Here is a 144,179-nt window from a genome sequence, read left to right as displayed (position 1 = left end):
GATGTATTTTATGCATCAGAAATTGCACTTTAACTCTTTCACTGCTGAATTAAACAGCAATTGAAACTGAAATGAACTAGAATTAAAACTGAACTAAACAAACATAGAGGATTCTGCAGTTGGTTATTCTTTGAGGCACAACAGCTTTCAAATCCTTTCAAAGTGTTAACACGCTCCTAAGTTTAAAGTGAGCGCAAGTCTATAAAATTGCTTTCTTTTTATCCCTAGTAAATATTGCTGTTTTATAATTAAGGGGTTAGACGTAGCACACTCACAAAGAAGAGTAACATCTCTACAATGCAAATACCATAAGATTGTAGTTTTTATTTCAGTACAATAATAAAACAAAGGAGGAACAAACTTGTCTGTTAATGGAGCTTGGGCTGTGTGGTGGATGCAACAGTTTACAAATACACTGTCCAGTATGAAGCTGTACTTGCAGACCAGAAAGGTCTCAGAGTCCAAATCCAACTAGCCAATCGGACATTTATAATAATAATCCTTGCATTTGATAAAGCGCCTTATCGTGTCATTGAGACGTTTCAAAGTGCTTCACAGAATATACTATAAAGTGAATTGACTGTACACTTGTGGGCGAAACACGGCAGCCAATTACGGACAGCAATGTTCCACAAACAATCGTGGATTGAGTGACCAGATTATTTTTTAAGGTATTATTGCCTCAGGAAATGCGATCCGCCAATCACCAACAACCCTGTTCCTACTTACTCCTAGGTAAACAAACGTGTGGAGAAAGGAAATTTGCCTAAGGTTTCGCTATGCCCGGGAATTGAATCTGGGTTCTTGCTTATGAGGTTATTGCTCTAACCACTACGCAACAGGACTCCACATTTAAGTCTGTGAACTTCAATCTTCTTCAGAAGTTTCACATTTCGAGCTTTATCAAATGCTGTGTAAATTATGCAGCACGCACTGTCTTTGTTACACTGATTTACATACCTCTTCAAAGAATTATGATTGATGATTGGTGAGGATTGATCCATCGCTTCTTGACTTCTTTTGACTCCTGGTTTAGTCCAGGTTGGCTCCTAATATTCTCAAGCACTTCCCCCATAAAATAAACTGATCTATACTTTCTAGGCTTATGTCCCACTGCTTTAGTGAATAACAGGATAATATTTGTTATCTTCTGGTACATCTCCAGTGTTTGTGGAGCTTCAAATAATAATCTGAAACACCAATTTCCTCTCACATTTCCTGGAGAATTCTAGGGTGCAGCCCATCTGACCCGGTTGCTTTATAGAGATATTCAATACTTTCATGTTTCTTCATAACACACGCTCTTCTGTGTTTACTTGCTTTAAAGTTACTTGTTAGGAAATGACCAGATCTGGAATTTGATCCATGTTACTTGTGAATCTGCCAGTTAAACTGGTCTCCTTGGCACATCACAATGCTAACAATGATATAATCCAAAAATTATAATAATCCTTACTTTTGAATAGCGCATTTCATATCAGGAGGATATGAATTGCTTCACAGGATACTCTATAAAGTGGAGTGACTGTGTATTTTTGTAGGCGAATATCATAGCCAATTTATGCACAGCAATGTCCCACAAACAACCATGAGATGAACTTGGGGAATTGTTCACCAGCACATCAGAAAATACTCCCTTCTCTTTTTGAATAGTACCGTTAAATGTTCACCTGAAGAGGTAGATGGAATATGAGTTTAATTTCTCATCCAAAGGAAGACATCGCCAATAATGCAGCATTCCCCCAGCACTGCACTGGAGTGTCACCCCAGACTGTGATTTCACAGTACCGACATGGGGCTTGAACCCACAACCTTCTAACTCAGAGGAGAGAGTGCTACCAATTGAGCCAAGCTGGCGCAATATTTTTAAATGAGGAGTCTAATATTTTAAATGCTGGTGCAAAAAGAATATGATACCCGGAGTTACTCTCAGTGTGGAGAGGTGGAGGGAGTTAGCAATGACAAAACTATTAAGCCAAATAAAACAGGAGTCTTGAATGCAGCTAATTCTGTCTTCCAACATAATATCTGGTAGATGACTAGGATTGCTCATGCAAATTAGAAACTTCATGGTTGTTTGTGGGACCTTGCTGGTTTCCTGCGTTTGCTTTCTATTTTTTTAAAAAGTCACTACCCTTGAAAGCAATCGCCTGTGAAGTGGTTAGGGACATTGTATTAAAATTAATTTTAGGAGCAGCAAATTCAAGAAAAACGACTTGTACGTTTTAAAGCTTTCCATTTCCTGACTGCAGCGAACATTCCAAAACCCATAGGGAATATGGAACAAAGTGTTAAAAGAAACGTGAGCTTGGGAGCTGAGGTTAAGCCGTGATAGGAATTCATTTCAAGGAATTCTCCAAAAAATAGTCCTCAAACTCAAATGAAATGTAAGCCATTCCAGTGTATTTCCTCACTTAAAATTCGAGCTGTTGTGTTTCAGAAATTCTCCTGTAGGCCTCTAAGGGTCAAGCTTTAAGAGCACTGGTAAGGGCACACGAGATTTATGGATGTATCAGAGAGGGACACAGGATCCAATTTCAATCAGATTACTCCCACAAAACTGTTTCCAATCCTGCCTTATTGTCATTTGTCAACTGCTTCCCAGACCTGCCCTGATTTACTTACCTACAAATAGTGGAGTGCAGGAAGCGAATGCTTACTCTCATTTTACTTTAATTTGAGAATGAGACATGTAGAGTGGAAAAAAAAACTTTGTTTTGTTGTATTAATGTTGAAGTGTGCTCATCTTTTATGATGAAAAACTAGCAGTTTAGGATTTCTTTGGAACAACCTTCCAATTTGACAGCAGGATGAGTGGTTGTTGTTGCCATTTCACTCACGAAATACACAAGTCAATTCACTTTACAATATATTTTGTGAAGCTCTTTGAGACGTCTTAACAATGTGATAAGGTGCTATATCAAAGGCAAGGATTATTCTTATTATTTAGGATTTATTACACAACTCAAGCATCTTGTCATTATTCGACATCCATTATTTAACACTTTCCAGTCGAGGTTTTGAGATAACGACCAGGGGCAGGAACCCTGCCTAATCCAGAGGGTCCAAAGCCATTTGTAGTAAAGTAGCTGAACTGAGAATAGTCAACCCAACACAGCCGGGGATTCAAATCTTCCAATCTTTTTATGGCTCAGTGCTGCACAAGGTGGTGCCTTTGTTCACAAAGCTTCTGAGAGAACTTGCACTCATTCGAGCCGATCAGTAATGGAAGCTGCAGCGGGAGTGCTCCGACACTATTCCCCCCTACCCCTTCCTTCTCGAAGGGCACAATATAAATTCAAGTTGTTGTTGTTGTTATTGGCAATGAGTAAGCAAGAAATGTTGGGCGGAGGGCAATCTAATAGCAAGAGAGTAGGAGTACTAACATTTGATTGATGTTCTTTCAGGAATCTCTCCGGCAATCAAAATAGGCAGCACCGAAGTCAGTGCCAAGCCTGGATTGCAGCCCGAGGACTCAAATATAAAGGGTATACATAACTGTGGTGCACGTCACCTTTCAACTACACAACAAAGAGCTGGTTGATTTGCATCCATCCTCCTATAGCCCAAGGACATAAAACATTTTGACATCAAATCTTCAAATGCCTCCACCTGCCCGAACTCCTCTAAGCTTGTCTTCAAGGACAATAGATGGTCTCACTTCAAATGGAGTCGTTTATCAATAGAGTCTCAATTTTAGATGTTAGCCTGAGGTTTATACCTGCGGCTATGGCCTCTCACTGCACTGATACCTTATCCATTATGAATCCTCCGTATTTTTCCCCGTCTCCACCTCTGTTTCCTTAGTCCCACTTGTTTCTCAGAATACTGACGTTTCTGCTCATCCCCTCTCACTGTTTCAACTTTAATTCCCAGACCAGTCCCATCTCGCCAGCATTACAATTAATTCTTTCTAGTCCTGTGGGATTCCTGCATTAGCATCCTGCTCTGGGCCTGTCCTGTTTCTTCAATAATAAAAGTGCAGGCCTGGACACAAGCACAGGCATACTCCTACAGGCTCCAATATGCACGTTTTTGGAAAGTAGGGATTAATGTGAATCACTTGTCAAGTTTACTTGACATTTGTTTAAAATCTGATGAAGCATTTTTCAGGCACTGAAATGAAAAGCCCTTCTCACAGACGTGGAAGCAGATAATGCAGGCAGCTCCGAGCATATTGAATCTTTAAAAGGAAAATACTACCTGAGAAGGGGAGGTCGTTAATAATAATCCTTGCATTTGATATAACGCTTTATCAGGTTGTTGATACATCTCAAAGCGCTTCATAGGTTACACTGTTAAGTCCAGTGACTGTGTATTTCGGGGTTGAAATACGGCAGCCAATTGCACACAGTTATATAGCACAAACAGTGATGGAGTAAATTACCAATTTTATTTGGGAGATTATTGATCAGGACATCGGGAGAGAGAAACTCCCTTCTCTTTTCGAATAGCTGCTTTTTTTATATATATATCGTGCAAGGCTATTGAAGTAAAGTAGCTCATTTTATAGGCAAGTGAACCAGGACACATGGAAAGTTTGCAGTGTGTTCATTTAAAAAGAAGGAATATTATTTCACTGCAGATTGTTTTTACAATTGGAATGCTGAATGCAGATTTGGGCTCAGCAGTGAGCTGGTGCTTAACATTCAGAATATAAGCAATAATGGTGAGCAATGTTGTATAATACCTGGGGCAGGAGAGCAACTGCAGTCTGTGACCTGGTAATTATAACCATCAGCATAAAGTCGGGTTAAGCTGATGTTCCCCGAACCGGGACCGAAACGCTGCGATCTTTGCGGGGGCCATGATCAAAGGCACTGGCAGACTCTCAGTGAGTGCAGCTGCAGCAAGTGGCTTTTGGGCGAATCTATTTGAACAAACTTGGGTGGGAGGCAGGCTGTTGACTGGGTCATCTCCAGGCTCGCAATGGTGATAATTATATCTCATAACACATATTTCTCCCCATTAACTATAAAGGTTAAAAGCTTGATTGAAGTTGACAACTCTTTCTACAACAACAACAACAACAAGATTACATCTGTATAGCGCCTTTCACGTCAGGAGGACGTCTCAAGGCTCTGGACAGAGTACAGCATTTCAAACCCGAGTTGGGGTCAGGGGCGGGGGGGGGAAGGGAGGGGAGGCATGGTCAAAGAGGAGACATGGCATGGTCAAAGAGGAGGCATGGTCAAAGAGGAGGGTCTTGAGGCGGGACTTGAAGGAGGCCATGGAGGGGGCGAGACGGAGTGATTGGAGGATGGAATTCCAGAGGTTGGGGGCAGAGTGGCTGAAGGCTCTCCCGCCAATGGTGGGGCGGGTGGGTCGGGGGACGTGGAGCAGGCCAGAGCCGGCTGAGCGGAGGGAACGGGCGGGTTGTAGGGGGTTAGGAGTTCGCAGAGGTAGGGTGGAGCGAGGCCATGGAGGGCTTTGTATGTGAGGACCAGGATCTTGAACTGGATCTTCTGAAGGATAGGGAGCCAGTGGAGTCGGGGGAGAGGGGTCACGGAGTTTGGTGCGCGCGAGAACACGGGCTGCAGAGTTCTGGATTATCTGCAGCCTGTGGAGGGAGGAGTTGGGAAGGCCGACAAGCAGGGCGTTTGCATAGTCGAGCCTGGAGGTGATGAAGGCATGAACAAGAGTTTCAGTGGCCTGAGGGGTGAGGTAGTGGTGGAGTCGGGTGATGTTATGGTGGTGAGGGAAGGCAGAATGGGTCATGGCTTGAATGTGGGGGAGAAAAGACAATTGAGGGTCGAACAAGACACCTGGGTTCCTGACTGGCTTGATGGGTTGTGGTGTGCAAATTTGAGGTTGATGCTGCCAAGGCCTGAGGTGCAGAGGCGCTGGCGTGAGCCAATCGGGAGGGCCTCAGTCTTGTTCACATTCAACTGTAGGAAATTTGCCCTCATCCAGGACTTGATGTCTGACAGGCAGTCTGTCAGGACAGCAGTGGTCCTGGAGTTGAGGGTGGAGGCAGAAAGATAGAGTTGGGTGTCATCCACATACATGTGGAAGTTGACCCCATGTCTGCGGATGATGTCACCAAGAGGGAGCATATAGATATTAAAGAGGAGGGGAGAGGACCAAGGACAGACGCCAGATGTGACAGTGCGGGGGCTGGAGGAGAAACCGTTAGAGGCAACGAAGTGGAGACGGTGAGAGAGAAAGGAATCGAACCAGGCAAGGGCAGGTCCGTGAAGATTAAGTAGAGTGGAGAAACGGTGTATGAGGATGGAGTGGTTGACAGTGTCGAAGGCGGCAGAGAGGTCGAGGAGGACAAGGAGGCAGAGGGAGCCCTGATCACAGATGTTCAGAATGTCATTAGTGACTTTGACCAGGGCTGTTTCCGTGCTGTGGGCAGCACGGAAGCCGGATTGGAGGGGTTCAAAGAGGGAAGACGAGAAAGAAAGGAGCAGAGCTGGGACGCGACGACTCGTTCCAGGATCTTGGAGAGGAATGGAAGGTTAGAGATGGGGCGATAGCTGGAGAGGAGGGATGGTTCCAGGGAAAGGTTTTTTCAAGATGGGGGTGATGACGGCTGTTTTTAGGGGGTGGGAACTGAACTGGTGGACAGGGAGAGGTTGATGACATCGGACAGGAGAGGGGCCAGAAGGTGGAGCTGGAAGACGAGAAGAGAGGTGGGGATGGGATCGAGGGAGCAGGTGGTGGGTTTGAGTTTGCGGACAGTCGTGGTGAGGGAGGAGGGAGAGATAGGGTCGAAGGGGGGGATAGGGGGGGGATGGGTGGGGGGTGGGTCATGAGGGAGAGGTGATGTAGGGGTGCTGTGGACGGGGCAGAGGTGGCTGAACGTATCCCCTGATTTTGGATTTGAGGAAGTCCAGCATCTCCTCACAGTTGGCGTTTGAGGAGAGGATGGGCAAGGTATGGGAAGGTGGACGGAGGAGACGGTTTGTGGTGGAAAAGAGAAGCCTGGGGTTGTCCTTTGCCTCCACGATAACCTTGGAGTAGAAGGAGGATTTGGCGGAGGCAAGAGCACAGCGGTAGGTCTTGGTGTGGTGAAGCCAAATCTGCCGATGGACCATTAGTTTGGATTTGGTCCAGGTGCGTTCGGCAGCTCGACCTTGTGCCTCCTACAAGCCTACCTTTAACAAACAATGGGCTGGGAATGTTTGGAGTTCCATAGCATAGTGGTTAGAACATTTGTCTCACAAGCAAGAGGACCCGGGTTTGATTCCCGGGAGGAGCGAAACCTTAGGCAAGTTTCCTTACACCACGCACCTATATTATGCTTACCAAGCAGTCAGTAGGCACCCGATTGTTAGTCGTTTGGCTGATCGCTTTACGGGGGTAATAATCCCTCCCCCCGAAAAAAAATTGGGTCACTTGATCCATGACTGTTTGTGGGACACTCCTGTATGCAATTGGCTGCCACGTTTGGCCCACAAAATATACAATCAATTCACTTTACAATATATCCTGTGAAGCGCTTTGAGACGTCTCAACAACCGGATAAGGTGCTGTGTCAAATGTAAGGATTATTATTGTAGGATTATTATAATTGCATAGAATGTTACAGCATAGAAACAGGCCATTTGGCACAACGAGTCCATGCCAGTGTTTATACTATTTTATGCTCCACACAAACCTCCACTCCTAATCCCTTCTCCCATTATCCCTCTATTCCCTTTTCCCTCATGAATGCATGTCCACAGAAAGGGTTTCTTTTGTTTAAAAAGGTTAAATTCGGAGAAATTTATTGAGGTTTTTCTGTAGGAATGTTTCAAACAGAATTCAATTAAGAACACATTTGATCCATGGAAGCTGAGTGGGAGAGAAAGATAACCTTCACTTAAGGAGCATACATTTACATGTTAGTATGGGAATATCAATGTTTTTGCATGAATACCCATCCCCGCCTTCAGGGGAGAGATAAAACCAAGGTTCCATCTGCCTGTTCAGGTGTACATTAAAGATCCCACAGCAGAATTTGAAAAGAAAAGGGAGTTTCTCCCGGTGTCCTGGCCAACAAATAAAATTGATCTTTAAATCCGTAATTGTGGGACATTGTTGTGCGCAATTGGCCTACCGCGTTTTGCCCACAAAATACATAGTCACTCCACTTTACAGCATATCCTGTGAAGTGCTTTGAGTTACCTCAACAACATGATAAAGTGCTACATCAAATGCAAGAATTATTATTATTATTATTCCCTACAATTGCTTCTCAACTCATTGCATGTGAAAAGTCAATTGGGTCATAATAGACAAAAGAAATTTGAGAGGAAGTGGTTCAGATGTTTACAATGATGAGGGATAAATGATGTTGATTAAGCAGATGATTAACTGTAGAGCAAAACTAAGTGGTTTTAATGAAATAAAGATAAGAGAGAAAGACAGTTACCGAGAGTCACAGTCTTCACACATTCAGAGATAATGGTAACATTTCATTATTATTTCACCCCACCAAGATTGGTAAATTTATTGGTTATCTGTGAACCTAATTTAATCTGTGCGGGTTCCATCCCAATCCGTCTTCCCCCACTTGAACTTTGTGATGTTGGAGGTGGGGGTCATGAATTGCAACATGTGATATTATTACCCCCTCACCCGGTGTTATAACGTTGGCTGTTGTGTTCACCTACAAAATACAAAGTCACGACCCTTTACAGTAAATCCTGTGAAGCGCTTTGACGTAAAAGGTGCTGCACCAAATGCAAGGATTTTTTGTAACTTACAACACACTTCCAGTAATTTGCTATTCTCCATTTAATAACAGAAGACAATACTTGCTTGCTTCTTCAGAGTGTCGTCTGAGAAGCTCTTTTAATTGTGAATTGGCACTGTGAGGGGTTAACCTACCTACCCAGTGAGATGGAGGGGACCGAGGAGAACCAACTGGCTCTTACAGCAGAAGGAAATTCATCCTAGCAACATACAAACTTTTTTAAAAAGCATTCTAAATGCAAGGAATATTTGCTGTTGAATCGTTTTTCATTTCTCTCCCCGCCTCCCCCGCAGCCCATGCTTTTAATTCTTCCTGGAGATGGTTGCCATAAAGGTTTCTGAACTGAGCGTGGAGTGTGTAAGAGTGTGTGGCAGGTTCCAGGCACATCTCAGCCATTTGATAAGGTCTCCATGCACCACTAAACAGTTGCCTTGGATTGGCCAAGAGTGATCTCATGATTTATATCGCACATAGCTAACTGCTTAAAAAATTATTGTTGTCTCCACAACTCTGAAAAGGTATGGTAAAACTACATCCCCTGCGTTGCCATGATAACACACAAATTAAACAGAGTACAAGTTAAGACATGTGACTGAGTTTGTTGGATATCGTGTTTTATAATGCAAACTGCGGTGCCGGAGTTAAAGAAAGAAGACACATCTCTCCACAATGTGAACAGGTTTGAATCCTGGTAGAGGCTGGCTTCGAATAACAACATGTGCAGTCAGGATGTCACCACAGAGCTTTTAAATCTTACAATTCAATGCAAATTTACATTTATATAGTTTGTGCCTTTCACGTCAGGAGGACAGTCCAGGATTTTCTGGGCTGGGGTGGGATCCAAGGGGGTGGTGGGATAGAGGAGGTGGGGAGGAGGAGAGAGGGAGGGAGGGGAAAATAGCTGGTCAAAGAAGTACATCTTGAGGTGGATCTTGAAGGAGGAGAGAGAAGGAACGAGTCGAAGAATCTCGGTGATGGAGTTCCAGAGGGTGGGAGAAGATACGCTGAAACCCCAACCTCCAATGTTGGGCCAGATGGGGCGGAGGACGTGAAGCAGGCTGTTCACTGACTTGTCGTTCTAGCCAGAGGGCAGGAGAATGTTGATTAACATGAATGTTGGGATCTAATTTGCAGCATTTCTTGGTGGGAATTCCTTAATAAGGAATCTCACTGGAATTCCTGTCGACAAGCAGGAACTCTGCTCCGCATGCCAGAGCCGTGTTGCCGGGGATTGGAGTTACTGGAAGGAGTCCTCTGAATTCCATGAAGAAATATCACAACTTACACTCGAAAACCTTATGTCACCTCATTCGTCTCATAGCTACCATCTTAACAGTCTTATAGTGCTTGGCTGAATTACTCCTGCTCCAAGTGTGCACACTCTGTGCTACCGTAGCATTTATAGCATTAATGTTTTGTAAAGGCACAGTGATGCATGACACAGAGAGTTGGGAAACAATGCCTCTGTCTCCCTCGAGCTCATAAAGCACTGTGAAAGCAACAACACTTGATGGATTAGATCATGGACCTGCTGGGTAACACTTGTTGCTATATAACTGTCATGAAGTTTGTGTTATGTTGGTGGCTTCCACATTCAATAAGTGTTGTGAGACAGACTGACAGACAAATGGGGAATGAGGTAACTGCTTAAAATGACAAATATTAAAGAGTACGTGGTCCGCACCTCCAACTGGCAGAACCATTGTTCAATGGGAAGGGATGTGTGTCTGAGCTGTGGGCAGGAAGATTATGGCATTGCCCTCATATGTATTTCATGATGAACTATGTTGTCCACCAGGAAGCTCCTGGGAATTACTATCCTCCTTGTGAGGCTCAAACCCACGCTTGTCAGATGTTAAGCAACCACATAGTGACTATCCTCTGGGGGGTGAGGTAAGCGGGGTCTCCTTGGAGCTGAACTGGCTCTAAGGTGGCACGCTTGGCAAAGGAATGTCAGAATCAAGTTAGCCCCCGGTGGCGCTCTTGATAGTCGGTTCCTGAGTAAACTTTCAGGTCCTGCTTTACAGGATGTTGATTTATTTAACTTGCTGCTCTACCATCGGCAGCCGTGCCTTCAGCCACTATGCCCCAAGGCTTTGGAACTCCTTTCCTCACTCCCTTCGTCTCGCGCCCTCTCTTCCCACGTTCAGGTCTCTGCTGAAGACCTTTCTTTTCGACTGCGCCTTTGGTCACCTTCCTCCCCCTCCCCCTGGCTCGGCCCCGGGATCCGTTACTGTGAAGCACTCTGAGACGCTGTCCGGCGTGGAGGGCGCTATATAAATCCAAGTTGTTTTTTTAAAAAAAGACCACAATCTGAGATACAAAATGGCTACTAAATTTTCCATTCTGTTTCGTCCACAAAATACACAGTCACTCCACTTCACAGTAAATCCTGTGAAGCGCTTTGAGAAGCGCTGAGAAGTGTGTCTCGATGACTGTGATAAGATGCTATCTCAGATGCAAGGATTATTATGAATAATATTAATATTACTAATATTATTAATATTATTATCAATAATAATAATAAAGAAACTTGAAGAATTTGGTCAGGGCTGCCTTTACATTCTTTGTAGCTCTTTAAAGTCTTTGTAGTTCATTATACCTGTAGACTGAACCTGCCAGAGGTGCCATTGGTTTTTAAACCTTGCTGCACGTTCGCACAGAATATGAACCCCACTAAAGAATTAGCTCATTATTCTGTGCTCAGAGGCAGGCAAAATGTACGAGCAAACGTATGAGCTAAATATTGCTCTGAAATCAGGGGTGGGTGGGGAGGGAGGGCAACTAATGTATCCAATTTTGGGGGATGAATGCAAAGTGTGATGTTTCCTAACAGATTCAATAAGGCTGTTCGTAGGACATTGTTGTGTGCAATTGGCTGCGGCATTTTGTCCACAAAATACAGTCAATTCACTTTACAGTGTGTTCTGTGAAGCTTTGGGACATCCTCCCGATGTGAAAAGCGCTATATCAAATGCAAGGATTATTATTATTAAGACAATTTACGTTAAAAGAGCTCCTTTCACATCGGGCCACGGAAGGTGGGGAGTGGAAAGATGACCAAAAACGCAGCCATAGAGGTAGGTCTTTTGTTTGCATTGCATTGTGAATCGAATGTTTCAAAATTGATTTTTTGGGGAGGAAAAGGATGCTAACGTTTCATTCTAGGAATTTTCCTCATCCTCAAATTATATCTTGGCACCAAGAGGCATGAACAAGTGACGTACTCTAATTAAACCTTCCTTTACCTGACTGGGAAGTCAATATGCGGATAAGTTAACGAGGGATCTCTTAACCTCTGATCATAGTGCAGTCTGCTGAGACACTAGTGAACTTATGCGTCCAACCATTCTTAAACAAATGTGGTTAGAGGCATAAGTTCACTAGTAACCCCAGCAGAACACTATTTTTCTTCTCTTCACTTTAATTATTGTGGTTTATCTGACTTAAACTGCAGTGCTTAAAAAATGAGCAAATGATAACGAGAGTAAGAGCTCTGGACAATGCATAATCATTCCCCATTTTTTAATGGACTATATTATTTAGTCTTATAAGTACTGCTAGAAATCAGATCACCTTTGTCGTGTTGTGATTTCAGGAGAGAATTCCTCACAAAGCAGTTAATGCTTTCTTTCTGTAATGGAGTTAGCCTGTTGCTGAGAGAAAGACTAAACTAATTCCAGTCCTTCCTATGTTTGTAATCAGTGGGCTTAATGGGAGCCAGGATTGCATTACTGGCTATGAGCTAACAGGGGAACTCAAGGGAAATGGGGATTTGTGGTAAAGCCATTTCATCCCTCAAGAGAAGCGGGCCTGGTGTCTTTACAGGTTTAGTTGGTATCACTTTCGCCTCTGTGCCAAAGGGTATGGGCTACAAGCCGTACATTGGAACTTAGACCTTATAATCCGGGTTGATATTCCAAAAGAGTACTCGGGGAGCACTGCATTGGTGGAGGTGGTGTTCTTCAGGTAAGACATTAAACTGACATCCTATCTGTCTGTTCAGGTGGACGAAAGATCACATGACATTATTCCAGAAGAGAAGGCACTTTCTCCTGGTGCCCTGGGCAACAATCTCCCAAATAAGATTGGTCATTCACTTCACGGATGTTTATGGGACATATAATCACATGATCTGAAGAACTGATAGGCCATGCCTGCAGGCAGATTAATGGATTGGGGAACCCTGAACCAGATGACATTCGGGGGCTGTTCGTGCCAGGTATGCGAAATATGCAACAATACCTTGTGCTTATGGGACTTCATGGTCTTAAACATGTCAAATACATGATCAAAACTTAGTGTACATGTCAAATTGTGCTCACTAGACAGGATTGTGAGTACATTCAATCTAGAGTACATTCAATCTAGCTTTGTAGACCTAATAATAACAATAATCCTTGCATTTGATATAGCAGCTTATCACGTGTTGAGACATCTCAAAGTCTCTGAAACTCTAAAACTCTCTGAACCCGTACGCAACCTAGGCGTCAGGTTCGATCCCCAATTATCCTTCCTCCCCCACATCCGGTCCCTCACCAGCACCGCTTTCTTACACCTCGTACGCATTGCCCGTCTCCGCCAATACCTCACTCCAAAAGTCGCTGAAACCCTGGTCCATGCCTTCGTCACCTCTCGACTGGTCTATTCAAATGCCCTCCTCGCCGGCCTCCCCTCCACTACCACCTATAAAATCCAGGTCATACAAAACTCTGCCGCCCACATTCTTACCCGCACCAAACTCCGCTCCCCGATTACTCCAGTCCTTGCCAGACTGCACTGGCTGCCTGTCCCAGAGAGGATCGACTTCAAGATCCTCACCCTTGTCTTCAAATCCCCCCACTCCTCTGCACCCCCCTAACTCTCTGACCTCCTCTCTCCTCACAACAGTGCCCATTGTCTTCGTTCCACCGGGTCTGGCCTCCTCCTTGTCCCCTGAGTCCTCCGCTCCACCATCGGCGGCCGTGCTTTCAGCCACTACGCCCCGAGGCTCTGGAACTCCCTTCCTCAGTCCCTTCGCTTCGCTCCCTCTCTTTCTACTTTCAGGTCTTGGCTGAAGACCTTTCTTTTCAACCGTGCCTTTGGTCACCTTCTTCCCCCTCCCCCTGGCTCGGCCCCGGGATCCATTGCTGTAAAGCGCTCTGAGACGCCATCCGGCATGGAGGGTGCCATATAAATCCAATTAGTAGTAGTAGTAGTAAAGCACTTCATAGAATATATTGTAAAGTGAATTGACTGTGTATTTTGTGGGTGAAACACGGCAGCCAATTGTGAACAGCAGTGTCCCACAAACAGTCATGGATTGAGTGACAAAAAAATTTTAAATTAAATTTTTGTTTAAGGGATTATTACCTCTGGAAAGCGATCCGCCAATTGACTAACAACCGGATTCCTACCTTTTGCGAGGTAAACAGAGGAGTGTGGAGCAACAAAACTTGCCTCAGGTTTCGCCCTTCCCGGGAATCGAACCCTAGAGGTCTTGCTTGCGAGGCAAGTGCTCTAACCACTGAGCTACAGGATTCCACTGAGTGAGATTTTGATGAAACTAATCTTTGAGAACGACCGTTCATCTTCACAGACTATTATTGTAAGTGTTAAGAGCATATGAAGAGCAACTGTCACATTTGGAAATATTGATTCCACCAAATGATTCGGTTTCATGTGCTTTCTCACACTTATTATGTGATATGAAATACAGAAAGTACACCAATACACCAACGTTTTTTTTAGCACCACTAAGATAAGCCTCATAGCTGCCAGACATGACTCCTGCTCTCCACACTGGCTCTTATTTCCTGCTGCACCTCTCTTTCTATCGCTCTCCGCGCTGCCTCATATGAGACAGATATGACAGAACAGAGACCAACCGGGAGAGAGCTACATTCGGAAGGTAAAGGCGTGAATCATATCTGGGCCCCTCAGACCTCGGGACCCCCTCGGATCTCGGGGCCCCTTAGATGTGGGGACCCGGTGAGATCCTCACACTCGTGTTCAAATCCCTTCACTCTCTGGCACCACCCTACCTCTCTGACCTCCTCACTCCCCATTCCACCACCCTGCACCTCTGCTTGACTGGCACCGGCCTCCTGCTCGTCCCTCGCACCCTCCGCCCCACCATCGGAGGTTGCGCTTTCAGCCATTACGCCCTGAAACTGTGGAACACTCTCCCTCAATCCCTCCGCCTTTTTCAAATCCCGCCTGAAAACCTTCCTCTTCAACCGTGCTTGCGGCCATCTCCCCCCACCAGCTTGGAGTCAGACTCCGCCACTGTGAAGCGCTCTGAGATGCTACCCTGCGTGGAGGGCACTATATAAGTGCAAGTTGTTGTTGTTGTATTGATTAATCCGGCCCTGCATATGGGACAAAACAATGTGGGGTTTGAGAAGGGGAGAGGTGAAAAATTATTTTGAATGGTTAACGTTTATTTATGAAGAGTATCACCTCATTCACCAGTGACGATAACACTCCATGAAACACATTCATCCGTGTGTACCTGGATCCTGAGATAAGAAAGAGGGCACAAAAGAGTTGTGGTCTGTTAGTGCTTGGAGATAACATTATCCCGTACTGTATAGTGCCACAGGAAAGGTCTGGCACCTGGTCCGGCCTGCTACTTACAGCTTTAAGCTACGTTTCCTAAATGTGTTACATTCTGCGTGTGGGTTTGTGTGTTAATTTCTGTTTGTGGGTTTGTGTAAAATCTGTATTCCACAGGCAGCAGAGTTGCCACACGTGGGATGACAGGAATTCTAATGGCACTCCTTATCTAGGAATCCTGTTACCACAGAACGCATGAAAAATACACCAGACAGTGGAACTAATCCGGAATTTGAAGTGAGATCAGAGAACATGTCTTTACACAGTGGTTTGGGAAATGCAAAGGGTTGGGCGAGGAAGACCAAAGAGGTGGAGAGCCTTGGGTTATTTAAAATAATAATAATAATTAATAGTAATTATTAATAATAATTAATACCACTATTAATAATTACCAATAATAATGATGGTAATAATAATTGTAATAATAATAAAATCATAATAACAATAATTTTGTACAGTTCTATTCACATTGGGAGGACGTCTCAAAGTTCTTCAGGAGATTTACTGCAAAGTAATGACTGTGTATTTTGTGGGCGAACATAGATCTAGAGGAGAAAAAACGTTTTTGACCTTCCTGGACGTGTTGTGGGGCTACGTCGTTTTTTTAATATAAAAAAGCCATTTGTGCCTTTTTATATTTTTTAAAAAACCTCCAACTACATTTTGAAGACTTTTTTTATAAAAAGGAATTATTTTCAAAAAATGTCTCAGCCGCAAAACATGATGCAACGTCATCTGAGTGAATATTACAGCAGAAAGAGAGAGAGACATGCACACACAACCAGTCAGAGGGAAAGAGAGAGAAGGGTGGGAAACAGAAAGACAGAGAGCGGGGGAGAAACAGGCAGAGGGATAGTGAAAGGGAAGAAAGAGACAGAGGAGAGACGGAAGAGAGTGAAGGAGACAGAGAGAGAGGGAGGTGGGGGGTGGGCATTGAAAAAAAAGAGAGCAAGCATTGTTTCCCTCCATCTGTCTCCGTCTCTTTCTCCCTTCTGCCTTCCTCTCTCTCCATCTCCTTCCCCCTCTCTGTCTACCTGCCTCACTGTGTTTCTGAGCCAGTTTTTGAACCAGGCATACCCACAAAACATATGGAAGTGGCATACATAATATATAATAATAATAATAACAATGATAATAATACATATGTTGAACCAGGAGTCTGGTGTAGATACGCTTAAGCTTGATCATGGCTTTTCTCATACGTCAGATACCCGGCTGACCAAAACAAGTCTCTGCCCTCCTTCCTCTCTCTCTCCCTCTGTTTCTCTCTCTCTCTCTCTCTCTTTGTCTTCCTCTTTCGGTGTCTCTCTTTATCTCCCTCTCTGTGTCTCTTTCTGTTTCTCACTTTTCCTTTCTTTCCCTTTCTCTCTCTCCCCCACCCCTCTTGTCTCTGGAATAATCAGGAGTTTGTGGAGGGTTGAGCTGGAAAGTCCAGCGAAGAGGGTGATGGAAAAATACGTCTGGAGGTGTTCATGCATGGATGAGCTCAAGGTTTCTAGCCAGCAGTGTCAAGTACTGCCGACTTCAAATATGCTATATACATGTAAATTTGTATTGTGTGAGGATTTCGACTACATAAAGATATTATATGAAGAAAAGGTTGCTTCCAGGCAATTCTTTTACAGAAGACCAATTTGTGGAGATACCTCCTCAGCCGTTAAACATAATGGAGCAAGAGGTGATAAAATAACTGCGGTCAATTAATTTCACAGAACTATTAAAATGCACAAGAAATGTTAAATTATATATTGATTGTTAATATCTGTCAATTTAAAGCACCTCTTTGCTAAGTGTCTACTGTAACACCATAACTCTATGCAAATATTGTAGAGTTCCCTAAGCTAATGGCTAGCAAGCTCGCCTCGCAGGAAAGAGGACATGGGTTCGAGTTCTGGGCAGGGCAAAACCTTAGGCAAGTTTTGTGCGTGTCTTACATGTCTCTGTTTGCCTAGCAGTAAGTAGGAACCTGGTTGTTGGTTGATCGGTGGATTGCTATCTGGGGGTGATAATCCCTTCAGTGCTTTGAGATGTCTCAACAATGTGATAAGGCTCTATATCAAATGTAAGGATTTTTATTATAAATTTCTGTGCAGAAGGTAAACAGGTCTAATTGCAAAATATGAACAGTGAAAGGAAAACAGAAGGAAAGATGTCTCTTTTCTTGTTTTCTGATCTGCCGAGCTTCGGGGAGGATCTGTCCATCAAAGCCTGCTGCACGGGGAGCTCAGTCGCAGTTGAGGTAGATGCTGACTCTACCCTGCTGTGCTAAAGCCTTCACGTCATTCACTGGAGCTCTGAGAATCTACATCCTGGAGTAGCGGAGCTGGCTTTGCACCAGTGCAGTGACCAGAAAGGACAGACAGCTTACCTACATTGTCAGCTACGTCCAGGTCAGTTACATGATGCTATCCAGGAAACCCAAGTGAGTGCCATGTCGTCAATCCCAGGCTGTGTCCATGGTCTGTCTCAGCTGGTACATTACCATCTTTACAAGTCTCTGGGGTGTAACCAGGAAACCATTTGCCTCTTGTGTCTGACATCTCCCAGTCTCCCATTATCCATCAGGGCAGACACTCTGACTGTTTGTGACACCTCGTACAGTCTTGTGTCTGATCTGGTGACAGGTGATGATCTTTCCTTTGTTCCATAGAAGATTGTCTGAACATACCAAGTTCAATATCTGGACTTTCTCCCCACCTGGTCCTCCTCCTCCTGCTCCTCCTCCTCCACACCTTGTGGGTTCCTCCACCTCTGATGCCTCAGCAATGCTTCCAGAAACGATTATGTCATCCATAAATGATGGATCAGAAAGGCAATTCACCTGTAACCACAAAAGGACAGAAGTAACCAATTACTTAAAAGTATAATTGCACTTGAACAGACAGACAGCTGCGGATACCATTTGCAAAGCAACTGATATATGCATGAAACTGAACTATTGCATGTAAATCTGAGACTTTCTGGTGTTTTAGTTTTTGAGGACACTTTTTTTTAGTGTATTGGGAGTCTGTTAGGGAAAGAGAAACTGCAAACTCAACATACAGAATTTTTAGGCTCCTGGTTAGATGTTTCTCCTGGCATGATTTTGAAGCTCAATGCAATCTTGTCCTACAGCCAAATTGGCATTTTCTTTGTTAGTGACTGCACAAGTCAAGGATGTCCCTTACACCTTTGCAAGTTGTAATCCATTTTTAGGTGTGTCCCTGGTATTTCAGCTAGTTTTAGCCTACAGGATCATTTTGATTGAAACTTTTCAATTCAATTTTAAATTAGGACCTTTTCATTCACCTGCTAAATACATAGTCACTACACATTATACTAAACCCTGTGAAGCACTTTGGGATCTTTCAGCAATGTGCTGAGTAACATCAAAGTCAAGGCCTACAATAACTTGCATTTATACAGCGCCCTTCACACAGGATAGTGTCTTGGAGCACTGCACGGGGTTGGATGCCAAGCAAGGGAAAAAGGAAAGGGGAGGGAAGGTGCAAGTCAAAGGAACTCCGGGATGCAGTTCCACAATGTGCGGGCAGATACACTGAAAGCCCGACTGCCAGTGGTAGGGAGGGTAGGACAGGGGAAGTGAAGCTTGCTGGTGCACTCACCACAGAAAATCAGGTAGGGCTGAAGCTTGTGTTTGTTGTTCAGTGACCCCTGTGTGAAAGTGCACTGGAGTAGATGTGGAAACGTAGAATTGGGCTGGCCTCTGATGTCTCTGATGGCTGAGTAGCGTGATGACATTCTGCCTCTGCTCAGACATGAAGAATGCCTACTGGGGTGAGGTCCAGGAAGGTTGCTGGCACTCATGGAACCCTGGCCCGGAATGACTCACCGCCTCGAGGAAGGTGGTAAAGAAAATTGGGTGAAGCGAATTCACTTCTCCCCCATTGTTCAACATGCTTCAGTGTTTCTTAGGTTGCCCCTTGCCAGCACAACGCCTGTTTGCCTAGCTGCAGACATGTGACCCGTCCTCCCGCCTTCCCACTGCAATGAACTGAAATGTTATTTTGAACAGCCTAACCCAGATGACTTAAATCCATCTAATAATAATAATAATAATAATAATAATAATAATCCTTGCATTTCATATAGCGCTTTTCACATCTTCTAGACGTCTCAAAGGGCTTCACAGAATATACTGTAGAGTGAATTGACTGAATATTTGTGGGTGAAACGTGGCAGCCAATTGCGCACAGCAGTGTCCCACAAACAGTCATGGATTGAAAATGACCAATTTATTATTGTTTTGTTTTTTGGAGGGATTATTATCAGGCGTGTGGAGTAAGGAAACTTGCCCAAGGTTTCGTCCTGCCTGGAATTGAACCCAGGTCTCTCGCTTGCAAAGCGAGTGCTCTAACCACTGAGCTACAGGACTCCATCCAGGAAGTCTGCTACCATCTTTCCTTCATAGGCTTTTGATCTGGGTGCAGCCAAGCCAAAGGATATCACCAAGCCAAAGGATTCCTTTGTGATACACATCTGGTTTAACATCAGGCCACAGTGCACACTACGGTTGATTCAAACTGAAGCAATAAGGAAACTGTGGACATGATGCAAGTCTGCACGGTGCAAATTAATTTCCATCCAGTTGCTGCGATACTGCTGGCGACCCTGAGGAAGGCAGGACATTTTACAGCAGACAGATGTTTGTGCTCGCTGCAGTGCACGTCTTAATCTGTATAATGAGGTCGAAAACATGGTGTTTTTCAAACAGAGTTCCTTTGAGGAATCGAGAAGTAAGTCACACTAACTAGCAGGAACTCCCTCCGATACAATCTATTTTCAGAGCAACCTTTCCCGCAGGTCAGCAAGACGTGCTTCCAGTTACCAAAATAAGCCCCCACTCACGGATTCATTAATTTAGGAATCCTATTAGAAATGACCGCATTTCAGACCCCCAATGTATTCAGATTTCTCTGGAACTCCTTTCTTTTCCTGGCTGATAATGTGACCTTGCTCCCGCGCAGCCACTTCCTCTCAGTCTCGTTCAATGTCTGAAGCTCAAAACCACCACTCCAGCCCCTCCCCCACACATGCACATATCTACATGCTGTTCGTTTCGTGTTTCAGGGTCTCCTGCAGTTGTTGTATAGGAGGCTGATTCTCAAATCCCATGTATTACGCAACATCACAGATTAGAAAAAAAACAGCTCTTGTCTTAGGGTGCTTTCAGTCTAGGTGGAAAATTTAATTATTACACTACCAATGCTGTGTTTTAAAATGCTCTTTGGGCAAAGATTTTGTACTATCATGTCTCAAAGTATTCAGTGTTGTCCTCTGTAAAGCTCTGTTATGACAGTATGTTATTCTCAGATGTATACAATACTGCATTTTCTGTCTGTTTGCCTGCCTGTCTGCACATCATTACATTGTGCATTTATCAGATTAGGTGTTTGGGAATATAGGTTGGGTTTGATTTGGACAAAAAATATTTTAAGCACATCGTTTTGTGTTTGTCTGACTCTGTATGGAGCACTGCCACTGTAAAATGGTTGCCACACCTGAGGCCTGAAATTTCAAATGTTCTCAGCCTTAAGCCTTACTGCCTTAACATATAAGATCATTCAGAATTGTGGAACGTTCTTAGATCCAGTTTTAATTTTTGAGCTGGTCTTTTTTAAGAACTAGAAAACCAGCATCCAAATGAACACTGAATTTAAGAATTTTGCAAAATTCTACGTAATCTTAAATTTTAAGGTAAAATAGTCTTAAAGCTAAAAAAAGGAAATTATGAACTTCTGATTTTTTAAAAAATGTTTTTCTGCTACTTTCTGGTAGATTATAATTCCAGAACTCTGAAAGCAATAGCACCCTTAGGATTTGCAAACCTCATATTAGCTGCGTAAAGAGATGAAAAAGAATTGCCATGTCATGCAATAACCGGTCCCTGCTGATGATGGTGAAAGTGACCGCTTCTCACTGTGACCATATGTCTTCAGAACTTACAAATATACACTCACTATAGCTGGTCATTAATCATGGCCCCATTATTTTCGCTATCGTCATGCTCAGAATTTTTCCACAAAATTAAATGGGGTGTGAAATTAAATCAAGTGACTAATACCGCTATTAAAATAGACAAGACAAGCACAATTCATTGCGATTGTGTGAGAATGTGGGGTCATGAAGTTTGGGCTATGCACAAACAAGCATAGGCCATGATACTCGACAGAAATTACTTGTGAATCATTCTGAGATAGTTCCATGTCAAATGCAAGAATTATTAGAGTGATGATCGTCCAAACATGCAGAGATAAGGAGAATTGGATTAGGAGAGGTGTGGTGTTCACAAAATGGCATTAGGCAAAATGCCATGTTTTATTCATGAGGGAGGGTTTGCATCATCATGACCTCTCAGGCTGTTGATCCAGACATCTATTCTAAATAGGTGTTTTTGATTATGTTTCCCCTGTGCAAACAAGTTTGTGAGAGAGTTTGAATAAACAATCCCCATTTGATTCCATATTTTCAGGATATCCACTTTACCATTTCCCATTAAAGTAGCAGGCTGTTCCTTAGATGAGTCCAGCATCCTGGCATTGGCCAGGATTATTATCCCCTCCAGATGTTAATTACTCTGTGTGTAAAGAAATAGGTGTCAGACTGGCTCAATTGGTAGCATACATGCTTCTGAATCAGAAGGGTATTGATTCAAGCCCTACGTTAGGACTTTGAGCTCATATTCTAGGCTGACACTCCAAATAAAGTGTTAGGAATGCTGCTTTGTTGAAGATGCCAAGTTTGGATGAGACATTAGACATTTGCTTGTTAAAGATCCCATGACACTATTGAAAAAGAGAAGAGAATCACTCCTGAAGTCATTGGGAACACTCAGGTGCATTTAGATGCTGCCTGACCTGCTGAGTGTTCCCAGCGACTTTTGTTTTTGTTTCAGATTTCCAGCATCTGCAGTATTTTACGTTTACAGAACTACTCCTGGTATCCTGGCTAACAATCCCCCAAATAAAATTGGTCATTTATATCATGGCTGTTTATAGGTCGTTGCTATATTGCAAAACCTGCAAAATACTCAGTCACTACATTTTACAGTAACTCCTGTGAAGCGCGATGAGACATCCTCCTGAGGCACTGTATCAAATGCAAGTATTCTGGGTTTGCTTTCTCAATCCCCTTTAGCATTTATCCCTCTATGAGATCCCCACTGTTATCACTTGTGCTTTCTAATGGCACTAATCATTTTCTTTGGGAATGTTTCCATTTCTGCTCCAGAAACCCAATAAATACACTTCAAAGGCAGCAATTACAAAGCAATGTTTTTACAAATTAATCTGCACTTTGCATAATAGTGAATTAACCGACGTGCAAGTCATTTTTATGTTAAACTTGAAATAGGTTAATTAGCAACATCAGAATGATGGTGAGTGGGGTCCTCATGAATTTAGGTTTCGCCTTGTTAGAAGCTTCATTATCAAAAGATATGACCAATCTGATAAAGTTTTGGAAACACTAAAATGTAAAGAAATTAAGTAAATTCATTCCAGCCTCATCACATGGTAATCTGTGTAAGATCCGTGAACAAAATCTCTCCCCCAAAAATGCCCCCGAATCCTATTTTGCATACGGCATTTTTTTTTGTCTCTTGTCTCTTGTCAGGCTTTTACTTGGCCATAAAAAACTCAAAATGTCTGTCAAAAAGGATGAAAAGGAAACCACCAGCCACAAAATGACCTTTGGTCAGAGTCTGGGATTGTAAATTGTGTGATTTTTTGCGGGTGAATTTATTAACAAGTACCATGATTTCAGTCACAATTTACACAGTGACTTTCAGTTTGCGAATACTATTTTTTTCCAGTCCTAATGCTTGTCTGAGATTGTATTACAAAGCTGTACTGCAATTTAAGGCAGTTTAGATCCCTTGAACAGTGGGTCATCTGGGCCTCTCAGTTATTCTGCAGCCCTGAACACTCTTGGGCATCTACTTTATGTTGTACCTCTGAGCAAAAATAACTTGCACATACATATTTAGCACCTGTCATATAGGATAACATCTCAAAGCACTTAACATAGATGGAGTGCATGGTGGGGTGGGGCAGTATCAGGGAGGTGACTGAAGGAGCTGTCAAAGAGGTATGTTTTTAGAAAGATTTTGAAAACAGATATGGAGGGTGTATTAGGCTTAGAAGGGTTTTGGGAGAGAGTTCAGAGAGTGGAAGCAAAGTGTCTGAAAGCTCACCCACCAATGGTGTGCCAAAGGAATGACAGATGGTCTGGGTTTGTGGAGTGGAAAAGATTGCAGAGTGTGAGGATGGGGGTAATGTGCTTGAAGAGCCCAGTCAGTGCCAGATATGCGAAATACATAGTCTGTGGCGCTTGTGGAGGATGGAGCTAGAAAGGCTAATGAGAAGACAAATGGAGAAGTCAAATCTGAAGGTGTGACTATGAAGGTTTCCGTGAGATGGGGATGGAAACGGGTGATACTGGGAAGCGGAGGAAAGCGGACTTGGTTAAGGATCAGATAAAGAGCTTAAGAAGAGCCCAGAGTCAACAAAATACTCAGACACAAAACATTGGGTCTGTAAGCGGATTGAGCTGTCAGGGAGGTTGATACAATCAGAGGCAGAGGTAAGGAGGCACGTGTACCTCCTCATGGGCAGATGTTCTCTCTAAATGTACCATTATCCAATTCACTGTCATGGGTGGGTTCTGGTATTAGGTTTTCAATGAGTTAAAGAAAGAACCTCCTTCTCACAAACTATGGCAGACTGGCTTCTAAACAAGCTGCTTATGTTCCTATGGTTACTGAAAGCTAAAGATAGTTTTTTTAAAAAAAACATTTTATGATGGCCATAAAATTGTAATAGCATGTACATCCATCTTTCCAAAGATTACTGTTTACGTCTCTACATGTAATCCCTCTCATATCATTGCTATCTTTCGAAAGCCAAAGCAACTTATAGCAAGAGGAGGAAATTAAAATTCTGATATTAAGTGAAGTCAGAGCTAAGAAATTAATCCATTTTCCATATACAGGACAACAATTTACTAGCTGAACCTGAACCAAATACAATCCAGTAAAACTGTTATCCCTGCATCAACCTCAGTAACGTAATGAGACAATCTCTCAAGAGATTCTATATTCATTTTCCTCCAATTGGCATAAGTCATTGTCGCCAATTGCACAATCCAGGATAAGAAAGAATGTGTCGAAGAATATTCAGTGCAGTGAATATCTCAAACTGTCATGCTTAACAGTTGCAACAATTTGCACTTACAAATTATTTTTCACATATGAATGGCTCAACATGCTTTTAAAGGGATGATGAGGCATTGACCAAAGATATGGTCAAAGAGATATGTTTTAATGAAGGTTTTGAAGGCAAAGGGAGAAGTACAAGGTAAAGATATTTGGGGAGACAGTGGAGAGAGCAGTCCATCCTAACCCTAAAGGCTTGGAGTGAGGAGAAGCTGGGATAGGAGTCAGGAGCATTATCATAATAATCCTTGTATTTGATGTAGCGCTATCATATCATCAAGATGTCTCAAAGAACGTCACGGGATGCACTGTAAATTGTATGGTTGTGTATTTTGTGGGGGAACATAGCAGCCAATTTGTATACAGAAATGTCCCACAAACAGCCATACAGCAAGTGACAAAGCAGGTTCTCATTGGAGCAGAACTGGTGATGTGTTTAGCAATGAATATCAGAATCAGGTTAACCCTCTGTGGTGGTCTCAGTGGTCCGTTCCTTGAGCCAGGCAGGTCTGCAACGCTGCAGTACTAATGGCAGGCCAGCAAGTCTGGCTCGTCAGAGGACATGGAGGATCAGACCAGTAAGAAGGGTAGGGACTCTTCAGCTCAGCTCTTATTAACCCTGCAAGCATATGACCTAATGGGTAAGGTTATCCTATCTGGATGAACAGCAGGAACCTTGCCAGACTATGTGGTTTTAGATGGTCAAACTACACTATTGTTAAGCGCTCCAAGGCGCTACCTCACATGAAGTGCACTATATAATTGCATATTGTTGTTGTAAACTCCCAACGTACCTCCACCATACACTCTGGAAGCCCGCAAGCCTTGGCTTTTGCCAACTTGTCCCTCTGAAATTTAATAAGTAGGGTGTGTCTCTCCAGGGAGAGGTGGCATATATGTGGAACTCTCTGCCTGGTTTGAATAATCTTTATCATAGTGATGAGTTTTTGCATGTGTCAGACATCAGACTGACCAAAAAAAAGTATCTTAATCAGAGGTTACATTCTTATATCCCACTAGATCACCAGGAACCACCTTACAATAAATCCTCTGAAGCTCTTTGAGACAACTGACATGAAAGGCGCTATATCAAATGCAATAATTATTATTATTATTTCTTTTGAATAACATTGAAGATTTCTTTATGCAGATTCTTAGCCATTACATCTCAATAAGTAGGGTGTTAACCAACCACTTGTATCTATTCTAAATGTTCTCCATCAGGATTCCCTCAAACAAAAGACAGTTATGAAGAAAAACCACACCTATTGCTAATGCTTATTCCTATTTTACATCTCTGTCATTGTATAATGGTACAAAGCACTATGAAGGAGAGTATTACTGAAAGTTACACCAACCTTTTTTAAAAAAAAATCACGTAAAATGATAAGATCACCCACTGCAGATAATATATTCCTAGTTTTTCAGTGTTGCAAATCTACTTTGCTTTTCTGCTTCTCTCTCTGCTGTCAAAAATCTCCTAAAAACATATTTACTTCAGATCTATCAACTTCATTAAAATTCTCTATTGCCCTCCTCGGTGTTCAGCACTGTGCTCTTTGAGGCATGAAACTCTCATTTCCAGTTGTGGGACTTTGCTGGCACAGTTTACCATATGTCAAAGCAACAAACTGTGCAAAGCATTTTGAGACTTTTAAAAAAAAATAGGAGCTACATCAAATCAAAGTACTGTATTATGATTTATTAATTGAAGAAATTTGATTAGTAGGGGAGCGGAAGGGGTTTAAGCTCCCAAATGTTCCTGAATTAATTCAAAAATTAAAGCAAAGTGAAACAGTTCAAAAATTTAGTTGACAAATGCTACATGTTTAGTGAGTAATTATTTCTTCTCAGTTCCTTCTCAATCTGATACTCTAGGTTTTTTTTCTACAGATTCTTCATGGAAAAGTGGTAAATCTCTTTCTTTGTTGTGTCCGAAGAGGGAGAAGAGCCAGAACAATCATGGATCATGCAGATTGATATTGAGAGATGTAGGGAAGGAGCTCGAAAGTGGGATTAATAAAGATGGGGTGATTTAGGTAGTAATATAAGGAGTAATAGCACAAAGGCCTCCTGTGTTGAACATGTCTATGTTTCTATAATACCATGTATAAATGCATTTGCAAAGAACTAAAGGTTTGTCAAACTGACTTTCATGATGTCACTCTTTTAAGGATACAAGACATTATAGGTACATATTATAGAAGATAAGTATTAAAATGATAGGAAATGATACTCAGAAGGGCTGAGAGAAATCTCAAGCCTATTACCAGGAATAAGTCTGTGGGGGGAGCAAACTGTGAACGAGACCCATCAGCAAGCTACAAAGACAAAACCTCAGTTCTTGATTGTGCATGGGGGCTAAGAAAATAATTAAATAACTACAGTAGATGAATGGAAAGTCGTGATGCTATGGGGGTTTGAAGGAAAGTAATAAAATGATAATAATAATAATCCTTGCATTTGATATAGCACCTTGTCCTGTCGTTGAGTCGTCTCAAGGTGCTTCGCAGAATATATCATAAAGCCGATTGACTGTGTATTTTGTGGGTGAAACGCGGCAGTCAGTTGTAAACTGTAAAAGTTAACTCTATCTACTGTCCAGGTGGAGCTTGACTGACAGACTCTCTCAGCTAAAGACATTATTGTGTATAAAATGCTGTAGTGTGTTTGATTTGGTTGATGGAAGGATTTCTCATGTAGAATAGGGATGACTAAAGCAGGCTTAGCTATATTTTTGACATATGGCATGGTGCACTCACTGCCAACCTATTCCTAAGGCTTAACAAACTACTTTTGTTTTCCTCAACCATGTCCAGTATGACCTCAAACTTTCTCATGAATAACGGGCTCAGCTCGTCCCTTCAGATTTTGTCTGTGAGGCCACTGGAACCTGCACTTTGGGAGGATTAAGCACTTGTTAAGCACCTCCTCCGTGCCCCCCCTCAGGCCTCCTCAATCTTCATATTCAATGTCAAGTGCGAGGAGGTGATGGACTTCTTCCCATCTAAAATTCACAAAATCCGCCAGGCAGCCTCATCCAACTGCCTCTTGTCACCCACCACCACGCCCTCTCTGTCCCCTCACTCTCCCCATCATCTGCTCCTACCACCCACCCACCCATCCTACATTCCTTCCTCCCCATCTCTCCCTCCTCCCTCTCACCCACCATCACCTCCGTGAAACCCACCACCTGCTGCCTTGACCCCCTCCCCACCAACTTGCTGGTCACCCAGCTCCCCCTCCTCTGTCCACTACTGGCTGACGTCATCAACCAGTCCCTCTCCTCCGGATCAGTCCCTGCCTCCCTCAAAACTGCTGTCATCACTCCCCTCCTCAAAAAACCTTCCCTAGATCCCTCAAACCCCAGCCATTACCGCCCTATTTCTAAGCTGCCCTTCCTCCCTAAAGTCCGAGAACGCGTTGTTGCCAATCAACTTCGCGCACACCTCTCCTCCCACTCCCTCTTCGAACCTCTCCAGTCCGGTTTCCGCCCTGCCCACAGTACAGAGACTGCGCTTGTGAAAGTCTCAAACGACATCCTCTCTATCTGTGACCAGGGCTCCCTCTGCCTCCTTGTCCTCCTGGACCTCTCTGCGGCATTCGACACAGTCGACCACGCCATCATCCTCCACCGCCTTTCCTCTGTCATCCACCTCAGTGGGACCGCACTCGCCTGGTTCGAGTCCTACCTCACAAACTGCCAGCAGCACATCTGCACAAACGGTTTCTCCTCCCGCTCACACCCGGTTACCTGGTCCCCCAAGGATCCATCTTTGGCCCCCTCCTCTTTCTGATCTACATGCTCCCTCTTGGGGATATCATCCGCAGAATTGGGGTACATTTTCCACATGTACGTGGACGACACCCAACTCTATTTCTCCACCTCTCTTTGCGACCCCCAGTCCCCTGATGTTCTGTCAGTCTGCCTGTCAGATCTCAGAGGCTGGATGAGCGCAAATTTCCTTCATCTGAACGTCGACAAGACGGAAGCCACACTCTTTGGGTCTTGTCAATGTCTCAAATCCCACGGCTCTCACCTCCTCCACCTACCCGACCTCCCCCTAAAACTCTCCGAATCCGTACTCAACCTTGGTGTCAGGTTCGACCCCCAATTGTCCTTCCTTCCCCCACATCCAGTCCCTCACCAGCACCGCTTCTTCCACCTCCGACGCATCGCCAGTCTCTGCAAATACCTCTCTCCGAAGGCTGCTGAAACCCTAGTCCATGCCTTTATCACCTCTCAGCTGGACTACTCTAATGCCCTCCTCACCAGTCTCCTATCTACCACCATCCATAAAATCCAAATCATCCAAAACTCTGCCGCCCGCATTCTCACCCGCACCAAACTCTGCTCCCCAATTGCCCCAGTCCTTGCTAGACTGCACTGGCTGCCTATTCCAAAGAGGATTGATTTCAAGATCCTCACCCTTGTATTCAAATCCTTCCACTCCTCTGCACCCCCCTACCTCTCTGACCTCTCTCCTCAAAACAGTACCCGTTTCCTTCGTTCCTCTGGGTCTGGCCTCCTCCTCGTCCCCCTGAGTTCTCCGCGCCACCCTTGGCAGCTGTGCCTTCAGCCACTATGCTCCAAGGCTCTGGAATTCCCTTCCTCACTCCCTTTGCCTCGCTCCCTCTCTTCCTACTTTCAGGTCCCTACTGAAGTCCTTTCTTTTCGACCGCACCTTTGGTCACCTTCCTCCCCCTCCCCCTGGCTCGGCCCCGGGATTCATTACTGTGAAGCGCTCTGAGATGCCAAAACTCTGGGGGCATAGTGGGTGAAGGCACGGCTGCCAAGGGTGGAGCGGAGGACTTGGGTGGACGAGGAGGAGTCCGGTGTGGAGGGTGCTATATAAATCCAAGTTGTTATTGTTGTTTGACAAGGAGCATAGCAGAGCCCACAGCAACAATATCAAATGCAATGTCTTCAATTGCAGTCAAGACCAAACACTGTGGCATTTTTGTGGAGGTGTCGATATACCTACCCGATAATGGTAAGTATAGCGGCTGAGTAGGACTAGTTGGATAGCTAGAGTGGAAGAGTGGGACTCATTAGATAGTTCTTTCAAATTGTCAACACAAGCTCAATGGGCCAAATGGCCTCCTTCTGTGCCATATGATTCTTTAAATGGTCCTAAGGCAACATGCTCAAAATCAACCAACATTGTTTGAATTTGTAGCAAAGCTAGCATATTCCACTAATCATTCTGTTTTTGGCACAGTGTTTTATTTTCTTATGATATTAATAGTTGACTGGAATTCCTGAGGCATCAGTTAGAGTCCTCTGCACATCCTCATATTGTCCTCTGATTGGGCTACAGCTGGTATGAAGCTGAATCGCTCCTAATTCATGCACTCCATGGGGAGCTCCTGTCTGATATCAGTAGAGTGCATCCATCTTAGCAAAGTGCTGGTCCATTGGTCTTCATTTAGTGGAGCAATCCTCTCCAAAGCAAGAAGTGGGAATGAAAGAATTCCTATACAGAGTATGTTACATTTAAAGCAGCTTGCCCTACAATTACCTTGCCCTTTAAAGCAGAATCATTTGTTAAACTATCATAAATTTCCACTAGAGAGGAAAAAACTATTTGATTGTGGCACCAGTTATCTCTGCTTCCAAAAATGTGAATCTTGTATCTCATGTATGGAACCATCATTTTCCATCAAGTGAATATAATGTGGTTTGAAACCCACTGATCACTGATATTGCACAGGCCGTTATAAATACATAACCAAAAGATCGCTGAATATCAGCAATATACACAGATCTCAGTATCTTTATGACTTAAAATGTTTTGGAATACGTTCAAGACATCACAGAAAGTTGAAGCTCCCATTGTTTTCTTACTGTGTAACAATCACTACTACACAGAATATTTGGTATAAGTTTGCCGGTTTTGTAAAGAGTGCAAAGGCAAACAGGGAAAAAAATCTTAGTTGTGTTTTTCTCTTTTCCTTCCCTAACTTAGGAACTCACCTGGGGCATCTGCAGCATGCCTACCATTATTCCTTGGGGAATCAGCTAACTCAGTACAGAAAGAAGTTGTTTTGTATAGCCTAGTAATATGCCACACAATGTATTTACTCATTAAGCAACCAGAGAGACAAAACTGCTTGTACGTGTAATAAAAATTATTTTCATTCCTTTGGAGATATAAACAGTGGAAATTGTCTGGTCATAGAACGCAGGAATAGTAATCAAAGCCTCATAGTTTTCTTCCAGATACCATAATACAATCCCACTATGTAACACACACCTTCCCTTTACAACAAATGACCTACTTTCTAACCATTCCATATATGGAGTCTATTTTCATTTGAATGAGGATTGCTTCACTAGCAGTGAGGAATCTTCCTGTTGCCTTGTTTTGCATTTCTTCTATAGAGGTTTCACTAATTTACTACACCATCGACAAGAGGCAGGAGAAAAAACTCCTATATTACACTGTACTACACTACACAAAAAGGCCAGATATTTAGGGAAAAGTTAAGAACCTTTGGATGTTGCAGTATTGCCATTATAAGACAAAATGGAAGATGGGTTTGAATGCTTCAATTTCACCACTGGGATTCGATTCCAATCCAGACTGACAATATAATTTTGGCTTCTTTAATGACTGTGAGAGGTTGAAATAAAATGGGTTTTGGCACATTCAATCCAGTTCCTAGGCAGCAATCTATTGTGGAAAGCTACTCATTATTGACACTATTTAGCCCTCTCAATTTAGCTACCAAGATGCTGGAGCTTGAAATTCCACCTCTTCTTAGTCTGTTAAACAATTTTGGAATAAATTTAAGATCATGCAGAATTGTGGAAAATTGAGTCTTAATTTGGAACCTTTTTAAGAACTGTGGAAAACTGCCTTTGAAAATCAAACCGAATTCAATAATTTTCCACAATTTTGATTGATATTACATTTTAAGACATAAGACCTTTGAGCCACTGTTGCAAAAAATGGAAAAGCGAGGGATGCTTTTTTGAAGGTGGGGTGAAATCACATTAATGGAGCAGATCAGAAGAAGCTTTACACATTAAATGAAACACACTGTTTCTCACTAGAGAATGGTTGATACAAAATGTAGAATGTGGTTCCAATGCAGAGATCCCTCATCTGTTAAGAGTAAATTCATGTGGGTAAAAAAAACCAAAAGCAAATTTACCCTAGTCATCAAATTAAAAAAGAGCTAAAGAATGAAGGAAGGTTTGTTCAAAGTAATGATTCCCGGGCAGGGCGAAACATTGGACAAGTTTCCTTACTCCACATGCCTCTGTTCACCTAGCAGAACTTTTAAAATTTAAAACAATGTTGTCACTCATTCCATGACTGTTTGTGCAATTGGCTGCCGCGTTTCACCCACAAAATATACAGTCAATTCACTTTACAGTATATTGGCCTGGTTGATTTGCAGCCTTAGTGTTTGGTAGGGAACCAAAAGTATATTCTGTAAAGCGCTTTGAGTCATCTCGAAGATGTGACACGGCGCTATATCAAATGCAAGGATTGTTATTATTATTAAAAGTGAGCGCTATTGTGGGGAGGAATTGTTGAGTTAATAGGGACTGAATATTTGGGTTGGCATGGGCAGAAGGTGAAGCAAGCAAATCTCATTGGTGGGAAATTAATTTGCAGCATTTCTAAACTGGCATTCTTTAGCACATTTAATAATATAATAATAATCATTATCATCATCATTATTCCAATTGACACAATTGCGTTTGCCTATAGAATACATTCAAGTCAGGAGAATGACTCACAGGCTTTACTGTAAAGTGTAGTGTTGTAGTGACTGTGTATTTTAAAGGTAAATGCAATAATCATTGCATTTGAAGCTTTATAACTTAATAATTACACATTTCTTGCAAAGAAAGCTGTTAAGAAATACTACAAATTGAGCTCCAGTGTTGACATCAAAGTTGCCAGTGGGAGTACTTGGATTAAAGCCTTGTTAGAAGCCATTAAGAGAAAATGTTGGTGCTGTCCACAGCTGAAAAGTTCACAAAGACAAGGGGGTTACTGGTGCCAGGCCAGAGCTGGCATTAGTGATTTTAACGACAGGCAAAGGTCAAGGTTTTCATAGGATGTAACAAATGAGTTGCAACAAGTGATTGAAAAAAAATTGGTGCAGTTGATTTACAGCCTTGGTGTTTGGTAGGGAACCAAAAGTTCTAAAGATTCATTACTTTTCACATAATATCATTCCCTGCATTGTTTGAAAAGAAGCTTAGAACACTTAAAGGTTTCTTTGACTATTGTACATATCGCATGCTTGTTGCTGATTTCTTGTTAACCATTTTCCAGCCGAATTTCTCTGGGAGCTCGGGCGATGATGATCATAGATGAGTAGAGTATTCATTGCTGCTATTGATAATAATAATAATCCTTGCATTTGATATAGTGCCTTATCAAATCTTCAACACATCTCAAAGAGCTTCACGGAATATATTGTAAAGTAAATTGACTATATTTTGTGGGAGACACGCAGCAGCTAATTGCGCACAGTAGTGTCCCACAAACAGTCGTGGATTGAGTGACCAATATTACATTTTTTTAAAGGAATTATTACCCCTGAAAAAGCGATCTGCCATTCGACTAACAATCAGGTTCCTACTTACTGCTGGGAAACAAAGGCGTGTGGAGCAAGGAAACTTGCTTTAGGTTCCACCCTGCCCGGGAATGAAACCCAGATCCTCTCGCTTGCGAGATGAGTGCTGTAACCAATATGCTACAGGTCTCCACTTGGCAGCCTTTTACGCAGTCCTTGTTGGACAAGTAACCAAAGAGGTTTTCAGCCCAACAGCAGGGGTGAGTGTTGTGGTTGGAATGTCACAGATGGGGAGGATGAGAGAGGGTGGGCCAGGCGTATAGAGATCATCTGTAAATAGGAACATTCTAGGATAATTAATTCTGCTCATCCTTGTATGCAAGTATTTAAAAAGCTGTCACGCCAAACAGAACATGTACCATAGTTTTTATTTGGTAAACTGGGTGTCTGACACAAGCAAATACTGAGATTTCCAAATTTGTACACATGGCAATATTGCAGTGTCTGGAATGGAATGCGCACCCTCTCTCTGGAGTGATACATCCTGCTTACCTAAATCTGGAGAGTATTAGGCACAGATTGGCAAGAGCCAAGGCTTGGGTACCCCAGAGTATATGTTGGGGTCATGCTGGAGTTTAAACTGCTAAAAAGGCATAGCTTTCCAATGAAAACATTACCTGGCAAGCTTCCCGCTGTTTGTCCAGCTCGGCCTACCCTACCCATTAGGTCTTTGGTTTCCATCGTTAACAGGAATTGTGTGGGAAGAATCCCTACCCCCAATGACTGACCTGCCCCTCCAAGTCTTGCTATGGGCCAGGTTGGCTGGGTTGTCATCAGCAGTGCCCTGGAGCATTGCTGACCCTCAGTACTACTGAGACCACCACAGAGGATTGAATAGATTCTGATTAGACATTCTATTGTCAAGCACATTACCTTGTACCGCGCTTACGAGTGCCAGTTATCTCCCGCCACACTCCACTATAGTCACTAGAAACAGAGATTGGAGCCATAAAATATTACTTGCCCAGTCATTCTCTTGAACTATGCAATATGTGTAATCCTTTTAGAATGGATATATCTTACTGACACCTGTTCAGTTTTTCCTGCCTTTTTCATAGCCTTTGTTTACTTTCATTTGGTTAGTTGACCATTTACTGTAGACACAATGATAGGGGACACCTTCCTAAGATTTCTGGTGTGTGTTCTTAATATTTCCTTGGTTGTGCTTTGCTTGACCTGTTAATTGTGCCCCTAGCTGAAGGAATGGCACTGGTAGATTACTGTATAACTCTCTGTAAACACACATTGATAGGGAAGGTGCTTCTTTTCCACATCAGGACTTTGAGCTCAGTGTAGACTGATACTCCAATACAGTGCTGGGGATTTGCTGCATTATTGGAGGTGCAGTCCTTCATATAAGACGTTAATACGAGGCCTGGTCTGTTTGTTCAGGTGAAGATCCCCTGGCGCTATTTGAAAAGAGAAGGGAGTTTTTCCCAGTGTTCTGGCCAACAATCCCCTAAATAAAATTGATCATTTACTTCATGGCTGTTTGTGGGACATTATCGTATGCAAATTGGTTGCCAATAAAATGCACAGTAACTAAATGTACTGTGAAGTGTGAATATCTGGTGAAGCACTTTGAAGTGATTTGATGACATGATAAAATGGTACTTCAGGAATATTATTGTATTTTTGTATTTAGTATATTAAAAGCCGCTTGAAAGTTAAGGCTGTGCTTCAGAATTTGCCAAATTTGGAATGCTCTAAAAATGCTACATAAATATAAATTATCTATTTTTTCTTTGTTTAGAAATAAATAGGGGGATGGGAGGCAAGGCAGAGAGATTGAGAGAGAGTATTCCAGAGTTTGGGGGCATAGTGGCTGAAAGTGCGGCCACCGATGATGGAACGGAAGGCAGCTTAGGCAATTAGACTCAGGTTAAGACATATTTAAATTTAGACTTTTTGTAAAAAAAGACGGTGCCATTTGGCTAAAACAAAAAGGCAGTTCTCCTTTTTACTTTGGCAATTGGATTGGAAAAATGTTTGGCAAAATACTATGAATTTTTCCTCTTATTAAATAACAGCAATACATACCAAAGTGCACCATGTGGATTTCTCTCCTGTAGTCATGCCAAACCACAGTGACTACTTATTGGCTTTCACAAATAAACTAAAGTGTATTTAATTTTAAAGATTGTCTTCCATCAAATCTAAAATAATTTATGAGGATGTTGTACATCTTATTATTGGAAAGAAAGCCCACTTGTCTCACCTGCATTAATTCTTTAGTGAGAAAATGGTGTGTTTTTGTTTCCAAGATAATTAGATTCTGTATTTACGTTTGCTTTGTAGCTATTATTAGGACAATGAAATTTCACAGTTTCAAATGACAATACTATAGAACTGTAGACATTTACAAAACACAAGAAGGCCACTCGGCCCATTATGTTTGTGCTGGCTCTTTGAAAGAGCAATCATTCAGTCGCGTTTACCTGCTTTTTCACCATACTCCTGCTAATTACTCCTGTTTTGATATCTACCTAGTTCCCGCTTGAAAGCTTATATGGACCTTGTCTAAACCATCGATCCCAGCAGTGCATTCCACATCAATAATAATAATAATAACCCTTATATTTGATATTGTGTCTTTCACGTCAGGAGGCCATCTCAAAACGCTTCGTAGGATGTACTGTAAAGTGTAATGACTGTACAATTCCGTAAGCAAATTTCACATACTTTAATATTCGTCTGTGTTTNAAAAAAATCTAAGCCCCTTTTATAGATTAGGTGCTCTGTAATAAAATTGTACCATGAAGCACTGACAATGCTTTTTAAATATTATAATTAGAGTTTCGAACGAATCCTGTCTGTTGGACAATAAATCAGGTTATTTGCTTGTTGCATCTGTTTGCAGAAGCTGCGGAGGGAGCCATATGCTTTAATTGGTACTGAGTGGGAAGAGGTACTTATGTTACAGTTCTACCACCAATAATTTGCGGGCTGTCACCATTTTGAACGTGAGTCAGCTGATTGGACTCCAGCTGTATGACTATGCCCCACTCCAGATACTCTGTTCCCAGGTATCGTGTAATACAGTGACAGACACGACTGTGTCACAGTCTGTCACTACAAGTTGATCCAGAGAGGATGGATTAGATGGGCTTGGGATGTACTAAACCAATCACGATATTATTAAAAACCCTCAGATGGTTTGTTGACAAAACCATTGTCCAGTATGGAGTCCTGTAGCTCAGTGGTTAGAGCACTCGCTTTGCAAGCGAGAGACCTGAGTTCAATTCCAGGCAGAGGGCGAAACCTTGGGCAAGTTTCCTTACTCCACACGCCTAATAATAATCCCTCCAAAACAAAACAATAATAAATTGGTCATTTTCAATCTACGACTGTTTGTGGGACATTGCTGTGCATGATTGGCTGCCGCATTCGCCCACAAATATACAGTCAATTCACTTTACAGTATATTCTGTGAAGCGCTTTGGGACGTCTAGAAGACATGAAAAGCGCTATATCAAATGCAAGGATTATTATTAGTAGTAGTATGGAACTGAGCCCCAAAAGGCCCCAGGATTTTATTCCTGGTCTGTACTGCATTATCTGATTTCAGATTGGGGATGGTGGGGGGTGCTAGAATTGAACTCTGTGTTCTTAGATCAGGGAGAGGAAATTTTTCCCAAGGTTTCTGCTACTGGTTACTGTTCAGTGACTTCTGCTGCAAATAAGGTATGTATGGTCTGGTGGATCAATTTTGACTGTGATACCCCTTAACCCACTCCAGCCTGTACAGTTTCACATATGAAGAGTGGTACTTGGTTAAAGTATTGGAGGGTGTTTGGTGCCCATGGAGCCATGTTCCAGCATTACATTTGATAGTAACTTTTCTTAATAGAGCAAGCGTATTACCTTAGGTTTATCATCTGAAGAAAAGCAATACTTAAGTACTAAGATCAGTTGCAGTTTTAGATTACAAGGAAGATTACAAAGAAGGTACAGGACAGAATCAGGCCAACCAGCCCAATTAGTGCGATCTGATGTTTATACTCCAAATGAGTCTTCACTCATTCCTTACTCCCTCCCATACCCTCTCCCTCATTGAAGATCTAGCTTTCTCTTGAATGCATCTGTATTATCTAATGCAACCACAACTTCAGGCAACGAGTTCCACAATCTCGCTACCCTCTGTGTGAAGTAGTTCCTCCGAAATTCTCTTTTAGATCCCAGATGTGAAGTTGAACTGTAAACTTCAGGAGAAACACAAACACAGTGACAGATTCAAGAGCTGCAGCTGCTCACCAATAGGCACAGCACATGGATTGAACCATTACAAATGAATCATGCTAAGCTTCAGGAATCAGAGGACCCATGGGGTGGTCCTGTTCACATTAACACAAGAGGGCGGTGAACAATACAGACCTGCAGGATATGGGAGGAAGAAAATGACAAAACAAACAAATGAAAACACATTACCTCTTCATGCAAAAATACGAAAACGGAGACTACTGCAACAGGAAAAGACAGCAAAATATATAGAACTCTGCAGATGTGTGTCTTCCATCTGTGGACCAGTGACAAGGATGGCAGTCATTGATATATCTTCAGCTTGGACTATTCTATCCGTATGGAAAATGATTAATCACTGGAACAAGCGTCATCATGCTTAAGGATATCCAAACCAAACTGAGTTCCACATATGTAGGCCATTTACACATGCAAATGCTTATGTGTCTGGGATGCAATGCACACTCTTTCCCTAGAGGGATGCATCCTGCTTACCTAATTCTGAAAATTATTAGGCACAGGTTGGTGAGAGCCAAGGCTTGGGATGTGTGATTCGGGTTACTGCTGGAACTAACAAGCTAAAACCGCAAAGCTTGCCATTGAAAGTGCTCTCTGGCTGGTAAGTTTCCTGCTGTTTGTCCAGCTAGGACTATTCTGCTCATTAGGGTGTTGCCTTGCAGTGTCAACAGAAGCTGAGTGGAAAGAGTCGTTGCCTCCAATAACTGGTGTGCCCTTCCAAATTTCAATGACATGCCAGCCTGGAGTCATGGCCTGGAGTACTACGGGCAAACCTTGCTCAGGAACTAGACAACTGGACTGCAACAAAGGATCAATTTGATTCTGATATTGAATTGCCAGGTATGTCACCTTGGAGCCAGCTGACTCCCTAGAAGACCCTGCTTACCTCCCCCTGCCCAGGAGGATAGTTAACAGTTGATTTTTAGATATGCAGCAAGGTTTGAGCCCTCACTAGTCGGATAGCGGGTACCAGGAACTCCTTTCAAGTCTATTGGTGAGCAGCAGAACACAGCATGAAATGTGTCCTAGCACTGGCTAACATTCCTAACAGTACAGACACCTTCCGACCTGTTTGAATGATGGTTCCATCAGTTGAAAGTACAGAGCTTCAGCAGCAGCTCTGCATATGCAGTACCTCTCTGTATATTAATCAAGATGGACACCAAGCCCCGGCTATATTCTATCTTTCATATATGAGTTTGAGTTTACAAACTCCAGGTTGCACCTTCCAAGCTCAGAGTTTCCTTATCAGATATTCAATGGATATCTACCTTCAGCTAGGTGGAAGGATCTTTACAGGTCATTTTATGATGTTCTCGAGATCTAATTCCAGGCTTACTCAACGCAACTGCTTAATCCAGGTCCTCGTGGGAGGGGTCTTGGCAAAAGAAAATGCCTATCTTGAAACTGACTCCACTTCCAGGATGCTTTATGACAGGTCAGTGTAGGCTGGAGCCCACCCTCCCTGCAGTCGCTTTTCTTGTTTTACCACAAATCTACCTCACTGCTTCCCTCTAGACTTTGCAAATGAGCCATGGAAACCCCCTCTGCTGCATGCCCAGAAGCTCAGAACCATGAAGGGGAACTGCTTACACATAAGGTTTAGACATAACCATCAATAAAATGAATGTGTGTCCTCCATTACTTTCCCCCCCCTCCATCAATAAAATGAGTGCGTCCTCCCTTCTTTTCCCCCGCATCAATAGGAGTATACATCTTTTATTTCCCTCCCCATCTTTCGATGGGGTGGGTATGTGTCCTCTCACCATACCCCCATCAATAAGAAGAGTTGGTACTCTGTTTTCCTTCCCATCAATCAATAGGATGGGTGTCTTGCCACTCCACTCCTATCAGAAGATGCGCTGTATAAGTCCCCCATCCATGTCAAATAGGGAAATGTCTTGGAGTGAGTTACAAGGACAGAGTTGAATGCTGAGCAAAGGAGAGGGGTATAGTGGCCGGGGGTATGTTGAAAGAGGTAGGATTGAGGTGGGACTTAAAAAACAGAAAGAGAGAAAACAGAGAGAAAAAAAACACTAATAAAATTAGTCACTTCAATCCACGACTGTTTGTGGGACACTGCTGTGTGCAATTGGCTGCCGCGTTTTGCCCACAAATATACAGTCAATTCACTTTACAGTATATTCTGTGAAGCGCTTTCGGACATCTAGAAGACGTGAAAAGCGCTATATCAAATGCAAGGATTATTATTATTATTATTATTCTGTGAAGCGCTTTGAGATGTCTAGAAGATGTGATAAGCGCTATATCAAATGCAAGGATTATTATTATATTATAGGATTATATATTATATATTGTTATATATTATAGGGTTATATACTATATATCATTATGTGTTATATTAAAAAAGCAGAAAGGGAGGGGTGAGCAGAGGGAGCAAATGGAGGAATAAGGTTGGAGGAGATCAGAGTTGGATTGGAGTACCAGGGATGGATTTGTATATGAGGGTGAAGATACAGACTTTGGGATGAGTTGCAGCTTGTGAATGGTACGATGAGGGTCATTCATTCCTCGACTGTTTATAGGACACCGCTGTGCGCAATTGGCTGCCGCGTTTCACCCAAAAGATATACAGGCATTCTGCTGTACGGTCTGGCATTCAGTTATTGGAGTCCTGTAGCTCAGCGGTTAGAGCGCTCGCCTCGCAAGCGAGAGACCTGGGTTCGATTCCCAACAGGACGAAACCTTGGGCAAGTTTCCTTATTCCACACAGCTGATAATAATCCCTTAAGAAAACAAATGAATAAAAAACAATAATTTGGTCACTCAAATCCACGACTGTTTGTGGGACCCTGCTGTGTGCCATGGCTGCCGCATTTTTCCCACTAAACATAGAGTCAATTCACTTTACAGTGTGTTCTGTGAAGCGCTTTGAGACGTCCTCCCGACGTGAAAAGCGCTATATCAAATGCAAGGATTATTATTATTATTATTATTATTATTCTGTGAAGCGCTTTGAGACGTCCCTAAGACATGGTAAGGAGCTAAATCAAATGCAAGGATTATTATTATTATCTGCATTGCTATAGGACACTGGCTCGTTGGTAGGACTTATGTAATACTAATTTTAATTTATTTAGTGCCTTTCATGTCAGGAGGGCATCCCAGGGCACTGAACAATCCGGTTGTACCCGAGCTGGGGGGGTGGAGGGGGTTGATGTGGAGAACAATGGCCAGAAGTGTGGTCAAAGGGGAAGCAGGTCTTGAGGCAGGCCTTGAAGGAGGCGAGGGAAGGGGCGACTTGCGAGGGCAGATCAGTCACTGGGAGCAGGGATTCTTCCTGTTCCTAGCTCCTGTTAACACTATACCCCCCACCGCACCCCATCGCAATGTGCTTCCTTGCTAGAAAATGGAAATATCTGCTCCTGTGTGTCCTCAAAGCTGGAAGTGTGTGTGTGCGTGTGTGTGGGGGATGGGAGTTGAGCCTCATGAATGTGTCAAGACTTCTTTCTAATAAAACTAAATTCCCATAGTATATTTAATACAGTATATAAACTTAAGGAGTTAGGCTGCTGGACAACAATCTCCTGAAGTTATTTTTTTATTGTTTTGCAAAACACTTTTGTCGCATAAATCACCAAGTTCTTGTCTCTTAACACGTCGCAAAGCATTCTTGGCGGAACGTAATAACCCGAGCCATGCAGTGTGTGTGTGTGCCGATGTGGATTGCATTGGGGAAAGTGGAGGAGGGGAGGGGGAAGAGAAGTGAAATCAATCTACGTATATTTCTTGCAAGGTTTTATTTTGGGTGGGGGTGGGGGAAAGAAAGAGAGAGGGGAGTGGGGAGAGAGAGATGGGGATGGGTTGTAAAACTCATCGCTTTCAAGATAAACAAACCAACTTTTTTAAAAAAATTATATAAAAAGCTATTCTAAATGAAAGGCGGAGCTTGATGGCTTTCCCCAGCCCGCCAAAAGGGGGGAGGAAAGGGAGGAGGAAATACTAGAGGCAGGGAACTAGAGGGAATATCAGAAAGAGAAAGAAATTATTGACACCCAGGTAAAATGGCATGAGAAGTAGCTAATGGCGCATAAAAGGGAAGGAATTGGAAGAGAAAACGGGGGAGAGTGGAAAGAGTTGAGCATTTGGGCGTCTTCTCTCCCCTCTCCCCTCCGCGCACCCCCTCCTCACTCCACAAACCCCTCCCCGCCTCCCTTTGCCCCCTTCCCACTCCGGATCTCCTTTCCTTTCCCCCACCCCTTTTCCCCTCTGCCTCCCCTCTCTCCCCCTCCGCCTCCCCTTTCCCCCATCTTTTCCGTGCCACCTCTGCCCGTTCCCCTCTGCGCCCCCCCCTGTGCCTTCCTCCCCCCTCTGCCCCCCCCGCCCCCACCTCTCCGCACCCCCTCCATGACCCTCTGCCCGGCCCCCTTGGCTCTCTCTGGGCCCCCCATCCCCTGCGCCTTGTTTCCTCTCCCTCCCCATCCCCTCCCCCCCTCTCTCTCCTCCCTCCCCCCCCTCTCTCCTCCCTCCCCCACCCCCCCTCTCACTTCCCCCTTCCCCTCTCTCTCCTCCCTCCCCCTCCTCTCCCACTCATTCCCCCTCCCCCACTCCTCCCTCTCACTCCCCTCCCCCCTCTCACTCTCTCGTCCCCTCTCACTCCCCCCTCCCCTCGCACTCTCCCCTCACTCCCCCTCCCCCCCTCTCTCCTCCTCCCTCCCTCCCCTCCCTCATTCCCCCTTCCCCCCCTCACTCCCCCTTCCCCCCCTCACTCCCCCCTCCCCCCCTCACTCCCCCTCCCCCTCCCCCCACTCCTCCCTCTCACTCCCCCCTCCCCCTCCCCCACTCCTCCCGCTCACTCCCCTCCCCCCTCTCACTCTCTCCTCCCCTCCCACTCCCCCCACTCCTCCCTCTCACTCCCCTCCCCCCTCTCACTCCCCCTCCCCCCACTCCTCCCTCTCACTCCCCTCCCCCCCTCACTCCCCTCCCCTCCCCCCACTCCTCCCTCTCACTCCCCCCTCCCCCTCCCCCCACTCCTCCCGCTCACTCCCCTCCCCCCTCTCACTCTCTCCTCCCCTCCCACTCCCCCCTCCCCCACTCCTCCCTCTCACTCCCCCCTCCCCTCCTCCTCCCTCTCACTCCCCCCTCCCCCTCCCCCACTCCTCCCCTCACTCCCCTCCCCCTCCACTCTCTCCTCCCCTCCCCCTCCCCCCACTCCCCCCCTCACTCCCCTCCCCCCTCTCACTCTCTCCTCCCCTCCCACTCCCCCTCCCCCACTCCTCCCTCTCACTCCCCCTCCCCTCTCTCCTCCCCTCTCACTCCCCTCCCCCCTCACTCCCCCCTCCCCTCTCTCCTCCCCCCTCTCACTCTCTCCTCCCTCTCACTCCCCCCTCCCCTCTCCCCCCTCTCACTCCCCTCCCCCCTCACTCTCCTCCCCCCCCTCTCTCCTCCCCCCTCCCCTCTCTCCTCCCCTCTCACTCCCCTCCCCCCTCTCCCCCTCCCCTCTCTCCTCCCCTCCCCTCTCTCCTCCCCTCTCACTCCCCCTCCCCTCTCTCCTCCCCTCTCACTCCCCTCCCCCCCTCACTCCCCCCTCCCCTCTCTCCTCCCCCTCCCCTCTCTCCTCCCCTCTCACTCCCCTCCCCCCATCACTCCCCCCCCCTCTCTGTATAAACAATCACTATCCTATGTTCGCGAGAGTTGTTTGGCGCCGTGACCCCGTGTGTGTGTGTGTGTGTGTGAGTGACTGAGAGCCGAGGCTCTGAGCGCTCAGTAAACAGCCGCCGCCGCCGCTGGTGAGGAGCCCTCCGCCTGAGCCCCACTCAGCCTCGGCCTCGGCCTCGGCCCTGAAAAAAAGGGGGGAATTATTTTTCCTTATTACACAGTGCACCATTTGGGGGTCGGTTTTTTGTTGTTGCAATATCAACAAAATCTCTCTCTTATCTCACCTACAGACTGGTGGGTGGGGTCCCCCCCCCTCTCTCTCTCTCCTCCTCTCCCTCCCTCCCCCTTTTCCCCTTCTCCCCCTCCCCCCCCCCCTCCCCCCTCCCCCACACTCCTCCTCGTCCTTGAACCTGTTGTCACCGCTGGTTATCACACGGGGGGTCGTTTCATTAGAGAGAGAGAGAGAGAGAGGGAGAGAGGGAGAGAGGGGGTCCTCATTGTTTCGTGAACAGCGGCAGGAAAACCGGGAGAGGAGAAGAGGGGAAAAAAAAGAAGACGCGAGAAGGAGAGAGAGAGAGAGTGAGAGAGACACAGAGAGAGCGAGAGAGTGAGAGAGAGAAAAGAAAGAGAGAGAGAGAGAGAGAGAGTGAAAGAGAGGGAAGAAAAATGTGGATTCAAGTGCGTACTATCGACGGCAAACAAACCCGGTGCATCGACGACTTGTCCCGACTGACCAAGATCGAGGGCTTGAGGGTGAAGATCCAGGAGAGCTTCAGTGTGGACCCGGACTGCCAGCGCCTGTTCTACAGAGGCAAACAGGTAACACACAGCACAGCACAGCACAGCTCTCCCGCTCACTCACTCACTCACTCGCTCACTCATTTATTTTATTTTATTTTTTTTATTTATTTATATGTTTGTTTGTTTATTTAAAAAAAAATTTTTTTTTTTTTGCAAACCCCCCCCCCCCGCCCCCGAAACAAAATCAAAACTGTTGTGTGTGTATGTGTGTGTGTGTGTGTCAATGAAACTCAACCCTCCTCCTCCTCCTCCCGAGTGTCGCCTTCTCTTTCTTCCCGTTCAGCTGCTGAGTAACCCAGAAAAGAGCACGTTCCTCTCCTCCTCTCTCCTCTCCTCTCTCTCTTCCTCTCCTCTTCTCTCTCCTCTCTCTTTCTCTTCCTCTCCTCTTCTCTCCCCTCTCTTCCTCTCCTCTTCTCTCTCCTCTCTCCTTCTCTTCCTCTCCTCCTCTCTTCTTCTCTTCTTTTCTCTCCCTCTCCTCTCTTCCTCTCCTCTCTTCCTCTCCTCTCTCCTCTCCTCTCCTCTCTCTCCTCTCCTCTCTTCCTCTCCTCCTCTCCTCTTCCTCTCCTCCTCTCTTCCTCTCCTCTCTCCCTCTCCTCTCTTCCTCTCCTCTCCTCTCCTCTCTCCTCTCTCCTCTCCTCCTCTCCTCTCCTCTCCTCTTCTCTTCTCTCTTCCTCTCCTCTCCCTCTCCTCTCTTCCTCTCCTCTCCCTCCTCTTCTCCCTCTGTGACCTGGGATTGTCACCAGCAAATTGTTGACCCAATATTTCCTCATACACTCCCCCCCCCCACCTGCTGCCGAAGGGAAAGAAAGGTCTTTTTTTTTCCACATGTGTTTTTTTTCATAAGACATTACATTTTTTTAAAATATATATATATTTTTTGGGTGGTGGGGAGGGAGAGGGAGGGAGTGGGGGGAAAGGGGGGAAATGTAAAAGGCTCTCTTCGTTGGGCTCTTGTGTGTGTGTGTGTGTGACCTCTCCATTGCTTTTATATATTTATAGTGAAATAAAATGGTTATTTTTGTTGGGGGTGCAAAGGGCTATTTTTTTGTTGACTGCTGTACACACACACAAACACACACACACAATATCCCAAGTAAGCTGTTGTTTTCTGGGTTTTACAGCCTCAGTCCAGCTGTCTGCCTGTCTCTCTGTAAAAATAAGCTTGTTTTTTAATTGTATGTGTGTGGGGAGGGGATGAGAGAGAGTCTGTAAGAATGTTGGATTTGTCTCTCGTCTTCTCTTCCCCCCCCCACTTTACCCCCTCCAACACCAGGGACCCTGCTCCAGCCGCAAAGCTCGAAACATCCCCGGCAGCAGATGATGATGATGAGGAGGATGATGATAATAATAATAATAATAATCGTTGCATTTGATATAGCGTCGTATGTCTTCGAGACGTCTCGAAGCGATTCACAGAATGTACTGTAAAGTGTGTTTGGATGAGTGAGTGTGGCCAGCCATGAGCGCGGCTCACATGTTTACAGGCGGCCAGGAGAGGGGGGAGGGGGAGAGGGAAAGTGAGGAGCATCAGTAGGTGGGTTCTATCTGAAGAAAAGTCCTCTTTTTTAAAAAAAAACTACAACAAAGTTAGCGTTTACCGTAAACGTCTATGGTATTACTTGTGTCTTTTTTTTCTCTTAAAAATAAATGGAATTGGCAGTTTATAATGGGAGGGCGGGGGAAAGGAGAGAGGAAAGGGAAAGCTTCCTGTCTGGTTTGATTTGCTAAACGCAGGCCCGTAAATGTGGAGCAGAGCGAACACACGCTGCCTGTGGAGAAAGAGAGGGGGGGGGGGGGGGAGGAGCAGAGAAGGGAGGGAGGGGGGTGGAGAAGAGAGAGGGGGTTTTATGTTTGCGCGGAATGTGCTTTTCGTCCAGGTCTGTGGTCTCTGCTGCTGCTGTTGCTGCACATCGCCCTCCAGCAGTGTCCAGGCAGAAAGCTTTGTTTAGCTCCTGCCTTCCTGCCTTCCTGCCTTCCCAGCTCAGGGCTGAATCACAGAGTGCAGCGCAGTGCTCACAGGGAGGAGATTCCCGCCTCTTAATGGCGAGAAACAATCAGTTGTATTTTTAATGCCGTTTAATCTTTTCCCTCCCCTTTCCCAACCCCCACCCACCAACCTACGCGAAGATTTGTCGACCTATAATCTTTTTGACCGCATGGCTGATGGCTCTGCTGCTTGGCCGCTTATTTTGGTTGGTTTATTGCTGCTTGGTGGTGGTGGGGTGCGGGAGGTACATAGTCGCACGTAAACGGACTAAGTAATCCAAAGTAAGCAATTAATAATAGTAATAATAAACCTTGTATTTGATATAGCGGCTAATAACTTTATTGGGACGTCTCGAAGCGCCTCACAAGATATATAAAGTGCAATTGAAGCATATCAAAAAAAATTGCGATCAGTTTTTGTTGGGGGAAGGGCCCCCCCCACCCACCGCCTAGTATTGCCATGTACTTATTTGTATGTAAATTGTACAAAGTTCCTCACTTGAAAATGCAATCAAGATATCAATGTGATGCGTGCAAAAATAAAAGTAATTTCTCTGAATTTTATTTGGTGAACTTAACTTTAAGTGGCATAAAAAAATTGATAAACTTTTTTTGGGGGGGAATTGCACTTTTTAATAAAATGTAAATAAGGCTGGGAATAGATTTCCTGGGATCTGTACAGACCACCATGTTTTCTACATGAATGCAATTTGCTGCTGTCAGGCTTTCTGGACTTGAAATATAACTATCAAACTGCAAGGTGTGCATTGTAGAGAATTACTGTATGAATTGGTGCAATGAGACAAATGTGTGTGTTTTTTTAAAAAAATACAAACCTTTGGCTTTGCAGATCTCACCACAGGTTCAAAGGTTCCTCAAGTTGCTTTAAGTGCCCATGTGGCGCGAGAAAGCCAGATTTTCATCATTGTGTTGCCATGAGGAACTCTTTTGTTTCACACAAGTGCAAGTCCCCTTGGATGCAGCCGAATATCATTTCTGACAAAACTAGCCAACTAACTGCAGTTTGAGTTCAGTTTGCACCTTGGGCTTTAGAAGTATTTGTTTTAGAGGAGGATTGTACAGGCTAAGAAAATATTCTGTGTTAAGCATCTTTCAAACAGACTTTATGAAATGAACCATACAGTAGTGTAATAGTTTTTTTTAAAGTAAGGGATTAGGGTTATCTCTTGTTCTAAGGCAAATTACTCAGGTAAAGTTAAACTAAGAGGTTTTGCATATGATTCCCTTTTAACATCCTATTTTTTTTCTTCTTACCAATACTTTTGTTAAGACAGGAAGTCCCAGTGGGATAATAGAAGGAACTGGTTGGGGGTTATTCCCGAGACTGAAGCAGTCGCAGCCTAAAATGGCTATGTCAAAATAGTTTTTTTTGGGGGGTGGGGGAAGAACATTTAAAATGGTATTTAAACTTAGTTTGCAGCTGTTTCAAATACAGCTTTTTTCCTTCTGCCTCCCCACCACGTAACATTAATGAAATTGGAAGTCCTTTTTTTGGTGACGTGTGTACAATCAACATATATGGTAATTGTAAATATAGTATTAAATATTTTCATTGTTTTATAGTGATCTTGCAATTTCTTTTTACATTTAGGATTACGTTTTCACTGTATACTAAATCCTGAATGTAATGATTTCTTAAAGAAACTGTCAACAAGAATTGATTATTCTGATACCAAGAGTGGTTACTTAGTGTTACTGCGGTCTAACTCTTTAATTGTCTTTTGTAAAATGACGTACAAAATAAGAAAGACAATAATGGGGTGAGTGGTTTGAAATATTGCTTTAGGTTTTGAAATAACGACTGAAAATTAAACCTCTATAGTTGATGAATTTTCTGGGCCGTGTGCAATTGCTTTGCCAATCAGAATACTTATTTTTACAATAGAAGTTCACCATTACTTCACAGATTTTCGTCAAAATAATTTATCAAACAATTTCTAAAGCAGTATGTTCAGGCTTCATAAATCAGAATGGATAAATGACTCTTTTACTCAACATAGATGTACTTACTGTTCATTTGAGACCAACTCAAAAAAGGGGGAAATACGTCTTGATATGTCCTCCTTTCCCCCCCACCCCTCCTCTCTGCCTCTTTCAAGGCCTGGCTCAAGACCTGCCTTTTTGACCGTGTCTTCGATCATCTTCCCTCCTCCCCCTGCCTTGCCCTCCACTCCTCTCTGATCCCAACCCGCAGCTCAGGTTTAAATCACTCATTGTCCAGGGCCTGGGTGCACGCTCCTGAAGTGAAAGGCACTGTATAAATGCAAGTTGTTGTTCTTGTTGATTGATGCTGCCAAACTTCTGTGTTAAATTTCTGAGTCTTAATTAACTGAGGGAAAAAAGTTGGCCTAAGCAGGTTTTCAACTATTTAAAATCTAATTTTGGAGGTAGGGTCCAAATTAAAAATAAGTGGGGTTCAATGCTTCAAGACGTTATCCCACACAAAAGGCACTATACAAATACAAGTTTTTTTTTAAGAGCTCAGGAAGAAAAAAAAGTTGTGTTTTTTTTAAAAAGGACTGAAATAAAGCAAACGTTAAAATATCGTAATTCATAATGTTGGAAAGGAAGATTTTTTTTGTACATGGTTAGTATAGTATTACAGTACTGACCATTCCCCCACCACAGCAAGATTACATTTGTTTAGCGCCTTTCACGTCAAGAGGACGTCCCAAGGTGCTGGACAGTGTACAGTATCTCACTCTGTAATTGTCTCACTTCAGTGTTGCAGCATGTGAGCCGAACACTTTTTTTTCTTTCAAAAGCAAAGACTGACCAAGAGACATTGAGCTGTGTTTATGTTGCCGTGCTGCTGTAATGAAATGCAGTGACTTGGTGGTACTGCCTTTGGAAGAACCTTTAGAAGAAAACTAACAATCGATTCTGGAATTGTTTTTTCTCTTGCTCCTGGAGACGGCATGGCAAATGGTGTTCTCACCCTGGATCACTAGGGTGAGAACCCTGGTCACCCAGGGACAATATGCTTTTGTATTGTTGGGCTGCATCAATGTTCCCCACACATTCAAAAAGACAGTTAGAAAATACCTAGTCTTGATTTGCAACCCTGGAGACATCTGCAATGTGAACTTGTTGCCGTTACCCCCCGCTGCCCCCCCACCCCCGCACTATAAAAGAGGTATTCAAGCTAATTCTGGAGTCTTTTGCAGTAGAAATGTGGCATTAAGAGTTGATAGTGCTAATTCTATTTTTTGCCAACAATTTGCTTATACCATTGGAGTATTCCTTTAACATCTGCAAATTATGCCGTAATTCCAAGGTGGTTCAGTGATGGGGGTCATTTGAACTGCGCATGTTAATTCATCTGTGTCGCAGTGTTCATTTTGGTTACTCTTCTCAGCCAGTTTTGTTCGATTATATTATCAGGACAAGTGGCGAGATGCTTTTCATAAATAGATGGTGAGGGGGGTTGCGGGTGCGAAAGAAGCTGTGATAAAAGTTACACTTATTACTATTAAGAAAATAAATGTGTAAAGCTGGCAGCTCCCTTAGTGCTATGTGGTAAACTGCATTTAAAACTTGTCATTTGCAGACTGCATGGTTTGTTGTATTCTTGTGTGTTCTTTTTCCGAGCTTTTAAAGTAAATCAGATTAAATGTGCACATAACATTTATTTCTTATCTATATTCTCAAAATTAAACGTGCATGCTTGGGTGCAAAGGCAGCACTGCCACATGTCTTTGTAAGATAAGACATGGTTCATAACAGAGTACTGTATTTGTGTAATACTGTACATTTTATCCATCACAAAGTGTTACTTTAGCAGGTGGACTGGATGCAGCAGTTAAAATTGCATACAGTTTTATATCCAGTCTAGACAGTTCCGGAGATGGGGGAGTGGGTGAGGTTTTTTTTCCTTTCTCTTTGATGGCTATTGTATATCCTTTCTAAAAAGAAATGGATTGTGACTGTCTCAGTTAAGTTTGTGGTGGAAATGAGTCACATTACAGTACAAAATCTGGCCGTTTGATACAGTTGCGCTTAATTTGCCAGTCTTGTTGAATAAAAGTTAGGCTAGCATTTAGGTAACTGTTGTGAGATCACTGCTCTTTCCTCCTCCCTTTCTCCCCACTATCCCAAGCATGAATTGGGAGTTTTGATTCTTTATGTGAAGAGTAGGGGAGCGAGTGCTTTATGAACCACTGTAAGTTTACACAATGAATGCATTAATGCCAGACTGCCTGAAGTTAAATTAACTAGTTTTCTTCATGTTTGATCACACAGATTTGTTTTTTTTTGGATGTTTGATTTATGAAAAACTGGAATTCCACATAGCAAACTCCCACAATCTAACTTTCAGTAGTATCTTATCTGGCTGGATCTGAGTATGAATAACCATCTGCATCAGGCAACTTGACTCTTAGTTATTGCAACTTTTTTTATATGAATTTAGAGTGTACAATTATTTTTCTGATTTTCTTCCCATTGGTATACACCTCTCTGCTCCTGGCTCTGCCTCCTCTTGCTGGGGTGTGGTTCCATAGGTGCTGGTTACCCTCTGATACCCCTCCCAAGTGACCAGTGTTAATGTGTGGGCCTTGATATTGTCCACAGGCCACTTGACTGATGGCATCGCAGCCAACCCTGACTTCCCCTATCTGGCTACCACACACACACACAACCAGTAAAGGGTGGTGTAAAAGGATCAAGAGCAGGAACCAGGCTAGTTTCCCCCTCCCTAACCCTGGGAAGATTGGGGACCATATATCCTCCTGCTGCAGGGTGAGACCAGTAAATACAGCATGGACTGATTCAAACTAGAGAGCCAAATGGCATAAGCTGCAGCTCTATCCACTACATCACTGGGGCTGTCCATTTCAACATTTATACATTAATGCACCAAGTTTTCGAATGAGGAATGGATGGATATTTGATTTAGTAAAATTTATGTATTGATGTAAATTGATTCTGTATTTGGACATGGCCTATTCTGTGTCTTGTGAAAGGAATTAAAACAAGGCCTGAGAACAAGGCTATACAGTGTATGACTTAACACTGGATTGCCATAATGTTAAAATGGTCTGTGTTTGAAGTGTTTTTTCTTTCTAAAAAAAAGTTAATGCCTGAAACTTCCTGCTTGTTAGAGTTTGTCTTCCCCTTATTTACCTATTTCATTTCAAGCAAAACAGGTTTGAAGGGTGGAAAATTTAAAAATATCTTGAATGCCTGTGTGTTGTGTTTTGGGGCAGAGGGTGGGGTGGGGGGGAGTGGTCACGTGTTAGCACAGTTATTCTCACCTGGCTGATCCTTGAATGTCATGTGGGAATGAATGGGAAAGTGAAATTGCTACATGGATTGTGCTTCCTTGCTAAGTGGGGAAAAAACGACTGCGTTGAAGCTACTCATTCTGATATGAGGGTAGAGCTGGTTCACAAGATTTTAGAAGCATTTTGTTTTGAATGCAACAGAGGTGTTAGCTTTTCTAACACTGACTGTGGAATTTGAGGAGTACTGCTCCTTAAACTAGTCCAGCCGTTGACTGCTTTGTCACTTGTCTCAGAGCAGGCCTGATGAGCGGGCCTGTTACCTAAAATTGACGTGGGCTTTGCGGGTAGGAAGCTCTCGTGTGCTGTTGACCTGACTGCGAGGAAATGGAGGGCCTTGTTTGCAGACTCAACTCCATCTGCTGGTCTGATTCAGAACTGGAGACCTGTTTCTCGGCAATCCTCCGCCATCCTAAACGATCAATACTTTTCTTCCTTAACTTCCCTTTCCCCTCACCTCCTTCCCCCCCTTACCCCCCTTCTCCCTCCCCCGACACTTATCTCAAAGTTGAGGCAAATGAGATCAAATCAGTTGAGACAGCTTAGCCTCGTTTCGTGGCACTGTACTTGTTTTAATCTCTGAGGGCAGTATGAAGCCACTTGGTTGCCTTGGTCTTTAATTACAGTCTGAGTAAGAAATGGGAGCCACTGCATTAGAGTGGTTATGAACCACAGTGGAGTGAGCGTGTAAAGTGTTAGCAAGAAAATTGTTCAACTGCTGACAATCATTGGAAACGTGAGCCTTGATGGAATGAATATATTCTATGAAGGTTATAGAATAGTCTTGGGAGAGTACCAGAAGTCGCTCTAAACTGTTTTCATTTACACTAGAAATCCTAATTGAAGATTTATCAATGGGAAAGATGTCCATCCACTCTAAGTGAAAAGAGAGGGTTCATAGTCTTGAATTTTTTTCACAAATCCACGTTGAATGTCCATTCAGACATTCATGTAATATTTATGAGTCATTTATTACTTTGCCAGAAATATCAGTTATTATAGTATTGATAGCTTGCTTAGATGATGGCAAATGTCTAGAGAAACTCTTTCAGCAGTGAATTGCATTCCATGAACAGAGATGTAAAGGAGTCTGTTTAAAGTGGGTTGTAACTTTTCAAACCTTTCTTCCAGGCCCCTGGACAACACAGCTTCAACTTACTGAACTAAGTAGATTCAGAATAAATAAGTGTTTTTAGTTCATTATGTGTTTTTAAATTTCACCCACAAATAGTATCAATCTACTTTACAATATATTCTCTGAAGCATTTTGAGATGTCGCAACGACGTGGTAAGGTGCTATATCAAATACAAGGATTATTTATTATAAATTAGCATTCAAACGTCACTTATTTGGAGTCCTGTAGCTCAGTGGTTAGAGCACTCGCTTTGCAAGTGAGAGACCTGAGTTCAATTCCAGGCAGAGGGCGAAACCTTGGGCAAGTTTCCTTACTCCACACGCCTAATAATAATCCCTCCAAAACCAAAAACAATAATAAATTGGTCATTTTCAATCTACGACTGTTTGTGGGACATTGCTGTGCACAATTGGCTGCCGCGTTCGCCCACAAATATACAGTCAATTCACTTTACAGTGTGTTCTGTGAAGCGCTTTGGGACGTCCTCCCGATGTGAAAAGCGCTATATCAAATGCAAGGATTATTAATATTATTATTATTCTGTAGCCAGCATAACTGAGAATCTTTCACGAAACTTGTGGATTACTTTGGTTTCAGTTTCAGCCCCGGATCAGAGCATGATCTGGATTGAACTTCCCACACCAATCTAATGAAGGCAAAGCAAGGCATAAAGCTGAAGGGTATCTAGCATTGGTGCACTGGCACTATTCCAAGCTTGGTCCGGGGTATATTTTCCTGGGAAACAATGTATACACTGCTGTTATTTGTGTAAAATATGAGTGCATTTTTGAGAATAACCTTGGTGCTGTATCATTGTGTCACCAGCTCTTCTGTCACGTAATTCAAAGCGAAACCTTGTTAGGGCAATGGTGAAAGGCAAGTTACCTACGGGAAGAGTACACGCAAATTAGAATGCAAAGCTCAGGTGTAATATATAAAAATTCTAAATTGCCATAACGGTGATAAGCATAAGCAGAGATGTGTCCAGCGGGGCACACAATAAGAGGGCGTTTGCTCTCACTGGACACGTGGTCTGGGAATCTCATGGATGCATTGTAATAACAGTAAGATAGTGCACTTCCTCAGTTTAAAACCACGTGCACAATGCACAGCTTCCTTTTATGTTAATGAGCCGGTGCTTGCAATTCATCCTATTGATCTTGATTACATTTTGAACCTAAAGAGAGGATTGTTATTACAAATTAAATCTGAATTGGGTCAATGAGCTCGTGTATATTTATACTGTTGTTAGATGATTGGCGGATCACTTTCCAGAGGTAATCCTTTATATAAAAATAAAAAAAATTGGCTCACTTAATTCTTGACTGTTTGTGTGACACTGTTGTGTGCAGTTAGCTGCTGTATTTTGCCCACAAAATATACAGTCACTACAGTAATAATAATCTTTGTATTTTTATTTGTATATTCTGTGAAGCCTTTGAGACGTCTCAATGATGTGATAAGGTGCTAATATCAAATGCAAGAAGTATTAGTATTATTTATATTTATTGAATGATTATCTAGTGCAGTAAAAGCTACTGTTCTGTTTCTGCCCAACTATTGTAATGTGAAGGATGTATGACGAGAAATCTTTCTTTTCCCCCCACCCCTCTCCCCAGTTGGAAGATGGCCATACACTGTTTGATTACAACGTGGGACTGAATGATATCATCCAACTTCTGATCCGCCAGCCTTCGACCTCCACGGCGAAGAAAAAGGAAAATGAGATTGAGCTATCTGACAGCGACTCCGGCTGTGGTTCTTCGCAGAGCGAATGTGACAAAACCTCCAGCGGGGAAAACAATAAAAAGAATCGTCCAACCACATCGACTCGATCATTTCTCATAGATCCAGGCTTCGGGTTGTACAAGGCAAGTTGTGCTTTAATCGTTTAAACTATTTCCAACATGGGATGCGTAATCTTGAGTAACTGTAAACGCTTGGTAATTTTGAGCTCAACTCAGGAATATTATTATTAACCTTGAGCTCGCTGCTAATAAATTGATAATTGTATGCATTCCAATGCAATATACAGCTGTTATTTTCAGTAAGGAAAAACACAGCAGTGTTATGGTGTAAGTTGGAAGCATTCGCATCTGGGTCAGTACATTGTTGGTTTGAGCGCCTTGTTGAGACTTTGAGCTTAGAGTTCAGGCTGACATTGGGGGAGTTCTACATTGTCAGAAGGAAATGCTGTGCTTTGGATAAGACATTGGATCATCAAAATGTTTGTTCAGTTAGCCATTAAAGATCCCATGGCACTACTTGAAAAAAGTAGTTTCTCCTTCCTGGTGTCCTGGCCAATAATTCTCCAGATAAAATTGGTTGTTCACTTTGTCGGTTAGTGGGACATTGCCTTTTGTTCAAATTAGTTGAACTTAGTTCAAAATTCAAAGCACTATCAAACGCAAGGATGATTTTACAACGATCTCAGTTTGCTTTGAATTCACTTGGTTGAGCCATATCGATGATGGAGGTTTTTAGTTCAGTCTTTCCAAGGGTGCAGCTAGAATGGTAGTTGGTCTTGCTGTGCTTGATCCGAGGAGACAGCGGGAAGCTGCAATTTTCATCTATTTATTGCGATCTGGTGGCTCCTGTTGGAAAATCCACACGTCAGTGGCAGGCAGAGCAGGCTTGGCTGTGGTGTCCATTTATCCTCTCGTTGAAATTCCCAATTAACATAAACATTCACAAATGAGTCTTCATTCATTGTCTCATGTCAGGTCCCATCTGCCTGTTCAGGTGGATGTTTAAAGATCCCATGGCACAATTCAAAAAGAGAAGGCAGTTTCTTACGATGTCCTGACCAAGAATTGCCCCAAATTTATATATATATATATATATAAAAAAAATTGTTACTCACTCCATGGAGGTTTGTGGGACATTTCTGTGCAACTGGCTGCCTTGTTTCTCCCACAACATACACAGTCAATCCACTTTACAGGATATTTTGTGAAGCGCTACATCAAATGCAAGGATTATTATTAGGGTGAAGGCGGGTGGGTGAGGTTGAGAGCCTCAAGAATCGAGTTACGTCCACCCTGGAGATTTTTGTGATCTGAAAAGACCCTTTCCATAACGAAGACATGGAGTTGGCGGCTGATGGAGCCCCATTTTGTTTTCCCTGCTGTAATTCTTGAGATGGTGCCAAAAAGGGCCGCACAACAGCTCTCTGTCTAAACCAGTGTGTGAGATATCTGGTTGCCAGTGCAGGATTCATTTGAATTTACTTTTTTTCAGATATATATTGAAACAAGTGGGTTTATATATAAATGTAAATTCATATTCTATCTACATATTGTGCCGATCTGTACTGAATGTGTTGCAGAGAGTGAAATGGAGGGTCTTGTAACACCATCCCACTCAGCTTTCCTGCACTTTCTCTCTTCCCCCGCGCCCCCAACCAGCTGGACTGTCTGTCAGGACACGGACTGCCTGAGACTCTTGGCTAGCCTGCAGGTTGGGTGGGGAAGTCCTGGTTCTATTTAAAATGGTGCCTGGTGACTTTGTAAGAGAGGCTTTGTTAGTTGTTTTATATTGCACGAGTAAAATAACAGATAGCGAGCTCTTTATAAAATTGAGCGGTTAGCAGTTTTACATTGTGCAGTTTAATGGAAGGTCAGTAGTTTTAAATGTTAGCTGCATAACGTAATATAAGATAACCTTTTCAATATTTTCCATTCACTGCAGTCAGCACCAGGTGAAGGGATGTCCCAGTGCGCAACTTGTACATAAAGTGGTTTGCCCAATGCTGCCGGAAGGGTACTATCAGAAACCACAAAGCAAATTGGTATATGGGTGGGTGGAATGTGGCAGTGCGCTGGAGGTGGTAAAATGGTGTATTCAGATCAAGTGATAAAATGTAGTTGCGTGGAAAAAAGTGGTTTGCAAAGATATCAAAGACAAGAAACTGATTATGGTAGTGAGAACAATTGATTGTCTGTCTCGGTCGCAGTTGGGTCACTCTATAGGTTGGCTGAGGCTTGTTACAACTTCATCAATTATAGTCTCTGAATTGTACGAGCCGGAAACAGTGATTGTTCTTATTGTGAGCATGTAAATGTCGCCAGTTCAATTTCTGTCCTGAACTATCTTTTTAAATGAGGTTTATTGCTTTCTGTTCTTTCGAATATTTCATCGTTATTTGAACACTTAAATTAGTAGGAACCAAAGTCTTTATTGTTTGGTCATTGAGGAGGGCAGAGCGAGAGATTCTGCTCTGTGCTCCTGAGACACTACACCTCATGAAGAGCGCTATATAAATGCAAGTTACTGTTGAATCAAAGCCATATTTTGAAATCTTTGTATTCGTATTCATTCCAAGCCATGTACAACAAAAAGCTTCAGTTTGGAGTCGAGAGATTTGAATGTGGCACAGTTACCTCAATCATTCAAATAGTAATTGCTTGATAACTACATAAAAGTTTCTGACCTTGTGATTATGCAAATTGATGGATGTAGTGGTGTTGTATTAAGGAAGACTTTGATTGTGGGTTAAAAGAGATTTATTTTAAAGCTACATTTCTCTTAACAATTACTGACCTATAAATAGGCACTACGTTTGCCAGTAATTACCTGCAAAGTACTTTGAGGTGTTTCGATGTTGTAGATACTGTGTCAAACGCAAGGATTATTCCAATTATTATTAACAATAATATTTGATTTTGATATAGTGACTTATCATGTTGTTGAGATGTCTCAAAGCACTTCACAGCATAATAATAATAATAATCCTTGCATTTGATGTAGGATATACTGTAAAGTGGATGATTATTAGCTTATTAATAAATGATTATTAGCCTTTGATGTGCATAATACATATTTTTGAATACCAAGACCTTTAAAGAATGCGTTAATACAGTGGAGCTTCAAAAATATTGATCTATAGCTTTAACTACATTACCAAGCAGTATTTCAGTTAAAGGGATCAGATAATCCTAAGAATAATGAAAACTAAACTTGAGTGGTTTGTTATCTGAACACCTGTAAATGTTTGTAAAGGTATGTTGAGTGCAATGAGCTGTTGATGCTTCCTTAGATCTAGCAGTGATGAGGTGCAGTTGGAGAGATTGAGAGTGTCAGACTAAGAAACGGAGCAGTTCATATTACAGGAATCCAGAATTCTTACTTGTGAACTTATGCTTTCCATTACATAATGTTTACGTTCCAGCACAGCCTTTGGTGCCAGCCATGTGTTCAGCAAGAAAATTGCAATGTAAATAAGGTGCTGTTGGTATTGTCTCTGAAGCCACTTGTTTGTGAATCTCAAAGTGGGTCCAAATCTCACCTGGGTCAGCTGGGATAGGCATTGCATCTAGTTTACACAAGGTACATTGATTCTCATGTTTTAGGTGGATTGAGTTGAAGGTTTGAGCTGTCACCAACCCATCCTTGCAGGCCAGACATGTGGTCTTGGCATTGCTGGCTTGTTTGTTTGGACCTATCCCAGAGATTTGGAAAATTCTGCGGCCAGAGAACATCACAAGTTGGAAACAACTGCACACGCACAAGCTAAACATGTGCAGTTCTTGGCACTTTGGATTCTGCCCCACAGTGTATACGGGGTTTGATTGTCCACGGAGAGAAATTATTTCCAACGGTCAGTGCGCCAGTGACTAGAGGGCATCAGTTTAAGATAAATAACTAAGGGGGAGATGAGGAGCAATTGTTCGTTTACACAGAGAGTTGTTAAGATGTGGAATGCCTGGCCAGGCTTTCTAGTCCAAGCAAAATCCATGTTGTTTTTCAAGAGGGAACTGGATTGACATCTTATGGATTTGCCAGGGTATAGGGAAAAGGCAGGAAATTCAGGCTGAACAACACAAATTTGCATTTTATAACTTGTATTTTCTTGCATTTATATAGCGCCCTTCACATGGGGTTGCGTCCCGGAGCGCTTTGAAAGATCAGAAATCTTACAAAGAGACAGCACAGACATGATGGGCCAAACGGCCTTCTATTGTGTTGTAAATTTCTATGTAAACAAACAGGATCCGAGCACCAGCTTCAGGCTGTTTCAGATACTGTTCTATTCCTGCAATGTAAACTGTCATCAGCGGATGAGAGACATTCTTGGACTCTATCCTGACAGGCAGTTGAAAGATGAGCACATAATAGAAACTTGCAAATGTTGGAGAGTTCAAATTCAATTTGTCAAATCTCCCAAGTTTTTTTTTGAGTAAATTTTCTAACAACAAAATCAGATATTAGTGCAATTCATTGACCAGGAAAGTTAGCCAATTTTTCTTTTTTTAAAAAAATTAAGTCAATGGCAGCATTTTCATGAAGTTGGTTTACTTTGGACTGTAAAACCCAAAATAAATTGGTATCACTCACAGAAAACGTTTAACTGCTGTTTTGGTTGGAAAAAAATATTATTTTCCAAACTGAAGCTGGTCTTATTTTAATATTTGACCTATAGTTGATACCATACAATGTCTTAAATGCCGTTGGTCTTTCCTCCTGGCATGATGCAAATTATTTTCTGTTTTTGTCGTAAACATTTTTATTATAAAACACACTTAAAACAGCCATGGAGTGAGTGACCAATTTTATTTGTGAGATTATTGGCCGGGACATAGGGAGAAACTCCGCACTCTTTTGTAATAGAGCCACATGATCTTTAACATCCACCTGAACAGACTGGACCTCAGCTTAACACTAACATTTTATTTCCTTTGAGTGACAATGCATGTTGCATTCTATTGGAGGCAACAGTTGTTTGCCTTTTAGGGAAACATTTTCTATACTCAGAAGTTCAAATCGCTCCTGGAGAAAATCAGTCTGGTCTTTCTGTTGAGTTTCAAGTATCATTGAGCAGTCCGAAGGATGGTTCATTCTGAACAAGTGGTCCAAATCCACTGAACAAGTGGTCCAAAGTGGGCTTCAGACCTCTCTCTGCTTGGCCTTTCTATAGATTTTAAATGGTAAAAAGACAAGTATGGCATAGCACCGAGACAGCAGGTGACTGCCTGATTTTCGGGGAGGGAGAGAAGTTGTGAGGGGGGAACAGCTGGAATTGAAGCTGAGAATACAGGCTGGTATCAGAAGAGAGAGAGAGAGAATGCACGTGATTTGTTCAGAGTCTAAATATGTTCTGATGGCTTCAGGATACTTGCCATACGCTATGAACGGCATCAGATTGATTGACCACTTTTCACCTTTGCTGAGAGAAACGTCTCCATTGTGTTTCATGTTTCCTTTCAAAATGTGTCTTGTTTCCATATTAAAACTCCTTTCCTTTCCAATCTTTGATTATTCTACATTTTGATGAGTGCTATTCTGCATATTGTCACCCCACCCCCCCACTTCTCTTGCATGCCCACCCACACTTTGCATTCTACCCAGTTTAATTTGTCGGTGGCTCGAGGAATCTTATCTGTAATGTATGGAGAGTTCCTAATAGCAAAAGATCTTTTAATAAGCTTACTCTACGCTTGACGCTTCAAGAATAAGTAATGGCCCAGTGAAGGTGTTGGGGTGGGGGGATCCTGTCAGAATGGAGCACAAGCTTGAGGCTTACTGTACTTTTTGTATTTATCTCAAGCTGCCATTTTGGTCTTGGTGTTACCTTGATTATGTCTGTCTGACTTGTAACTCTGATGTGCGTGCGTGTTACATGGGTAGCTTTTGTTCAGCAATCAGATGCTTCCTGGACATCGAACACCACCCACCCACTGTATTTTGTTAGATTTTCATCTGTTCAATAACTTGAGACATTTGTGCAGATTCTTGGATGCTTCTTGCGTGTAATTGCCTGTTGCGGAAACTGTTCGTTTGGGGAGATGTATAATGATGTATAATGACGAGAAAGGTCTTGGCGTCTCTGTGGACCTCCGTCAGTCCTGCAACCAGTTGTAAATCACCAAGTGTATTTTATTAGCCAAGCCCTGGAAGGGGATGGTGGGGTTTGGGGGTGGGGAGAGAGAGAGAGAAAGGGAATATTTTCAAAGGGCCATTTAAACTCTTACAGGGTGTGTAATTTAGCAAGTATGTGTTGGTGTTAACAACACTGATACTATATCCTTTTTTAAAAAAAATTGACCAGTTTTAATGGTTTAGTTTCAAAGAGTGTCACCCAGTTCAAAGATTTTGTTGGGGGAAGCGTTGCATTGCCAAATGTGCCGTCCTTCAGAAGAGACGTTAAATCGAGGTCCCATCTGCCTGTTCAGATGGATGTTAAAGATCCCATGGCAGACTTTGAAAAGAGAAGGGAGTTTCCTGGCCAACAATTCTCCAAACAAAATTGGTCATTCACTTTGTGTCTTTTTGGGACATTGCTATGTGCAAATTAACTGCCGCAATCACTATACTTAACAGGTTTGAGAGTTTCTAAGAAGTGTATCAAAATATGAAGATTTATCATTTTTATATTTGTTATGGTCAACTCTAATGTAATCAATCCATTATAACCAAAACAAAGTTCTGCAAACTTCCATCATAATCCTCTTTTCCAACATGTATTCTGATGAATTCATCCTTGCTTCCGCTGCCTGGGATTTGGCGATTTTTCCTTATTGCTGTATTATCTAAAACGTTACTTTTTTAAAAAAAAACTTACTTTTCAAATGCACCAAAGACAAACTTCTTGGCATAATAATAATAATCCTTGTTATAAAAACAGAATTTGCTGGGAACACTTAGCAGGTCAGGCAGCATCTATGGAGAGAGGAAAGTGAGTTAAGGTTTCAGGTCGATGGCTTTTCGACAGAACTCCTTCAGTGAGAAATGTAATAATCCTTACATTTGATATAGTGCTTCACCACACCTTATCACATTGTTGAGACTTCTCAAAGTGCTTCACAAGATGTGCTATAAAGTGGATTGACTGTATTTTGATGGTTAACAACAACAAGAAGAAGATTAGATTTGTATAGCGCTTTTCATGTTGGGAGGACGTCCCAAGGCGTTGGGACAGTGTACAGCATTTCAGACCCGGGTGGGTCGGGGGACGTGGAGCAGGCCAGAGCCGGCTGAGCGGAGGGAGTGGGCGGGTTGGTAGGGGGTTAGGAGGTCGCAGAGGTAGGGTGGAACGAGGCCATGGAGAGCTTTGTAGGTGAAGACCAGGATCTAACCACTACCCTACAGGACTAACGTAACGTTTGTTACACTATTTAAAATGAATACTCTGATTGAAGTAAAATAAAAACACCGAAAATGGAATCTGCATTAAAAACAAATTAGAATTATTTTGGGAGTTTATTTTGTTTTTCTAAAAAAAAAGCTGTAGACTTATGATTGAGTTAAAATCCTGAAGTTTGTGGATAATCACTTTCAAAAAATGAAGTCACTACACATTAAGCAAATCTTTTGAGACGCCTTCGCGGTGTGAAATTTATCTTGTGCAAGGATTATTATTATTTGCTACAATGCACTTTCTACACTTAGCCCGGACAGATTCTGCTCTGTACGTTTTCTTTTTATATGGCTCTTTTTACAATGGCTCTTGGGGCCCTTGTACCTCCGTACCCTTTGGGGCTTTGTTTCTATCCGGAAACATTTTTGCTTTGTTGTTGTAATCTCAAATTTCCAGTTTAAAGTTGCAGCATTCGCCTCTTGTGGCAGAAGATTCTGGGTTGCAAACCCCATATGGAGACTGAGCTGATAGCCTATTCTGACACTGCGTTGGCTGACAAGATGTTAAATTGTGGTCCCGTCCTGCCTGTCTGTTCTTCAAGTGGACTTTAAGGATTCCATGAAAAGAAAAAGGAGTTTCTCTGTGTGTCCTGGCAAGAAAATGTCCAGATGTGTTGGTCATTTGCTTGTTTGTAAGACTTTGCTGTGTGCAAAATGGCTGCTGCCTTTCTCTACAAAATGGTTTGTTCCACTCGACTGTAGTCACTGAGAAGTGCATTGGTGTTTTGATGATTCTAGATGCAAGTGTTTTTTTTCTGGTCTGTGTTATCTCCGGTTCAGGAATGCATTCTGTTTGCACTTGGGATGGATTTGTGAATTAGTGAATAAATAATAATCCTTACAATAAATATAATGCTTTCACGTTGGGAGGGGATCTCAAAGAGCTTTGTAGGATTTACTGTGAAGTACAGTAACTCAGTAGTCTATAGGTGTTATTTTGAGTTATGGTCTGCACAGCACATCTTTGGTAAGCAAGGATAAAACTGAATGTAGAGGACTAGAACCTCGGACCACTCTCCCTTTACCACTCTATCTCGCCCCTCTCTTTCTGTCTTAAGTTCTGCCTAAGACTACTTTCCTCTCTTCCCCTCCCGCTTGGTGTTTAACCCTGTCCCTATGTGAAGGGTGTGCTAGAAGTGCAAGCTATTACTTGCACGCACATCTAATGTTCCTTTCTTTGAATGAAGCAGTGTTAGCTAATGTTATTCGTGGTCTAGCGGTCTGCATCTGAAGTCGCCAATGCCACAAGAGGCTCCAATCAGGGACTCTAAATTCCCCTCTCCCGCCCCCCCCCCCCCAACCCCCCGGGGCTAACCAAACCAGTTGGATAGCTATGTCACTGAATCACTGAATAATTGAGCTGGATGGATTAAGAGATCAATAATTCCCATAATCTGTTTGGTGTGTTTGAGTCAACCATTGTGATGGTTAAATGAAAAGTTTGAGATTTTGGCTGGGGAATGTAATGGGAAGAAGCTTGCGTTTGTTCCTTTCCTTTCCTTGCCAAATCGCTCCCCCCACTGTCCCAGTTGTGTGGCACCCAGCCACCCCGGGCGAGAAAATTCCAGGTTCAGTTTCTCGTCTATCTTGTTAGTTAATGGACGTCATTCACTGTGGGGGATGGACGCACGGACTATACCTGACCTTATCTGGAGTGACTCCTATTAGAATGCGTACATGTTGATGTTGGGCTCTGCTTGCTCTGATGAACACATTCTCATGGTCGATCTGACTCAGGCACCTAAAAATGGTCACTGAATGGCTGCCAACTCCCCCAGATCCATACTCTAGCAGGGCATCAACACCTTTACAAACAGAGAAGAACTTATAAAGCAGAAACTCATCTTATGATGACTGAAAAGGAACCGTCTCCAGTGAGACATTTTGCTGGTTTTAAAGTTCTTGACGTTTTATTAATTTTTGAAGAAATACAAATATTTCAACGGCTAGGTATAGTTAGAATTTCCTGCTGTGTGTATTAGCCGACGATAAGCTGAGTAACAACTTTTCCCCGAGATTCTTTAAGGGTGTTTTAGTGGCTGTTGGAGATCACGTAGCACGCTAGCAATTTAAATCTTAAAAACTGCATTGCAGTGGAACGGGTTGTGACGAAGCAGATTGCTATCGCACACCAGCTACCTCCAATCCTCTGCACCAGACCAGACACCCCGTTAAGCAATTTGCTGCCTTGAAAAACCGTGCCCAGGTTAGCCCCGTGCTAACCTTCCTGACTTACTGTACCCAGAAACACTAATACTTTGTTTTAAAGCTTAGTTTTCCTTTTGGGTTTAATTTAAAATGAGTCTGAACTGGACTATTGGATTAGGTTCATAACTAATTGATTAAAAACTTATTTTTTATATTTAATGAGTAATTTATAATATGCTGTTACATGCTGATGTAGTTGCATGTTTGTTTATTATAAACTTATGTATTAACTATATAATATATGTATATGTAATATATACATATTAATTTATATACGCGTATACTATACACACACTTTTTTTAAAAAAAAGGCAAGCTCTGGGTTGGTATGTTTTGTCGCTAGTAATGTTGCTGGGTAACAGACCATTTTTCCACTTGAAGCACCGAGTACGGGTATCAAGTACTCCTAGGCCTCGTATAGGATAACCAGCCATGGTATCAGTATCCCCACTTCTCTGCCCAAGCCCCAGATGTGAATCGACTGTCGTATGGGTTTGACCATCTCCCTTTTCCACACTTGCCAACTTGTGGTTTGTGAACGTGACTACCAAACTGGAGACCGTTTTGTGCATTGAATGCATGTCTGTTGGGAACTGCGTTGTGACTGCCCATATTCATTTCATGTTCGGACCCTTTACAGAGCAACGATAAACAGAGGAGGCTTTTAAGAGTGGTAAATTTGGCTGGACCTGAGCCCACATCAGGTGAAAGGATGCGTTAATCTCTCTTTTTCAAAGTTTGTTTCCCTTCCCTCTTATGGTCAAGATAAAATAGGTTTAACTCGGTTGGTAGCAGTCTTGCCTCTGAGTCAGAAAGTTGTGATGTCAAGCCCCACATCTGGACTTGGATCTGGCTTTGCCGAAGGTGACACTCCAGTGCAGTGCTGGGGTTTATTGCATTATTGGCGGTACCACCCTTCAGACAAGATGCAACGATGTCTGTATGTTCAAGTGGATGTAATAGATCCCATGGAACTATTCAAAAAGACAAGGAAGTTTCTCCTGATGTTGTAGCCAACAATTCCCCAAATAAAATTGGTCACTCACTCCGTGGCTTTTTGTGGGGCATTGCTGTGCGCAAATTAGGTGCTGCATTCACCCACAAAATACACAGTTACTACACTGCACAGTATATTCTGTGATGCACTTTGGGACGTTCTCCTGATGTGATAAGACAAATATAAGGATTATTATTTTATACGAACATTAAAGGGGGTCAAAATAATCAGCCACTCCACCCATTTTAGCACAAACCCCCTCCCCCCTCCCCAACACCAAGTAGGCAATTTGCCTACAAAATACAATCAATTCACTTTACAGTACAACAACAACAAGATTCCATTTATTGAGCGCCTTTCACGTCGGGAGGACGTCCCAAGGCGCTGCACAGTTGGGTCAGGGCCCGAGCAGGGGGGAAATGCTCAGGGTGGGTGAGGGAAGGGAGGGAGCGAGGAGGGGGTAGAGAGTCGAGAGGGGAGCTGAAGGCACGGTCAAAGAGAAAGGTCTTGAGACCGGCCTTGAAGGAGGAAAGGGAGGAGGCGGCGAAGGCACTGGGGGATGGAGTTCCAGAGCCTCGGGGCTGAGAGGCTGAAGGCCCGACCACCGATGGTAGGGCGGTTGGGGCGGGGGATGTGGAGCAGATCGGAGCCAGAGGAACGGAGGGTACGGGCAGGTAGGTAGGGGGATAGTAGGTTGGAGAGGTAGGAGGGAGCGAGGCCGTGAATGGCCTTGTAGGTGAGGATGAGGATCTTGAATTCGATCCTCTGGGGGTGGGGAGCCAGTGGAGGCGAGCGAGGGTGGGAGTGATGTGGTCCCGAAGCCTGGTGCGGGACAGTACACGAGCTGCAGAGTTCTGAATGACCTGCAGCTTGTGGAGGGAGGTGGCGGGAAGGCCGGCGAGGAGAGAGTTCCCATAGTCCAGCCTTGAGGTGACAAAGGCGTGGACCAGAGTTTCAGCAGCGTGAGGGGTGAGGTAGTGCCGTAGTCTGGCGATGTTCCGGAGGTGATGGAAGGCGATGCCAGTTGTGGCGCGAATGTGGGGAAGAAGTATTCTGTGAAGTGCTTTGAGACATCTCAGTGACATGATAAGGTGCAATATCAAATGCAACGATTATTATTTGTTGAGTTGAAGGCAGCCCATACCATTCCCTCATCGGCTTAACTACACCGGTGACTGTGTGTCTTCTTGCCCAGCCACTGTTATTCTCTGCGAGCGTGCTAGCTTGTGGTTAATTGTGGGCAGCTTTGTGCACCTAATACTCTCCAGGAACATTGTTGCGATAAAAGATCTTTGAGACTGCTCAAGCTCATTTTCCATCATATTCTTGCTCTTGGAGAAGGCTTTCTTTCTGTAAGCCTGGGCTACATTTCAGCCTAGGTCCCAGAGTTAATAGAGTAGTGTTTCACCCTGGGCATCTGAAGCTGAATATGCTTTATGTTGTCCTTAGTGAAACTTATTAAATGAGAGAAATGGTCTGTTATATACATTTTCTGCGAGTTGAGGCATTTGCTCAGAAACACAATTTTTTTAATGGTTGTGTGTGGTGGGGGCAGGGGTGTAATGATGTTTGTTGAGCAGTCTGGTAAAGAGACTTTCTCGAACAATTGGAAGATGTTTTCAATCTGATTTGACACGAAGGCTGATTTTTTTTAAAAAAATGGAAAAACGCTCAAAACAGGGAACAAAGGATTAATTCTGTGACTAGAATCTTACTCAATCAGCAGCTCATGGCCACTCACAAATCTGCACAAATAAACAAGCATCAGTATACCCAAAACAGGCAAATATATCATAACTACTTGAATGTAAAAATGCTGATGTTTTTAAATTGTCGTTCCCTCTGTGAAGTTATTTTGTAAAAAGAAGCCAAAATGTGTCTTGATTTACACCGATGGATTATTGTTCGAGGATGTCGTTTCTGTTTGCATGGTATGTGCTCGCACGTTTTTTTTTCCAAGATGCTGAATAAATTGTTTTTGATTTTTTTTTATAAAAAAAAGGGAAGAGGGGAAATTGGTACAATTATGCAAAAGCAAAATCGGTAGCTGATAGATTTTGATGAGGGAGGTCCTGAAAAAAAGCCCATTTTGAGCAGAATTTCACTCTGGATTCCCTGATCTGCTGCCGTTCAATCTCCAAAACCAAACCAAGCAATTACAGTGTGCAGTGAGTGCAACCATTTTACAAGGGTGAAACGGCTCCCTTCCAGGCGACATTTTGGAGCAGCTTCATTTTTCTTCACGTTTATTCCAGTTTAAAAAAAATATTAATCCTCTCAAGCTGTTTGAATTCATCCATTTTAATAGTGCGGTAATTTGGAATCTTATTCTTTTTAGTATTGCCCAGGTTTTTCCGCTTGCAATCTGCCACGTGCTATTTAATACACCGCACACTATCGTGTCACTTTTGTTACTTGTTGGCTAATCTGAAGGTTTTGTGGTAATTTCTCGAGTAAAGTCTGGGCGGCCTGATCTTTGCCAATGTTAGAGGTGGAGTGTGACTTCAGTTAGTGTTTTTTGGCTGTGAGCAAGACATTTAAATAAAACTATCAAAACGCTATATTCCATTACAAATGTGGAATTGATGTCATTGCAACAGCTACAAACGTGCTGGATTTGTGCACTAGGTTTAATAATCCTTGCATTTGATTGTGTGTTGAGACGTCTGAAAGCGCTTCACAGAATATATTGTAAAGTGGATTGATTGTGCATTTTGTGGGCGAAACGCGGCAGCCAATTGCACACAGCAGTGTCCTACATACAGTCGAGGACCACCCAAACCATTCTAATAATAAAATAAGTTTCTGGCAATTTCCTATAGTTTAAAAATAACTTTGTTTCCAATGACCTATATAAATATTCAGCTTTGATAATTACAGCCTTACTTGAATGAATAAAAACGGTGTAATTTCCGACCATCGTTCATTTTAATCTGAGCAAAATCAAAATGTGAACGTTGAAATTACTGAACCAGGGTAAATGGCGGTGGTGTGAACGTGTTGCTCAGCTGTGGTCAATAAACTTGTATGTGGAATCTCGTCATTTCTAAACCTGTTTAATATGTATCTGACATGCAGTAATTGGCTACAGAGCGACTATTTTTGAACCAGAGCTAATGACGTTGCTACCACTAATCCTCTTGTGTGAATTGCCTTCGCACGGCAAGGACATGGAGGGCATTCACCATCAGGGCTGTCTGCATTGACGGCTGGTGTTGGCACACAACCTGACCGAAGTAAGACAACGGCATCTAGCGAGACACCTCAGAACAACCTTTTCTCTCTCTCGTTTTTCTCCTTTTTTTACCTTGTTTTTTTTTCTCTCTTGTTCTCCCTCACTCCCTTTTTTTTTCTCTCTCTTGTTCTCCCTCCCTCGCATATTCCCTGCGTCTTGCTCTCATATTTCCTCCTCTTGCTCTCATATTTCCTCCTCCCTTCACCCTTATATTGCCTCCTCCCTCCCACATCCCCTCATCACTCTTGTTTTCTCTCCCCCTAGTCCCTCTCGTGTTCCCACCTGTCCACCGGTGGGGGAAGGTGGGGAGACAGTCGGTGGAGGCGGGGGGGGGGGGGGGGGGAGACAAAATGGTCAGTGGTGGTGGTGGGGGGGAGACAGTTGATGGGGTGGTCAGTGGGGGGGGGGCAACGACGAGGCGGCCGGGCGGGGCCCCGACGAGAAGGTGGCCGGGGTGGGGGGGGAAAGACTGTCGAGATCTCTGGAGCTTAACTGGCGGTAGAATCGAGTAAACACTCTGTGGCCGTCTTGGTAATCCAGTTCCTGAGCCAGGTGGGTCCGTAGTATCCAGGACACTGTTGATGACAGCACAACCTCATGGCAGGATTTGGAAGAGCAGACCAGTCACTGGGGTCAGGGATGTTTCCTACACAGCTCCTGTTAACTGTCCAAGCCAAAGCCCTAATGGGTAGGGTGGTCCTAGCTGGACACGCAGTAAGAAGCCTTGGCTCTTGCCAACCTGGCCTAGTACGTTCTGGGATTAGGTAAGCAGATGCATCCCTCCAGGGAGAGAGTGCATTCTATTCCAACAATCTCTCTCTGGAATTTCCATGTGTAGGTGGGATGCATGGAATCTGTTTGGATACTCTTAAGCACGGTGATGGGTTTCCATATGTGTCAAGACCACCAGCTGAGAAAAAAATCTTACTCCTCTTCCCCGCTCTTGTATTCTTATTGATGCCATCTGAACCCTTTGCTCAGCGCTGATGGATTCTGTTTATTTGTGCCATGTGCTCGCAAAAATCAACTGCCTCTGATTGCTAATGTGCTGTTTTGTAATCATATGACCTGAACTCGTTCATAATTAGAACAGAGCAAGCTGGCGATTGGCATCTACAAAAAATAATATAACTGAATTAATAAAAATTAGCATGATTTGTGTAACTCATTGCTCTAAAACAGTAATAGCAATGCTTGCCTTGCGTCAATCACATAGTTAAGCGTCTCCAAGTGATTCCTAGGATTTACTGTGAAGTGTAGTGACTGTATTTTTAAGCAAACACAGCAGCCAATTTGCGCACAACAATGTCCCATAACAGCCACTGGTGCAGTGAAAGCATCTCTTCACTGCTTGTTGTAAGCACCTTGGATGTGAAATGAGAATTGGTCACACAGAGAGAGAGAGAGAGAGAGAGAGAGGATGGCTTTTTTCAATCCAAAGGATCAGACACAGAGTGAGAGAGAATAGCTACTCAACTTGAAGGAACCATTTCCATATGTCCACCCAAGGAGTCTCAAGGAAAATCGGAAGCTACAGGAGCAATGAGCCTGATCTGGACCATAACCTTGTCTCCATGCACATAATTATTTATTGTCACTCTCGACCAGAGGTCTCCCATCTCTCTCCCTTGTCAAACTGATGTCCTGCTTGCTTTGCGATTCAGGTGGATGATAAAATGTCCTTTGTGACTACTTTGACAAAGAATGTTTTCCCCTGGGAATCTTGGCCAATATTCTTCCCTCAATCAAACGTGCTCCAAAATTTTCAAATTAATTGGCTACAGGTTTCATTGTTTGTGGGACATTTGCTGGTGGGCTTGCCTTCATAACTCACAATTTGTTACAGATCGTTTGGCTGGTTAAACTCCAGCAGTACCCCTAACGCACACTTTGGGGTCCCCAAACTTTGATTCTTACTAACCTGTGCCAAATACGCTCCAGAATTAATAAAAATCTTAACAAACTCGATGGGCCGAGTGGCCTCTTTTTGTGCTGTACGATTCTATGATTCTATGATTGAAATTAAGATCAGGTAAAAAAGGAATTAGGTTAGCAGAGTGCACCCTCGAAGAATAGTGAGCATTCCATTCCAAATGCAGGCAAATTGCAAATTTGTAGGTCTGGCTTGGATACTCCTACAGTTTATGTTGATGGATTTCCACACGTGTCAGACATGCGACTGGCACCAAAAAAAAGATCATTTGCGATTTCTAAGTTCTTCAAAGCATTGTCTTACGTGAAAGGCGTCTAAGCTGTAAATTGTCATTGAGCAAGGTGATGAGAATGGCTGGTGCAGTAAGCAAATAAATCATGCCGATGTAATAGAAGATTAGGTAAAGGCACGTTTTCGGAGTAGAAAGAGCTTTATTTTGCTGCTGGATTTTGTTTTACCTCTGGCAAGAGTACTTGACATTCACTCAATTTGCTTGGAAAAGGGTTTCATGTTTTAGCGATATTGTTGTTTTCTTTCATAACAAAATGATGCACCTATATTTTTAAAAATAAGCCATAGTCAGGTGCAGAATGACAAAGTGGTAATCTAAGTTCCTCTGTAATCTATTGTCTTCATGTTCCCAGATATCTCATTCATCGTATAATTCGTTCCCAGGTAGAAGAGATTGAAGGAACAACTTTGCATGCAAAACATGAGCCAATTCCATATCCACTGCTGCATTTCAGACCCTGCATTAAGTTACTGCACGTCTTACTTTCTGTTAGGTCCTGGTTCAAATATAAATCCTAATTTTCCCATTCAGTTTAAAATCGTAACATCTGAGCTAATATTTATGTATTTTTTTATATATTGCTGTCAATTTTTTGTGTTAAACTAATAGGTTGTTTAGTGGTAATGTTATTAAATTACTGCGTTAAGTAATGCCGTAGAACTGTGGCAGAACCCAGATACAGCTCGACATTCAAGTGGTTGAATCTGATGCCGCACAGCCTAAGATGGTTTGTGCCTTTAGCCGTGTGTCTTCCCTCTTTTTTAAAAGTCTCCCTAGGCAATGCAGCAACTACAAAACAATAACAATAAATGTGCCTTTACATAATAATAATAATCATCCTTGCACTTGATGTAGCGCCTTATCATGTTGAGGCATCTCAAAGTGCTTTACAGGATATCCTGTTAAGTGTGTAAGACTATTTTGTGGGCGAAACATGGCAGCCAGTTGCACACAGCAATGTCCCACAAACAGCCATGGAGTGAGTGATTTTATTTGGGGGTTTGTTGGCCAGGACACCAGGAACCCGACTCTTTTTTGATGTCCAGGCAGACAGGACCTTGATTTAACGTCCCATCCGAAGGATGTCACCCTACTCCCATGCAACACACCCCCAGCACTGCATTGGAGTGTCATCTTAGATGATTTAATTCCAAGTCGTTACGTGGGTCTTGAACCCACAACCTTCTGACTCAGAGGTGAGAGTGGAAAATTCTCCAATTCAATCTTGATTTGGAAGCTGGGCTTGTTTTATAATCTGCGGGGAGGCCAGCTAAATGCAGTGATGCTGTATACACTGTGCCAGGCTGATACAGTTTCTGGTAACCGAATTTTTGAAAGAGCTTGATAAAATGTAGCGCTGCATCACCGAGAGGGAAGTCGAGTGATTTGAAGATTTTTGCTGGAAGCACGGTTGAACTGAGGTGACTGAAGTTGATGTTGTCTTGCTCCCAAGTGTCTGTTTTTCATTTCCATCGATGAAGCGAATGAATCTCAACAGTTAAAGGGAACAACTTCATGTGTCATCAGATTAGTTAATTTAGAGCAGTCGTTGGAAATCCTGTTGCATTTTTTTCAAGAAACATTGATGTTTGACAGACATCTGATCGAGGTAGTCTGGCATGGCAGCCTTCAGTGCATTTCCCACGCACTGAGGGAGGGGAGGACAGGAATACAGGAGTGAGTTGAAAGAGCGGCAAATGCCAAGTCACAGAATGATGAGGTGCGAAGAGGGGAAGATGGGTGAAGACTGGGAGGGGAAATTGGGCGAACTGAACTGATAACATGAACTGTCGTATCCTGGATTAGACAGGAAAGAGGAAAAATGATCAATCCCTGAGGAGTCCCTTCTAAAGGTTGTTGTACATCAGTAATGGTAACTGGCAGTGAAATAGAACAATGATTTGAAACAATTTGGGTCATTTCTGAAACAAGCTAATCAGTACAAGTCTCGTGTACACCTTTCATATATTCTGCAGCAAGTGTCAATCTGTCCAAGGCTTCAGGTATAATTTTAACTATTGAGTTTAGGTGTGTACTTTCTTTTCCTTTGCCTCCCACCATTTTAATGACAATCCCCCACCTGATCCTAGCCCCCAGGTCGGGTCCAAATCCTTGACTGTCCAGCACCTCCCGATGTGAAAGCTGCTATGCAAATGTAATTTGTTGTTGTAATATAATTAAGATAGCTGTGCGCAATTGGCTGCCGCGATTTGCCCACAAAATATACAGTCAATTCACTTTACAGTATAATTTATGAAGCGCTTTGAGACTCTTGAAGACATGATAAGGAACTATATCAAATGCAAGGATTATTATAATTATTAAGTAAAGGTGTAGACAAACAAATGCTCTTTCAGAAATCTTATGAGCTTCTGAACAAACCAAATGTTTCAACACACATGATTTGTTTCATTGTCCTCAATGCAAGCCCAAGTTCTGTAAGTGCAGAAAGGGGATTTTAGTATTTGCATTAAAACTGCATCACATTGTGCCTTCAGTTTTGATGCTCTTTTTTCCAGTGGCTGTCCGTGCGATGGGCATTCATTTTGTGAAGTAGTAAAGTACCTTCCTGCTGGTAACTGACAATCATATGGTGTCTATCCAACTAAAGGATAATGGAGCAATATGAGACTGAAGATTAAACGGGATTCCAAAATTGTAAGATCGAGGTTGAGGCAGATTTCAACTGCATAAAATAAAGTGTTTGTTTTAATAAAATCATAAACTCCAGTGGTTGGTGCAAAGTAAATGGAGGCTAGAGTAACTCGCACAAAAGTTTCTATTAAAAAAAAAGCACTCAGAAATAGAATTAGTTATTTAACTTTTGCATACAAGTGAATATGATCCATCATTCACAGTTGAGGGGAAGCCACTGTGTTCCTTCAAGCTTGTTTATTCATCTGGGTCTTCCTTTCTGCCTCTAATTCTGCCTTGTGGTGGACGTTAGTTTTTTTTCTTCAATGTTGGAAACCATTTTCTGTTTTAAAGACACCGGGAAAAGTTCATAATTTTAATTTTCATGGCTGTGTTGATCTTCCAGCATAACAAAACCTCTGAAAACTGTGAACGTTTACATTATCCAAGTGCTTCTCTCTCTTGTAACGCACTGGTTCATTCCATTGCTGCATTTGTCAGTCAGTCACTATGTCCAACTGTGTTGCAGTAGGAAACTGTCAGCAATTACTTTCGAAGTCTGGGTGCAGTGTCCGTGAAATCTTTTGTTTGTGGAGGCGAGAATGCATTTTCAGAATGAAGACTGTGCTCACATTGGGTAATTTAATGATATCCTGGAAAAAAAATCATATTCAATGAAAAAAAATCATGCGTTTTTTTAAAAAAAAAGTTTAGTCTGATAAACGATGCACATTAACAATGTCAGACAGGAGTCAACAATCAGTCCATCTAGTGTAGCTATCCAATTTCTCACATAATTTGATTATAATTGGGTTCCTAATGCAATTTCTCCTTCCCTTCCCCACCCCCCAAGTTTTTTTTTAAATAACCTCCTTCGTTCATATATATATATATGTGTGTGTATGTGTGTGTGTACCCACACGTACACACACGTGCATAAAATAATGGGCTGTGGTTTTGGCAAGAAGTGTGTGATTCCGAGAGTAAGAGGACAAATTTGAAAATGGCAAACTAACATCTGTCTGCAGGAGAGAATGTCATCCTTGAGATGCCATGACTTTTTTTAAAACAAGGAATTAATTTGAGTCGGCAGCACTCTTATTTTTTTGTTTCATGTTCCTATTCATATTCATTTCTTGAGTGCCTCATTAAACCACATAGCAAAGAAATCTCCAAACCACAGAACAGGATTTGGATTTAATGCTTAAGTACATTCTACTGCACAGTTTCCATTATTTTTCATGTGTATGAACTTCCAGCTCAGCAGTAAAGTGATAGCTTTGACAGCAGTGCATCTCTTGTTGCTTATACCCTCTTGATTGTCCTCTTGCTCTTTTTTTCCCTTTTCCTCTCCTTCTCTTTTCCCACCCTCCACGCCCCGTCTGTTTTGGATCGGATCACTGGTTCTCTCCCCCCCCCCCACACACACACACACACACTTAGTTCATGGCCTGGGAAGAGAAAAGTGACATGTCTTAGCCCTGTAATATTCATCTTTAAGCTTAATTCCCTCCCCCTAAAATAATGCTGCCATGTTTGCCTTAAAAATACACAAGTCGCTAACTACACTTAACAGTATATCTTGTAAAGCACTTTGATATGTCCTCCTGAGAGGGTTCTCTATCAAATGCAAGGATTATTTATTACAAATACAGCAAACCTTATGTATCAGTTGGGACCATACATTTAATATGACTTATGCAATGTATGATTTAGGCCAAACTTGCATAGAATATAAACTCTTGATCGGTTCTTGGGCAGATGTATGATTTAGACAATTATACTATTTATACAGCTCAGACTTGTGCGAGTTTTACTGTAATTTGATCCACACCTTTGCTATGTCCACTTACTTAAGCGTATGCTTGTAAGGTTGATGTCTGTTGCTGTCCCTTCCCCCTCTCCCCAATAACTTGAAACAGTGACCAGTGATCTGTTGATACTGCATTTCTAGACCAAGTACCACCAGAGCCGGCCAAGTGGAAAGACTGTCTGCCAGATTTGGCAGAGAAATGTTAAAGATCAATCATGCCAATGAGTACTGTTGCTCAAAGGGCTTTCCGAATTTCAATTGGGTTTGGCAGGCTAAAAGAGAAAAATTGCCTTACGCCTTGTTAGTGTCCTGATGGCTCTTTGTATATTTCATCTTTCAAAATTCTTAGCATTTTGCACTGTGTAGCTTTTTTATATTAGAAGGAAATGTAATTAAGTGCATTGTGGTTTCATGTCCTTGGACACAGCATATGAAATGGAACAATCTCAATGCAAAACGGGCATGGACAGTGGCGGTCTTCATTAACAACAACAAAATGACATTTATAGAGCACTTTCACGTCAGGAGGACGCTCCATGGCGCTGGACAGTCAGGGGTCAGGACCCAAGCATGCGGGGGGGGTGGGGTAGGGGTGAGAGAAGGCAGAGAGATGGGACGCGACCAAAGCCGCGAACGAAGAGTAGGATCTTGAGACCAGTCTTGAAGGAGGCAAGGGAGGAAGCGAGGCAAAAGGACTGTGAGATGGAGTTCCAGAGTGTGGGGGCAGAGAGACTGAAAGCCCGGCCACCGATTGTAAGGCGGGTTGGGTGGGAGATATGGAGCAGGCCGGAGCCCGCTGAACGGAGGGAGTCAGCAGGTCAGAGAGGTAGGAGGGGGCAAGGCCATGGATGGCCTTGAAATTGAGGATGAGGGTCTTGAATTCGATCCTCTGAGAGATGGGGAGCCAGTGGAGTCGGGCGAAGGTGGGAGTGATGGAATCACGGAGCCTGGTGCGTGAGAGTACACAAGCTGCAGAGTTTTGGATGATCTACAGCTTGTGAAGGGAAGAGTTGGGAAGGCCGATGAGGGAGTTTCCATAATCGAGCCTTAATGTGACGAATGCGTGGGTGAGGGTTTCGGCAGCCTGAGGGGTGAGGCAGTGGCGGAGTCTGGCAATGTTGCGGAGGTGATGGTAGGCAGTGCCGGTTATGGCGCGGATGTGGGGGAGAAAGGACAGTTCAGGGTCAAACAAGACACCCAGGTTCCTGACTGGCTTAGTGAGGTTGAGTGTGCAGCCATGGAGGCTGATGCTGCCAGCGCCCGAGGTGCGGAGGCGCTGGCGCGATCCAATCAGGAGGGCCTCAGTCTTGCTGACGTTCAGCTGGAGAAAGTTGTCCCTCATCCAGGAATGGATGTCAGACAGGCAGTCGGTCAGGACGCCAGCAGTCTTAGAGTTGAGGGTGACGGCAGAGAGATAGAGTTGGGTGTCATCCGCATACATGTGGAAATTTACCCCATGTCTGCAGATGATGTCACCAAAGGGGAGCATGTAGAGGGTGAAGAGGAGGGGACCAAGGACAGAGCCCTGAGGAACACCACACGAGACGGTGCGGGGGCTGGAGGAGAAGCCGTTTGCCATGACGAAGTGGAGGCGGTGTGAAAAGTAGGACCTGAACCAGTCAAGGACAGAACCTTGAAGGTTGAGGTGGGAGGAGAGGCGGTGGAGGAGAATTGAATGGTCCACAGTGTCAAAAAAGTGGAGAGGTTGAGGAGGACAAGGAGGCAGAGGGAGCCCTGGTCACACATGGGCAGGATGTCATTCGTGACCTTGACCAGAGCAGTTTCTGTGCTGTGGACAGCAACGAAACCCGATAGGAGGGCTCATGTAGGGAGTGGGAGGAGAGGAAAGAGCGAAGCTGGGAGGCAACGGCTCTCTGAAGGACCTTGGACAGAAAAGGGAGGTTGGAGATGGGCCAGTAGATGGATAGCTGTATTGGGTTAAGGCAAGGTTTCTTCAAGGTAGGGAATGATGGTGACTGTTTTGAGGGGGAAGGAACAGTGCCAGATGACAGGGAGAGGTTGATGATGTCGGCGAGTTGTGGGGCAAGGAGGTTGAGCTGGGATTTAAGGAGAGGAGTGAGGATGGAGTCCAGGGAGCAGGTGGTGAGCTTCATGGAGGATATGGTGGTGATGACAGAGGAGGGGGTGACAGGTTCAAAGGTGTGGAAGGAGGGATGAGTAGTGGTCGGGGGGGGGGGGGGGGGGCATAGGTAGGGGTTGGACGTTGGGAGGGCCCTCAATTGATTCCCTCAATTTTGGACTCGAGGAAGTCCAGCATTTCCTCACAGTGGGACTCGGAGGAAAGAATATGGGAGGTGTGGCGGGGAGGACGGAGGAGCTGGTTGGTGGTGGAGAACAGGAGCCTGGGGTTGCCCTTCGCCTCCAGGATTAACCTGGAGTAGAAGGATGATTTGGCTGATGTGAGAGCGGAGCGGTAGGTTTTGATGTGCCGGTGGACAGTTAGGCTGTATTTGAGCCAAGTGCGTTCACAACCCGAACCTGGCCCTTGAGCGAGCGGAGGTGGCTGGTGAACCAGGGTGAGGATCGGGAATAGGAGGTAGTTTGGGAGGTGAGGGTGTCCCCATTAAAACCAACGCTTTTTTGGAATGGAGTAGCCCACCGTATTCTCGAGAAACTTTAAAGCACATAATACAAAACTGAATTAGCTATATTTTCCTGTTTTGCGTTCATCCACAGAATACAGAGTTAATCCACTTTACAGTAGTGTGAAGCGCTTTGAGGTGACGATGGGATAAGGCACTATACCAAATGTAACTTGTTGTTATTATTTCAAGGCACCTTGTCAAGTTCATCCATCTTTTGCTGTTGTGAGTTTTGTTTATAAATTAACCTAATGGGACCTCCACTACGAATGGTGAAGCATTGGAGGATGTAATTCCATCTTAACGTAAACTGGATACTTGCAGTGTATAATAACAAGGATTCTGGTGTAATCCAAAACTCTGCTGAGCAATGATGAGGCCAAGCACAACACACCAGGTTATGATGTGGGCCTGACTAAGTTATATGCCTCTGTTAATACTAGCTAGAAGTTACTTTCAAAATTATTTGTCCAGAGTTGTGGCCAACCTTTATGGTCAGCCAACAAAATAAATTTTCTTGATTGAATATTACTTGGGTTTTTTTTGGTCAGCCGGGTAAACCCATCACCAAACTGAGATTTCCATGCATCCCACCTACACATGGAAATCCCAGAGATAGATTGCTGGAAATGAATGCTCACTCTCTTCCTGGAGGGACCCATCCTGCTTATCTAATTCTGGACAGTATTTGGCACAGGTTGGCAAGAGCCAAGGGTTAAGGCCCCCAAAGTGTGTGTTGGGTACTGCTGGAGTCTAACCAGCTAAAACCACATAACTTACCATTGATATTGCTGTCTGGCAAGCTTTCCAGCTGCTTGTCCAGTTAGGACCACTCTACCCGTTATGGCTTTGGCTTGCATAGTTATCAGGAGCTGAGCGGGATGACTCCCAAGCATGTGTTTGAGCTCTCACTAGGTGGCTGGTAGGTACCAGGAACTCCCTGCGATCTTCATCGTGGGCAACACATCTCAGCATGAAATGGGGAGAGCATTGCCACCATCTTCCTGTCTGCAGTTGGGCACACTTTCCTTCCCATTGAGTGATGGTTCCACCAATTAAAGGTGCGGAGTTTAAGCAGCAGCTGTTTGCCTCTCTGCAGGCCGATCAAAGTGGATTCCAGGCGCTCAATGCACGAGCGTGCGATCACAAACTTGGACTCCAGATAACACCTTCCAGCAGCTGTAGCCCCAAGCCTCAGAGTTTCCTCATCAACTGTCTGACGGGCAACTGCTTTCATTGGGGTGGGAGCACCTTTACCGGACAGCTTGTGACGTGCCAGCAACCTTGATTTTCTTGAGGTCCAAGCCAATGAGTACCAGCCGGAATCAGCAGCAGCTGCTTAATCCAGGTCTTCATGAGAGGGACCTTGGCAAATAGACGTGGATTAAATCAAGAAATATTCAATCAAGGTCCGCTGATCAAACATAAGAGTTGCTCTAGACTCGTGCTAATGTTTGGAGGACTACTTCGTAATGGCCCAACGGGCACAGGTTGGCCACTACTGGTCTATGGCAATTAAAATTTTGTCCACAGAATACAGTCAATCTGTCAGTACTCACACTTGAGACAGCTGAATGATGTGCTAAGGCACTATATCAAATGCAAGGATTATTACTATAAAAGTGCTTCCAACTCTTTCCAACACCCACCCTGCCTAAAGGTGTTGAAATGGCCCTTTGCAACTCTATTTTGTTACATTACTTTTGACAAGTGGAAGTTATCACTCAATCCACGATGGTTTGTGGTACTGCTGTGTGCAATTGGCTGCCGCATTCCATAAACAAAATATACAGTCAATTCACTTTACAGTATACGCTGTGAAGCGCTTTGAGACGTCCCAACGACGTGATAAGGCACTAAATCAAATGCAAGGATTATTATTTCATTAAACAAAAGTAAAACAACGTTCTAACTTGTGAGACTGAGTCAGCCATTCAGATGTTTCAATCTGAGTGGAATCTTGCAGCTTTATTATGTAGGGCTCTTATTTAGACAATGAGTTTTACATTTGCTTTCATCTTTCTTGCTAGTTAAATTCAGACCACATTGACGCACTGCGTAGCAAGCAGGGTGGTGCAGCAACCATTGGGAACACCATGCTTCCTGTGGTTTTCCCATAGTGTGGTGAGTTTTTTGATCTCAGATTGTTGGAGCATGTATCATACAGGAATTGGTGCACTTTCCTTAGCGTAAGGGCAAAGAAAACTCAGTTAGCTCTTCTGCAAGCTTCTTGGGCCGTTGCACGATCAACAAAGAACAGTTTCTTGGAACAGCTTGGCCGCCTGCCCTCTTGGGTTGGGAATAGTGTTTAACATGAGGTAATCTTAAAGGAGTGGAAAATAATGTATTAAATGATGGTTCTCACTAGGAAAGGACAGTTGTTTCCAGCTGGATTCATATATTTCGTTCTAAGTTTGATGTAACCGTACTTAATCCTTGCATTTGATATCGCTCCTTTTATGTCGGGAGGATGTTTCACAGCGCTTCACAGGATTTATTGTGGAACATAGTGACTGTGTATTTTGTGGGTAGAAGCAGCTGCTGATTTGTTCTAAGCAATGTCCTACAGCTGTAAAGTGAGTGGCCATTTTATTTGGGGGATTGTTGGCCAGGACACTCTGGACAGACTCCCTTCTCTTTTCGAGTAATAACATGGAATCTTTAAAGTCCACCTAAACAGGCAGATATATCCTGGGTTTGCCTTTTCCAAATGATAGCACCTTCGACAATGCAGCCTCCAGCAATACATTAATCATCTTAGACTATGCGAGTTCCAAGTCACAGTGTGGAGTTTGAACCCACAACTTTCTGACACAATTTATGGTTTCCTTTTCACCTCCAAGATCAATGAAAATCTTGAGTACAATCATCTTTATTTCTGAGGACCTTTTATCCCTTAAAAAGCGAACATTACCCTCATTTATAAATATTCAAGCACCAGTCAGTTCTTCCCGGTTGTGTCCAGGCATTTACTATAGCAAGTGATGGCCAGAAGATGGCTACTTCCATCTATTTGCCTAATTTTTGAAGATCTGTTTCACGTTCCCTCTCTTCAGTTAAAACCAGTTCAACCCTGCAAATCTCTCATAACCTGGAGTCCTGTGGCTCAGTGGTTAGAGCACATGCCTCGCAAGCAAGAGACCTGGTGCGACACAAAGTTAGGTAGGGTGGTAACCAGTGAAAAGGATAGCAGCCATCTGCAGGAGGACATAGACAGAATGGTAAAATGGGCAGACACATGGCAGATGAATTTCAAGGTGGAGAAATGCGAGGTAATGCATTTTGGTGGAAAGAATGAGGGGAGGCAATATAGGCTATAATACAATCTTAAGGGGGGTGAAGGAACAGAGAGACCTGGGGGTTCAGGTAAATGAATCCTTGAAGGTGGAAGGTGGCAGGACAGGTAGATAAAGCTGTAAAAAGGGCATATGGGATACTAGGCTTTATAAATAGGGGTATAGAGTACAAGAGTCAGGAGGTTATGATTAACCTATATAAAACACTGGTTAGGCCTCAGTTAGAATATTGCGCCCAGTTCTGGGCACCGCACTGTAGGAAGGATGTTAAGGCATTGGAAAAAGTGCAGAGGAGATTTACAAGGTTAGTACCAGGAATGAGGGACCTTGATTATGAGGAAAGGCACGAGAGGATGGGATTATTCTCATTGGAGCAGAGAAGGTTACGAGGAGACCTAATAGAGGTCTTCAAAATCATGAGGGGATTTGATAGGTTAGAAAGGGAAAAACTGTTTCCACTGGTGGGTGTGTCGGTGACTCGAGGTCACAGATTCATAGTAGTATCTAAAAGAAGCAGAGGGGAGGTGAGAAGAATTTTTTTCACGCAGCGAGTTGTTCGAATCTGGAATGCATTGCCTGAAAGGGCGGTGGAGGCCAATTCGATAACCAGATAACCACTTTTAAAAATGCAGTGGACGGGTATTTGAGGAGGACGGGTTTGCAGGGTTATGGGGAAAGGGCTGGGGAGTGGGATTGACATGATATTGCTCTTCTCAAAGAGCCGGCACAAACTCGATGGGCCGAATGGCCTCATTTTGTGCTGTACGATTCTATGATTCCTGGCAGGGTAAAATATTGGGCAAGTTTCCTTAGTCCACACGCCTCTGTTTATCTAGCAGTAAGTAGTAATCCAGTTGTTAGTTGATTGGCAGATCACTTATCCGGGGGTAATAATTCCTTCAAAAAATAATATTAAATTGGTCGCTCCAATCCATGATTGTTTGTGGGACACTGATGTATGCAATTGGCTGCCGCTTTTTGCCCACAAAATATACAGTCAATTCACTTTACAGTATATTCTGTGAAGCACTTTGAGACGTCTTGAAGACATGATAAGGCGCCTATATCAAATACAAGGGTTATTATTATTAACCTTGGCTATTGCAGGTCTTGGAATCATCCATTGCCTTGCATTTGCCTCGATTTAAAATCATTCAATTTAATTACTCAACGATTATCCTAAATTGTATTTCTCCTCATACGATTCATTTGACCACGTAGCTTGGCATCTCCAATAAGTATATTTTATCATAATTTGTACTCTCCCAAGGCATTTAAGAAGTATTACAAACAGGACAAGACTTGGAACAGGTCCTTGTGGAACTGATACTTGTTCTCCAGACTGAAATGTTTTTGGATTCCCTTTCCACCTGCTGCTTTCTACTGCACAGCCAGTTTGGGAAACTGATTTATTTGGTATTAATTCTAGGATTTCCCTTTTCTTTTAAATACCTTATGTGTAGAACCTTATCTTTGGTCTTCCGAAAATCCACCAGCAGCTTCATTTTCAAAGAGTTGCAGTAAATTCAGACAGGAGCCAAATCTATTGTCACTAAGTCACACGTGTCTGCTACACTTCGGATGTAAAGCCAACCAATCAGTTTCCAGCTTCGTATCTTTCAGACTAATGATAATACTGTACTTTCTTTTTTTAAGCGGTCTCTTGGCCCGCTTGAATTAATGGCAAATATACCTGTTGACTTGGGGGAGAGGAGAGAAGGTGAGGGAGTGGAGTGACTATTTTTTTCTGGTGCCTCACTACCTTTCAGAACTTTTCCCTGATCCAAAGTTTTGCAGTAGCCATCTGTCTGGTCTGTCAGTGTAATAAGTCTCCCCAGTTATTTTAAAACCCCAAAAAATTCAAGATGTAGCCTCACTGACGCAGATTTTATTCTGTGCACAAATTAAATAGACTGTGTGTGGAATTATGTAAGTGTAATAACATTACTTGAATGCCAGTAATTCTGTTCCTTTTTAAAAGATCAATGATTATGCTGTATTGAAACCTTTATTTGTGATTTATATTTTTTATACATAATACATTATAGAAAAAAATATTCAGCGATCGCCATTTCTGTTGAGAATCTATACATGTGTTGAGGGTAATGGCTGCCAAGAGCAGCTGTGTGGTTTGTGTAGTCTGCTTTGTATGTGAGAGTTGTCTGGATCAAAATAATTGGATGGCGGCGAGAGGGCGGGAGGGAGGAAGGAAGGAACAAGGAAAGGGGAGAGAATAATTTGTGGCCCCTGAGGAAATAGTTTGTTTGTGGTGATTTGAATGAACAGAAATTACATGGGGGGGGGGATTGATAGGAAGAAAGAATGTTTTTTGTTTTGGATATTTGCCATTTATTGTCATTTCCTTTTCTTTCAGACAAGCAGATTGGTAACTAATGGGGATGTTTTGGTTCCAACTGAATCATAAAAGCATTAACACTGTTCTGGGGCACGTGTTTTACAGTTTATCAGCATCCCCGAGGGCATTCCTTTTGATCTCCATTGTAGATTCTGTTTGAAATGAAGTGGAAGCTAAATGTAAACCATTGAAAGTGATCCCCAGGGGGTAGAAATGAGCAGTGATTTTGTGGATAGTCCCATTTGGGGATGGCCATGTCCTGGAAATTTGTGGTAAATGGCCTGTCCAAAAAGATAGTTACTGACAGGACAGTCGTGCTCAGCAGTCATAATGAATATATTCACAGAGAGAAATCTTGTTCTTGGAGGGGGTTCTGTGGTTAGAACAATAATAATAATCATAATATAACAATAAGCATAATAATCCTTGCATTTGATACAGTGTGGTTGGGTTGAAGGAGGTCCCAGAGATAGGCTGGGGCCAGACCGTGGAAGGGTTTAAAGGTGAAACCTAGATAAAGCAAGATCTTTATACATTAGAATACACAGCACAGAAACAGGCCATTCGGCCCAACTGGTCTATGCCAGTGTTTATGTTCCACATGAGCCTAGTATATATTATCTAGTATATGTATGTATGTGTATATATATATATAATATTATGTATATATAGTATATTTATCTAGTGTATATTATATGCATTGTGGTTCCTGAAAGTTTTATTCCCTTAGGATTTCATTTTTATGAAGTCTCTCTTCATAATCGAAACCTCCTCACCTTTGGTAATTGATAGGAAGAAAGAATGATAACATCCAAGTGAATCTACGCTGCATGTATTTTTCATTGTTCTTGTATCATTCTGAAAATGAGGCTGACTGTCAAAATCCACGCACTATATGGTTGTGGCTTCCCAGGTTTTTATAGAGGTATATCGCACGTAGATACAAACCAAATATTTTTTTGTAACTTTTTATTACCTTTTCTGTTGCCTTTACTTTTTGTTTACACACCGTGCCCCCTTCTCATCTACTCCATTTCAAATCTTACCATTTTAAGTTGCATTTCCTTTCCCTCTATTTAGTATGGAAAATGTCCCATTTCACATTTTTCAGCGTTGAACTGTTCCTACCATCAATCTGTGCAGCTTTCTTTTATAACTTCCCATTGCACACAGGGCGAACTTGGCGCTTGTTAACAGGCAAGTATTCATTTAAATTCAGCCATTGGTGGCACTGAAGAACATGGATGTTGGTGCTCGTTTTAAAACTTCCATAAATTTTATTAATGAACAATCAGGATCTTCCAGTAATTGTGTTAACCATTTCTGACTTGAGATCCTTTCCTCCTCCCCCTCTTCATGAAATTGGCACAGTGTTTTGTTTGTTAAGAAATTACACTCATTGAAATGACTTGCTACATATTGCCTGGAGTGTCAAGGATTTCTCTTTAGATTTCTAATATGCCATTGATTAACTAAGTGGCTGATGCTGTGCATTGATCAGGAGATGGGATAACAAGTGATGGATCAATGGTGAATTGTTCTAAGTGTTTAGTGATCACTGATTAACGTTGGTCAGGATTATGATTAGGCAAATAATTGTTTTTTTTCGGTATCAGCATGTTATATCTAGTGTGTGTGTTTATATCAGAATATCCATATGCCTGGAACTATTTCAATTAGAATGGAAAAAAATATATTTGTGTTTGGATAATTTGTTAGCTTCACTCCGTTGGTATCACTCATCACTGATTTAGAAAGTTGTGGGTTGACATCCCACCATGGGATTTTGAGCTTCCAATGCCAATGTGGAAGCAGCACTACAATTTTGGATGAAATATTAAGCTGAGGTCCCTTCTACCTGTTCAGGTGGACCGTAAAAAAGACCCGCAGCGAAATTCAAGGAGAGAAGGTAGTTTTTCTTGGTGTCTATTAAGTGTTCATTAAAACCATACACATTAGGCATGCATTTTTAAATTCAACACTTAAATATTCTGGTCCCGCACACTGTTAAGTTATTACGTAAAGTACCATTTGAGCCTTAGCAAGTGAGTTTGTGGACCAAAGTGCGACAACCAAATTGAACCCCATTGTGGTGTAAGTTGCTATTTTTATACATTTTTACTCCACTGTGACTTCTTCGAAGTACCAAGTAAATTTAAATACTGTGACTTCCTTCAAAGCCTTTCATTAAAACCCCAAATACTTAATCATCAAAGCCCTTCATTAAAAACGAATACTTAACAAAGTATATGTGGCACTTAAGTGAATGAACCTGGATACGATACAAGACTAGGCTGTAGCCATTCTTGAAAAGAATTCTGCCTTATGATGGACTTGGATCACAGATAAGATTATCTGATTGTTTGGACAGATGCCCCGATATTAATGAAGGCAAAAGTGATATTTTAAATATAGGGAAATTTATGGAGTGTAATGAAGTTCATCTGAAACCATGTTCTTTTGTTTGCCTTTGTTCTTCCTCTTCTGCAAAATAGATTCAATTTCGTGATTGTTTCCGATGCCTTAATTGCTTGCGTAACAGGAAGCCGGTGGGGGGAAGAAAGAAAATGAGAATATAAAAACAAGTATTATTACAACATGCATTCATGAATCAATGGTTAGGTTAATATAGGTAGAATATGATCTGCTTCTGCCCCCCACCACCCCCCAAGTCCTGTAGCATATTTGTTAGAGCACTCACCTCACAAGTGAAAGGCCCTGGGTTTGATTCCCGGGCAGGTCTAATACCTTAGCTAAGTTTCCTTACTCCACACGCCTCTTGTTTACCAAGCATTAAGTAGGAACCCGGTTGCTAGTCGATTGGTGGATCGCTTTCCAGGGGTAAGAACACCTTCAGAAAAAAGATTAATCCACAACTGTTTGTGGAACACTGTTGTGCGCAATTGGCTGATGCCTTTTTGGCCGCAAAATATACAGTCAATTCACTTTACAATATATTCTGTGAAGCGCTTTAAGATGTCCCAATGATGTGATAAGGTGCTATATCAAATGCAAGGATTATTATCATTCAAATTGATTTTTTTTTGTTTGTCTGTTCCAGATTAACGAACTGGTGGACGCTCGCGACCTTGTCATCGGAGCATGGTTTGAAGCTCACGTTGTGAATGTTACACGCAGCACAAAGGGACAGAAAAGTGTAACGCTGAAAAATGATGCTAACGGAAATGAAAGGACAGGAGCAAATGCTCAGTGTACTAAAGATCCCTCGGACCAAGAGCAGTCACAGCACTGTAGTGGGATCACATCAAATAATTCAGACTCTACACCTTCCACATCTAATGTGGCACCTACGAACAATGATATTGTATATCATATCAAGTATGACGAGTAAGTCTTGCTTCCCCCCCGCTTGAAGAGATTGCAGGTTTTTAAAAACCATTATGATGCTTTGTCCAACTCTGTACACTCACTAAGTCATGGATACAGTGACTAATTAGGCATTGCGCTTCAGACCAATACTTCCAGAAGTAATTATCTTCATCCTTCTGCAAGGAATAAACCAAACATCTGTCTTAGTAGCGAATGTGACTACAGTAGAGAGAACCTGATATCCATACCCATTGGGACTGGCCCCATTGTGGATATGGAAAGCTTCTGGTTATCAGGTCATCAAGTGAAATGCAATGCACGGTAAACTTCCTCCACCAGGAGTTAAGCTGTCATTATAGCACCATAGTGGGCCTGTCTCCATCTTGCCTGCCTGCAGCTCCTCCCTCCATCTCTCTTCTAACTTAATTTACTCCGAACTCCAGCTGCATCGAGATTGTCATCGAGCAGAATCTTGGTTATCTAGTGTGCAGCAATGAGTGTGAAGGGAGGTGGGGGGACCTCTTTGTTACTATTTTACTTGTGTCTCCATTTTGTTTGAAATTTAAAAGAACCTAGTTGTAATGTGGCTGAACCATTTCAATGCGTTTCTCAGAGGTGTAAGTGGGTGTTTCTCAGGCTGGCTGGGTGTAATTTGTGTGTGCCAAATATCTGGAGCACTGGAGCAAATTATTTTCCTTTGGATATTAACATTTTGAAAATCAAACAATTTCTAAGTTTGCTTATAATACCAATTAGGGGTAAAGCAAATTGAGAAGAGGGAATCATATAAGGATTATACTCTTAGGAAGACAAGAATTTGAAAAATCAGAACAATTTTTACTCGAACCAACAATTAGAGGGATCTACTTGAGGTCATCAAAATTCTGAAAGATTTTGAGAGGATCAAGTGAAAAGTTGTTTCTGCTGATTGGTAAATTGTTAAAAAGGAGGGCATCAGCTCAGCATTGTCACTGGGAGAATGAAGTGGAAATCTAGTGTTCAACTATTCACTCAGTGGGTTATTAGAACATAAAATGGTTTTCCACAAGTATTAAAGCTAACGCTGTAACATTTAAAAGGAAATTGGGCAAGAACATGTCAAGGAACTATATGAAAGTGAATTGGAATTTAGGAAATGGAAATTATTAGCACAAAGGAAATATTGTTGGAAAGGAAAATATATTTGTGCAAACAATTTTTATTCATCTCCCCTCCTATCTTGTGTTATACGCAGATACTGTATAATTTTAGAAAGTTTTGAGATCTGAATCTCTTGTGGGGTGGTCAGCCAGGGCACTGAATATGGCTGTGTGTCAGAGTTGGCCTGAGTGCATGAACATTCTGGAAAGCTCCACTAGCTCTGAATTGATAACCGAATAATAGTGTGGCCCCTAGAAAACGAATAGATATTGCATTTTTAATATGGTGTAATCTCACACCATTGAGCTGAGGCACCTGTTCACAACCCATTAGAGTATTTATAAGAATTGGGATGGATTAAATGTTCAAGTAACGTGACTCTCACTCTAGACCTTTATCTCCTATACCTCAACATCTGTTTGCATGATACCACTTTACAGAACAGAACCACAAAACATGCTTTCCAGTTTTGTTTAAACAGCTTTTTAAAAGCAAAGAATTTGGCAAACATTTTGCAATCTAAGAATAGTAATTGTGGACTATTGTACGCAGAAATAAGGCATTGTAGATCCTCCTTGTGCAGCAGTGTTTCTAAAGCTTATTTTTGTCCTTGCATGAAGTCTTAGAGCTAAACAATCATAATCGCTGTGTGAAAAATGATCAGGAAATTCAGCACAGACCAAGGAGAGAACTGAGATAGTAGTCTGTATCCCATCATATAGTCAAGCCACCCACTAAGCCATTATGAGCAGGAATCTTTTGTTTATTATTATTAATAATAATCCTTGTGATCCTTGCATTTGGAATAGCAGCTTTAGCATCGAGAGGACGTACCAAAGCACTTCACAGGATTTGCAACTCTATATTTTAGGCGAATACAGCAGCCAAATACGGCACAGATATCCCACAAAGAGCTTGAAATAAATGACCAATTGTATTTGGAAGATTGTTGGCCAGGACACAGGGAGAAACTCTCTTCACATTTTGTGGAATGCCATGGAATTTTTAAAGTGCACCTGAATAGACAAATGGTACTTCGGTTTTACATCTCATTTGAAGTACACCCCCAGCACTGCATTGGAGTTTCTGCTTTACACTATGTGATTTCAAGTCCCAACATGGGTCTTGAACCCACATTTTTTTTGACTCAGGTGAGAGAGTGCTCCCAACTGAGCCAGGCTGACATTCATTTGACAGTAGATGAGCATGTGGGTAACAGGAGCTTATTCCACTCACAAGAAAGATCTCTATAACTTTTTATCTTCTTTATGAATAGAATAAAATGTTCCCCTTTTTACTCCCTTAGGAATCTGGTATTTACATGTTGTTGTGAAAGTGCCATTGTATTAAATTGCAGTCTTAATAACCAACATTCAGATCATTATTGGAAGATATTAAAGGTCGCCCCTTTTGACTTTTTTTCTCACCATGTTTTTGGTAACCTTTCTCCGCTGAAGACTTACAGTGGTTTGGTGTATGCTTAACTGGCTAGAAACTGTTTGCAGTGGGTACAAATCCAGCAAATTTAAAGTAATGTTTGCAACAAAATTAAGAATGTTGTTTCAAATGAGGAGGTATGTTTCAGCAAAATTGGCTGCCATGTATGTGTCTAAGAAAGTCAGTGCCTTAAAAACAGCCAGAAGCTGGTTAGTTGCTTCCCACTGCTGCCAATTAGAGTTCTCTCCATTTCACAGTAATATCACATCGCTGTATCAGCCTAGCCTGGTTGGTAGAACTCTCGCCTCTTGATTCAGAAGATTGTGGGTTCAAGCTCTTGAAATGTATGGTCTAAGCTGAGTTTATTTCACTGTTGTGACCAACAATCCACAAATAAAACTGGTCATTCACTTCATGGCTGTTTGTGGGACATTGCTGTGTGCAAATTGGCTGCCACATTCGCCTACAAAATACACAGTCACTGGATTTTACAGTATATCCTGCGAAGCGCTTTGGGATGATGTCCTGCTGTGAAAGGCGCTGTACTAAATCATACTTTGGAGATTCAATCCTGCACTTGGAAATTATGCACTTAAAGATGCTCTGCTTCTTCCCCCATCGCCACCAAATTCTGTGCGTTTTGCCAATGACAAAATATGATCTGTACCTTTCCTGAGAACAACGCCTCTTTGGTCTTGTATTACGTTATCATTCTATCCTCCATTGCCGTGGCGTCAGAAATACAGTCAAAACGTGTCTTCATCAACCGCTTAGGAGACTGGGCCAAAGTGGCCTTTATATAAGGGTGGTCGCTGAGTATTCGTTGGTGTGTCAACCTCGCTGTTCCAGGGAGGTGGTTACCCGAACAGGTTTATATCTAGTTTTCAGGGGAGCTTCTTCTCTCGCACCCCCCCCCCCCCCCCCCACTCTATTAGGAATTGTACCACTGACCTAGTAATTAATAAAAGTAAATCATTGATTAAAAAAATTGGTAAATTAGTTTAAAAAAAGTTGGCAATTGCAGCTTGTGTATAAAGTTTTTAATATTTAATATGTGGGTGCTTACTTTCTGATATTTCTGCAAGTTTGTTTTGGTTGAAGCATATGTTTTTTGGTCCAGATTTTATTTAACTGTTTACGTTATGGTTATCTCAACAGTGAGATTTGTGCATCTGTGTTTTACATGATAAACACAGTACTGTCATACCCCTTTATGCTGAGGGTTTGTTTTTAGTGCGGTTGCAACACTGGAAGTGTATTACACTTATGATATATAACACAAAGCCTCAGAAGGCCTCCAGGTATGCCAGTAACTGCTGGATACTCTCATTGGAGAGTTTCCTGGTCTCCTGAGTGCGTACATTTAGTGTTGTGAGGTATGGAGGTGCTGACCATCAGCCATTTTTATAACTTGACCCGTTCTATCACGGGTTCTGATTTTCTAAACCCAAATCACTGCATCAGAATGGATACCAACTTGATAAACTGCGTAACCTGCTTCGTTGGCAGAGCGCATTCATTGTTATGTAGTTAAATCTATTTGGTGTACATAACATTCAAAATCATCACCAAAACAAGGAGATAGATATTGGCTTTGAGATTTTTTTTAAATGCACCAAGAGTTATAAGGACATGAAATGCTCCACCAAAAAAGGATCTGAAGCAGAATCAACAGTAAGTTTTAATAATAAATAAACCTTACATTTGGTGTAGTGCCTTTCACTTTGGGACGACGTCTCAAAACGTTTCACAGGATATATTGTCAAGTGGAGTGACTGTATTTTAAAGGGAATTAGACAAACTGTCTGAATAGGAATAAATGTAAAAGGATATGAGGGGTGGGGAAGCAGGGAATGGGATAAATGGGTAGAGAAACCAGCACAATGGACTAAATGTCTACTTCCTATGCTGAATGATTCTGCAACCAATGTGGTTTGCAGCATGCACTGTTAGAAATTACAATTCTTAAAACTGTTTTAGGGATGCAGCATGAAGATGAAGTCGGTCACAGACTGTTCCTGTGTTTTTGTCAACACAGAATTGCAAAGTAGGTCAGTAATCTAACAGCTGGGGGAAGAGGAGGAAGAAATAAGACGAGAATGTTTGTTTGTATGAGTCGCACATTATTTAATAAATGGGAATTCTGATTGCTGTGGTTTACAGGGGAATTAATTATCAGGGGATTACAAAGAATTAAATCCAACGATACAGCACAGAAATGGGCTATTCAGCCAAAATAACCCAGGCACATGAGGCTCCAACCTGCTTAATTCCCTCTACTCTCTTCTACCTCATGTATGTACGAAGCTTCCTCTTAAATACGCTAATGGTTTCCTCTTCAACCACAGTTTACTGCAGTGAGTTCCATGTCCTCACCACCCTCTGGGTAGAGATGGCCTCCTTGACTTCCTTTTATCTTATTTATGTCCCCCACACTTTGGATGGGATGGAAGAGTTCAGGGGTTTGAAATCTGCATGGTGTACCAGTATTTTGAACCTCTCAAGGTAGATCTGTGAAATGTACCGATTACTGTAAGATGTTTGAGGCAGGTACTCTAACCAGTATGCTACAGGCGCACTCGCCAGGATCCCAGGTTCGATTTCCATGCAAAACCTTAGATAAGTTTCCTTACTCCACGCGCCTCTGTTTATCTAACAATAAGTAGGGACCTCGTTGTTAGTTGATTGGCAAACTGCTTTCCAGGTGTAATAAACAATCCCTTTTAAAAAAAATTGTTTACTCAATCCACGACTGTTTGTATGCAATTGACTGCCGCGTTTCACCCACAAAATACAGTCAATTCGCTTTACAGTATATTCTGTGAGGTGTTTTAATGCATCTCAATTGCGCGATAAGGCGCTATATCAAATACAAGGATTATGATTTTATTACAATCGAACCGCTTCAAGTGGAATTCATCTTGTTTACAACTGGAGGACAGGCTCCATAGAACAACCAGTGTTATTTCCAATTTTCAGTTGTCTTTCAACTTTAATTTCTGGCCATCGTGTCTTAGCAGGTGTCTATGGATGCTGAGAAATTGCCTATTCGAGTGGATCTCAGCATCTCCCGATACAATCGTGCTTTATCTGGTTGGGAACAGTACTGTAGATTATAGGAATAGGTTCAGTTGTGATGAATAAGTGGTACAATAGTCTTTGACCTGCTGTAGAGAAGAGATTGTGTGAAGGGAAGAAATATTCAGTCTTTGCCTCACCAAGTTTTGGGTTTGGGGATGATCTGCAGAACATTTACCCCCAGGAGGTAAAGAGTGGTAAAATGCACTATTGGGCAAGCTTTGTGTCATCTGGAAGTTAATGGATTGAATGGGTTTTTGTATCCCATCCTTTTTTTAATGCTAAGGTAAACTGATCCATAGGGACTCTTATACGGACTGTTCTTTGCATGGCTGAGGTTTGAATTCTGTGAAATACTGACACTTGTACTGGCCTAAAGATGGTGTTGGCTGCTAAATGTGAGTTTGATATTCAAGAATGCTGTAGAGCTGAGGTTGGCAATAGTGATTTTTCCCCCCCATTGTGTGCATACACTGTTTTCTCTTGTGTGTCTCGCACAGCATGGCTATTTCAGCTTTTCAATCTTAGTTAATTTGGATTGTAGCGGTGATGCATTTGTACTATCAGTAAACCCTCAAGCAAGATCGGTTATTTTTATTGGATTTACAGGATCAAATGGTCCGATGAAGAAAGCTCTTTGGCATTCTTGATCTCAACTTTCCCTACTGTCTAATTGAGCATCTTCTGTCAATAAATATTCTCTGATTTTTGTCGTCTTCACAAACACCGAACCTGTGCTCTTCTTGTCCGGCAGCAGCAGCTTTCTGCATTGGGTTTCAGGAATGAAACCTTTATTAACCCAGTCACTATAAAGAGAGATGTACAGTTAGAGCTTCCCTTCCTGACGCTGTAGTTAATGATCGGCCTGATTTAGTGCTGAGTCATATAGACCAGGTGAGTGTCTGGATTCCCAGCTTACGGTGTTAGCTGATCTCAGTCAGGGTGACAGTACAAATGTCCTTTGTGTCACTCCAAAATAGGCGGCTTCCATTTCTGAATGCTTGCTTACTGAAAGCTGCCTGAGAGGGAGTGAAAAACCTGTGTTGCATTTTCTACTGAACTGTCCAGACTCGAAAGTGAAGAACAATTACATGGGTTGAGAGGCTCATGCAAGCATGCAACTGCGAAAGCCGAGCCATAAGATGTGAAAGGCGGCGGAAAGGAAGAATGAAATTCAAATTTCGGATCAGATTAATGTGGTTCATTTCCTAATTTGACATTTTATGAGTGTGTGTTTGGAAGTTTCTTTAGGCTGTCTGAATTGATTTCAAAAATACCTTTTAATCTCTTTGTTCTGCACAACCCTCTGTAAATATAAACCTCACCCGAAGCGACTTTCTACTTATTTTAATATTGTTCGTTGAATCGATTTGAACTCTTGTGCCAAGACTGCCTGTTCCCTTTGAACAAGGTTGTTAGTTAAAAGTAGTGTTTTTTTTAAATATTCATGGAAGCCTTCAGCATTATTAATAGCCCACAAATCCAGGAGGACCCACATAATTGAGACCCGATAGAATTGCAGCATTCTGGACTCAACTGCGATTTTTAATTTGTGTTCTACCTGAGCTTTTTCACCTTTTTTTAAATAAATTTTCTAAAATCAGTTTCTCTCGGCAGCTTCTGCTCAGAAGCAGCTTAATAGGCGGTTGTCCCAAATTCCTGTCCACGCCAGGACAGCTCATTTGCAAGGCCCAGCTACACGGCTGATTATCACAAAGACTGATTTTAAAATTTGCCTCAGACTTGGAGCTCTCCAGGTATCTGTGACTGGGATATTCCTCCCCCCCCCCCATAGCTTTTTTATTATGGGAGAGAATTTGGGAATGAACGACCATGTTTTGTAATAAAAGATTATATGGGGAAAAGATCCTGAAAGACTTGATTTTATTCTATTTTCTTCCCCACCCATCACCCACGCTCTTTGTTTTTTTTTACTATTTTCTTTCACATTCCTCGAGGGTAGGTCTGGCTGGAGCGAAGTGTCTGTGACACTGCTCTCTATTTTACACTTGCCTTGTGAAAGCTGTCATTTTCTTTGCTCTTGTTCTGCACGGAAGCCGGCTCAGCCTGCTCGCTTAGCCTCCATTCCATTCCCCAGAGTTGCTTGATAACTATTGCAAGTTGTCAGGGTCAGGGTTTGGAGCTTCTTTTTTCTTGTTCTTACTATCTCGCCAGTCAAAGAGGTAAGATTGGGTAAACATAGGTTGAGTGAGGAGGCTCTTGATGGTATGGAGCTTTTTTATTGAAGCCTATGCTGTTGTCTGGATTGGCCCTGCCCAATTGTCTTACACTTTGACAAGAGAGGAAGAGGTACCAGCAGTCCACATGGTCCACCTGGCTTGTTGAGCAGACCAGACACGTACTGTCTGGGGGTCAGGAGGCAGAGAAGGGGAAAGAGGGACAGTTGTACATTCTCTGTTCATATTCAATATTCTACTTTGCAGTTAGACATCAGTAAGTATAGGCAGGTTTGAGCGTAAATAAGTTTCTCCTTGCTGGAGCATTTTATTATTTTTGCTCAGATTAAATGTACCTTTGACACCTTCTTTCGAATGCAGAGATTCAAATATTTTGCACAGCATGTTGTGGCCTTTTTCTTGAAGGGAATGTTGATTTGTTTGATATCCTCCACCTCTCAGAGTATGTCTTTAGCCTCACTCACTCGCGCTCAAATGCATGCATGCACACGCTCGCTCGCAAGATCGGACAGATAATAATAATAATCCTTGCATTTGATATTGTGGGGTCCTGTAGCTCAGTTTCGGCTTCTATTTTATTAAGCTTAATAATAATCCTTGCGTCAGGAGGACATCCCAAAGCGCTTTACAGAACACACTGTAAAGTGAATTGACTGTATATTTGTGGGCGAACGCGGCAGCCAATTGCGCACAGCAATGTCCCACAAACAGTCGTAGATTGAAAATGACCAATTTTATTATTGTTTTTTTTTTGTTTTTTTTGGAGGGATTATTATTAGGCTCTGTGTGGAGTAAGGAAACTTGCCCAAGGTTTCACCCTCTGCCTGGAATTGAACTCAGGTCTCTCGCTTGCAAAGCGAGTGCTCTAACCACTGAGCTACAGGACTCCACAAGCTTGTTGTCTACCTTAGCAATTCGTTCTCTGGTTCATCTGCCTCAGCAGACGCACTTAAAATTTTGAGGAGTTTACTGACAGATAATTCATTTGAAGACTTCAAATTTGGAACAGCAGACTTGACGGATCAAAATGCAGTACCTTTATTTTATTTCTCTGCCATGCATTCTTTAATCACTTTTGTGCTTCCAAAGAAGAATTCATGTAGAAGTTGGACTTTGGGCAAGAAATTTTGCTTCACAAATGATTGTGGAGTCCTGTAGCTCAGTGGTTAGAGCACTCGCTTTGCAAGTGAGAGACCTGAGTTCAATTCCAGACAGGGCGAAACCTTGGGCAAGTTTCCTTACTCCACATGCCTAATAATAATCCCTCCAAAAAACAATAATAAATTGGTCATTTTCAATCCATGACTGTTTGTGGGACATTGCTGTGTTCAATTGGCTGCCGCGTTCGCCCACAAATATACAGTCAATTCACTTTACAGTATATTCTGAAGCGCTTTGGGACGTCTAGAAGATGTGAAAAGCGCTATATCAAATGCAAGGATTATTATTATTATTGTTGCATATCAGATGATAACAATAATAATAGTCCTTGCATTTGGTATAACACTTTTCACATCAGGAAAACTTCACAGGATATATTGTAAAGTGTTGGCGAACACAGCTGTCTATTCGTGTACAGCAATACACCACACACGGTCATGAAGCGAATGGCCATTTGTATTTGGGGGATTGTTGGCCATCACATTGGGAGAAAGTCCATACTCTTTGAATAGTGTCATGGGATCTTTAACGTCCACCTGGGAACTTAGTTTAACATCTCAATCAAAAGAGTTATCTCAACGTGGCACACGCCTAGCAAGATATTAGAGTTTTTGCCTAAACTGAGTTCAAACTCCCTACATGGGACTTGGACCCACAACCGTCTGACTCGGAGGAGAGAGTGCTACCAACTAACTGAGAGAGGCTGACACACATAGTTGAATACTGTGTAAACATTAACTCACCAGCAAATGATCCAATTGAATCTGTTTCCAGGGCAGTCCTAAACCAGGAGGGATAATTATATTTTCACAGGTGGATAATTTTACAAACTGAAACTGTTTCAAAGGTCTTGTCAGTTTATCTTCCATGGGCATGTCTTCCTGAAGAGAGTCGAGATTTCACTATAAATTGGGGAGACTCCTGGTAATCTGACAATATATAGGTGGGGAAAAAACATTGCTATTTTCCTTTCATTTAAGAAAGTTATAGAGGAAGAGTGTTTGGATTAGTTGCTGATGGACACTTGTATCCTAAGCAGGAATTGTCATTATCTCTTTATTACTTTCGTGAAATAATTTTGTGCTTTGCCTCTTTTCTGTGTTTAGCTATCCAGAGAATGGAATAGTGGAAATGCATGCAGAAAATGTTCGTCCACGGGCAAGGACCATTTTGAAGTGGGATCAGCTACAAATGGGACAAGTGGTGATGGTGAACTACAATTTAGAGATACCAGAAGAACGCGGCTTCTGGTTTGACGCAGAAGTTTCTGCTATGAAGGAAACGTCAAGGACAAATAAAGAAATCTTTGTTAAAATCCTCTTGGGGTAAGCATCCGTTGGCATATAATGAATGCATATTTGAAGCAGCGACACTTTAATACAGTCTGAAGTTGTAGCAAGGAGGATGTCTGTTTCGGTACGATTACATTGAACATGTAATGTCTTAATGGCACAAAAGTTCATCTTGCTGTCTGAAAATACATTGGGTTATTTTGGTCATCAGGCATATCTAACACATGAGATTACTGTGCTTAAGACTCTACAAACCAAACTGCTGGGAGTTCCACTTGTAAATATATATGGTTTGGAGATTTTATTCAGAATGTGTATTCCAGCTCCAAGGTCCACGTAAGGCTTGACGGGGACTCACCAGGGATATGGGATCAAAGGTGGCATATCTGTTCCAGGCATTCCTGATAGAATTGCAGCACTTCTGTTAGCCGTTGATATTGTGCTGTTGGCTGGCTCAGCTGGGGATCTTGTGTGCTGCGCTCGCTGTGTTGAACCCTGGACCCTAGTGGAACATCATGGTAGATGCCCTGAAGTTGGCAGTTATGGCCCTGCACAGCTTCAGAAGGAGGCCTCAAAGGTATTAACTGAAAGATACAAAGGGCATCAGTTCCAATTGTTGATTGATATAGGTGGTAAAATTGTTATGGCCACCAACTTTTGCTTGGACACTGTCCTACTCTGCCATAAAGAGGCAGAGAGCACTCTGATGGTTCTTGTCTCTCTTCATTGACAGCAATGTCAAGTGTGTGGCATATAAGACCTGTGTCCAACCAGTTCTATTTCATGGTTTGAGCTCCGAGGTGTACACAATGGAGGGGTTTCCTTCAGCCCATTTGAAAGTCCAGGACCAATCAGTGAAGTTGATTTGTATTAAAAGGGGAAATGGCGATGGGTAGTGCTGGAGTTTAACCAGCTAAATGGAATGAGAACTCAGATTGAGGAATTTTGGCCATGTTTAGGCAGGCCATGTTTACATGTCTAGTAGGTTTGAATTACTGTACTTTGTAAATATGTTGAAATGAACTAGACTTCAAAAAAAAAGTTAGCCACGTTATCGGGGTATCCTTAAGGTGAGTTTCCACTGTTTCCACTGTGCTGCTAATACATTCTGTGATGTTGTGAACATGTCAATGATGCAAGGTTTGTTTTGGTGGGTGGGTTATTTTTGGGTGGTGTTTGGGTGATTTAAGGAATGATGGTCCAAAAATAAATCCTGGCTGATTTATAGCTGTTGACCGAATATGTTCAGGAGTTTGCGAGTAAATCTGTTCGACTGAAGTCTTACGGATCCCAAAGATAGAAAAATAAGTCCAAGATGTGCCAGAGCCATTACAGCTCTTACAGGACTTATGAACGGACGCTGGTTTAGAAATGTTAACTAACACTATGTGTGGTGTGTTGAAGTGCAGCATTTGACATTGATGGGCCTCAGCATGTTTCTGCTTACACTTGTATTTTTGGTGGTATGGCTCTGGTTTCCATCAGTTATATTTTTGGCTAAATGTTTCCCCTCCACTTGCTATGACCCAGTATCAATCTTCGGATGAAATGTTAAACCAAGGTGCCTGTGTCTGCCCATTCAGGTGAATGTTACACAGTCACTACACTTTACAGTAAATCCTGTGAAAATGCTATTCTAATTACAAAGATTATTATTGGAGTAATGGTTGATGTTGTGCAAAACAAGTGGAAGTAAGAGTAGTAAAACGATAGAGAAACCAGATCTGAACAAAAGGGAATTTAGAGCTGGATAAATCTCTTCACAAGACTCCCTCAATTGAAAAATAAATGTTAAACGCCAAACTTGTTTCCATCTCTACCTACTTCTTCAATAGTTAAAACCAGTCTGCTACAGTATTTATTGTCTAGAGAGAATTGATTCACTCTGCACATAATAATAATAATAATCCTTGCATTTGATACAGTGCCTTATCACATCATTAAGGCATCTCAAAGCGCTTCACAGAATATTCTGTAAAGTGAATTGACTGTATATATTGTGGGCGAAACGGACACCTAAACGTGATACGTCTATCTTTGTTCTGTATAGTCCAGTGCTTTTCCCGAACAGATGGGGCATGTCTATTCTTTATGGTGTTAATCAGTGCAGCATCAGTTACTTACGTTATCTTGTTCCATATCTGTACTGCTCTGAGTAGAAATCTTCTAAATAAACAAAGATACAGAAACTGCAGGGAAACTAGATTAATTACAGAGAGCAAAATTTTAAACTCTTTTTAAAAAAAGATTTTATCTTCCATTTTTTAGTATCTTTCTTTCGCTTGTTGAAGCAGCCCAATAAATGTGCTGTGGTTTTATTTTTTATTCCCCTCTCCCTTTCCAGGCAGAATCGTGTTGGTTTTAAGCAGTTTTTTTTCCCAGGAACAGTAGGTGGAAGTTTTGATTCTGTGCAAAGATCAGAGAAATAGCAGTGCCTGCCTGTTCACACTGTCACACAATTTAATAATAATCCTTATTTGGTAAAACGTCTTGCACGTTAGGAGGAGGTCCCAGAATCTTCACAGGATATATTGTAAAGTGACCTGATTGTGTTTCATGGGAGAATCATTCTGTACCTGAAGCTAAGCTAAAGGACAGATTGAAGCTGAAACCACATACTCCAGATAAAATATGTTTTTGGTGGAGAAAGAAAGAAAATAACAGCAATTAACATTTATTTTAAAAGCATTTTTTTAAAAATCCACAATGTTTGTGAAGGTTTTTGAATCACATTGACATTGCCCCATAATATAATGAAAAAAATTGCATTTGAGCTAGCTATTCGGAGTAGTTTCCATTCCCTATGAATTTTGTTTCCCTCTTTAACCTCTTTCCCAACTCCTCTCTTCCCCCCCAAAAAAGACCTATCTGCATGTAGTGTCGTTCACCTTGCTGGGAATGGTGCAGTGAAAATAAATGAATTGAATTGACAATGATGTTAAGGCAACAGAAAAGCATTGAGTAATTTTGTATTTGCACTGTATCAATTTGCCCTTCTTAATCTGACTGAAAATTCACGGCCCTCAGTCTGTATGTTTCCTTGATGACCTTAAAGCATTTTTTGCCGTAACCATAGTGACTACCAATTTTGATTAGCCTACTCAAGTGTACTAGTCTGCAAATAGGAAACACTGTGTGTGTCTTGTAGGGTTCGAATATGGAGCACTAAACACATCTGATTGAAAATGTAAATGGAGTTGGTCCTATTTACAATCAGCGTCAGAACTGATATTTTAAGTTGCTCGGCTCTGCTCCCTGATGGAATTGGTGGTTGTACACAAGTGTGGAAAGGGGAGGAATGATTTCTTTTAATATTAAGAACATTTGGCTCCGGCCTTCTCCAAGCCCTCGTCCCCTCCACTCCACCATCGCAGCTGTGGTTTGTCACTGTGCTCCGAGACTCTGGAACTCTCTGCCTTGATCCCTCTGCTTTGTCAAGTCTTCAGATCGCATCTTGGACTGTGCCTATGGTCATCTCACCTCTCCCCAGTGTCAAGCTCTGCCTGTTAAACTAAGACACTCCCCATGTGTAGGGCGCCATACAAATGCTAGTTGATATATTGTGGCAATCTGCGAACATTCAGATGATAATCCAGTTGCTTGAAAATCAATGACCATTTTAACCAAATCTCACAATCATCTTCCTTACCTTCCTTACCTTTAGACACAAGACTTTCTTTTAAAAAGTCTATAGTTTTAACCCCTTAGAGATAAAATCCTAAATGATTTACATTTATAGTGCTGGGTTTGCCGAGTGCAGATCAGTAATACAATCCGAGGAGGCCCTAACCTTGGAAATTCTCTCCTCTATTGGTCTTTAAATCTTGCCTGAAAGTCTACCTCTTCAATCACGCCTACTCTTCAATTTCTCCCTTGCTCGGAATCCAATCCCATCCAAGTATAGCCCAGTTATCCCACATGAAGAATGCTCCATAAATGCAAGTTGTGGTTGTGCTTCTGAATCGTGTAGGATTAAGATAAAATCTACAGATCACAATAACACAAGTGAGGAGTTATTTTTATCCTGTTTTTAAAAAAAACACACAGCTGTGGGAAGTTCCCCTTTAAATTACAGTTTCTGCATCTGTATATAACTGAATTCATGTGTATATTTGCCAGAGCTACGTCTCATCACAATGTTCATGGGGTAACACTTTGCTCTTAGCTTATGTTAAATTTTTCTCTCTTCCCTCTTTTCCTATTTATTTTTCTTGCATAATCACTGTGCAGCAGTGCGGAGCAGAGTGGGGTAGCCCGTGTCTTCTCTGTGATAGCAGATAGTGCAGCTCTGTTCTTGCCGCAACTCATGACTAAACCCATATTATTTTTATTCCCATGTGTTAAAAACAAGGAGCCTTGCATAACAGGCTGAAATAAATCTGCAAAAATTACTGTGAAAATCATACATGAAATCTGGTCTGCCGTGTGCACCCATCTTTCTCATTAATTAAACTGATGTGCTGCATGTTGTCAAAATGCTTCTTTGTTAATTTTGAACAAATTAGAGGATTTTAAACCAGCAACAGCATAAAGAACCATTACATTCATAAGTTCAGTGCACCAATTGTATATTTTTTTAAAAAAAGAAATAGGCCTTTTATACTTCCTGTCATGTATCGGTAAAATAACTATGAAATGACATTATTTCATTCGTCTGGTTGCTGCCATTTTATAGAATAATGAGGGGAAAATTTTCAGTTATTTGTCACAAAATATTACTGCTGTGTTTGTTAAGCTCCGGTCAAGCCTATAGGCTACGGCGAGACTTCTGTGAAAACTGGTTCATACAAGAAGAAATTTATGCTTAGACGTTCAGGCTGGCAGAGAAACCTACCTTGTGACTGCCGCTCTGGAACAACCATTATTGTGCCATAATATCCGTGTAATAAAAAAACTTGGACACCAATTTATCTACAAGGTGGAGTGCTAGGTAATCAGTGCTGTGCAGAGTCTGGGGTTGGAACTCGTGTGCTTAACTTATCAGCAGGATAAAAATGTTTTTTAAAACGTCAGTGGCGTTTCTATGATCGCTAGGCATTTTCCGGAAGGCTTGTTCATATTAAATGTGCTTAACGCACGTCAATGAAATCATTATTTAATCATTCAAAGAATTATTTAATACGTAAATTATGTAAAATAATTGCTCAGCCAATAGGTTAACATTGGGCAGGTAAAAATAGGCTTGAGTAATAGATATAGAGGCTTACCAATACACAGTCACTAGACTTCACAGTAAAATCCTGTGAAGCGCGTTGAGACGTTTTCACGGTGTGATAAAGCTCTATGTCAAATGCAAGGATTGTTGTCAATGAATGCGCTCTGACATTTCAAGGAATACTCTTAAGACCAGATTATTAAAGCTTCTAGCATTTTCGGACACAAGTCCTCCCAGCTCTTCAGTGTAAAATGTGTTCCCATTTTCTCGAGCAGGTTTCCTGTTCCATGCAAGGGACGGACATTTTGTGAATAAATTGTATGTGAATCACTGAGTAAGAGGCGCCTTCAACTGAGCTTGAGGACATACACCGGGTACCTTGGGAGGTGCAATGTTACGTTAGTGAATCAGTCTTATCAGCTGCAATATTGATTTTAAAAAAATCCATTGGTGCTGTAGTTCCTTTCCAAATGAGTAATTGCCTTAAAAGAGATTTAAAAATATTTTTAAAAAAAATACTGATTTGCCTGGAAAGTGATGTTGAATTTAAAAAGACTAGCGTGTTTTGAAAATGTCAGTCTTTTAAAGGAACCTTTAATACCATAAACAAGAACACCAGCGTTTTAATGCAGCATCTGGTTATCAACATTTTTTAAGAAAATGTTTAAACATAAACTCATCCTTTTTGGAAATGCATAATCCAATTCAACACTTATATAGCGCCTTTCATGTCGGAGGATTTCCCAAAGAGCTTGACAATTCTGGATCGAGAGCAGAGTGAGGGGAGAGAGGAAGGGGAAAGATGATTGATAGCACGGTCAAAGAGGCATACCTTGAAAGAGGGGCGGAATGAAGCAAAAATAATAAAATTAGCAAGTCGGGAAAATAAAACCTGGGAAAATAAATAAATAATCCTTGCATTAGGTACAGCACTTTTCATGTCGTGGGAAAGTCTAATAGTGCTTCACAGGATATCCTGTAAGGTGGAGTGACTGTGTTTAGGAGCGAACGTGAATTGAGAGTGTAAAACAGCTTGGACAGGTACGCTGAATTTACAGCAACAACTTGCATTTATACAATGCCCTTCACAGTGGCCCAGAGCGCTTTACTGCAGTAATCTGGAAGGGTTTTATAGCTGCTGGAGAAACTGTGTCCACCTTTCAGTGATCCATCTAGGTTAAAAATTGAAATGATGCACTTTGATTTTCTTTTGATATATTTTGATGAACTGAAGTAAAAAAGATTTTTAGACTTATTACAGACTACACCTCAAGTTATGTGCTTGGGCTTCTGCATTCTGATGTATCTTCTGCAGCATCTGAACTGTAGCTGGTGTTTTTTTTTAGCTTGGGTTCAGAGGTTTATAGCTCAACTGCAGACTTTGTTGAATCGGGGAGCTTGATATCTGCCCCAGTATCACCCACATACCAAACCCACACACACACCTACAGTAAAAACTAAATCAAGCTTCTTTTGGTTTCCAAAAAAACAAAATGAATCTGCAACATTACATGAATATTCACACACACACAAAAAAAAATATGCAGGATACATTTGCACAGCAACTGAGTGAAGAGACAAGATCAATTTATTTTGCATGAATTACTGATCTGTATCCCCCATTCAATTCACTTCAAAATGCCTACTGCAGCAACAAGGTAACAACAACCTGGTTTGACAGCTTTGCATTTGGTGTGTACAATAGTACGATAACATTAAAGCACTATTCTGGATGATGTTCTTTCTCAAGCTCTTCATTAGTCAAAACTGGAGCTGGCTTCCATGATGGATTGGAGGACCTTGGAGTGTTTTGTCTTCAGGTCTCTGTTGTTTCAGTTGATCTCAACTGGGAGCAGTGAAATGAGAGCTACAATTGGTTCTCAGCTTCCCTATGTATTTTAAAAAGTCAGCCAGAGCTTCTACTTCTAATTACTATCCAGTGGGCATTTAAACACCACTTATGTGGATGTTTCATAAATGCTTGGAAAACATCAAGTGAATAATTTGATATTATTTATTTATATAAATAAATTATTTGTGGAGTCCTGTAGCTCAGTGGTTAGAGCACTCGCTTTGCAAGTGAGAGACCTGAGTTCAATTCCAGGCAGAGGGCGAAACCTTGGGCAAGTTTCCTTACTCCACACAGAGCCTAATAATAATCCCTCCAAAACCCAAAAAACAATAATAAATTGGTCATTTTCAATCTACGACTGTTTGTGTGACATTGCTGTGCGGAATTGGCTGCCGCGTTTGCCCACAAAAATAGTCAATTCACTTTACAGTGTGTTCTGTGAAGTGCTTTGGGACGTCCTCCCGATGTGAAAAGCGCTATATAAAATGCAAGGATTATTATTATTATATTGTATGAATCTTCCTTTAGAAGGTCCCAGGTCCTCATCTCCTTTCACCTCCCCCCACCCACCCCTCCCTTTCTCGGCCTACACCGCAGAACCTTAAATTTGAAGAATGTATTATTGTTGCACTTGACCTTACGGAGTCTATTTTTAAAATCTTGTTTATACTTTGGGTTTGAGGTTGCTGGATACAATCTGTGGGGGTGGTTGGTGTAGTGTTCGACGCTGCACTCCATTTCCTGTAATAGCTGACAACATGGAAACAAAAACGACAACAGACAATATCTGCTCGTCTTCTGCGACTTCACCACAATGTTTGGGCTGGGCATGGTAGAGCTCTAAAACTTATTGGGTGAGTTTAGAGGCCTGATATCTCACCTAACAACAACCACATTTGTATGGTGCCTTTCACATCGGGAGGACGTCCCAAGGCGCTGGACAGACCCGAGCATGGGGTTGGGCTAATGGGGTGATGGAGGATAGGGGTAGGAGTGTGGTCGAAGGCATGGTTGAAGAGGAGAGTGTTTAGATGGGCCTTGAAGGAAGCAAGGGAGAGAGCAAGGTGAAGGGACTGGGATGGAATTCCAAAGGGTGGGGGCACATAACACTAGTTACATCACCTTGTATTATATAGCTCTAAAATCATTTTTGCCTTGAAGCTTAAAATTGCGGAATTGTAGAAAACCCTTAAATTCGGGTTTTCATTTGGACACCACTCCTTTTAAAGGCTGTGGATAAAAACGCTTCCAAATTATGATTGAATTTCAGAATCTCCCCCCAAATTCCGCACCATCTTAAATAGTAGGACAAAATGGCCGTGGTGGCTTTTTAAGCCACTTGTGCTTTTCCTGTTGTCAGCAGCAAACCTTCCACACGCACCAGAACACTTCAGTTGACGAGTGTGTCCCACTCTTTATTCCTCTCTCTTTTCAGCCCCAATTAGAAAGGGTATTCAGGAGGTGGAGTAAGCGTTTAGCTACCGAGAATGGACAGGTAATGATTAGCACTGAGCTTCCTGAGCAATTCTAGTGGGAGCACTCATCAGGAACCCAGCGGCGTGCTCGTGCCTTGGTTCTGGATTGTGGTTCAAACGATGCAGTCTGATACCAGGAAGCATCCAGTGTAAACAAAGAGGTCGCAGGAGCCCGAGCCTCGAGTTTTCTGTCTCTCTATTGGGTGTACCTGGGAGATCTATTTCCTTTGCGCTCTATCGTAAATGCTCATCGTTCAAAATGCCTCAAACTTGGGAGTAAGACTCAGCTGCATTGTTTATCTGGATTATTTTGTAATCTAGGGACTGAATGAATGCAAAATGACTGACAGTTGAGTCAGTATTTCTGCAGTATTAACTGGATAAATGTAACCAATCAAGGGATCTTTGTCCTCCAGCCGGTTAACCCATAAATTGCTGGCTGTGTGTATCAATATACAATTAACAATAGTGGATTGAAGGGTCAATAAGATTTCAATCTGTTCAAACAATGAACAATTCAAGGTTTTTTTTTATTAGAAAAGTGAGTGTGCTGGTAGAATGATGGTGTGCTTTGGGCACAGCCTGATTAAATTCACCCTTCACAGCGCTCAGCAATGCACAGATGCATAACAGGGACATTTATATGTATCACAATTCTTTATTTTCATGCTTGTTCCGTCATTCAATACAACGGGAGCACATTGTGTGTGTGTGTGTGTGTGACATTGATATTCTAAAGCCAGGTCAGAGTAGTACTTTGTTTATCTGGAGTCAACAATACTGTCAGGAATCTTTAGGTTGGAAGTGTGCTTTCTGAGGCCTGACCTTTTCAGTTGCTTAAGTCAGAGACTGCACTATGTAAGGTTGGAATATGTGAAATCTAAGAACCTCTTTAGAAAATAAGTGTGTGTGAGGGGGTAGAGGGGCTGAGGAGGGCTGAGTGCTTGTATTTTGGTATGCATTAACATCAAGTGAATCTTTGCTGTTGATTGTGACGCGATGAGGTTGATATTTTGAGCTAACGGTCATAGTTCAGCTAAAGTACGGTCAGGTTAAAGCCATATTTTGGCCCTCTTCAAAGATCCAACTGAGACAATGAACTGTCTAGCAAAAAAAAATGTTAGAATCTCAAATTTAAAAATTTGTTCTCTTCTGATTTTTAAAAACATAAAAGCTTTTTTTTGTTTGGTTGATGCCAAGTCGGACCTGGGAAGGAAGAACACATTTATCTGGAGCAGTGTGCTGCCACCTGTTGGTTTACATTGGTGTTAAATGAGGCACAACACATTTGATCCCGTTATATTTTAGCATAATAATCCTTCTTAATGGGACCTCAATTTAACATTTCATTTGATTGATTGCACCTCCAACAATGCAGCGCTCCCCCAACAGTGCATTGGAGTGTTTTAAGTGAGATTTGTTTATTTTTAATCCAAATTTTAAAATGTAGAGATGCATCGTGAGCAAAAAAATAGAAATGCCAATTAAGGCATCTTCATTTTAGGTGAACTCGATATTATATCAAACTTGTCCCATTTTTTGGTGGGTGAGGAGAAATCCAATCTTGGGCTGTGTGATTGCCATTCTCTCACAGTCGATGTTTGAATTGTCATTGCTGTCCGAGTCTGTGCATTTTGTCATCGGGTGAGGCGTTTATTTCCAGTTCCCTTTCCGGTCACTTGAAACCACTTGAGATCCACTCTAAATATGTGTTTGATGTTCGAGCGTGATGTGATCATTTACAAACCTTAAAAAAACTTTTAAAACTTTTTTTTAAACCTTAAATAAATAAATAACAACGAAGAGGAAACCAGGAAAGGATTGCTCATGTTTAGGTATCTAAGACTGGATGCACACGCTTAACCCTTTATAGAGTGGCAGTTTATGAAGTCACCATAAAATACAGTGGTTACGACCATCAGCACAACCGTCCACTAATAACCAGGGATATCAGCAAATCTTACGTAGTATGCTCACTGTGCAATCCATGTAATATGCTCTTTATGAAATTCATTTGTTACCCTCCCCTCGCAGTGCCTGCCGTGCACTATGACAACATCGAGTGAAAGAGGAGAGTCAAAAACACAATATTCTCAAAACGCATTTGCAATTTTAACCATAACTTGATGGGCAATAAACATCAAGCAACCATGAAGTGTTTTATTTTGGTGTTAAACAAATCACTACAACACATGCAAATTAATTGAAAGAGCATATCTGTGACCAGTCATTTGGAAGTTGCTGTCGTGAGAATAAATGTTTGTGATAACGAGGCCTGTATGCTGAGTTTAGTGAGTTTAGTTGTGTTTACAGTGTTGTGGATCCATGTACCGAAATTAATATAGGACTGAGATGAATTCACCTGAAATGATTCAAAAATAATCATCTTAAGTGATTCAAAGTTGAAGTATAATAAGATTAATAATGATCCTTACATTTGGTGTAGTACCTTTCACATCTGGAGGATGTCTCAAAGCGCTTCACAGGATATACTGTAAATTGTAGGTTGAATTGTGCTATGTTTTGTGGGTGAATGTGTGATCATCAGTTATCAGAAGTTTATCGTCATTATTGAATTTCTAAAATGGAGAATGTGCTAAACAAGGCATTCACCAGCTTCAGGCTTCTTATTTAAACCAATAATCACCACTGACTTGCTTTTGCAACACTGAACATAATACAATAAATAGGTGTACATTTGGAATTCAATGATTATTATTTTGACAAACTTCACAAGGAAACTTTCCTAAGGTGTTGTAGCGTCCAGAGATCGAAACGGGTCCTCTCGCTTGTGAGGCAAGTGCTCTTAACTAAAACACCACAGGACTCCACAATAAAACTATTGTATTAAAATATTGAACTAAAACTGTCCCATGTAATGCTTTAACAACCAGCAGGAATGCATTGTTAACTGAGAAACCGATAGCCCCATTTCATTTATTGTCCCCAGAAATATAGCACCGTGCTGCCCAATAGAATATATATGTGCACACTTCAATTTTTGTTTGATGCCTATATCTGACTACTGTTACAATATGGCGTTGTGGTACAGCATTGTTGATGCACTCCACTTTGTGGTCTGAATTTTCCCACAGCCTAGCAGAGAATATCAACATAATGTTACATTGATTGCTCTGGAGAATATGGCTAGTCTTTTGGGACTCATTCTGCAATTCTGAATTGGCGCATGAATATAATTTGAATGTAAAATTAAGAAAAGAAAACACCCAAGTGAATACTAGGAGACCCATTAGCAAGTGGGATTGGTTCTTCAGGAGTAACATTGACTGGATTTTCTTTCCTGGAAGGGGCATGGGGTGAGTGGAATTGGGAATTGAGGTTATTCTCAAGTCATTTCTTGGAGTGTTACTTACTTTTAATGGGCTTCGAGGGTTCATATTCACTAGGCCTGAGACAATTACAATTTCAATCGCTTGTCTTTGCCTTAATTCATTGCTGTAACCAGCATCATTTATGAATTGGGAACAGCTCTTTATAATACAGTGTTTATAGTTAGAACTGTATCTGCTGTTTGTGTTGTGGCATTTTCTCAGAGCATTTAGTAATATGCCTCTGCAATTCTGAATCGGGGCATAAATATAATTTGAATATAAAATTAATAAAAGAAAATGAGTCACAAGATTGTGAATTCAAGCACCAAGAATGAAGTTTAAATGTTAGGATGGGATTGCAGTGAAGTACGGAAGAAGTACGATCCCTCATGTTGAATATTAAGCAATGGTACTATCTGCTTGTTCAATTGAAGGTTATGGTTCCCTTGGAATTGTTTTGAAGAGCAGGTAACTTTCTGGATACTCTTAAGCATATACCAGCTGGCAGGAAGTTCCTGATACCTACCAGTCATCTAGTGAGGGCACAAACCCGCACTTGTCAGATGCCGAAAGACCAACTGATGACGGTCCTCTTTCTGGTGGTGGGTGGGGTGTAATTGGGGTCTCCTTGGAGCTGAAGTGGATCCAAGCCATGTGGGTCCACAGTATTCCAGGGCACTGCTGAAGACAGCATAGCCAGCCTGGGCCATCAGCAGGACTTGAAAGGGCAGATCAGTCACTGGGGCAGAGATTAATAATGATCCTTACATTTGGTGTAGTACCTTTCACATCTGGAGGATGTCTCAAAGCGCTTCACAGGATATACTGTAAATTGTAGGTTGAATTGCTAACCCTGCAAGCCAAAGCCCCAACGGGTAGGTGATCATAGCTAGTGATAGCAATGGCATGCTATGCGTTTTTAGCTGGTTAGACTCCAGCAGTACCCCAACACACACTCTGGGGCTCCCAAACTTTGGCTTTTCTCAACCTGTGCCTAATATTTTCTGGAATTAGGGAAGCAGGATATGTCCCTCCAGGGAGAGAGTGCGCACTTCATTCCAACAATCTATCTCTGGAATTTCCATGTGTAGGTGGGATGCATGGAACTCGCAGTTTGGTTTGGATACTCTTAAGCATGGTGATGGGTTTCTGCATGTGTCAGACACCCGGCTGACCAAAAAAAACAAAAAATTCCGCTGCCTTGCCAATATTAACCAAACAGTTGATTGTTCATCTCATTTTCTGTTTGTGGGACATTGTTGCTACATTTGTTTATATAACCTCTATACTTTCAGGCAGCTTATTTGAAGTGCTCGTTTCTGACATTCAGTCAAGAGTACCGGGGAATGCTGCAATGTCAGAATAGCCATCCTTTGAATGGGAAATTACGCTGAGGTTCCTTCTGCCTGTTCAAGTGGACATTAAAGATCCACTGGACAACAATCTTTCAGATAAATTAATCATTCACTATATGGCTAGTTGTGGGACATTGCTTTGCACACCTTGGCTGCATATATGCTTTCTTACAAATGCAGTCACTACTCTTGACAACAGTCCCTTTGAAGTGCTTTGAGGCGTTTCAGACTTCCAGGCACCGAAATCTGCATATACGCTTTCATTACATCGAGACTTGACTATGCAAACTCCTTGCTTGTCGGCCTCCCCAACTCCTCCTGGCTGCAGATCATCCAGAACAACCTGTGTCCTCTCCCGCACCAGGCTCTGTGACCCTATCACCCCCAACCTCGCCTGACTCCACTGGCTTCCTATCACACAAAGGATACAGTTCAAGACTATGGTCCTCACCTTCAAAGCCCTCTATGGTCTTGCTTCCCCCAACCTCTGCAACCTTCTAACCCGCTTCCACCCTGCTCGCTCCCACCGCTCAGTGGGCGCTGGCCTGCTTCATGATCCCCCCTCACCTGCCCCACCATCGGCAGGTGGGCCTGCTGCCACTCTGCCCCCACCCTCTGGAACTCCATCCCGCAGTCCTTCTGCCTCGCCCCCTCCCTTGCCTCCTTCAAGACCCATCTCAAAACACTCCTCTTTGACCGTGCTTTTGATCACCCGCCTCTCCACCCTCCCCGACCCCCAGCTCGGGTCAGAAACTCTGTCCAGCGCCTTGGGACATCCTCCCGACGTGAAAGGCACTATACAAATGTAATTTTGTTGTTTTTATGAAATGTAAGGATTATTGAGTGTGACTACATGCTTACAGTTGCACGAAGAGAACTTGTTCATTGTATATTCTGCCATAAGTGATGGTGTTCACTAAGTCCTTTACCCCCATGTTTTTTCTGCAGTGCACTGACCAAATTGAAACGTGTGGAAGAATGAGGAAAATTGTATTTAGAAGTACTTAATTATATTCAGTACAAGTGTTTAACTGTATTAAGACGTTCAGAGGATTAGTGTGTGTGAGGGCCTTCATTTTCCTGGCAGATAATGATCGGTAGCTATATTCGGTGCCACATCATCTGTAACATGCGTGGAGTGACGAGGAAGTCACTGGTGTCAGACATCGTTACACTTGACTCATCTGCAACAGAAAATAAAAATTCATTGTAAGAAAAAAAACAGGGTAACAAAGACTTTGTGAGTACCCTAGGTTTCTAAAACAGACAGCCAGTCGGGATTCAAATGTACGAAATATGCAACCACAAGATCAGAAAAAGTAAAAATGCAATCTTTTCTGTTACAGTGGTCCTCTGGACATCATAGGTGACTGCAAGATTCAGTTTTTGGATGAAATCTACAAGATCGAAGAACCTGGGACAGATCCGATCACGTTGGCAGAGGGGCAGTTTAAAAGTACATGTCTGTTTGTTTGCAAGGAATTTGCATGTTCATTTTCGATATTGTCAAGTGTTTTTTTGTAACAGAAATGTTTTTTTCGCTCCCATCCTTCTCCTAGGAAAGAGTGGTCCTGAGTGCAAATACTGCAAGGCAGACCCCGACGCCGAGTGCAGATTCTGTGCTTGTCGTCTATGTGGTGGGAAGCAGGACCCAGCTATGCAGCTCTTGTGTGATGAGTGCAATATGGCGTATCACATATACTGCTTGAACCCTCCACTGAACAAGATACCAGAGGATGAGGACTGGTAAATGGGCATATTTAGAACTGGATGATTTGCAGTATGCTATATAAAATCTGTGTGACTCAACTCCATACATCACTCAAAGCTCTGATGGAGATGTACATCGACCTACAGCTACTACATGTTACTAGGGAAGCTAGTGGGGATCAGGACATTTAAGAAACAGCTTGATGCTATCATCGGGAAATGCTAGGATTGATGTCTGTAAAGATGAGATCAAATGGGTTAAATCTATATTGTATTAATGTTAGTCGATGAGAGTTAGATGAGTAGATCAGGGTAGATTGAGCAATGATCTCCTCCTGCCTGAACTTGCTGCTCTATATTCCGAAACTTTTTTATGATGTGACTTTGGCATCCACATACTGTGCAAAATGGTGTTAGGATTAAAGGCAATAGAGTTGACATTTAAGATTGTGGAAATTTATAGAAGAGTTCAGTCTTAATTTGGAAGTCAGTTTCTTTTTAAGAACTGCAGAAAAATAGTGCCCATATTATGATAGAATTCAAGAATTTTCTACCATTGTGCATGATCAAAAGTATTCAGACTGAGACTGAGACATTCAGGCCTCTGATGGTTTGCGTTTGCGAAAATGAATGGGGGGATTTAGTCTGCTTGTACTTTTTCGCTGCTATAATTATTTCTTACATTTGGCATAGTGACTTTCATGTCAGGAGGATGTCTCAAAGCGTTTCACAGTGCGGTACTTCTCTGCGTGAGCATCATTACAAATTGATGATTGTTCTGAAATATTCTGTGGTTGGAACGATGGCTAGGACCAGATTCCACATTTGATTTGATCAGCATGTTGACGCACAAAGCCTATTCTAGAATAAACCTTTGCTGGCACAAATGTGGAGCTGAGCAGTTAATTCCCGGCATCCTCATGATTCACTGGACTGCAGTTCCAGGAATGGGCTGAACCACTGTGCTCTAGATTAGTAAACAGAAGTGCCACAATTATGTCTTTCCTCATTTTAGTCCACAAAGACCACATTATATAGATATTCCTTTAATAATATTAATCCCACCTATTTGAGGGAAAATTAATGGGGGTTTTAGTCTGCTTGTGCTTTTCGCTACTGTAATTATTTCTTACATTTGGCATAGTGACTTTCATGTCAGGAGGATGTCTCAAAACATTTCACAGGATATACTGTGAAGTGTAGGTGCAGGCAAACTGGCAGATACACTAACCTTCCTAACAAAGACTGAGTCTCTGAAGAGTCGCTTTCCAAAATTCTGCACAATCTCAAACTTTAAAACCGTGAGCCTTGAGCTAAAGAGCTTCAGCAATTTTAGGTCTCTGGAGAGATGCGGAGCAGAGGCATTCTGCATCCCTTGAATGAACACTAAAGCATTCCTCAGACATACTGGCCCAGTTTTTTTTGTCACATCTGCTAACAAACGGGTCTAGTCGGCAGCTTGGCTTGAGAATTAATCACTTAAACATGCTTCCTATCTCTAATTTCTATGTGTGTGTGCCTTAGTTTTTGCTCTGTGAGTTACTGTGGAGACTTGATGTTTGTTGAAATTCCACCATCTTTCCCAGCTGGCACCATTGTTCATCTTGTCCAAGTGATGTGGTTTGAGTTATCTGAAGTGATGGTTTTAGTGTTTGGTACCTCTGATGATGTTCTGCTGCAGTTGTAGTTTTAGCCTGTGCGTTTTGTGTAGAGTTGTTTGTAAACTCAGGTCATTGCACTTTGCAGGTATTGCCCTTCATGTAAAAATGACACCAGCGAAGTTGTGCGAGCTGGGGAAAACTGAAGGAGAGCAAAAAGAAGGCGAAGATGCCATCCGCCAGCACTGTCAGCCAGAGAGACTGGGGCAAGGTGGGTAATATAATAATACTGCTAATAATACTAATAACAATACTAATATAATAATCATTCTTGCTTTCTCAGGTCGTTGAGATCTCTCAAAGTGTCTTCCCAGTGGGAAAGCTTGCCAGACAGTGCTTTCAATGTCAAGCTGTGCAGCTTTAGCTGGTTAGACGCCAGCAGTACCGCATCACACACTCTGGGGTCCCCAAGCCTTGGCTCTTGCTACCCTGTGCGCTATATCAAATACGAGGATTATTATTTTTGTTTACATGTGTCCATCTCAGGTTTCAAAACATCCACCGCATTGTTCATGAAATGTTCCTAACGTAACCATTTGTCCCTAGGGCATGGCCTGCGTTGGGCGAACAAAGGAATGTACAATAGTTCCTTCCAACCACTATGGGCCCATTCCTGGGACTCCTGTTGGCACAATGTGGAAGTTCAGAGTTCAGGTAAGTGAGATCATTTTGTGACTTTCTCTTGAGTACGGTATGTAGTAGATCAGCCTGATTGTTCAAAATTAAAAACGTTTTTTTCTAGGGCTTGAGTTCATACTGAATTGCAGTACATGCACGTAAACATTTTTAACACTATCCAATGACTGGGTGAGTTCTGTCATTTTGCTTGAACCTTTGAGAGCAATTCTTTTTGCCCAAATTGTGGTAGCTTGCCAGAATACATCCTCTGAAATGGGTTGAAAATTGATCACCGGTACCATTGTTTTTTCTTTGAGGGCAGCTATTGAACACCAAGCACCCTGGCAACACAGCTTGCAAGGAGACTAAAAGTAAAATTTCCATCTTTTGAAGGCAAATCCAGGGGTTTATTTAGGCATAACCCAATCCTGCAAATCTTTCTCTCAGGCAAACTCAGCAATGATAATTTTCCTGCATTTATTAGTTTGCACGAATTTTAAACCAACTTTTCCCTTCTCCACCCCAATGTGATTTTGTTAAGAACAACTGTTCCTGCCATCAACTGTCTACATTAAGCTTCAAGCTTCACGAAAACAATGCATTCAGATAGTTTGTACACAGAGGTTATTGGGTATTGTTGCACACTTTAGGTTTCTGATCTGTTTGGTTTTATAATCAAGTATGTGGAGATTCTTTTTAAACGAGTATTGGTTCTATTAGATTAATGTTCACATTTTCAAAATAAAATGCATCAAAGTTTAAAACTTTACTTGGTTTATATGTGTATATACGCCTTTTTAAAGCTTAATTTTTAAAAAAATATTTTGCTTCCCTTACTTTGCAGTTTGTAGTATTTTTGCCCCCCATGTAACTGAATGTTTAGGAACCACAACCAATTGCTCTCCAACTTGACGGTCATTTCACAGCAGGTAACCAGGCCAAAAGGACTTTTATTCTGTACCAGTATTCAGGTCCTGCCTGCATAATACCAATGAGCGATAGCAAATTATGGAATCGTAGAATAAATGTATATTACAGCACATAAACTGGCTATTTGGCCCATTAAGGTAGTGTTGGTGTTTTCCTTCAAGCGAGGCACCTAATTTAATGCTACCCTCCTGCTGACTCCTCATACCATCAAATGTGTTAATTACAGCAGTTTTGGGTCAATCTCCTTCAAAACGTCATTTCGCACATTTTGTGGCTCCTCTCCCCAAGCACATTATAATGCACCATTAACCTGGTCTGTTTTCCAAATACATTTGGCTAGTCGAACTAATGGGGGATGGGGGAGATCTAGTTCAACTAGTCGGAATTTCCGGCTGAGTAACTACAATGCTGGTACTACCATTTTTCGTAAATGCAGGTACTGGCTTGTAATTGTTTGAATCTCGCGAGCAGAAGATACCAAATAAGCTGTTGTAATACGCCGAATAATGTGTCTAGTAAGTCAGTAAGAGATATTTACAACAGCAGTAGTTTTACCCATCAACCCATGAGTATGAAAAAGAACACATTATGTAGATGCTGTGAATGGAGTAGTTCGTCTATCTAAAACCAGCATTCTCATGCACAATACTTCTCGCTCAGAAAACCTTAGTTATAGACATTCCTCGTTACCCAAGGTTACTGTGCCCTTCATCACCATTACTTGTCATTGAGGAAGGAATGCAATGCATTGACCTTTTGTACCATTATTTTATATCCATTTATAACTGGTTCTTGTTCCAATTTAAGTTTTACCCTTAATCTGTGAGACTTTTTTTCAGATTATGTGATGATCAGATCAAATGGTCTGGGAGGTCTGTGTTTTTATTTTCAACTTCCGTTCTGTTATCGGCAAAAAGCAATATAATTCAGTGTGTCGTTGACCATCATTGGGTGACTCTATTGTCGCTCACGTTAACTCTTGTCACATCTTAATGCTTTGTTGCTGCAAGGTGAGTGAAGCAGGTGTCCACAGGCCACACGTTGGAGGAATTCATGGACGAAGCAATGATGGCGCATACTCCCTGGTTCTTGCCGGCGGCTTTGAGGATGAAGTGGTATGTGTGTTGAATATAAAATGCAACTGATTTGAAATGCAACTGTAGTGAGGAATATTAGGTCTAAAAATGTAACACTTCCATCCTTTAAGCACTCAATGACATCATAAACCAATTCCAGCAACACCACAGTATGAGTTGGATACAGAGCAAAGACAACACTTCCCCCAAACAATGTGCTTTAAACCTAACTGCAGTTGAACATCTTCTTAGGTAGATATTGGAGAGAAGCAAATAGAAGTGAGTGGCATGTGGAGTATAAACACATGCACAGACTGACTGAGTAGAAAGGCCCGTTTTCATGCTGTACCTTCTATGTAAGTCTATGTACTGCACTAGAGTGTACTTGTGCTGAATTATAGGCAGATTAGTTCTGTATTAGAAGCTGTATTAATGTGCAAGTTTTAGAACGACGAGGCTGGACCAGAAGCAGAGAGAAAATAAGTGGAGGAAAAGGGTAGAAAAAATAAACAGTGACATTAAATTTTAAATGGAGTGCACCAGTGTATTTTGGGTAGGACCCGTACAGGTAGCAAGAAGTAGTGCTGCCTGTTCCATTATCTTAGACTTGAATCAAATCAGGGTCCCAGAGATAATATGGACAGTGTTAGCCACCAAGCTAATCCGTATAAGTGATGTGTATTACATTGTTAGGCACACCCTCGTAGGATGCTGTTCAGTGAGGAAGCAACAACAATCTGTCAGTCAACAGAGGGATCTTGTGGTTAAAGTCCATTTGCTATCTTTCTCATAGGATAGAGGCAATGAGTTCACGTACACCGGGAGTGGAGGCCGAGACCTCTCTGGAAACAAGCGAATTGGAGAGCAGTCCTATGATCAGGCATTAACCAACATGAACCGGTAAACCTGGTCTAACCTTGACACAATTCTCAACCCTGTGCCTCGCTCTTCTTTACGATTCAGAATTTTGTTACTACTTTTGTCCACACCTGTTCTGTAACAAGAGTGTTGAAAGGTTTTTTAAAATTTATTAAAAATAAGTGGCTAATATTTGACCAGTTAAGCTTGACACGGAGAGTAGGAAAGACAACCATAATCGAACACAGAATGGAGAAAGAAACTATTGCACAATTAAGAGGAGTGAATACACAGATTTATGGCTGATACTGACTCAAATTTATATTGTCTATTCAGGATTTTGCTACTTTTTTTCCTGTTCATTTGTGTTTCAGCATTTTGAGAATCCTTATGTTCAGAGGTAGTGTTAAGTAGAAGTTGTTCAAAGTAAGGATTAAATAAAAGGGGTGCAGTGATAATTTTGTTGTGTAGCTTTGACACAAAGGGGAGAATTTTAAGAAATGGGATAAGTCCATTATTCGGCTGAATGAGTCTGACCCTTTTCTTTGTTCTGAACCCCACTGTATTGCCATTTTACAGTATATCTCCTTTCTCTCCAGTAAGCCCATTTATACTTTTTTGCGACAATGGCTTTTCTTGGTACCTTATTCCACAGGTTGATTACCCTTTGAATAAAACAAGTACTTACCGCCTTGACTTCTATCCTTACTGTGGTTTGGTTGGGTGTGGGGTGGGGCTTCACAGGGTTCAGCATGTTCCTGGATAACTAAAGTTGAATGGTTTCAGATCGGTTGGCCTTATCTCACTGGCAGCTTATCACAAGCAGTAGAGGAGGCTGGTTTCTTAACTGTAGCTGTGACTTTAAGACTTTGGGGAATGTTTTAATGCTCCAAGATGAATTTATATAGCCCCCAGGTGAAGGGAGCTATATAAATGCAAGTTGTTGTTTTTGTTTATGGATTTACTAAGTTCCTGCGATCCTGTCCTTGGATTCAGTTGGTGAATTTGTGTTCCTCCATTTCACTTATATCTGCTACTTCTGAGATCCTGTGCTACAATTTACAGGGTTCAGTGTGCTCTGAGTGAATCCTCCATGAAAGTTGCTTGAAAGAAAAGTGGGCTTAGAGTAGAGCAAGAAGTGAAATCATTGGAGGAAAAGTTCAGGAAAGAAACTAGAGGAGAAACGTAACTTGGAAGGAAGAAAAGGTGAAAATGGTAAATTTGTTTACTGTGTAGGGGGACTCAGTCAGTGGTTCTGAAACCCGAACACAGAGACACAGGGCACATGACTAACCCCTGAGTTTCGGAGTTAGTGTGTTAAGTGGACCACTGTTCTTTTGCTACATCAATGGTGTAGATCCCAACAAAACTACATGTCATGGAGTGGGAGGGGTAGCGTAACTGTTTTTTAAAATGGTCCTGATCTTTTAAAAACTTTCTTGATGATTCACATTCACTCCATCCATTGTAAAAAGTAGAATGAGATAAAACACATATTCTTTCCAGATTTTTGTTGTACAATATAGTGTCTACCATCAACTAATAATACCATCTGCCATCAGACATCATCACTTGGTTTATAATGACTTTGAGTCGAGTAGTTGCGAGGGTAACAACACAGTGGTCACATCTCATCTCTGCGCTGTGATTTTTAGTTGCTAAGGGAGGTTAATTATAGGTTACAAGTGACAACGCTGAGATTTTGTTTATAATTTCCTGCACTCCCTGGGTTGTTGGTAAATGTTTTTTTGACTTCAACGCAGTCATTTTCTTGCATTTATTTCCAGGGCATTGGCTCTTAATTGTGATGCCCCGCTGAACGATGAGATTGGAGCAGAAGCTCGAGACTGGAGAGCTGGGAAACCAGTCCGTGTTGTCAGGAGCTCCAAAGGACGCAAAGTCAGCAAATATGCACCGGAGGAAGGCAATCGCTACGATGGAATTTACAAGGTTCTCACTCGTTGAGAGTCCAAATTTTTCAATGGAGTTTAGTTGTCACTTGCTATTTTATTGTCTGATTTAATTTTTTTTGCACTAAATTGGTCAATTCAAAGTAGAATTCTGGAGTCATTCAGCATGTTTCACAGCTATGTTTTCGTTGCCGCTTTCTCTTCCCCCTTTCCTCCCCTGCCCCACCACCCCTGATACACATACATTCCATGACAAATCATTTCCAGCATCGATAATGTAATGATCCCAGCCCCTTCTGGTCTGAGTTAGTAGGACAGAGCCCAAGTACATCAATACACCAGGCTAAGCCAGCTTTGCCTCTGTCCTGCCACTTTTGATGGAAGGCATGGAAGTAATGGCTTGAGCTTCCCTTGTGAAACTCTTGTTTTCCCAACACCCGTGATCTACTATTCTCTGATGGTTACTGTCAAGGTACCCGCGCACACAAAAAAGGTACCTGAGAGCAACTGACACCACAGCCCTCGTTGAAGTGGGGCGTGGTGGGAGAGTGAAAGACACTTCCGGAGGAGAGAAAAGCAAGGGAAGAATGAGTGGAAATCAATTGTTGCATTTGTAGGTGAAATCAAATGTTGGTATTCATCAGTCAAACATGGGCAGTATCTTAAGCATGTGTCAGACTATACTGTTTTTGTTGCGCTGACCTTCACCTATCCAATTGAGTTAAGGATCCACGGGTATTTTTTGGAAGCGGACGATTAAATTGACCTTGCTCAATTGGGGTCGTTCATCTTAAAGAAAGATTTGAAAACTGCGAAGTAAAATGGATAAGAAAAGCCGCGTCAAAGGACGCTTTTTGAATTTTTAACTTATTTTTAACATGATAAAGTACAAGAAATTGCTGCAGTGCTTGAAATAAGAAAATGCAGATCCTATATATTTCACCCACAAAATATACACAGTCACACCACTTCACAATGTATCCCGTGAAGCGCTTTGAGATGTCCCGACGACGTGATAAGGCACTAATCAAATGCAAGGATTATTTATTATTTTGTACATGTGTGAAACTTTAATTTGAATTTTTGTGATGTCTTAGGTGGTAAAATACTGGCCAGAAATTGGAAAGTCGGGCTTCCTTGTGTGGCGTTATCTGTTGAGACGCGATGATGTAGAGCCCTCTCCTTGGACTCCAGAGGGAAAAGATAGGACAAAGAAGCTGGGTTTGAAGATACAGGTCAGGGCTTGGTTGCAATTGAACTTTTTTGACTTGCATTGAACAAGTGATTTAACAAAAGCTGCATGTTATATTTCATTATCATTCTTGCCATATTTCACGATAGTATCCTGAAGGTTACCTGGAAGCTATGGCCAACAAGGAGAAAAAAGGGAAGAAGCCGGACGCCAGAACCACCAAGGTGGACAATCGCAGCAGAACAACTCCAAAGAGGCAGCAAGGAAACAACGGTATGTTGTGTGTTGCAATAACCAAGGTTAATGGTTGTTGATGAAGCTATTGCTGTAATTGCACTTTATTCCCCTGGGATTAATGCTCCAGGTTTCACAAAACCACATGGTTATGTCAAAGGTTATAATAATAATAATCCTTGCATTTGATATAGCGCTTTTCACGTCGGGAGGATGTCCCAAAGCGCTTCACAGAACACACTGCAAAGTGAATTGACTGTATATTTGTGGGCGAACGCGGCAGCCAATTGCGCACAGCAATGTCCCACAAACAGTCGTAGATTGAAAATGACCAATTTAATTATTGTTTTTGGTTTTGGAGGGATTATTATTAGGCTCTGTGTGGAGTAAGGAAACTTGCCCAAGGTTTCGCCCTCTGCCTGGAATTGAACTCAGGTCTCTCGCTTGCAAAGCGAGTGCTCTAACCACTGAGCTACAGGACTCCACCTAAAGTGGTTAAAGTTGTAACCAGTGTATCGCCATTCCAGTAAGACAGTAACGAGGCACACTTTGTTTTGTTCTCTTTTATGAAGGTGCTTTCATTATAAATTTAAATTTGTTTTTGCATAAGTCATTTTGATATATATTTTTTTTAAAAAGTGAATATTTGTCCCTGAAGCTTGTAATTCCCTCAACTATCCTTTCTACCCCACATCCATGCCATGACCCGCTCTGCCTTCCCCCACCTCCGCAACATCGCCCGGCTCTGCCACTGTCACACACTGCAGGCCACTGAAATCCTCATACATGCATTCATAACACCAGGCTCGACCACGCAAACTCCCTGCTTGTCGGCCTCCCCAACATCCAGAACTCTGCAGCCCTTGTATTCTCCCGCACCAGGCTCAGTGACCCTATCACTCCTATCCTCGCCTGACTCCATTGGCTTCCCATCACCCAGAGGATACAGTTCAAGATCCTGGTCCTCACCTTCAAAGCTCTCCATGGCCTTGCTCCGCCCTACCTCTGCAACCTCTTTACTCCCTACCATTCTCTCTCCCTCCACTCAGCGGGCTCCAGCCTGCTTCAAGTCCCCGCCTCCCTCGCCCCGCCATTGGCAGGCGGGCCTTCTGTCACTCTGCACCCACCCACTGGAACTCCATCCCGCAGTCCTTCGCCTCGCTCCCTCCCATGCCTCCTTCAAGACCCATCTCAAGACCCTCCGTGTTTTCGATCACCCTCCTTCCCCCCCCACTGCCCTCCACAATTTTTCACAAATGTTGCGTGCCGAGGATAATGCACAAGTATGCAAGGCTATAAATGGCAAATAAGCTATCTTTACCCCCCTACCCCCCCCCCACTTACTTGTCTGTACTCTCAGCTCTGTTGACCTGAATAATAGGGTTGGTTTAGCGGCGGTACATTTAGTACTTACAGGTTTCTACTGTATTGAGAAACAACCTGGCAGGATTTCAGTAAATGTTACGGGTTAGTACAACCTGTGCAGTTGCACCCTTCCTATTAGCTGTGCAGAAAAATGTCCCTGAGGTGGAGAATCGTTTACAATCTAACATTCTTCAGTTTCAGTGGTCAAGGTACAAAAATGCAATCCGGTCACATCTTGGTTTTGCTGACCAAGAGAGTGGTATGGTTTAGTTGAATGTTTGTTTGGCTGACTTTACGGGCTTGCAATCTTCCCCTAACATGAATGATTAACAAAAACTTACCATGTGTTTGGACCAGACTTAGGCAATACATTAATCCCTGAGTGTTATGTTGCATCATAGAGCTTTAACCTGAACTTTTTAGTTGGGACGACACCTACCCTTTTTTTTAAACTAACCAAAGGTATTGAGTCTTCAAGTGAGACGGTAACACAGCCCCAAGTGTCCAGAGCGTAGCTAAAGTTAACTAGTTTTTGGTCGGCTGAGTGTCGGCACATGAGGAATCCCATCACCATGCTTAAAAGTATCCAAACCAAGCTGGGAATTCCTTGTATCCCACCTATACATGGAAATTCCAGAGATAGATTGTTGGAATGGAATACTCACTCTGTCCCTGGAGGGACACTTCCTGCTTACCTAATTCACGAAAGTATTAGGCGCAGGTTGGCATAGGCAAAGCCTGGGGATTCTGCCCGGAATGTGCGTTGGGGTACTGCTGGAATCTAACCAGCTAAAACTGCATAGATTCTTTCCATGTGGAACAAATAATAATAGTCCTTCCATTGGACGTAGCATCTAAAAGAGTCAAGACATGACAAAATCTAGTTATTACTGTCAAGTATATTATCTAGACAAACACCGTGGACAATTTCCACACAGCCCATAAACAGCCATGAAATTAACCATCAAATTATTAGGAGGAATGTTTACCAAGAGAAGTAACTTTCTCTTTCCGAATAGTGTTGTGGGATTTTTAACATCCACTTTAACAGGCAGACTCCTTTGAACTTTGCTGGTGACATAGAAAGGTTGGACGCTCAAACAGCTGAATTTATTGAGAAGGAGTACCTAGATTTTATGGATAGATGCAAGAAATATAACTCCTCGGGTTAATTACATGTGTATATTTTATAATCGAGCGATTTGAAAGTTATAGCATTCCACATTTACCTCTGGAGCTGCTAAGCAATGGGATGAAGATTCATTCCTGTTCTGCTAGTTAGTTGGACAACATTAGTGTTGAGGTGTTTTCTATGTGACGGCAGTCCAATACTATAGATCCTGCTTCAGGACATTGCAACTGAGACTGGTAGGATGGGGAAAAAGAAGACTCATCCATATAAATTTTGAATGTACCAGTACCGATTGTTTAAGTAATAGATCAGGGAGCAAAGATGGCATCTGTACTATTTATAGGAGCTACACTATTATACCCATTATTTGGGTTTTCTTGCTGCAGTAAGGCTCAATATATCAATCAGAATAAATATAAATGGAATGAAGTTTTGAGGTTTATATTTGGTTTTAGATAATGAATGTATTAGTTTGTTAAATTGTTCTTTTCTTCTCCCCCCTCACAGCTGAGAATGCGACTGAGCCAGTGGCTGTGACTCCACCTCCAGTGAAGAGCATGAAGCTTGCTCAGGATGACGCTGAGGGAGAAAAATACCAGCTTACATCACAACAACAGTGGTTGATCAGAGAGGACTGCTTAAATAAGAAGCTTTGGGATGAGGCTCTTGCCTCTCTTATGGAAGGCCCGGTATGTCGCTCCACAGATTTTGTTTGTGCTGGACATTTTTCTAGAATTGTTGCACGTCTCGCTAGGTGGATGTTCAAGAGTTCTCCGCACCTAAATATTCGTTTTTTTTGTTGTCTGAACAGAAATTCTTGCGGAGATTGGAGCAGATCTTTATGTGCATTTGCTGCCAGGAATTGGTTTTCCAGCCAATCACCACAGAATGCCAGCACAATGTCTGCAGGGTGAGTGTTGGACAGCCAGTCACTTGCTTTAACACTGCCAGTGTTTGCAAAATAAACTGAATGACAATGAGTTTCAATGTACAGAAAGAAAGTGGAAAATGTCATGCCTAACTGCCAAGTGAGTCTTGCCCATTTTTCTCTGGAGAACTTGAGCATTTTAACTAGAAATCATCTCTGAAAGGATGGAATTGTTTTATGCTGAATTAAAACAACTGAAGGATGTTGGTTCTTCATCCACAATTCACTGTGAAACTAGGAGAGACTTGTCCTCAGAGCATGCAAAGATTGGAGTGTGAGTCAACCTATTCAGTCTCGCAGACTTTCCAGCGGATAACTTGAGAACTTGTATTGATATGGGGCCCATCATGCAGGTTAGCGACTTGTACTGTATAGAGAGTCCCACTGTTATCTATATTTTATGACTAAATGTAGTCACAAAAGCAAAAAAAACTACTGCTGGTCCCTTGCGCTGCATTGTTTTGACGTTTGATCCACTTGAAGACAAAAAGGGTACCAATGAGAATTGTCAATCAGGGGGTCAAGTGGCTGAACCATGTCACCCCATCCAGCTGTTGTTCTCAGTGTTGGAGAAAAGGAGGAACTTTTAGTGGTGATCTTAAAGCAAATAAGTTGCATAGTTTTGCAAGTTGGTTTTCTGAAACAAGCTGTTCTTTAGAATAGCCTAGTTTCAAGCCTAGATGTGTACATGTAGACAGCAGAGATATATTTAAAAAATTTGGGATTTCTGTTTTGGTTAGGAATTTGGAGCTGCCAGAAATTATAAGGGGGAAATAAACTGGAAATTACAGTCTGTAATTTATTGTGCACATGTTCAGCCATGGAGTGAACTTAATGGCAGAGCTACGTTTGTGGGGAGAGAACTGCAGTACTGTGCGGATATTTACATTTTTCCTCATGTGCTAAACATTTTTACATCATTAGTTTGTGGACTTGTATAAGTGTCCTTCCCCACTCCTGCAGAATATTGTCCACGATGTGAGTAGTTATGAGATTGTGGTAAATTGAAATGGCTAAACCAAGGTTAATAAGGGCAGGTTTATGAATCTCATTGAATATTTTGCTTTTCCTCAGAGCTGCCTGCAGCGATCGTTCCGAGCCCAGGTGTACACTTGTCCGGCTTGCCGTCATGAACTTGGAAAAGACTACAACATGGTCCCCAACAAGGTTCTCCAATCTATTCTGGACCAGTTTTTTCCAGGATACAGCAAGGGACGATGACACTCATCGGTGTAAATGGCTCTCCCATCTGCACACGTTTTTACAAGGGGGAAATAGAGAGAGAGCGAGAGAGAGAAGTAATTCAATGATGGACCAATAGGCCTGAAGGCAAACAACTTGAGACAACCATTGTAGAACCGCTAATGTTTCTTCCCCCATTGGACCATCTTAAACATCTCATTATTATACAGTGCATAATGCAGTATATTGCTCTTATTCCATTGACTGTCTGATAACATCTAAGGTAGTTCTTGCCAATCTGTAGACTAAAATTGCTCAGTACCAAAATATAAATTGGTCTGATGCTTGACTTTTTAAAAAAAAATACTACCTCAAGACAGTGGAAAGGAATTTAAGGGGAGTTTTCAGTCAAAACGAAGTCCAGCTACACACTGCCTCCTCAAATTGATATTATCTGTGCCTGGTCCATAAATGCTTGGTTTTGAAATGTAATAGCACTGAAAATTATAAATGATTTTAAAGTAATTCTGTGGTGAGTATATCTCTCTTTACTTTGATTTTATAATGTTGCTATTTTGAAAACATTTTTAAAAATTAAAAAACAGCAAGTTAACAGGCTTTTCTTGTGAGGTTAAGTGTGGTTTCTTGTTATATTTTGAACGGTTTGACTACTAATGGCTTCTAAGGTTAAAATTCTGTAACATTGTATCTCCATTAGTGTTCAGTGATTTCTGTATTATGTTTGCATTTCAAAATGCATAAAAGAAAAAAAAGCACTTCTAGTTGAACAGAATACATTATGTAAAAAACATTTGTTATTACTGAATATGCCACTTTTAGAATTTTAGTCGCACATTATATATATTATAACTAGATTATTTGTTTGTGGCAATTATGTCTGTATCGGTGTTTAAGCAATGCTAGCTTGGAGAGGGTTAGAAAAACTATTCATATTTGTGATTTTGAAATTTGATATATATTCCTTGACCAGTACTTACCAATAAACATGTTAACATTTGAAATGTATTTACTAGGTTTTGACTTTGAAGTAATTGTTATTGCTATATGCAATCAATGGGGGAAGGAGGGATGGGGAAGCTGATGTGAAAGACTGACCATTAAGTGTTTAACGTGGTCAAGTTATCACAACAAGGATTTGCACTGAAATGGTACAACTTATGTAAAAGAACACCTCAAAGTGCTCAACAAAGAGTCATGAATGTGGGAAAAATTTACATACAACCAAACAAAGTTAACATCAAAGAGAGTGGCTTTAAAAGTTGACTGATAGCAACCGGAGGAAGGAAGTGGTTTTGGAACAGACTCCCAAGAATTCCAGAGGATCAACAGACCAATCGCAAGGATACATGGATGGTGTGGGTTGGGACAATGCATTGGATAAGATACATAGGTTTAGGTTTGGGAAGGGCTCAGTTAAAGAGGCCAACGAGAATATTGGAGAAAAAAATCTACCTTAGAGCTGCTGAAAGTACAGATAAGGATTTCACTCATGATGGTGGTGAGATGGAAACATAATCAGGTGAGGAGGTTGAAACTCGGTATCAAACAGAATGCTGAGGTTGCACATTACCCTGTTTCAGCCAAAATAAACAGTTGGGTAATTAGTCGAATTAGAGTCAGGGGTACTTGAGTGTGTGTGAGATATGAACAAAATCACTAGTCTCATCAGGATATTGTTGAAGAAGGTTTATGGCTCTTCTGGGATTTGATATCAAGCAGCAAGAATGAAGGACGATTGTGGAGAAGTAAACCTTGCTGTACATTTGGAAGTTCGCCTTGAGTTTGCAGATCATGATTATAATGATCCTTACATTTGGTATAGTACCATTCATGGCAGGAGAATGCCTCAAAGCACTTTACAGGATATACTGTAAAGTGCAGTGACTGTATTTTGTGGGCAAATGAAGCCAAGGAAGAACATGCAGGTAAGGAATATGAGTGGATCAGGGATAGAGGCCTGGGATATACCTTTAGAAGAGGCGATGTAACCGTGAGATAGATAAGAGTGGAGCCATGATAGAATAGTATGGATGTGCACTGCTGAAGCAATGGGATAAAGGAAAATAAATGGGTCAACAGTGTCTACAACAGCAGAGAGTGCAAAAACGAACCAAGGACACAACGAACCAAGGACACAATGCAGGATGTCATTGTGACTTCCAAGAGAACTTCAGTGCAAGTCAACAACTGGACTGAAGGACTCTGAGCAAGGAATGGTGAGAGAGGTGAGTATTACTGGGAGGCAACAACACATTGTCAGGGAAGACACCTCCAATGTGCATGTTAATTTTGATCATCTACTGTATTTAGTCAATCTATGTACATAAATTTACATACACTCAATGATGCACTCCCTAGAAGACAATGACTTTTAACTATGGATTGACTATTGAACTTGCTGCTTGCAATCTTTCAGTATGATACTATGATAGTAGTTATGATACTAACTTATTCCCCCCAAGAACTTTTTTTTAAAAAAGAATTTAACTGAACTACACGTTTTTTTCCATCAAACATGCCCATGGAGACATGACTCTATAGAGGATAGAAAAATGGGGTGGAACATACAGGTTGGACTTGTCACCCATGGGCTAACCATGTGCATACAACAACTTGCACTTATATAGCACCCTTCACGCAGGGTAGTGTCTCAGAGCGCTTAACAGTGGCGGAGCCTGATTTCAAGCTAGGTGGGGTGGGAGGAGGTGGCCGTAAGCACGGTCGAAGTGGAAGGTTTTCTGGTGTGACTTGAAAGGGGGCAAAGCGAAGGGATTGAGAGAGAGTGTTCCAGAGTTTCGGGAGTAATGGTTGAAAGCGCAACCTCCAAAGGTGGGGCAGACGGTGCGAGAGATGAGCAGGAGGCCGGTACCAGTCGAGCGGAGGCGCCAATGGTGGATTGGGGAGTGAGGAGGTCGGAGAGGTAGGGAGGTACCAGAAAGTGAACGGATTTGAACACGAGAGTGAAGATCTTGAAGTCGATCTGTTCGGTGATGGGGAGCCAGTGGAGCCTGGCCAGACCTGGTGAGATGTGGGTACAGAGTTTGGTCCAGGTCAGTATGCGGACGGCAGAGTTCTGAATGAGCTGGATCTTTTGAATAGTGGAGCTGGGGAGACCAGCGAGGAGTGCGTTGGAGTAATCCAGGCGGGAGGTGACAAACGTATGCACAAGGGTTTCGGCTGCGTTGGGGATAAGGTACAGTTAGAGGCGGGCAATGTGGCGGAGGTGGAAGAAGACGGTCCTGGTCAGGGACTGGATACATATGCAAGCACCCTTAATTATGTAATTCATCCATGAAAAGGATTCCAGCAAACTTTTTAGTCCAACCTGACTAAATTTAACTCCCAATATCTGAAAATGTTTCCTGGCCGGCCTACTGAACCCTACTTTGTGTTGTCTCTCCAAATCAGAGAGAAAACAGAACAAACTTAAGTTTCCACCAGCAATGGCTAGTCTCCAATACATCCACTTGGGCACAAGGCTATTGCTTGGGTCCCAATAGAAAATAGGAACACTGGACAAAGACCAAATAATCATTGGTAAATATACTGGAATAAAGTTACGACATTATCCCCAGCTATCAAATGGTGGGGAGTAATCAGAAGGAGGTGACTCAAGCCAGACAAAAGTAAGAAATAAGAATATAAATGGTCAGGGAATTAATACAATTATAGGACAGAAGTGTGAAAAGACTTGTCAAAAATAAAATGAGAGGAACAATTCATAATAATGAATTAAACTGACAGTGGAGTAGCTGTACTTGTTACGGATAACATACTACAACAACAACAACTTGGATTTATAAAGCGTCCTCCACGCCGGATGGTGTCTCAGGGTGCTTCACAGTAATGATTCCCGGGGCCGGGACAGGGGGAGGGGGGTGGGGGGGGGGGAAGGTGACCAAAGGCCCGGTTGATAAGAAAAGTCTTTAGCCAAGACCTGAAAGTGGGAAGAGAGGGGGCGAGGCGAAGGGAGTTTCAGCACTTTGGGGCGTAGTGGCTGAAGACATGGCAACCGATGGTGGAGCGGAGGACTCGGGGGACACAAAGGAACGAAGGTGGGGGGCACTGTTGTGAGGAGAGAGGAGGTAGGGAGGTGCAGAGGAGTGGAGGGATTTGAAGACAAGGGTGAGGATCTTGGAAGTCGATCCTCTCTGGGATAGGCAGCCAGTGCAGTCTGGCAAGGACTGGGGTGATCGGGGAGTGGAGTTTGGTGCGGGTGAGAATGCTGGCGGCAGAGTTTTGTATAACCTGGATTTTATGGATGGTAATGGAGGGGAGACCGGTGAGGAGGGCGTTTGAATAGTCCAGCCGAGAGGTGACAAAGGCATGGACCAGGGTTTCAGCAGCTTTTGGAGTGAGGTATTGGCGGAGACGGGCGATGCGTCGGAGGTGGAAGAAAGCGGTGCTGGTGAGGGACCAGATGTGGGGGAGGAAGGATAATTGGGGTCGAACCTGACGTCTCTGTTGCGTACCGGTTCGGAGAGTTTTAAGGGGAGGTCGGGTAGGTGGAGGAGGTGAGAACCGTGTGATTTTAGACGTTGACGAGAGCCAAAGAGTATGGCTTCCGTCTTGTCAACGTTCAGCTGAAGGAAATTTGCGCTCATCCAGCTCCTGAGATCTGATAAGCAGGCTGACAGAACATCAGGGGACTGGGGGTACAAAGTGAGGTGGAAAAATAGAGTTGGGTGTCGTCCGCATACATGTGAAAATGTACCCTATGTCTGCGGATTACATCCCCAAGAGGGAGCATGTAGATCAAAAATAGGAGGGGGCCAAGGATGGATCCTTTGGGCGACCCCACAGGTGACCAGGTGAGAGCGGGAGGAAAAGCTGTTTGTGCAGATGTACTGCTGGCGGTTTGTGAGGTGGGACTCGAGCCAGGCGAGTGCGGTCCCACTGAGGTGGATGACGGAGGAAAGGCGGTGGAGGAGGATGGCGTGATCAACTGTGTCAAAAGCGGCGGAGAGGTCCAGGAGGACAAGGAGGCAGAGGGAGCCCTGGTCACAGATAGAGAGGATGTCGTTTGAGACTTTCACAAGCGCAGTGTCTGTACTGTGGACAGGGCGGAAACCGGACTGGAGAGGTTCGAAGAGGGAGTGGGAGGAGAGGTTTGCGCGAAGTTGATTGGCAACAACATGTTCTAGGACTTTAGGGAGGAAGGGCAGGTTAGAAATGGGGCAGTAATGACTGGAGTTTGAGGGATCTCGGGAAGGTTTTTTTGAGAAGGAGGGTGATGACAGCAGTTTTGAGGGGGGCAGGGACTGATCCGGAGGACAGGGACTGATTCGGAGGAGAGGGATGATGTCAGCCAGTAGTGGGCAGTGGAGGGGGAGCTGGGTGACCAGCAAGTTGGTGGGGAGGGAGTCAAGGCAGTAGGTGGTGGGTTTCATTGAGGTAATGGTGGATGAGAGGGAGGAGGGAGAGATGGGGAGGAAGGAATGTAGGATGGGGGTTGTGGTAGGAGCTGATGATGGGGATGGAGGTGGTGGATGACAAGAAGCAGGAGGATGAGGCTGCCTGGTGGGTATTGTGTATTTTGGATGAAAAGAAGTCCATGATCTTCCTCGCAATTGGCATTGGATGTGAAGATTGAGGAGGCCTGAGGGGGCGCACGGAGGAGGTAATGGATGGTGGGAAAAGGATTTGGGGATTGTTTTTGGCCTCCAAGACGATGTTGGAGTAGAAAGCCGTTTTTGTGCACGAACATCATGGCAGTAGAAAAAAGGGACATAGCCAACAGTAAGATCCACACGGAATCTGTGTGGATAGAGAGATAAAAGATAAGAAGGGATCAATCACACAAATAGGAGTACTCTACAGACTACCTAACAGTGGAAGCGAGGTAGAGGAAGAAATATGCAAGGAAATTAGTAAAAAAACATAGAGTAATAATCATGGGGGATTTAAACTACCCCCAAATAAATTGGCCAGAATAGGAAGATAAAGGGGATAAGGGAATGGAGTTCCTTCAATGTGTACAGGACTCCTTTCTTACCCAGTATGTAAGAGGCCCAACAAGGGAGGAATCGCTGCTAAATTTAATAATGGGAAATGAACCAGAGCAGATAAGAGAAGTACGAGTAGGGGAACATCTAGGCAATAGCAATCATAACTCAATAAGGTTTAAGATCGAGAAGGCCATGAGTATGACAAAGACCAGGGTAATTGATTGGAAAAAAGCTGATTTTGAGGGGATGAGAATGGAACTTGTGAAAATAAACTGGAAAACGATATTAGCAAACCAAGAGATAGAGCAGCAGTGGAAAATATTTAAAACAATGATCAATAGAGTCCAGGAGAAATATATTCTGCTGAAAAACAAGACAAAGTTAAATAATAATGAGACACCATGGATGAATAAAGACATAAGGGCAAAGTTGAGACTCAGGAAAGAGGCGTTCACTATGTACGTAAACAACAAGGGAGAGCATGACAAAAAAGAATACAAAGAGATCAGGAGAATAGTCAAAAAAAACTATTAGGAAGGCAAAGAGGAATTATGAAATTAAATTATCTAAGAATATAAAAAGAAATAGTAAAATATTCTACAGACAAATAACAAAAGAAAATCAAAATAGGAATAGGGCCACGAAGGGACAGACAAGATAAGCTCACAAGCCGTGACACCGAAATGGCAGAAATATTAAATAATTATTTTGCCTCAGTATTCACCAGGGAGACAGATCAGGTGGACATGACAGTAGAAGAAGAGATCAAAAATAATAAGTGCATTTAAGATACAAAGGGGAGATACAATCGAAAAACTAATGAAACTCAGAGAGGATTAAACCTCTGGTCCGGATGGATTGCATCCACGTATATTAAAAGAATCAAGGGAAGAAATAGCAGAGGCACTATTACACATATATAACTCATTAGAAAAGGGAATAGTGCCAGAGAACTGGAGGATAGCTAATGTTACACCTATATTTTAAAAGGTAGATAGAACAAGCCCAGGGAACTATAGACTTGTCAGCTTAACATCGGTGGTAGGAAAGATAATGGAATCCTCAGACTGGCAGGGAGTGGGCAGTGGTGTTCCACAAGGATCAGTATTGGGACCACTGTTCTTCACAATATACATTAATGATTTGGACTCGGGAATCAGCAGTAGAATTTCAAAATTTGCGGATCACACCAAATTGGGGGGAATAGTTAATACAGAGGAGGACTACAACAAGACATTAATAAACTTGCTGAATGGGCATTTAAATGCATTTCAATGTAGAAAAGTGTGAGGTGGTACGTTTTGGTAGCAGGAATAAGGAAGTCACATACATCCTGGAAAATAAAAACCTAAATGGGATAGAGGAGCAAAGGGATCTAGGGGTACACATACACAATTCATTAAAAGTAGCAATGCAGGTTAATAAGGCCATAAAAAAAGCAAACCAGGCAACAGGGTTCATTTCTAGAGGGATAGAAATGAAAAGCAGGGAAGTTATGCTAAACATCTACAGAACCTCGGTTAGACCACACTTAGAATACTGTGTGCAGTTCTGGTCCCCACATTATAGAAGGGGTGTAGAGCCACTGGAGAGGGTTCAAAGGAGATTCACAAGGATGATCCCAGAACTGAGAGGTTATACATATCAGGAAAGGCTGAACATGCTTGGACTCTTCTCTTGAAAAGAGGAGGGTAAGGGGTGACCTGATAGAGGTCTTTAAAATGATGGAAGGTTTTGATAGGGTAGACATAGGGAAGATGTTTCCACTTGTGGGGGAGACCAAAACCAGGGCCATCAATATAAAATAGTCACAAATAGATCAAATAGGGAAGTTAGAAGAAATTTCTTCACACAGAGAGTAGTAGGAATGTGGAACATACTACCACAAGGAGTTGTTGAGGCAAATAGCATAGATGTATTTATGGGAAAACTAGATAGGTACATGAGGGAGAAAAGAATAGAAGGTTATGCTTGAAGGTTTAGTTGAGGAAGAGCAGGAGGAGGCTCATGTGGAGCATAAACACCGGCACAGACCAGTTGGGCCGAATGGCCTGTTTCTCTGCTGTATAATCTAACATATTCTAATGCATGTAATGCAGCTTATCTTGGGTTCTTGTTGAATAACCAACACATAAAACTAGGTATGTTAACCTTGTAATGCTGGCACTGGTATATCTAGCTTTTCAATCAATTTGGTGCTAGAATGTTGAAATCTCAGCACTTTTTCTCACTGCCATATTTACATGACGTAGGCTCAGGAATGGCATAGTACGTAATTATTTAATGTTGCTGTTTTAATGTAAAGGGTAAGGAATTGAGTATATTAAAAATATTTATTTCAAGCCTCCAAGTGTACAACTATAAGGCAAACCATATTACAGTCTGCAGGTGCTTGGTTCACTCAGTCAAAGTTAACCAAGTAGAGGCTATGATGAGTTAGAAATTCCCACTAAAGCACCCCCTGCTAAAGAATGTTTTTCTGTGGCACAGATCAGGGTAAGTACCCTCAGTATTGCCATAGAATTGATGGCCATTAGCGTTGAATACTTTCATTCTCTAGTTCAGAGCTGTTTTTGCACTGGTGTATGAATTATGAAAATCCTTTTTGATTGACAGATCTATGGAATTTAATCTGCTCTATTGCTATGTGTTGTTCCATCCTGCCTCAGCATTGATGTATCTGTGTTTGTTGAAATGGTTCTGGGTCATCCAGACAACGTAACATCTTAGCCAGTTTGTGTCCCGCGTTGAAGAATTGGTCCTTCACACCCCGCACTCGTGTCCCCTGCAAGGTAGGTTCACAGGAAGAATTGATCCATTAGATTAGTCATGTAAAAGAGGCTGCAAGCAGACAGTTTCTGCTCCCACCACTAGGATCATGGAATGAGCAAGCGTCAGGATGAGAGTCCAGTTTTTGGGGCTGCATGAACAAATCTGCAATACATCACCACAACACTGACCAATGCTGTAAGACTTGAGGTACAGAGATAAGCATGTGCCCAGCACTCTGCCTGAATCACATTGCCTCACCTCACTCAGTATTAAACCCCATTTCTCACTGTGACCTCCGAGTAATATTAGTGTGGATTGCCCTGCTTTTCTCACACTATTTTCAATTCCAATTTGTTTTATTAGGTTGTTAAATTGTATTTGATCAGCTTGAAGTCTGGGGGATGGAAATCGATCACCGTGATCAAGAGTATCAAATTGTCTTGTCGGTTCAAATCACAGTCCGTGCTGAGTTTGCTGATCCCAGTCAGGTTGTGTGGAGAGCCTAAATCGGCCCATCTTTCCAGGATTACAGAGGGCCAAAAAAGGCCTTCTCCCTCTCCTGGTTGTGCATGTGTATGGTGGCCAGGTGTGGTTATATCAGGTTTGTTGTGATACCCACTACAGTCGAGTTACTTGCTGAATCACTGCCAAGTCTCACACATGAACATTGGACACTTGGGTGGGACTGGAGGGTAACCAGTGCCTGTGAAACCGTACCCAGCAAGAGCAGAGGTGTTTGCCAATGGGGAGAAAATTAGAAACTAATTGAACACACTAAATGAAAAAAAAGCTTTTGTGTAAACGGGTATCCCAGAAGTGATAGGGTTGCAACAACTGCTGATGAAATTAATAACTATCATGAACTCATTATTTTAGCCAATAATCCAATTTATGAATTATTATTAACCACCACCTTTCATTTTAGTCACAAATTGCTTATGAACCTCAGGTCCTCATCAAAACTTTCCTAAGAGGCTAGATAAATATATTTTATAGAATATATTGTAAAGTGAATTACTTTAAATTTTAAGGCCAAACTGAAACCAGGGAATGTACAGCACTCCGGACAATTCATCCGGGCAGTAATCAGTTGCACGAGCCTGGCCCTGGGAGTGTGTCCTTACTCTAAGGTGGGGATTCTTCCTAATCGGGAGAAAAGAAGAAGAGTAAAGGCAATACCTATAAACTAAGATTAACGAAACCTATTGGTACTTGGGTCTATTGTATGATCTGTGTACACATGTAAGTGATATGGGCTATGTGTAATAAATGCCTGGAAATTTTGTAGGTGCCTGTAATTTTGATGGTTTAACTAATTATTAAATATCCCATTTGACAACCAATTATTTGGGTTAAATAGAGTACCTGTAATTCCTTTTCTACACATGGCATGTGTTAACACAAGAGTTTTCACAAGTTGTACATTTACGCAACTTACATAACAGACCCCATAGTATTGTGTTTTCCCCACTGAATATATGAATGAATCAGTATTTTACATTGACCCAGTACCTTTCATGTTGAGGATGTCTCAAGGAACTTGAAATAGCTTTCCTCCAATACCACCTACCAAGTTCAGAATGTCTCTCTGCTTCTGCGTTCATTTAGCATGAAATATTTCAACAACATGTGATCCGAATGCTTAATAAGCAGAAACTTTTGGGGAAAATTCAGGTTCAGCTATTTCATGGTAGTGCCTGGAATAGAGAGGCCACGATTCAACCAAACACTTGGTTAAAACCAGCAAGTGAAGAAAGGTAGTGTGGATCCAGTTCAAGAATTTTTATTGGAATGATAAGACAGGGGAGTTAAAATATACATTGTTTTTAATAGTTTTATATAAACCAGGAGATGCTGGTTACAGTTATAGAAGCAATGACAAATTACACACAAGAACATCTTGCTTTGCCCCAAACATAAACACATTAAAAATACTACCTTCTTGGGCTGCTTTATGTGGCTGGGCCAAAGATGCACATGATATCATTATCTGCTCCCTGTTCCAAAAGCGCGATGGGCACAATACATTACAGTTCAATCACATCTGCAACCGGAGCAGCTCTCAGTTGAGTCTAGAAAAAAGTGCACAGGATCAAGGCCACTTCCATAACTCAATGCTGCTTAATTTGAGGCACTGAATACAGCTTGCGTGTGGCTTAGCCATAGTGTTTATTCTTTACAAAAAAGAGTTGCAGCTGTTTCATTACAAACTGAGACAGTTGACTTGATTTTGAAATAAAATGAATCGCAGACTGGACTTCTTGATAATATTCATCTGCTGAACCCAATAGCTGCAAAAATCAAACTGAGATGAGTCTTATGATGAGGCTCTTTTCTGCTCTGCGAAGGGGGACTCGTAGGCTTCCATAGGCGGACAGGAGCACACCAAGTTCTGGTCTCCATAGAGGTCATCAATTCGAGCAATTGTCGGCCAAAATTTGGTTTCTGGTTTCACAAATTGCTGAAAGACAAACCCACAATGTTGTATTAGCATGTCTCAGCATGGAATACAGCTGGCAGATGTCACTAGTATTAATATCATCCGAGCATCACACAGGATGTGCCTGTTAATTCAGGTAACACCTGTGAAGTGTGTTTCAAGTCAAGTCAAATGTGTTTGAATTGAGATTATCAGTTCATTAAATATGTGAAGTCATCATTATAAAAATAATGATAATAATAATCTACTAATACTGAATACTGAAATCAAAATTATTCGGTGTGGCTACAGGATGCATTTCTTCTGGTCACGCTTAATGTATGAAAATAGTGCCTAGTGAGCTTGTTGTCTGGTTTGCATTCGTATCCAAATTCCTCTTTTTTCTGGTGGAACCTGCACCACTCTTCAAATGTTAGCAAAAGTTTCTTGCCAGTGGGCACTTGTGTGAATGACAGTCAAGATCCGTACTGGTAATTGTTCTATTGTATCTCCACAGAGGATGGAGGCTTGGAACAGGTTAAAAGGGTTACAATGAATTAGAAAAAGTAAAGAACTGCAAGCTGAGAGGCAATTAAACTGTTTACAAAGTCAGGACAGAAACTAAAGTCATTTAAAAGATGGCACTTTAAATATCAAACACAAACACTATTCAAATTATTGCAAATGCACGAAATCAAGATATTTGCAGTGTCCTATTTTTAGCCCCATTGAGGTCCTCAATAGCTTCTGTTAGATGTGCTACAAAACCCCAGCGTTAATAATTGATCTTCCCTGTTGTTTTAATCCCAGACTTACCAATGGGAATGCCGCTTGTTCTCGAGAGTATGGACGGTCCCAATTAGACGCAGCGATGCAAGCCAACGTGTGTGGAGCCATCTATATATTTTTTTAAAAAGAGAAGAAAAATCAGGCTTGAAATTCCGAAGCACATCAAAATGGGTTAATTCTGGCAATGATCCCCTCCAGCTGTGAAACAACCACTGAACCATTTGTATCCACTTCACAAAATGGCCCTTTGTGTTTTGTCCTCACTATTTGCCACAGTAAGAATATCCAGGATTGCCTGTGTTGCCCACTTCCTCCCCCCACCCTCTCTGCATACATGCCTACACACTGGACAAACTGTTCACAAGTCACTAATTGACAGCCAGTCAGAGTATTTGCTGCCAGATCATAGCACTGTGTTCGTTCTCAATACCTGACAGGATGATGGTTTTTAGACAATAGTCATTTCTTGTTTCATTAATTATATCGATTCAATGCTTTTAATGTCCAATATTTAAAAAATATTTAGTAACCTGATACGGTACATCAATTTTACGATTGAGAAAGTCTTGAGGGTGAGAAAGTTCTCTTTAGAAAGCCAGAGACCCTGCTCATCGTCACTCACAAATTCAGGCTCCAGGCAAGCGCTCTATATCCACGTGTCGTGTCTGCTCAACCACACCAGTTGTGCTGAGTGTAGAATTATTTATCTGTGCAACTGTTTTGAACCAGTGTCAGGATTGTTTTTTAAATGTGAGCATTTCCAGAGATCTGTTGCTCACTGGGTTGAATTAAGAAGCATTGGCACTGTGCTGGGAAAAGAAGGGATGGCACTGTGTGTGTGTATGGGAGTGGGGGGAGATGAAGGCTGGCACTGTGTGGAGGGGGGTAACTGGGCTGGCATTCTGTGTAGGTTAGAGGGGCTGGCAATCTAGGGGAAATGAGAAGGATTAATACTGTGTGGTATTACAGTTGGCAGCATCAATGTTTTGTTAGTACTGTACGTATTGTACTTTGGGTGATGAACCGATGGCCTCACTGTTTTTACCAGTACAATGTGGCTTGTTAGCGGGTACATGGGTCATTGCACTAAGCACCCTTTAACAGAATCCCCATCGCTGTACCAAGGTCCCTCGGTTCTTTTGCTGCCTCCTCTGTTGCTAAAATCATCCAAAACTCAAAATCCTGAGCAATATCAAGTCAATTACAGCACAAACACTATAGTATTGTATGAAGGGATGTTTTTCCAGGATTCCTGCTTTTCCATCCAACACGTGGCATGCTGGCACAACAAGTGCCTTGTTGAGTGCTGTAAACGCCAGCTACATGGGGGTGGTGGGGCGGGGGTTGTTTTTGTTCGGAGGCCCCACAGGTTGCAGCACGTTTCCCAACCTGGTCGCCTTGTTCTTCTAATGCACTGACTGGAAATATTTTGATTTTAAAATTCCCAATGCACCATGAAAAGGGTTGAGGCACGAGCTCTCCCTTGCCTCATCTAGGAAGGTGAGACTGAGCCAAGCTGTGCTTGTCTCGCTATCAGCAGGAATTCAAGAGTGAAATGCGACGCTTGAAAGCACAGCAGCAAACATCATGGGGTCTCGACCTCAAACTGACAGCGAGGGCAGCAGAGCGGAAGATCTTAAACCGACTGTATTTCTAGTGGTCAGCACCGCGTATCTTTGCCCTGCTAACTGGAAGTTACAGTGAATAAACTCGACATATTGTCGTTGGCAATACTGTTATTTCTCTTTCCCACCCCCCGCACAACACCCTTTTGGCAAATGCTTTGCCTACATATGGAGTCATATAATGTCAATTACTTGTTGCTCTTCACAGCGGAAAACTTAAAATTCAAGGATGTCAGGGCTGAACCTCTTGATACTCTGTCAGTGCCAGGAGCAGCAGCTGGCCAGAGAGGGAGCTGCCAGAGAAGACGAGGAGTGGGTCAGTGAACCGGATCTGTCATCTCTGCAATCCACAATGAAAATCCAGAGTGAGCCAAATGGCTTTCTGGCTTTAAACTATGTTGGGGCACTGAATACAAATGTACCAAATGAATGTTAAATCAATGTAAGATGTTGGTCAGGCCCTCGGTTGGGGTTTTATGCAGTTGTGTGCACCCCTTTTTCCAGAACTGTGGCAATGATACAGTGCAGGTTCCCGTGGATGATCAGGGAACTTCTACAGGGAGACCAATATAACGTGCCTGGCTCATATAGGGAGTGCAGTATACGTCTGGCTTTCATGTGCAGACACCCGCCCTATCATCCATGGCTGAGCTTTGCGATTCTATGAACCTGTTCTGGACTCCCTCACTTGAGCCCTCTGTCTTGACCACCCACGACGCCCCCCGCCCCCCTCCATCTCTATAAGTAAATTGCTTCTTCAATTGTAGGAGGGTTACAGTACTGCAACCTGGCACTAGCTCTGGCTGCTATTGCATACTACAAACAAGAGTAGAATTCAATTTTCTGGCTCTGGGGCAGATAACTCGTAGGGACTACCAAGGTTTTGATCCAGTAACAATACAACAACAATAAAAGAGCAAGCAGTATATGCATTTGATATAGCCAGGAGGAGTTGGGAGGTGGCTGTATGCACGGTCAAAGAGGAAAGTTTTCAGGTGGAATTTGAAAGGGAGGAGAAAGGGAGCAAGGTGGAGGGATTGAGGGAGAGTATTCCAGAGTTTTGGGGCATAGTGGCTGACAGCACAGCCTCCGATGGTGGAGCGGAGGGTGCAAGGGATGAGCAGGAGGCCGGTGCCAGTCAAGCGGAGGCACCAAGTGGTGGATTAGGGAGAGAGGAGGTAAGGAGGTGCAGGGAGTGAATGGATTTGAACACAAGTGTGAGGATCTTGAAGTTGATCTGTTCGGTGATGGGGAGCCAGTGGAGCCTGGCCAGAACTGGAGAGATATAATAATAATAATAATCCTTGCATTTGATATAGCGCTTTTCACGTCTTCTAGACGTCCCAAAGCGCTTCACAGAATATACTGTAAAGTGAATTGACTGTATATTTGTGGGCGAACATGGCAGCCAATTGCACACAACAATGTCCCACAAACAGTCGTAGATTGAAAATGACAATTTATTATTGTTTTGTTTTTTGGAGGGATTATTAATAATAATCCTTAAATAATCCTTGCATTTGATATAGCGCTTTTCACGTCGGAAGGACGTCCCAAAGCGCTTCACAGAACACACTGTAAAGTGAATTGACTGTATATTTGTGGGCGAACGCGGCAGCCAATTGCGCACAGCAATGTCCCACAAACAGTCGTAGATTAAAAATGACTAATTTTATTATTGTTTTTGGTTTTGGAGGGATTATTATTAGGCTCTGTGTGGAGTAAGGAAACTTGCCCAAGGTTTCGCCCTCTGCCTGGAATTGAACTCAGGTCTGTCACTTGCAAAGTGAGTGCTCTAACCACTGAGCTACAAGACTCCACGTGTCCAGATGTGGGTTCAGAGTTTGGTCCGGGTCAGTATGCGGGCGGCAGAGCTGGATCTTGTGAATAGTGGAGCTGGGGAGACCGACGAGGAGTGTGTTGGAGTAATCCAAGTGGGTGACAATAATTGAGTGACCAAATTATTTTTTTTTGTGAAGGGATTATTACCCCGGGAAAAGCGATCCGCCAATCGATTAACAACCAGGTTCCTACTTACTGCTCGGTAAACAAAGGGGTGTGGAGTAAGGAAACTTGCCCAATGTTTCGCCCTGCCCAGGATTCAAACCCTCACTTGCGAGGCGAGTGCTCTAACCACTGCACTATATTTGTAAGTCAGGTCAGTGAGTGACATGGAGAGGAACTAATCAGTGGTGGTGGTGATGGTTCCCTGATGACGTTATCCAGGATGGAGGAGGTATCGGCAGGGCAGGGAGAGCCTGTCAAAGCAAAGTTAACAAGCTGCTGTCTCATTTCTTCGTCAATAAAAAAATTATACTTCCTGTAACTAACAGTGTGTTACACAGAAAAAAAATTGTTTTGCCCACAAAATGTACAGCCAATTCACTTCACAGCATATCCTGTGAAAGGTTTTGAGACGTCTCGATGACATGATCAGGTGCTAAATCAAATGCAAGGATTATTAGTATTATTAAATCGCCAGCCTTTTGTGGTAAATTCTGATGTCTCGCTATTGAATTGTGTTTTTTTTTACAATTTAAATAATTATACAGCTCACCCCAATGTCGCTATGAAATGTGCAGCCACAAGCTAAGCTGAGCAGCTCCAACAGGAACTGCTCCAAAAGGACAACAAAAGGCCTGCAGAGCCATCATGAGATATGTCCTGGTACTGCATGTGTGTCATTCCGTGGACTGAAACATTGCACTTACGATCCCAACATTATTTTGCTGGGGATGTTCGGGGAAAAGTCTGATTAATCATTTGTAGAGTCCCGTAGCATAGTGGTTAGCGTGCTCGCCTCTCAAGTGAGAGGACCTGGGTTCGATTCCTGGGCAGGGCAAAACCGTAGGCAAATATCCTTACTCCAGCAACAACATCGTGCAATTATATAGCGCCTTTCCCACAGGGTGGTGTACCGGAGAGCTTGACAGTGGCGGAGTCTAACCCCGAGCCAGAGGGAGGGGACGCTAAGCACGATCAAAAAGGAAGGTCTTTAAGCGGGCCTTGAAGGTGGAGAGTGAGGGGGCACACATCTCCGTTTACCAAGAAGTAGGAATTTGCTTGTTTTGATTGACGTATCACTTTCAGTTGGTAATAATCGCTCCCAGCCACCCAATTTTTTTCTATAATTTGGTCACTCAATCCACGACTTTTTTGCTGTTTTATGTTTTGCCCAAAAATATACAGTCAATTCACTCTACAATATATTCTGTGAAGCACTTTGAGACGTCTCAACGACATGATAAGGCGCTATATCAAATGTAAGGATTATCATTTCGTTTTGGAAAAATATTGAAATGCTCGTGATTGTTAGTGTCAATCCCGATGAGAACTCCACAGCCCTGAAGCAGATCCAGAGCCATTTGGTGAAAGTGTCTGAATGGCAATCTGTCAGAAAGCTCGTATTTTGATGATGGAGCTAGGCCTAGTAGGTGAAGGATGCGCCCGAGTGTGGACATAGGTGATGGGACAGATTCACAATTTGTCTGCCACACAGAACTCCTGGCAGGAGGTACAGACGAACAAGTGGTCTGGCAAATGAACGCCAGCTCAATTTCACTCTTGCCACAACAGTCAAAACAGCTGCAATGTGGCAGGCTGAGGGCGACCTCTCCCTGTGGTACCAGACTGCTCATCTAAACCCCGAGGCCCAGTCCACTCCACTTATGCCCCACTCCAACACCCGCTGCCACCTCAAAGTAGCGGGATAGTAACCCATCCCAACGAGGCTCCCTGAGCCGAGAGCTGGGTTGGTGGTGGTGGCGGAACAAAAGACCTCCATTCAGCCAATATGTCCCAAAGCTATAGAACTCTCTGCCTCAATCCCTCCACCTCGCCCCCTCCTATGTCAAACGCAAGAATTATATTTATTATTTATAGAGCAAAATGTACAAAATGTATTAGAAAAGCATAAAATACAGCTTCAGGCAGTTTGTGGTTTCTACAGTGCCCTCAGCACACAGGCCGTGGTTGTCTCAGGATGGGGGTGGGGAGCTGGCAGTCTCGGGCACTTGCCTCCTGAGCACATGACCTGGCAGCAGGCAGCACGCTGGCAGACACAACTATGGCTCTTGATTTCTCCTCTCCACCTCCCCTGCCTGTGGGGCCCCTGGCTGTGTGGTCCCTGGCTGTGTGGTTACCCTGGCTGTGCGGTTACCCTGGCTGTGCGGTTACCCTGGCTGTGCGGTTACCCTGGCTGTGTGGTTACCCTGGCTGTGTGGTTACCCTGTCTGTGGGTCCCCTGGCTGTGTGGTTACCCTGGCTGTGCGGTTACCCTGGCTGTGTGGTTACCCTGGCTGTGTGGTTACCCTGGCTGTGTGGTTACCCTGGCTGTGTGGTTACCCTGGCTGTGCGGTTACCCTGGCTGTGTGGTTACCCTGGCTGTCCGGTTACCCTGGCTGTGTGGTTACCCTGCGGTTACCCTGGCTGTGCGGTTACCCTGGCTGTGCGGTTACCCTGGCTGTGCGGTTACCCTGGCTGTGCGGTTACCCTGGCTGTGCGGTTACCCTGGCTGTGCGGTTACCCTGGCTGTGCGGTTACCCTGGCTGTGGGTCCCCTGGCTGTGCGGTTACCCTGGCTGTGCGTTACCCTGGCTGTGCGGTTACCCTGGCTGTGCGGTTACCCTGGCTGTGCGGTTACCCTGGCTGTGCGGTTACCCTGCTTGGGCCCCTGGCTGTGCGGTTACCTGGCTGTGGGGCCCTGGCTGTGCAGTTATCCTGCTGTGCGGTTCCCTGGCTGTGTGGTTACCTTGGCTGTGCGGCCCTGGCTGTGCGGTTACCCTGGCTGTGGGTCCCCTGGCTGTGCGGTTACCCTCTGGCTGTGCGGTTACCCTGGCTGTGCGGTTACCCTGGCTGTGCGGTTACCCTGGCTGTGGGTCCCCTGGCTGTGCGGTTACCCTGGCTGTGTGGTTACCTTGGCTGTGCGGCCCCTGGCTGTGCGGTTACCCTGGCTGTGGGTCCCCTGGCTGTGCGGTTACCCTGGCTGTGCGGTTACCCTGGCTGTGCGGTTACCCTGGCTGTGGGTCCCCTGGCTGTGCGGTTACCCTGGCTGTGCGGTTACCCTGGCTGTGCGGTTACCCTGGCTGTGCGGTTACCCTGGCTGTGCGGTTACCCTGGCTGTGCGGTTACCTGGCTGTGCGGTTACCCTGGCTGTGCGGTTACCCTGGCTGTGGGTCCCCTGGCTGTGCGGTTACCCTGGCTGTGCGGTTACCCTGGCTGTGCGGTTACCTTGGCTCTGCGGCCTCTGGCTGTGCGGTTACCCTGGCTCTGCGGCCCCTGGCTGTGCGGTTACCCTGGCTGTGCGGTTACCCTGACTGTGGGGCCCCTGGCTGTGCGGTTACCCTGGCTGTGCGGTTACCCTGACTGTGGGGCCCCTGGCTGTGCGGTTACCCTGGCTGTGCGGTTACCCTGGCTGTGCGGTTACCCTGGCTGTGCGGCCCCTGGCTGTGCGGTTACCTTGGCTCTGCGGCCCCTGGCTGTGCGGTTACCCTGGCTGTGCGGTTACCCTGGCTGTGCGGTTACCCTGGCTGTGCGGCCCCTGGCTGTGCGGTTGCCTTGGCTCTGCGGCCTCTGGCTGTGCGGTTACCCTGGCTGTGTGGTTACCTTGGCTCTGCGGCCTCTGGCTGTGCGGTTACCCTGGCTGTGCGGTTACCCTGGCTGTGCGGCCCCTGGCTGTGCGGTTACCTTGGCTCTGCGGCCTCTGGCTGTGCGGTTACCCTGGCTGTGCGGTTACCCTGGCTGTGTGGTTACCTTGGCTCTGCGGCCTCTGGCTGTGCGGTTACCCTGGCTGTGCGGTTACCCTGGCTGTGCGGCCCCTGGCTGTGCGGTTACCTTGGCTCTGCGGCCTCTGGCTGTGCGGTTACCCTGGCTGTGCAGCCCCATGATAAGTCGCTATATCAAATTCAAGCATTATTATTTATTATTGTTGGACTCTACCAGTTAAACATAACAATTTACCTTTAGCGGATTCACCCGGATATCCATTTTGCCCTCCTCGATGTCCGCTATTTCTTGCCGGATGCTTATCATTGCGTCACAGAATCTGTCCAGCTCCGCTTTGTCCTCAGACTCAGTTGGCTCGATCATTAAGGTACCAGAGACTGGCCAAGACATGGTGGGAGCGTGAAATCCTAGGGAGAGATTTCAAGGTACAGTAAACCTCACATAAATGGTATCACTTTATGAGGTTCGCCCACAAAATATAACGTCAATTCACTTTACAGTATATTCTGTGAAGTGCTTTGAGATGTCTCGAATACATGATAAGGCGCTATATCAAATGCAAGGATTATTATTATTATC

General features: G+C 42.7%; 2 protein-coding genes across 2 annotated transcripts in view; one reads left to right on the top strand and one right to left on the bottom strand.

Annotated features, from left to right (window-relative positions):
* The first annotated feature begins 43,591 nt into the window (after positions 1-43,591).
* LOC103185474 (E3 ubiquitin-protein ligase UHRF1) lies at positions 43,592-125,329 on the top strand. Its single transcript, XM_042332585.1, is given in 17 exon segments — positions 43,592-43,796; positions 53,823-54,074; positions 85,767-86,053; positions 96,156-96,374; positions 110,857-110,966; positions 111,070-111,256; positions 112,967-113,016; positions 113,019-113,089; positions 113,425-113,532; positions 115,437-115,541; positions 116,296-116,402; positions 118,148-118,310; positions 119,368-119,505; positions 119,612-119,735; positions 122,701-122,882; positions 123,005-123,103; positions 124,196-125,329. Coding segments are annotated over 17 exon segments (2,502 nt in total). The 5' UTR covers positions 43,592-43,643; the 3' UTR covers positions 124,343-125,329.
* Positions 125,330-134,852: 9,523 nt separating this feature from the next.
* gldc (glycine dehydrogenase (decarboxylating)) overlaps positions 134,853-144,179 on the bottom strand; it is a gene marked incomplete at its 5' end in the record, with an annotated part of 74,277 nt that continues 64,950 nt past the window's right edge. Inside the window, 3 exon segments of the mRNA XM_042332578.1 lie at positions 134,853-135,505; positions 136,280-136,360; positions 143,835-144,007. Of these exon segments, the coding sequence (XP_042188512.1) occupies positions 135,362-135,505; positions 136,280-136,360; positions 143,835-144,007 (398 nt within the window).

This window comes from Callorhinchus milii, unplaced genomic scaffold (assembly GCF_018977255.1).
Source record: "Callorhinchus milii isolate IMCB2004 unplaced genomic scaffold, IMCB_Cmil_1.0 Scaffold1, whole genome shotgun sequence".
In the NCBI taxonomy this organism is placed as follows: domain Eukaryota; kingdom Metazoa; phylum Chordata; class Chondrichthyes; order Chimaeriformes; family Callorhinchidae; genus Callorhinchus; species Callorhinchus milii.
The sequence above is the reverse complement of the archived record's forward strand: the minus strand, read 5'-3'. Positions and strand labels throughout refer to the sequence as shown.